The sequence below is a fragment of the Paralichthys olivaceus genome, chromosome 14 (assembly GCF_024713975.1).
Source record: "Paralichthys olivaceus isolate ysfri-2021 chromosome 14, ASM2471397v2, whole genome shotgun sequence".
NCBI lineage: Eukaryota > Metazoa > Chordata > Actinopteri > Pleuronectiformes > Paralichthyidae > Paralichthys > Paralichthys olivaceus.
In genome coordinates, this window is record NC_091106.1 from 7,628,171 (window position 1) to 7,731,706 (window position 103,536).

The 103,536-nt window shown below is 41.0% G+C and overlaps 1 protein-coding gene across 1 annotated transcript; it reads left to right on the forward strand.

Annotated features, from left to right (window-relative positions):
* The first annotated feature begins 7,554 nt into the window (after nucleotides 1–7,554).
* Nucleotides 7,555–57,245, forward strand: wdr11 (WD repeat domain 11). The gene is made up of 29 exons (XM_020096232.2): nucleotides 7,555–7,769; nucleotides 9,248–9,359; nucleotides 10,589–10,742; nucleotides 10,957–11,130; nucleotides 11,394–11,598; nucleotides 14,923–15,088; nucleotides 17,886–17,991; nucleotides 18,703–18,901; nucleotides 19,901–20,001; nucleotides 23,838–24,014; nucleotides 29,255–29,339; nucleotides 33,500–33,606; nucleotides 37,083–37,158; nucleotides 38,240–38,348; nucleotides 39,060–39,181; nucleotides 39,930–40,077; nucleotides 42,364–42,470; nucleotides 43,107–43,221; nucleotides 44,249–44,420; nucleotides 45,012–45,120; nucleotides 47,022–47,084; nucleotides 47,442–47,507; nucleotides 49,644–49,833; nucleotides 51,797–51,892; nucleotides 52,764–52,929; nucleotides 53,223–53,320; nucleotides 53,831–53,976; nucleotides 54,543–54,622; nucleotides 55,360–57,245. Exons 1-29 carry the CDS (start codon nucleotides 7,684–7,686, stop codon nucleotides 55,560–55,562), a joined length of 3,738 nt encoding a protein of 1,245 aa, XP_019951791.1. The 5' UTR covers nucleotides 7,555–7,683; the 3' UTR covers nucleotides 55,563–57,245.
* The last annotated feature ends 46,291 nt before the right edge of the window (nucleotides 57,246–103,536 follow it).

The window sequence follows — 103,536 nt, forward strand, 5'->3', positions numbered from 1 at the left end:
TGCTTGCACTATTGTCCATAAAGTTGCTACCAACCATGCAGAAAGTCAGACGTCATGGTTTCACCTGCAGATGTGCGTGAATCAACAAGTGGCATGGAATGCAGCTCTTTCTTTCATGCTAGAACTTGTCTTTCTGTTGCACATGAGAGAGACACTTCATGCACGTGCATGCATGGGCATCCCCGCTCCTGCTATAGATTGGATAATTGTCCTTGGAGAGGGTAATAATCAGGGTCAGTACAAACCTTAAGAAGCTATAAAGTGATGGACATGGAAGGAGTTCTACGAATCTCTAGAAGGGTGAACAATATTCTTACAAACACAGTTTGACGCTGCTCCCGAGCACTGTCGAACTGAAGGCTGTTTCATATGAATCCAGTCAGTGAGCCCTGACACATCTGCATTTCTTTATCACTCTCCCCTTGTTGATGACAGTTTTCACTTTAATCAGTCACAAGTGTTGACTAAACAATCTCACCTCAAGGGCCATTTGGTACCTGAGCTTTTGATCCCATCATTGGTTCTTCCTGAGGAGATGGAGTCATGCCATTTTTTTCCAACCACTTTAGATTCCATTCGGAGTCCAGGTGACATGATTAAAACAAAGGTCAAAAAGTGGCGGGATTATTTTGTCAACTTGTTTTTCATGAAATGAACCTGAGAACTAAATGAACAAAATGCAAAAAACACAACTGTGCTAATTCACTGATATTATCCTACAAAAACAAACATTTTTACCTCCTACTTTTATTGCTCTACAGAGGTGCTTTACAAATGAGTGACATTCATTTGCATTCTGTTGATGAAAATGTATTTGCTGCATGGGTAATTGTTTAATCGTGGAAAATATCTATTATTGCACAATATAAGGGCCCCGACCTCTCTCAGGCTTTCAGGCTTGAAATGATAAAGCTCAATAATGAAGCTCATTATATAATTACAGTATATTGTGAGCCAAAGCTAAACTGTGGCCAACTTCTCAATAGCGAGGGAGAAATGGATGGATGTAATCATATATATTGTTACAATTTCCCTCTGCTTATATAAGAAAAGGGTCATATAAGGGTCATATAACCTTTTACATTACAAACATCCATGTCTCTCTGCATTCTGCTGAATTTATGATAAATGAAACAGATCCATTTTGTATGATTGTCCTTGTGTGAAGACATTATGCAGCCTGAGCGTAAAATGATGTCTCATTTTGCCGTCACAAACCAACAGTTTAGAATCAATTTTTGCACCAGCAGAAGTAATAGAGACAGTGCTGCCAATTACACAGATGACAGTGCCTTTATTACACGACTCATTCTGGCTTTCATTATTATTCATATGGCAGATGTTCGATTGCCTGGATGATATAAGTAAATCAGGAATCTCTTGTGGGGATCTCTCATCTCAAAGTGTGACATCATAACTCATTCTGACATCCGATGCTGTAACCATCAAGCGAGGCAGTTTGAAATATGGAGCAGAGCTGTTAACACATTCTGGAGGAGTGATTCAAAGGGCTGGTTCATTCATGTGGATCTGACATGCTTCATGAGCAGCAGAAGGTCTAATCTAGTGATGAGAACATTGAAGAAAAAAATCATCGAAAATAAATAACTTGAACTTATCGTATGTTTTCGCCCCTGTCTTTGTGTATGTATCTGTAGGAGCTTTACTAACATAAATACTGACCCAGGACCAGTGGACCTTGTGAGGACCAAAGCCTGGTTCTAATAAGGCAAAACATTAGCAAAACAGATAATTAATATGTGAATTGTGGTTAGGTAAAGGTTAGGGTTCGACTATTTGTACTGTTTAAGGTTAGGGATATGGTTTTGGTAAGGCTGTGCACAATAATGGAAGTCAATGCAAAGTCCTCAAAAGGAGAATGTTTGTGTTTGTGTGTGTGTGTGTGTGTGTGTGTGTGTGTGTGTGTGTGTGTGTGTATGTGTGTGTGTTTGTGTACAAAATAACTCAACAATGGAGGGACAGATTTTCATAGAAGTTGGTGACCTGTACCTCTTCAGGACTGTCAAACAACCTACTGGTAAATTAGAATAACCAATCAATAGATACATGTACTCAGACTTTTTACAAGTCTGTGGAAATGTAATATTATTTCATGTTAATCACAACACAGAGCCAGGGGGTGGGGATCAGTAGAGCTTGTGTAAATAAATATGCCATGCATGCTGTACATCAATAAAACATGTCGGCATGCTCATTAACACATGAAATAAGAATGGATATTGGGGCTGGATACACAGATGGGAAGTGGAAATAATGGAGATTTTCATACAGCTGACAGGAAGCAGTCAGGTGCTCTCAGAGCACAAAGGCCCTAATTGTTGCTGTTTTTGGTGACCCAAAGTGTGATAATCCTTGTTCTCCATTTTCATTACAGAACCGTCATTACACATTGCCCCCTTAGATCCTTGGGCCAAAACAGTCACATAAACTTCAAGGCTGTAAGAAGAAAAACCAGAAAGAGAAATAAAGGACTGATTTATATCCTTTCACTCTGTCATATAATGCCTATCCTGCGAGGGGTGACTGATTAAACGTTGATTTTACAGGGATAGGTGTGAGACTGATGGAGAGAGTTGTTCATGTAGCATGTTGATATTTTTCAGGAGTTGATGGGGACAAAACCAGAGCTAAAAAGTGAGTCTTAGTCTTTTGTTTGTCCAGACGTTCCCTGCAGAGAAATAAAAGTCTCAGTCATTTCAGCAAATTCCCAAATACAACTTAAATAAGTATAAGTCAGTTTTCTTAAAGATTTAATAAACTAAATACATTTTATAAAGCTTCAGTAATGCTTAAAATGTTCTGCATATCAATTTTCTCATGTTACTTTTCGCAGGAAAAAAAATGTACTTACCAAAATGTTGAGCTGCTCCAAATGTAATGGAAACATATTGTCTTGTAAGTTTGTTCTATAATGTGTTTGCTCAGATGAGAAATGCTGCACATCATTTTCACTGTTACTTTCTGCTTTGTCACAGACAGAGAAGCTAACCTGCTCTGAATGACCTTCAACAGCAGAACTGGGAGAAAAACGTAAATCTGCCCTGTCACTACCACTCATGACTAAAACAGTTCAGACATCACTTAAATGCTTAATTTCAAATTGAGTATCTATCATTTGATTCTCTTTTTTTTTGGCAGGAAACAACTCTCATTGGACCCTTCAATGTCAATATATTGGTATATCTTACTCACTTAAAAATATAAAAGTTTGTTTTTTCATGGGAGGTTTTGCAGTATTCTACCTCAAAAATTGTAAAAATAAAAAAAAATAAAAAATGACAACTGCATGTGGATATGTCTCAAGAAATCTTGGAGCTATCATCTGTAATGCTTTATGATAGGGGCACATCAATTTTGACAGAAAATAATAGTTTGAGAACAGACATTTGTCCCCGGAAACAACTAAACCACAGATGTCAAAGTTAATTTGTACATGTTTTCAGATGATAAACTTACCAGCACAACCCAGACCCATCAGTCTTAGAGAGACACTTTGACATTTCTTGAACTGTGGTTGGTAGTATGCATTTAGATGATAAGATCAATGTGAATTTCATTTCTGTGCTAAAGTTCCTTCTCAGTCCCTCACTTACTATTAATGTCACACTTATACCGATAAATGTATCAGCTCCACTGGGGGAAACCAGCTTAAATGTGAAATGCTTAAATAAGATCTATTCGACACTGTTCCCACAAGTTTCCAAGCAACATCGGGTCTGAAATTCTCAAACCTAAAGGCAATGAAATATCTCATCATAAGTAGATTTTTCCTACCTCAAACTCATTCTTTTTCATTTATGCGCTATGACGTCAACATGTAAATCATGGCTGAAGTAGCGTAAGAGATGAGAGGCTGTCCAGGAAAGACGACATGATTCCTCGGGTCACTGCAGACAGAGACTGACATGCTGTGACACTTATAGTAAGTTATGGTGAAAAATTCAATTTGTTGCATCTGAATTTACACTCACATACTGAAAATATCACATTTATCTGCACTATATTTCACTTGTAAGCTGTAAAATTGAAACTTGGAATCCTTCATATAGGAAGCAGCTACATGTCTGACTGAAATTTCAAAAATGTGAGCCTCGGTGGCTGGTGAGGAATAGTTTAGTAATCCTATATCAGCTCAGCTGTGTTCCTAAAGACAGCAGGCCTGTGGTTATTATGATGGATGTGAAGATTCTGGATGTGTACATTGTGCGTGCAGGAAACTGTGACCACAGGATGAATTTGACAGACACTCAAACATGGGGGATGTAAAGCGTGATGCTATCTTGTGTCAACCAACTGACAATTAAATGGAAATGGAAATTTCGAAAAACACTATTAGAATTAATGCATTCGCAAGCAATGGACCAGAAGTGATGACATTTTAATCAAAATATTTTCTTATTGTAGAACTATTTTAGCGAATTTCTCTAGTGCCTCTTGAAAAATAACCTTGTATCACTGCCCTTAAATAAATCCTTCATCCAAAGTGTTCACTTTTGTCAGGACTGCACCAGCTAATTTCTGTCCATCAGAACAATCTTTTATATCAAATGCTGTGCATTTTAAGAGACAGTAAATTAATCAAGATTCACCGACCGATTCAAAATCAACAAGACGTGAAATGTGTGTGCTCACGTGGTGTGCTCTCTAGCATAGAGAACATGTTTAATATGCCATAACAAACAAACTTGTCTTTCACTGTCTCAGCACACATGACTGGACTACTGACTTTTAGTGAGACTAAATGCCCATCTGTGAAACAGCAATATCCTGTGGTTGTAGTATTCTACCAGATGACATTACACTGAATTAGCAGTTGATTTATTCTGGCTGTGAAAGTAAAGTTACATTATCATTTAACAACTTAACATTAGGTTACATCAGGTTCTATATGGTGCACCTTTTCAGGTTTGTAGTTTTCCTCTAATGATTTAGCCTTTTATCTTCGTAGCATGAGTTCAAATGTCAACCGTCATGTTCTTTTCCCCTCGCTGTATGTTATCTGATATCTTACAATCATATCTTGGTCCTTGGTTCATGGCTGCACTGCTGGTGTACATTCAAGCATGCAGGTAATTTGAAGAGAGATCTATAGCACAGTTATTCAAAGATGGACATTTAGATTAGGCTGTTGTCATTTTCTTTTCATTCATTGACAAAAGTGCTGAGTTTTTGTTAAAATTGTTTATTCCTGTTTTTTTAAATCATCAATGATTTTGTTGATTGTAGTAACAGTTGTTGTTTAATCAGTTCTGTCTTGTAATTGTCTCATCTTAGTCATGAAAATAACATACAATAATGTTACAGTAATTTTGTATATTTCCCTGAACTATTGACATGAAAGTAAATTACCACTAGTAGAAACTCAATATGTTACACAATGGGGCAAAAAAAGGAATTTCTGGTTTTATGAGAATCAATCAGACAGTCATCTACCAGTTAATGGAAGATGTCACTTTGCTTTATGTCTCTATACTTTATAACAGAAGTGAGGAACATTTTTCCTATCAAGGACCAGTTAAGTTTTTATAACATCCTTCACAGACCATATTAAATCACTGAACATATATCACATTCTGCTTCGTCAGATAGTAGTGATGATGACGATCATACTCACAGCTTCTCAAACAAATCCTCTCCTTCGGTAGTACCGTGCACAGCTTGCACGGAAAGTAACTCCTCCTTTGTATCAAACTCAGCAATGATCCCATGCAAATAAAAGGTTGAGTGGTATCTGTCTGTCTTTTATTACAGGCCAAAAATTGTCTTGTTGTTTCCAACAGGGTTTGTGTGAGCAGCTTCCCATCAGCAACAGGGCTCCTTCACAAATTCTCCTTGTACATGAAGTTTCAGCTTATTATCATTTAGCTTTTTCAATGCGAAACATGCCAATGTAACATTGTCTCTGTCAGAATGTGATCATATGAAAGCTGCTTTTTGGTCACACAATCTTTGCTGAAGAGCATCAACTTTATCCGAGCACATTTGTCCTTGCAATTCATCCAACTCAGCTGCATGTTTTTAGCTGTAATGAATTTTTCTATTGGCTTTTTCTTCAATGTGAACATATCCCTGCGAACTAGGCACACTTACTCGTCTTTTGCTTCAAAATACTTGAAAAGTGTAACATTCAACGTCTACTTGATGCCATGTAACAGCTACATGTGTGTTGCCTTCATATTCTTTATATTTTTACATTTCTGAGTTTCTTTTTTCTATTAATGAATTGTTATTGTGGGCTGGATTAAATTATCTATCCAGAAGTTCCTTGGCCCTGACAGATAAACTGTCTTTCTATGTCCCACTTCATTTAATTATTTGTGCACCTTTTTACCTTCATGATTGCATGTCTATATTCTCTTTGTTCTGCACTGTAAGATTTATCTCAGCTCACCTTCCTCAGAAAAGAGAATCTCAAATGTGAAGGCTAATTTCTGCCAGAATGTCACAGTCTGTCGTTCTAAAGGAACAAAAGGCTTTTAAAAAAGTGTTTCACATTGCTTTTTCGCCTACTTTTCAGTTTAATAGCATAAACCTCTCCTGTTATTCTTGACCTGAGCGTTTTGTATAAAGAAAAAAGGTATGTGTCATACAGGCTTTGCAGATGGTGAGAGAATTTAGGAGAGTTAGTAAGATTAAGTGCCTGATGTTGACAACTCTTTCCTTGGTATAATGTCTGTACGTCTGCAGCTTGTGTCCGTACTACTGTGAAATAAAAAGCTGAAAGTGTTTGAGATTCTGTGTTGCCGAAAGACATATGATTATGATGTATTTGTATGTTGCACAGCTGTGGTGGCCAAAAGCCGTCCCCTGCTCAACTACCTAAGAAGTTTCCAAGCCAGTCAGATGACAATAAAACTGTTGTTCAGTGCTAATTGTAGAATCTGCAATTCTTCTGCATCCGAGGGTGCACAACCTCGTCAGTGACTGGCAGCAATTACGCCACAAATTAGGATGAAAACTAAATCGAAGGGACGAGTGTTTATCACTGGATTTTATGAAAGGTTTAATAAGCTGTGACACAATTGTGTAAGGCAGAAATGACTCATAGAATTAAATTGAGAGTTGATCTTAGCATATTATTTGAATTCTGTTTTATTTTTCTGATTTTGGTTTTCTTTTGCTCCAGCTTCTGAAATGGGCCTCACTGCCAGCTAAAACACTTCAAATTACTTAAAGTCATTTCTTACTTTTCTGTTCAAATTGGCCATTCACATCTTCTATATGATACAATGAATTTTTGTATATGACCGTTTTTTATTATACTGGGAATTTTTTGTATTTTTAAAACAAGGTAATTGAAAATATTATGCCACCATGTAATGAAAACAAGTTAATAAAAAAACATTTCTTTGGTTTTTTACTTCAATTACTGTCTATTTTCATCTGGAAATGGTATTTTACTATTTTTCTCGTCTTGTAAAAGAACACATTTGTCTTTTTAAGAGAAATTATCATTTAAGAAAACAAACATGCATCGAGAAACGTGAATGTCAGATGTGGAACCATGTAACGCTGGGATTTGTTCCCGCACGAGTTTCCGTTTAGATACACTGTTTCACTTCCTGTTAGGATTCACAACAAGAGCCGAACCGCTGAAGCTAATTAATTTTAGCCGCTTTTCCTCGACAAATGTTAATGTAGCATAAATACTTACACACAACAATGATTCCTTACACCGTCAACATCAAACTCGCGGCTCGGACGTTGACTGGCACTCTCAATTTGCAGAATAAAACCGCAGTGGATTGGTGAGTACTGCAGCTTAGCCGTTAGCATCATGTAGCTAAATGATTCAGTAAAGATGTGCAGAATGACACATGTTGTTTAAGAACTCTTACAGTCACTGTGTGTTTCGTTCTATTGAATCCTCGTGTTGCTGCTGATACAGATGACAGTGTTAGCTGTCTCCGCTAACGGAATTTTTTATTCAAAGAAAACAGAGAAACATGCAGGAAATCTAGTGTCATGTGACGTGATGTGATCTGATGTGACATTTCGCTGGGCGTGATGCATTCCCCAAGCCTTATCTTGTTAAAGAAATTCCATTGTGTAGTGGGACTGCAGTGTGACTTTATTTAAGTTATTGTTAAACTGTGCTTAAATCAAGGAGACATATTGCTATTTTAGACGAGGGGGTGTGCAAACAGCTCAATTCATGTATGAAGCAGAGCTATCATGATAACATTGCAGTAGTGGTAACTGAAACCTCTCATGTTGCATGAATTATTTTTGACAATGTATAAGGAAGTATAAAAAGGAACACACTATGGTATAGGTAGTGTTGTCGTCACCTTCCACCTCTCAAAAACTAGTTCTGCCATTATTCCCACATGTTGGTTTACAGTTACATGCTAGATCAGCGTTTGTGTCAGCCTGTTGCACCAGGACTCATTGTTTGACAGTCTGTGTTAATATGCTTATATTTATCTAATAGCTCAGTTGCAGGATTTCATTTTTGAGAAGTGGATGTGGTCCAGCTACACCTGATTGCAGTTATATTGTATGGACTATGAAAGATTAAAATCAACAAAAACGGGAAGTCAGGAGCAGGAAACTGTTATGCAGACACAGCTGTTAGGTACTAGTACCATAATCATAAGAGAAAGTGTACAAACCACCGTCAGGTTAAATTGGTGCATCGTTTGATGTTGTCTAATAAACTATATGTAGCATCTTGAAATTTGCTATATATGGTCTTGCATGTTATAGGAAGAACTTTACCTCTGCCATGGAAGTAACATCTGTTTTCACCACTGTCTATTAGTATGATGTTTGTTAGCTTTGTTTGTAAGCAAGTTCACTTAAATGCTACTGGATGGATAATACATATGGAAGGATTCGGTATGGCCATTCAGTTTGGTGCAAATCCAGATCAGTCATGCTGATTCAGGTTTTTTTTTTCACATTTGTCTTTCTGAAAAAAACTCAGTCATCTGTAAAGTGAGATTATCTATAAACAGGGGAAATGTTGTGCACATCTGAATAATATCTGGATTTTGTGAATCAAATAATTGTTTGGGGGTGATCTTTATTTAGGTACTGTATGGTACCAATTATTCCTTTCATCTATATCATAGAACATATCAGTGTACATGTATATGTATCTGATGCAATACATTCAATGGCCAATCAGCCTTGGAGGAAGTATGTGCTCTCTGAGTGCCCTTCTGGTTTGGTCTGATTCACTCCTCTTGCTCTCCTTCCCTGTGGCTCTCCTGCACTGTAGGGGATGGCAGGGGCTGATAGCTCAGGGATGTCACTCCAGTATCCTCATCATTGATCCAAAGACATCCCAGACCATTCAGGTTCTGGAAAGGCACAAAGCCAACGTGGTCAAGGTGAGTTTCTCAACATTTGTCATTTGTGTGACTGCTCTACTAAACTGCAACTGCTATTGCTTTCATTCGATCAATCTGTCATTTATTTTGTATTAAAGTTTTGAAAATATCAGGAAAAGGCCCATCCTAAGCTCCTAAAACCCAAAAGTGAAGTCCTACTATCAAAACACTTAGAAAACAAGAAAATAAAATCAGCAAATCATCCAATTTGATAATCAGATTTCAGCTAATGTTTGGCATTTTTGTTTATTAAAGGATATGTAAAAATATATCTATTAAAAAAACATCAATGACTTATTTTTGAATTAACTAATGTTGTAGCTGTGCTTTATCAGCTACAAATTACAATTTCAGGAAGTGGTTGGACAAAAAAATATCAAGGGCAAAGAGAGGATCTGACAACTTAATGTAGAATTTTTGAAGTGTAGTTTAAAAATGAATGTAAAATGTTGACCTGAATATTTTGAAAAGAACAAACAGGGTGAAGAAAGATAATAGCTTCTTATTTACCTAAAGTCAGTATATATGGGTGTGAAGTGTGGTTTGTAAACTCAAATATCATCAGTGGTCATATGCTCTTTGTCCTTTACATTCATGTGAGTTTCTTGTTATGTTTGGCCTTCCAGGTGGAATACCAACTTGCTGATTACGTATTAATGTACAACCCAGTATTAATGTCAACACAGTGACCTTGAGATAAGTTGGCTTAGTCTCAGTCAGACAAATTCAGCTCTACCTCACTGAGAAGCCAACACCAGGAACACTGATAAAGGTTGCTGCATTGATGGAGAACCTTATTGTTTGTGTGTACGTGTTTGAACACATATGCTTGTGTGTTCAGGTAGATAATGGGCAATAAATTCTACAGTGATTATCAGTGCCTGGGCTCAATCCCATTCCTCACTCCGAAGCACACTTTAATCTTGTAAAGCACCGCTGCAGCAGTGGGCCATTCCTCACCACCAGGCCTAACATAAGAAAGCTTGCTGGGAAAAAAAGAATTTGTAGCTACAGTAAAGGGCATGTGTATTCATGAAGAAAAACATGACATAACGATTATGCTACTAAAGCTTGCTCTGGGGTTGATTTATAGCAGAAATTGCATCGTTCTCACTTTAGTGTTGTGTGTATTTGGGTCTGTACCTTATTTCTCCAGTTTCCTATGTCTTACATATACAGATATTGGATACCAGTTACTTAGTATAGCATGTGTTTTGTGTGTTTTTTAGGTGAAATGGTCCAGAGAAAACTATTACCACAACCTGAGCTCACCCTACTGCCTGCGTCTGGCCTCTGGAGATGCTTCAGGGAAGATCATAGTTTGGGATGTGGTCAGCGGCACCGCCCATTGTGAGATCCAGGAGCACTCCAAACCTATCCAAGGTAATTCGCCTTCACGCAGGCTTAAGGGAAAGGATTGAGAGTTTACTTTGCCAGCACTGCCAAGGGGAATCTTTGAGCTGCTGTTGTTGGCCATTTGTTTTCATTAAGATGCTCTTACCGTCACTCCCTGTCTCTCCTCCTGCTGTACTGCACAATATGTCTCCATCTTCATTACAAGGATTCCCTTCTCTGTCTTCCTCTCTTTCTCTGTCAGACTTGGAGTGGTTGTGGAATCAGGATGCGTCTCGTGATCTGCTGTTAGCCGTCCACCCTCCCAACTACATCGTCCTGTGGAATGGAGACACAGGCACGAAGCTGTGGAAGAAGAGCTATGCTGAAAACATCCTCTCCTTTTCTTTTGACCCCTTCGACCCATCCAACATGGCATGTAGGTCAACCACAAATATGAGTCTGCCTTAATTTAGTCAGTTTCATTCTCTTTCTTGTGTCTGCGATTTACAAATCATCAGTGTTTGAAGAAATCCAATACTCTGCATGGGTACTTCTTGTCAGAATTCAGTTCTACTTCTAGAGAGATGCATGTTGAACAATTTATGATATCTCATTTACCAGTCTTAGTATAAATCAAAACAGATATTTTCTTAAGTGACACATAATCTATATCATGTTTTTCTGCTCTTCCCTTTGCAGTACTGACCAGCGAGGGAATAGTCTTTATCACAGACTTTTCCCACTCCAAGCCCCCAGGCAGTGCTGGCAAAAAGGTGTACATCGCCAGTCCGCATGCAAGCCCCGCCCACACCAAACCTGCTCCTGCCCCTGCAGCCCCGGCCCCTACTGGTGCCAAGAAGGCTCTCAACAAGGTCAAAGTGCTCATCACCAATGAAAAACCCACGTAAGAGCAACTAAATTAGACTTGAGTAGAGCTTTTACACCAATAACTAACGATAATAATTTTTAAATCATCAATCCAGGTGTCAATATGTTGGATATGAGCCTTGTATGCAAATTATTTCTTCTATTAAACCATTGGTAAAATCTGTCTGAGATTATGTCAGTTTCAGAAAGTCTCACAGCCTGGTCCGCATTTTAAGTCAACTCTCTCACAGTTCTACTTGAGCAACTAGGATTGAAGGGCATCACTCAGGGTCGACTCCGGAGTTTTATTCATCAGGCAAGGCTCAGGGCAACTTCAGCTATAAAACGTATTGCCCTTCACCTGTGGTGAATCTGCACCTTTAAGCATAAATTACATCATATCCTCCACTGCTGGAAAACATTTCCAGGCACTTGCATGTGTTGATTTTATTATCAAAGTTTCTCTCAAATAGATATGAGGGTAAAATACAAACTGAAAGATGCAACATCAGGGATCAGATTAACGATGTGGCTTTTTTTGTGAATGAGCTCTCAACTTGTGATGTTCCCACACCTTGTCTTCATCATGTGAGGTGACATTCTGACAGTGAATCATGACAGCTAGTCTGTTTGTGGAATGACATGACACCTAAGTGTTTATCACACCCGAGAGATTTCTCACTGGAAGAAATAACAGGCTCCATTGTGTGAGCATATGATGGATTCTGGTTCTTTTTTTTTCATTTTCTGATTGAGTTGCATAGAATAGCTTGTTTGTTTATTCAGTTCAATGCCGATTGTTGTGCACAGCATTTTCCATCAAGGATCGTTCAGTTTCAGGCAGTTTAAAACTGTCATATTGGTCACATATAAATTAGTGATAAATTAAACTAAGTGTCAGGGATTGAAGGGAAAGATTTATGACCTGTCACCTGCTACCATATTGTTTTATGATAAAGAAACACACAAAGATGTAGCTAACCTCATTTCTTACAAGAAAAAAAACTTTTTATACTGTATGAGGCTGTGGATCAGGGACCGAAGCCTTGTTTTACGTGCTGGCAGCTTTCTGCCTGAGTGGTTGTGACTGTCAAACAGGCTTATTTATAGCAGCAGCACTCCGGCCTCTCTGTCCACCCACCCAGCTAGCTCTAATAACAAACACTCCATTAATCTTAACTTGTCTTTATTTTCTTTCTTGTCTCTCTTGTCATGTCCATTTCAGTCTTTGTGTCTTCTAGTATTAGTATGTGACACCCCCCTTCCCTCACCTTTCACACAGTGGTTATTGTTCTTGCTGAAAATGCTGTATCCCTCCGGGCTGCTTTGTCTCTGTGTCGGGTTTGGGTGTTTATCATGTTCAGTGTTACAGTATCTCTCCTCGTGCTCTGTCTGCCTCAGGTTGATGTATCTGCTCTCCAAAACTGTTATCAGAAACTCGTTGAATACAGTACTAGATCATGCACATTAGTGTCTAATCAGGCAGCCATTAATCTCACTATTAGCTAGCACAGATCTGGTCCCTTAATCAAGATGACAGAGGTGTTTTTTTTTACAGTCACACAATCCAGCATGCCTGTTTGTAAATGCAATCAATCAGACATGTAATATAATGTAAGTTAGTCAGTTAAACATTAGAAGATGAATGAATGAATAAATAAGTGTATGTCTCAGACGTTAAAGTTGTTATCCCCTTGTACAGCTTTAAACTGAATAATGATTCCTTGATATATATGGGTGTTTAGTGAAATGGAAACTTTGTAAAAAGTAAAGTTATTGGAAGTACCTATTGGTATTGCTTTTACAATGACAATCATTATATCAGATTGTGAATGTTTGTATCGTGATGTCAGTTTAAGAATCGTTACACCCCTGTGACAAATACATCTGAAGGCTATGTGCACATCCAAGCCAAAGCTCAGATTTGTGCGCCACAGTCAAGTAAGTTAATTCTGTATCGTCTAGACATCAGACGCTGAAGTGTAATGTATAAACATTGTGTCAGATGTTGATGTCATTTTCCCTTATTTCTCTAACATGATCAAACAACAGAAGCTGGATGGATCTTTTTTTAACTTCTGTCCTTTGAGGTAGCCCCGTGCTGTCGGACACATCTGGTGTGTGTTCATGTGTTTGTATGCATTACATGTAGCGATGATTAACTATGTATGATCCATTGACGGCTGTAGCCTTCATGCTTTATTCACAACGAAGAGAGGGAGAGCGATGGGAAGTGTGTGCTGTTTGGGAAATTGGACAGCTGAATATTTTTGAAAGCGTTTGGGGTAATAGGATTTGTTTCTTTTTTTCTCAGAATTTTCTTCTTTCTCTGTGAAGATCTGTTGCTTTCTTGATGTTTTGCCTTTGGTGGCTGAGTCTTCTCAGCCTCCATCTCTGCCTCGCCTGTCTTCAGTGGGCCGGTAACTTTGTGATTTAGCTCGGCAGCTGCTAAAGGTTCCTCTATTCAGTCCATTTTACCTGCTACTCTTTCCCTAACAGGATTATGATCTCCATTGTGTGATAAAGTTTGTCTTCTCCTTCATTTGATTTCTCTTTGACCTAGAGGAATGAATCTGTAGGAATGAGTCACAGCCTTGGACCCTCATACACTCTGAGAATATCGGGCCTCTGTTCCTTCTTGACTGAACTGCAAAGTGACTGTGATGCCTTTGTTGTCATACTGAGAGATCAAAAAGGGCTGCTGCTGTGGATAGAAGTATTTGTAATTAATTTAAACACACATCAAGGAAATTACAGCAAACAGACTTAGTTTAATTTTTAACTCTGCAAAATGATTTTTATCTTTTGCTGAAAATGCCCTCTTATTTCATCAGATTTCCAACTACCAACAGTAATAACTAATTCATTTAGCCTTCTGTATGGAAAGACATTCAAAAAGTTGATCTTAAATTTAAAGTTTTTCTTAAGTTGATTTTCTAATCCATCTTCATGCTGATATACATAATTGCACATTTCATCTTCATGTGTTGTTACAAAGGAGTGTTAGTCATTATATTTTAGGTTACCTGTCAAAAAATGTTCTTACTAGTCATTACAATGTATGTTTTGCCTTTTTAAACATATCATATTTTCAATAAATTTAGTTTTTAATATTTATGCAAAACCAAGACAGGGACAAAAGTATAAAATGCTAAATTCTAAAATAATTCTGAAGGAATTGAAGATATAGACATGTAATTTCTTATTTATGAAAAGAGACATTATTGTTCAAGCTTTGGCTTTACCTTTCTGTTTTACATTACAGATGTTTTCAGATAAGAAAATAACCTGACACTTAAATCCATTTCCCTTTCTTACTTTGTGTGCCTCCGTGTCCCCCCTCTCCTGTGTGTCACTGTAGTGCGGAGGCGGTGACGCTGAATGACTGCCTTCAGCTGTCCTACCTGCCATCCAAGAGGAACCACATGCTGCTGCTTTATCCCAGAGAGATTCTCATCCTGGACCTGGAGCTCAGCCAGACGGTGGGCGTGGTGGCCATCGAGCGCTCTGGGGTGCCCTTCATTCAGGTGAGGTGCTGTTTATGTGTACGGAAAATGTCTCTTACTTAAGGAAAAAGTAAAGGTTGATTAAAAACAGAGTTTGTGGAAATTGAAAACCTTAAAGAAATACACTGACAACTCAGCTGGTCTAAAGTGAGATAATTAAAAAGATGGCTGTGCTGTGTCAGTCATTACTTGAAGGGATTCAGCAAGAATTTTGTAATGGATAATTCTTCCAGGAAGTCAATTCCCCCTGCCCTAGATTACAAATTTCTCTGTAATCTATGTTCTTTCATCCTCCCTCTGGTTGATCATCATCAAGGTCTGACATCTGTAACTGCACAGTCCTTTGCTACAGCCTAAAACATCCTCACCAGCCTATGCATCATCTGACTTCTGCTGCTCCTTATATTCACATTCAGCTGCACTGGTGACCTTTAGGTGCCAATTCCCTACAGAGGATTTGTCACAGGTCCAGAGCCTGTAACAGAACAGAAACAGTTTCTTAATGTCACTCTGTTGATTGTGCTATCACTCTGTGTCTGTGAAAGACAACTGTAGGGCTTGTCATGACACTGAGTGGTTGTTGAAACATATTTAACCCACAGTATATTTTTTAAATGTATAACATTGACATTCATGCACTTGTATTGGCCAGTTTACTGTTCCTTAGGTTATCAAAGTGATCTATTGACATTTTCTCTTTGTGTGAAACCTGTTTCATATTCTGACCCCATAAATCAAACTTGCCTTGGGTTGTCAGTGATCTTGTTTTAACAAATTTATCCACAGTTTAGTCATACAAAGGAAGTGAACAAGCCTTTGTAGTCACAGAGTAATTCCTAAAGCCACAGAGCCGGAGTAAAGGGGTATTACTCAGCCTCCTGGGCTCTGTCCGACCAGCGTCTCCCCTCTCTAAGTGTTATGAAGTGCTTGTCACACAGCCAATTTGCATGACTGATGACACAGGTTTTCAATACTTAAATTTAGGCTGCACTGTAGAAGCTCCAAGTGAAGACAGGGGAATAGAGACGCACACATTTATATTAAACACTGACAGACTTGGTATACACAATGCACACAGAGCCAGTTTGTAGCTATAGTACTAGTTATCGATGACTAAAATTAAGTTGCAACTCGGTGTTAATGCACCTTAATGGGTCCAAATAGTGTTATTTATTTGAATAGCATTTATTTAAAATTGTATGTAGTAATTTGTTCACCTGAACTTAAAAAAATGTAAGTTAAATAAAACTAATGTCAGGGGTCAAACATGTGGGTAACATGTGGCCCTGTGGTGACATAGTGACATTGACAAAAAATGAAAAAAGGGAGGAAAAATGATCATTGGAGAATAATATTTGTTTGTTAAAACGTATTGATCAGCTTGAAGTCTGTTGTTCTGTTTAAAATGGGAACAAGATCACAGCCATGCAAACTCACTGTCCACCCCATCACCTGTCTGCCTGTCTAATGAAGTTGATGAGTACTGCACATCTTACATCTCAAAATGTTTGCCCTACTTGTTTCATTGTACATTGTACCAGGTAAATTCAGGTGAATAGCTCAGTGCTCAGTTGTCAACATGATGACTGATATTGTTTTCTGTTCTCTAGTCTGTCTTGAGCTGAAGCAATCAATTACTCAGAAGATTAATGGGCAACTATTTGAACTATTTTTGCAAATTGAGTTGACAACCTTGGGAATTGGGACACAGTGACTGTCATTTTTTTATCATCGACTTAAGGATTAATTAAATAATTGAGAAAAATTTGACGATGATACAAATTATAATTAGCAGCAGTGCTAATCCTATCTATATAAGACAGGTGTAAAATAAAAGTTAACTACTCCAGTTACTCATCTCTAACATACAGGTAATTGCTAGATTTGATTCATGTTTACGTTTGTGTACTAAATTAAACAAAACCATAACTGCAGATATAGATGAATTACACATCAGTCTCCATTTTAACAATCTAAACACATGGTCAGAAGCACATAGATTGAGTGTATTTAGAGCATGTACAAATCAATTTTTTGTAATTAACGTTGGAAAAAAATGTTAGGCTAGGTGCATGGTTCAAAATGTCTTTGGGCTTTGGGCACAATATGCAGTGCACCATGGGCACTCATTAGGACTGTCAATCTTCCTCTGTAATTCTGTTTGAGTTTCATTCTTTATTATCTTTAATATTCAATTTATATTCAGATTTTTTTATGCAATTTTTGTTTGCTATACCAGCAACAATACTCAAGAATATGTCACATTGAAATGAAAAGGGCAGCTTTTTTTCCGGGTCGCGTGTTCTGTTTTCGTGTCTCTCTCCTGTTCTTGGAATGAGTGTAAACAAAACCATTTTGTTTAACGACACGCAGCAGATCAGCCTGCGCTGTCATTTGCCGCACACCCCCAGTGCGACCCGTGCAATAAATTTTTATAGGCAGGTATGTCTTCGGGAGGACAAGTCCGAGCTGCAGAGCCAACACAAAAATACACCTTTGAAGGGTAATCACAGCATTTGAACAGTAATGTTTTTAAAATATTCAAATAATATTAGACTCCTGAGATTCATTCTAACAGCCCTCACACTCATATGGTCGTTGGTTCATTTTCCATTGGAATGAATGATGGAGCTGAGTGTGAAAATTACTACTTTTTTTCTTCTGAAACTAGCAAAGACACTTAACAAAGAAGACACTAGGTTATGTTTGCTGCTGGTTTGTACTCAGTGTAAGATGGTGCTTTTCAAAAAGACAGTTTGTATGGCTGATTATGAAAACACACATCATTAGCTGTTCCCCTGACTCTCCCTGTGGTTAGGTTATTCCTTGTGCTCAGCGGGACGCCCTCTATTGTCTCCATGAGAACGGTTGTATCACCCTTCGAGTGTGTCGCTCCACCACCACCACTACAGAGGAAGCAGCAGGTATGAATTGTCTTCCCAGAGACGGTCGCACACACACACACACACACACACACACACACACACACACACACGCACACACGCACACACATATACAACAAAAGCTAGTGGCACTGTACTCACTCACAAACCCCTGTCACTCCTGTCAGCATCTATTCAGCCAAACTGTGCTGCAGAGCCTGTAGCCTTCCTCCATGCTCCAGTGGACATGTGGCCTTTTTCTGTCTCATTTATCTTTGGCTTAGTGCTATAGGCTGATGGGACCATTGTGTCGCTGAATCTCTCTCTCTCCCTCACTCCCTGCTATCTACTTATCTTTATTTTTCCTTGTCATGTCCTTTTTGAGACTCTCATGCACTTCTTTATTCTCTCACGTCATTTCCTCATCTCTTATCTCATTAAACCCTTTTTCCCATCTTTTGACTCTTATTCTCTAACACGCAATAATCTTCTTCACTGGTCTCTCAATTCTTCCATCCATCTTTCTCTTCACCCTACTCAATGTCCTCCTGCAAATGTTCTCTTCTTCTCCTTTTTTTATCCCCCTCCATGTCTTCACCTATTTGCTCTGATTTGATCTCATTCATTTTTATCTCCCACTATTCCTGTTTTCCACTCTCCCTCACTGTCACCTTGTCTTTTCTGACCTTTCTACCACTTTTATCTCCTTAATGTTTCTCTGGATCTCTCTCCATCTCTCTTTCTTTCCCTCAGACCCAGAACAGAGCGTCCAGGAGCTCATGTACGACCTTCGCTCTCAATGCGATGCAATCCGAGTCACCAAGACAGTCCGGCCGTATCGAATGGTTATCTGCCCTGTCAACGAAAACAACGCTGGGCTCATGGTCAGCGACGGCAGAGTCATGCTGTGGGAGCTCAAAGCTCACACTGGCAAGGCTGCAGCCAATCCTAGGTATACACACACACATGCAAATAATTGTCATGTCACATTACAGTTTTGCAAGTAGAAGCTGAAATTGTAATGTAAAGTAATGGTTAAAAGAGTGACTACTTTGTAAGGTGACTTAAACTGAACTAAAACTACATAATCCTCTGACCTACGTTTAGTCTTCTTAGCGACTGGTGTAGGAAGGGGGTTCAGAGAGTTTATAACATTGATGAGCCCTGCTTCCCTTTGAACACTCCCTCGCTGCTCAAAGAGACAGTTTTCTATTTCTCTCTTAAGTTCCTTTGTGACGTTGACAGAGAGGTTTGCCTGTCTGTGAGCAAGCCAGTCTAATTTGGGCAAACGAGACACATCGTCTTCAGTGAAGTTTTGAGGGTTGGCACACTCTTCCTTTTTGTCACTCTGTGATGAATCATCTTAACATCGTCTTTTTTAATTTGTTCGCCATGAGTCTCAGACATATTGGTTTTATATTTCTGGACTGTTCAGATGATGGCAGTTGTCTCTCACACTGCAATAAATTGATATTGATTCAAACATTCTGGTCCACAGTCTTCCTATTTGAAAGATAACAAATCTGAAAAGTATGATGTGGTCCAGGTTAAATATATTGACATTTGTCACAGTGTGCTGAGCATGCACAGATGAATTAAGATGAGCTATTTATGGGGAAACCCTTCACTCTGCTGTACCTGTTCAATTTTGGGTCAAGCCACCAGTGTATCAAGTGCCATCAACAGTCATGGGAACGTTCTTTCTAGGAGTCATATGCTCTTTACTGAGCAGCAGCTATTCAATACAAGGAATCAGTACACGACTTACCCTCTATGAAATCTGCTTGTCCCTTTGGGTCATTTATTTATTAAAAAGCAGATCACATCCATCATTTGCACAAACAACATTCATTTATCATCCATTCACTTGCTTTCAATAATGCATGTGCTCCTTGCTTTCATTTAAGAGAAAATGTTTTTAATTAATATTCTCTCTCCCTCTGTCTGTCAGTTCGGGCCTGTCGCCCCTCTACTCCCCCGTGTCATTCTGTGGAGCTCCGCTGGGTCCAAACCAAAAAAGGATTCAGGATCTCTCTCTTAACAGCATGATCGGTACGACTATACACATCACTATTAACACCAGACATGTTGATTTCTACTACACATATTACTCACAAATCACTTCTTGTTGCAGCAGAGGCTTTTTTTCCACTTCATATGATTGGTTTTCTAAATTCAAAAGATTTAGAGAAGCATTTAGTGTAGACATTAATTATTTTGACAGTTGCACATTATGTATTCTTTAGCTTCAGCACCTTAACTTGTGTATAGTATGATAGATCATAGATATAAAATTAAAGGACAGAGTCTATACTTTTACTTGGATAGATTTACTTCAATATATAAAGAAGTGTGTGGGAGATAGAGCCCCTGAAACACACAGTGCCAAGTTTGCAAGGATTCTAAAGCAATTATGTTTTAGTAGTTCATATATGAAACAACTCACACGTGGACACAGAGACTTGCCATTTATATTGAGTTTGAGGTCTCTGTCAATATGTGAATAACATGCTGTAGTAGTGAGGTTTAAACAAATAAATAAGACATATCAAATATCGTTGGGTTATTTAAATCAATAGTTCTAAACAAGCAGAGCGAAATACAGGAAAACTAGAAAATTACAAATGGTAGAACAGGGAGCACAAGTGTTGTGGATGAGCAGAAAATAATTTCTGTGGTGAAGAAAAACCCATTTATGACGATGGAGCAAGTCGAGGCCGGAATGTAGGCACACGTGTTTCCTTGCGAAATATCAAGGGAAGACTTCATGGCCACTATCTCAGAGAAAACAACACAACACAACATGCCAACCCTTTTTAAATCTCAGAAACACAAACACACAAGACACAGTGCTGTTGACTCATGAAATAAAAATCAACCTCAGGTGATCCACAACTACAGGAAAAGGAAGCTCATGACCCAATGCCACAGAGTCACCTGTTAAACACGGAGCCACTGTCAGAGCTCGGGCATGTATAGGTGGCACATTGGTATTCATTGATGATTTCCTAGCCGACCAAAGCAACAGAAGGAATACAGAAGTGTCACTTTCTGTGTGCTCAGATTTAGCTGAATGCTCCGTACTGTGAGAACATTTCATCATTCAGCAGGACAATGATGTTAAACATACGGCCAAAGCAACCAAAGAGCTTTTCAGGGTGAAGGAGTGGAATATCCTCAACTGGCCAAGTCAGTCACCTGATCTCAGTCGTTTTCAAGTTTGTTGAACACTTAAACTTTGACTACTACAGGGTCATATATCTTCCCATACTATTATTAACCTGCCCCAGTTAACACTGAGAAACTTAAATGTAATTGTCACAATTTTATTTCAAGATGAATGTGCCTGTGTGAATGTGAAAGTCCAGAGCCTGAACAACAGTGCGTGTGTTACTGTCCACTGTTACTGTTTGTAATTGTGTGTACTAGTATACTATGTGTGAGTGTGTGCATTAAACAGGCCTTATTGTAACTTTTATTGTTCCTCTGTGAATTGTTTGCATCCTTCACTCGCAGCTTTAATGTGTGACTACTGGTTGTCCTCTGCTGCACGGCACAGGCCAGAATGATTCTCCAAGCTGAACAGCTCGGAGGAGTCCCATGGGTGTTTGGCCAAGCCTCCTTTTCACTTTTAACTCTTCACCATCTCATCCTTTTGCTTATAATGTGTTTTTATCTCTTACACATGCTGGCGTTGTTCCCTTACACACACACTCACACACACTCATACTCTCTATCTTCTCCCTGTTGATGTAGAACAGTCCTGCCTATCAAAAGATGAGTGTGGTTATACAATATTAATGGCATCTTTTTTTATTTCTTTTTTTTAAAAATATTCTTCAGTTTTATTCAACAAAAGTCAAACTGCTTGTGAGTGGAAGGCCTTGGGGAGGTGGAGCACTAGTATTTATGCTGGCATAAGAGGGGAGGATTACAGACACGCACACGCACACACACACGCGCCAGCCAAAAGCCTACATGCAATAGCTCTGTCTGACATTTGCTGACTAAATCTCTTGTTATGAGGCAATGTCACTGAGCTGCAGGATGCTAATATTTTATGAAAAGCTATCTTGTTGTTATGATGTAATACTGATTGGCTGACCATAAGAAAAGCATTATAGACAAAGGTAGACCGATTATTGCCGCATGCAAGAGCTACACGGAAATGTGTACATTTGCTTTAATTTGTTACACCTTTAAATCTATTGTTTCTATGGTTCCTGTTTTTATTGATGTGTTGTCTTGTTTGAAATTATGTCCTCATTTTATTTAATTTTATCTTCAAGCTGTAATTAGGCTCATATAAACAGACAATGTATTCCAATGTAAAGGAGATTATTAGATTATTATGGTGTATGAAATGAAAACAAAATTGATTTTCAACCAGTGCTGATAACAACACTAAGTTTGTTCACCCTCGGAGAATGTCCCATAGATCTGAAGCAAATGTACAAAAGAAGATGACTGTCCATTAAATGTAGTCATTAACAGCCTAATTGTGAAGGGCATGGTCATTAAAATCCAAGCCTCAGTAAAACAAAGTGTAGGTTTAGGTCTTTCTATTATTAAAGAACCTGAGGCTTATATTTACAGTGAATATTTTAATATATAAGAATAATCATTTCTATGTCTGCACAATTAAAGTTAGCGTGCAGCAGCTGTGGCTCAGGGGTAGAGCGTTTGTCCACTTACCAGAAGGTCTGCGGTTCATTCCCAGTCTCCATCCCAAACCAATGTGATTGATGTGTACAGAAAATATATGCACTGTATGAATATAAGCAAATGGGTGAAAAAGTGTTTTTGGATTGACTATAAAAACAGAACATTTTCTTCACTGGATAAGACCTAGAGAAACTTCTCTGGCGTAATTGTCTTAACAGCATTCCCTTCTTAAGATCATCAAAGATGGTAAACTTGCTAACAAGCCACAACTTAATGAAATACTGATTCTAATCTGCTGGCTCCCGGCTGCAGTCAAAGATAATGTGAGTGTTTACATTTCAGCCAGAACAGAAGAGCTTTGGATTAGACTGCTGAGTTTTATTTGTAAGAGTGCTAATGAGCTCTGTTACAAATATTTATCTAGAATTTACAAAAAGGGAAATGAAAGATAACTGTGCACTTCTCTCTGTGCTGAAAAGATTAGATTTATAACAACATGTTTGGTTTCTATCAGTGTATGACTGACAGTCGATGTTGGAGGAGTAGCACCCGCATGAAATAAGGAAACCATGTTGGCCTCATGTATATTTAGCCTCATCTGGAGTTGTAGCAGGAGCAATAATGATGCTGTTTAATAGTTGATGATGTTGTTGATGTTGGTCCTTTAGCTGTAGTTGGTTGTTGATTAGTTTGTGTCTTTGTGTCTCGTTTTATTGGCTTTTTGTCATGTCTTTGTTTATTGTGCTTCAGTAGTGAAATAGTGTAAGCTTTTCTCATACACACTGGTGTTGTCAAATAAAATGCAGCCAAGTTTTAATGAAATGTCCCCATGGATGGTTGCATCAGAGTAGCTGTCTGAATCCTGTCTTTTTTTTTTATGCCAACTCATTCAGCTGCAGGACATATTAACTAAACTTGATCATCTTGACCAATTTCAATGCACACTTACATATTTTATTAGACACGGTTAAATCAACACGTACATTGAACAGAAGTGAAACCAACTTAAAGCATGAATCATGTTACGTTTTTACAGATTGTATGAACTTGATTGAATGGCCCTTACTCTTTTCCATCAAATTTCATTTTTTTGTAATTTTCTTTTATTAAGTGCTGTAATTTCTCTATTTACTGTGTTAAATATTCTCAAATTATTCCATTAATTAAAGTCCTTGTTGAAAATGTCCACCTTAAACGTTCCACTGCTGTGGTTTTATCTGTAGGCCAGACCTTGATTGCTGGTGAGACTCTTCCTCCATCATCCAACCAGCAAGAGGTCCAGTTAAAGTTTCTGCTGACCGGCCTGCTGTCTGGTCTGCCACTGCCACCGTTTTCCATTCGCATGTGCCCACCACTCACCACCAAAAACATCAACCACTACCAACCCCTGCTGGCTGTAGGTAGGTAATATCGCACCTCTGACACATTCACTCACAAAACTCTACAGGACCCAAAGAGAAGAAAGGCACTATGGCTGGCAGGGTTTTGGGAGCTGCGATCTGCCCCATGAGAAAGCTTTGGGTAGTATTTTGGGCAATGTTTGTCTGGTTAAAAATTTAATTTCTGTGTGTTAACATAGATCTGGCAGAAATTTTTGCACTTGTATTGAATTTGTTTTGTTTCATCATGATTAGTTGCTGATCAGATTAAAACCAGTTGCATCAGTGCCGCAGTTCAAAGAGAAAACAAACGATGAATTACCTGCTCTTTTTGGGGTTTCTCTGGCACAGTCATGTTAACAAAAAGTTAAAAAATTACACTTTAAAAAAAGGGATGTCAAAGTATTGATAGAAGTATTGAAAATGGCTTTAATTATACTCTTTGTTGGCCAACTATCTGTTTGAAGTTACAGATTGTTTTCTAACTTGCTTGAACTAAACCCTCTTGACATATTTCAAATTCCTCTAGTTAAAAAAAGTGAATGGAATCTGACTGTGCTTTCAGCAAATAATGCAAAAGGCATAGACTTAATCTGAAATATCAGCCTCTGTTATTACTCCCCCGAGACAGCTGCAAGGCAAGAGAGACAGAGAAGGAGAGAAAGTTATTTGTTTTTGATCAGCATAGCAATTTTCATCAAAAGCTGGTCCCTCATCTTCCCCACAGTAATGATGCATAAAATTATAAAAGTTTCAATTTGAATGGAAAATTATGAGCAGAATTTTATATAAAATATGTTTCTGTCTATGTCTATCTTTCTTTTGCAACACTCCTGCCTGTGCACCTAAATTCATTTCAGGCACAGGTGTACTGCGGTTCTCTCCCCATCGGAGCAAACCCTCAGTTTAGTTGTCAAGCTGAAAAATAGGCTGCGCTAATCAGCGTTAGTCTAGATCAGTCCCCTGATGTAGACCACGTAAATTAATCATACCTCAAAGATACATTGCCTCCTTTAGATCCACACACAAGCACACCTACTTATCTTACAACCATTTTCCCTGGGTGTCCTTGTCTTTCCTGACATGTGCAACATGTTCAGAGTGGTGGAACACCAAGATCTCTTAAATTCACTGCACATTCTTTCTTAATAACTACAACAGTTCTAAAATGCTCGGACAATGGCACGATAGATCCTGTGGGCTTTTAGCAACCTAACCCAGTGACCAAACTGCAAGTCCATCCCCCATCATCTACTGCTTATCCCTTGAGGGTCGCAGTGGGGGTGGATCCAATCCCAGTTTACATCTAGACTAGAGGCGGGGTACACCCTTGAAGGGTTGCCAGCATTTCACAGGCCTGACATATATTCACACATACAGGCAATTTAGAATCTACAATAGACCTAACCTGCATGATTTTGAACTGTGGGACGAAGTCAGAGAACATGAAGAGAACCCACAAAGAAACAGGGAGGAAATGCAAACTCCACACAGTAAAGCACCAGCACGCTGTTCAAACCCAGAACCTTCTTGCTGCAGTAATGCTAACCACTGCACCACAATGTACTGTATGACATTCAAAAGAGATAAGTTAACAGTCAAGAAATAAAACAGGATTTGAACCCTTGTCTCATGGGTAAGTGGTCTGGGTTTGACCCAACCATCCACCACAACTTCATCCATATGTGCTTTTTGTTGTGAAAAGTGAAGGGTATGTCCTGGCACTTTCACAAGGTAAAGTATGTTTAATTATAAAAGCATCTCTAGAGGGGTATATTTCATTAATAGTCAAGTTCTTACTGTAGTTTTGTTAGGAATAATACCTGTACTATTACAACAGCAGAGTCACAATAGCTTCAGAAACTGTCATATCTGGGGTCTTGAAATCTGGTACTTTGCCTCCTGTCATGCTTTATAAATTGAATACATTCCTGGGTTAGAATTGGAAGCGTCACCTCCACAGTAATGATGTCTAGGCTGGTTCTGTGACAAGTGCTCTGGCAAGAGATGGCATCTGTCACCTCTCCTATATACCGAGACCCAGATTATACACCTGATCAGTAAATCCATGAGAGATCCCTGGATGAGTCCTTGACAGTTACAGCTCAGTTTCTCTTTTGGTTCCTGAATTACCCTACATTAGAGTCTCTACCGTTAATAATCTGTATAGGTTTACTAAATGTAGATTGAAACAATCTGCAGAAGATCAAAATTTAGTGAAATAGAGAATATTGAGTGCCAGCGATGTGACACCAGTCAGAACAATAACCAAGGGAAACCAAGTTTTTACACCTTCCACTTGGTGCAAATAAAGCAAGACATGAGCTCACTTCTGAAGGTGTGAAAGCACTGGGGGCTGAAATTGCCATCCACAGTTTCATTACAGTGAGAAAGAGGGTAGGAATTCCCGTGTCTCTCTGTTTTCTCTATTTCTGTTTTCTACTTTTCCCGTCTGTCAGTCTTTCTTGCACCTTGCCTCCAATAGGGAGGTTACAGAAACTGTGCAACCTGTCTATCTACCCAGAAGCACTGCTGTCTGGTCTCCTGTCTAAAAACCTGTAATCTGTATGAGACGTGGCAGCTCCATTACAGAGAGTTACAACACCCTGAGCCTTCCACTAAGTGACACAAACACAAACAATCCAACATTCTTTTCCAATCATTGGATGGTGGCATGACTAATTTATGTATTTGCGCTTTTCCCAACAGCTATTTGCTGCATTGTTTGGATCTCAGTGTAAATAAACAGCACTATGAGTAGAATAAAGTATCCACTATACATTTTTAAATCACAAAATGTGGGAAATAAACATTTATACACTGATATACAGGCAGCTACTAAAGCATGGACCTCAAAAAGCAGAACAATTATCGGATGGACTGATTCTCATTCTCAGCTCCACTGGTCTGTCATTGGGAATATCAATTACATTTGAAGTCCACAAAATAATCTATTCAAACTCAAATCCTCTAGTTTAGGTTACAAATGATCTTCTGCCTCACTCTTAATTGTAGAATTGGGTTCAACTGAGGATATTCCACCTCTGTCAGCAGCTGCAGCTTGGTTTTAAAACAAATTAGTGTGGGGATTGGTTTCAAATGTAATTTTAATTTGATTTTGATTTAGATTTCTATCATTTAGAGAAGGATTTCTGCTCAGTATCAAGCTTATTCATGAACTTAATTTTGTTTGCTATAGTCTCATTGCTGGCATTAGCCTATCTAATGAAGTTCATTGACATATCCAATAGTTGGAAGAGAAACTTTCCTATCACTTCCCTGTCTACATGAATGTGAAGCCAGCAGCCAGTTAGCTTAGCATAGCATTAAGAAGTAAAAAAAAAAAAAACGGGGAACAGGCTTCCTTTCTGTCCAAAGGTAACAAAGTTCTCTTTCCAGCACCTGTCAGGGTCACTAATACATTTTCAGCCAGGAGCAGTAACCGACCATCAATTTAGTTGTTACAGTGACTACGCCAGACAACCCGCGGAAACTTAGGGGTCACTGTGCTGGGTCAAGTAGTTCCCGCTTGTAATATGATAAACTACATTTTTTTTACACTTGAGTTTTGGTATTGATTTAAAACAATGTATCTTTTTATCAGAAATGTTTTCCTAACTTAAAGCAGGAAGTTTTGTTTTGTATTTGACTTGTATTTGAAAAAACTGCCAAATACTGAGCAGCATTCACCATAATATGAACATTTCTTATCTTATTTAATAGCCTGTGTAATGACCGGCTGACCTGAATTATAAGTGAATTTCATAAATTACTTAAATTTGGAGAATAATGAGGCTATTTTCTGTCATATTTCAGATATTTTCCCAGAATCACAATGACATCCTCTTAGAAATAGTCTCTTCTCCACTTTAAGGAGCAGGCAGCATCTTTTGATCACCTTCAAACAGTAGTTATGAATCAAATCAGGGACAGCTATATCTACTGTATATTTATCACAAACAACCCACTTTCTATTTGCCCAACTTCCTGCTGAAACTTCCTACAGTCACACTGCATGTACCCACGCACACACGCGCACACACACACACACACACACACACACACACACACACACACACACACACACACACACACACACACACACACACACAATGCACGCACCCATGCCCATGTGGCAGTGCCTGTGGGCTCTGCCTATCACTACCTCCAGATGTTGTGTCAGCATGTGGTTGTCGTGCTGTAGCATGGTGCAGACCGAGCAGTCCTTCACAGAGCGACTGGCACATCGGCTCAGTTCCATCACACTCAGGATAATCATAGATCTGAATGTCCTGCTGCACCTGCTGGTGATCATTACAGAATATATAGAAATCCCCCAAACGTAGTTAAACACTTTCTAAACATCATGAAAATTGACTTTTATTTGTTTTCACATCTGCTACAGAGTTTTAGGCACCATGCTCCTGAATTTAGTAGTTATTTTAATTACTGCATCTCCCTTGCTTAAGTTATAACCAAAGCTGTTTTGTGCCATTTTTAGCTGCTTGTTTTTCTGATTAATGTAAATCTAGCCAATGGTATTATACAAAACCATAGGAAAATCTTTTCTAATCGTTTAATGGAAATGTCCTCATACTAAATAGGATTAGCTTTCTATGGTTCAGTGCTGAAGGTGAAAATAAGGGCTTCTTTTGCATATTCTTCAAACATAGGCTCTTATATAGTCTAGTAGAGGAACTAAAATGTGACATCACAAATCCCCAGAGGATGCAAAATCATTAACTTTTTTATTTTAGACATCAGACAAAACATCAACTTTGCCTGCAAATGTTAAAACATTTGAGTTTAATTCAATTTATAGTTGGAAACTTTGCCCATATAAGAACTCATCAAAAATGACCTCAAAGTAGGTTTGTCCTAGATTTTCTCTGGTATAGTATAAACAGTCAATCAATCAATTTGTCAAACCTCCAAGTTTTTGATGAGTGTCAATGATCACATGCAGTATTTAATCATGTGGGGTTGGAGTTGGAGGTACAGCTTATGTGTTACTTCCCCAGCAGTGGATGAAGTGGTGTCCTTAGGCTGTGAGTTGGATGAGTCACGGTTTGATGTGCTGCCTCTGTCCTCACCTTCTACGGTGCAGGGAACACATATGGTGGTCACTCTGACGCGTCATGTTTCTGAGCCCGCTGGAGGCGAGATGCTGCGAAGATAAGAAAATGTATTGCGTGTGACCTCTCGTCTTTCTGTGTCAAATTCCTCATTCTCTGCTCTCTCTCTTTCTCTCCTCATCTCAGGGACCAGTAACGGTTCTGTACTGGTCTATAACCTGACCAGTGGTCTTCTCCACAAAGAACTCAGCGTCCACTCTTGTGAAGTCAGGTAAGATTTTTGTTTCTGTGCAGTTAATTGTGTACAACACTGCAGAGCTTTCACATTGTCTGCACTTCACTTCTCACCAGTGAAGTGAGTGCAGACATGTTGCTTTTAAGAAGAAATATTTGTAAAACAACATTTTAGCATTTTAGAGCATTCAAGTTGGATAGATTTATTTTTCATAATTGTTTTCAGGCTCATTAAAGTTTCTGGAGGCAATTGGCACTCACATAATTAGAGTGCCACCATGACAACTGTTGTGTGTTAAAGAGAAGTAATTCCCTGGCTTGCTTTTCCCTGGGTTTTATCTTAGAGTGCTTGAGCTGAGTGCACTACTTTTGACTTGAATAATAATACAAGACCTACAAGAGCAATATAAATGACTCAAACAGATACGGAGATGGTGGTTCAATGTATGGCCTACTGTATACTTTGCTTTTATATGCAAATTAAATCAGAAAGACTGAAAATTAAAATGTCATGTTGACAAGTGACAGTCTAGTGACGGTCTCCGAAAAACCCTGGCACAATATACTGTGATCGCACCAGAGCATATTTTAAAAAAATGTGAGTTGGCTAAAAAATACTGCTCAGCTGCCTTCATAGATTTATCCCAACAACTGAATTGTGAGTGTGTTTCCTGAAGTGTGGATGAACACACACACAGCTGAGATGCACTTGAAAAATAGGACCAGCTTTGCATACTGTGCAAATCAATTCATCACGACAACCTAATAAATTGTATTACAAGGCCCATAATGCACTGTGTGTATGTTTGTGTGTCGTCCTCTGTGTAAGTGTGTGTGAGAGATTGTGTTTGGGGTAGGGAGAAAACAAGGTGTTTTAGATTTGTGATGCCTGATTTTATATACAGCATCAACACAAACTGCTGAGGTTACACTCTGGGTACAGTCAGTGTGGTGTTTTATTTACCCAGTAAACACTAACAAGCATACTAGCCATCCTTCCATTTGTCATTTTGTTTATCCTATGAGGGTTGTAGAGGGCTGAAGCCAATTCCAGCTAAAAAACCATACCATCTCTGTCATTTCACAATTACAGTAATTTGGAAAAAATAGGAGCATCAGCCGTCACTGATTTCCACAAAAAGAAAACAACACACTCTCTTACCTTGTTTACCAAACCCAATTTTCACAGTATCCCTGTTTCTCACAGTATAGACTTGCTAGACTTGTCAACCTCAGGTGTTAAAAACTTGAATGTCATGCTCTGGTATTATGCATGCTGGCTCGCTGGAAAACCCCAGCAGAACACAGTCACCATCAATGTTATTAGTTACACTTGTGTTTGTCCTGCTGTGACAAGTCAAAATATTACCTGGGGGAAAGGTTTTATTTATTACACTGTGAAATGCACGCAGTATATTAATTTAATTTTCATTTGTCAATTAAAACAAATTACTTGACTTTTTTATGCAGTGAAAAATGGGCTGAATATCAGGCTTCTCTTAACCTCTGAACACTACACCACTCTCTCAAGTAGCTAATTAATGAACCTGTCAATCACACATCACAGGGGCCATTCAGGGACAAGCAATCTTTATTATTAGACAGCATCCTCCTCTTCATTACCAAGCATTTGAAAAGGGAAAATAAAAACTAACATCAGTAATATTGAACAGTTGCTGATGACATTTCTTGGAATCATTGATGAGACCACCAACACAATTAGGAGCTGTTTAGTTCGGACAATCTGCCTGATACCGGTCGAAGCTATTTAAAAAGATAAATTGTTCAGATTCTGCTCAATACTGCATATTAATGGGTCATGAATACTTCAGTGCTAGAACCTCCTGCAAAAACATCCTATTCTCTTTTGCCTATTAATTTTTAAGTATTTTTTCTCTTGATGTGGGCTTGCAACAGGGACTGTGAGGGTAAAATTACTTTATTCTCTATGATCATAAGAGGAGGTGTTACCACTGGGTTAATGGAGAAATCCAGCCAGGACAAAACAATATGCTTTCTGAATCATAACTCAAACATCATGTGTGTGCTCAGAAGAGTTATTAAAAAGTTGTCACATAATTTGATTATTAAGAGCTCAAATATTGCAGATTAATTTGTTTTTCAGTATTTTTGTGATTGTGATTGTTCATTACTAATAACAAGCTCGCTGCAGCAATATCACAAATCTAGTTGCAGAATTATATACAAAAAAGGTTTTCGAGTGTTAAGTTGTTGACGTTTGTTTAAAACTAGTTTGCTTGGCCTACTTTTCTGGAGCTGGTTCAGAATTTGTCCTTTTTCATTAGGGAGTCCCCTTCAAATAGTTCTACAATATACTGTCATTTTTTATTGTTTGTGTGCTGGACATTGTGTGAAGAGCTTTTTATAACTGTCTAGGGAAGTTAGAAAATTTTTGTTCATCCTACCTGGTTGATCTGCAATTTTTTTATCATAAAATGAAGAAATGATTTGCTTTATTACTCTTCACGTGGGAATTATGTACAAGTTTGAATGATTTTCCTCACGGGCTGTATATTTTCATACAATACATGTCGGCTATTTCAGAAGTCTCTTAAGTAATCAACACAATCTTCAGGCTCTGTAATTCAGATGGATAGAAATTGCAGCATCAAAATGACTGTTGTCCTTTTGCTTTGAAGAAAAATTGCTAAAGGGGAAGTGATTCTATGAATGTTGTTGCCGTGACAGAGATCAGCACCCTCGATGTTCAACCCTCGACAGCTGTTTGCCATCTGCACTGTCTGCATGACACTGTTTGCCTGTTTATGCAAAGTTTATCAATATTAAATACCCAATCCAACACTGCACTTTCTTCGGCCCTACACGATACACATGCCATATGTGAAGCCAATAAGATGAATAGTTCATGAGATTTGAAATTTTTGAAACTAGTAGATAGATTCAGATTTATATCAAGTAAGTTTGTATATATTTCTATATTTCCTGGTTAAGACAAAACAGTACCCCCAGGATAGATAGTAGTAATGTGTTTGACCTAAATCTAGCTTTGTTTCAGGAAGGTTTTATTTATTATTAAACTTCATTGTGCTGCTGCGTTTTTGCTCTATGAACTGGTTAATCATGTTGCGTGTGGCGGACCACACTGAAAGGAGATGCAGTCAGAATGCTGAGCCCCAAAATGCAACAGCCAAACATAAAGAGCAGGGCTACGCGCGATTAGTTAGTATTCTCTAATGAGGGGCAAAACTATTTCAGCAGGATTAATTAAGCTCAAGATTGAATCATTAATGTTGTTAAGAGATTGATCGGGAGCAAACACGATTTGTTCGAGCAGAGCCAGGCTTTCTTTAATGAGAGAAGTTGGTATCCTCGAATGTGAAACTCACACTAACTTTAATGAGCTATGCAACACAAGCTACTTGAAATGTCTGTAGCTGTGTATCTGTGGATTATAAGGGAGTGATTAGGCAGCGGATCGCTCTGCCTGGTTCCTGGTGTCACCATGGATTTGAATTACTGTCAGGATGCTGAACTGCTTGTCACTCTTCTCATGGTTGTCATCTCTCCCTTAATGCTACTGTACCTTGTGCTCACATGTGGCGAACACCATTTGACACATGCAACCATTTACACATTGTTTGGTTGATTGGTGTTGCACTCTGCTCTGGTAGATTTGAACCCCTCACGTTTTTGAATATCAGTAGAGCACGAAAATAAATGAATAACATAACAACCCCGCTCAGGTCTTCATATCAAAGCAGTGCCGTCAGATCAGGGCCGTCTCTGTAGAGCGCTGCTGTTACGTCCGCTGCTGTGACGTTCATCATTATGTTCAAAGCTGTGTGTTTTGTGTGTTGGGCAGAGCAGAGGTGCTTATGAAAATAAGCCCAGCAGCTCTTGCCCGATCACAGTCATGCCAAAGGAGGCCTGGCTACTTAGCATCTCATTTACATTTAGTGGGGAAATTGACTAATTAATCATGTGGCTATTTACCATCTCATTAGAGTGGAGTGTGTGTGTGCTCCCTGAGCTGTGCCCACCAAAAATATTCATACACTCTTAATGGCTTGAGGGCTTTGCATTTTTACACCTTGCTAAATTAGAAGTAATACGTTGCTAGGATATAGTGAAGGAATATTTCACAAATACTCTGCACTTAAAGGGATTGCAATATTATTCATGAAAATAAAACCTGAGTGTGTGCTTATTCCACAGGGGGATTGAATGGGTGAGTCTTACCAGTTTCCTATCCTTCGCCACTTCTTCCCCCAACAACATGGGCCTGGTGCGAAATGAGCTGCAGCATGTCGACCTGCCTACTGGTAAGAGGCACACACGCATACACCTGAGGGTAACAACTATAGCTTTTATATTGGTCATGGTTCTTGATATTTCTGTTATGCTCAGGGCTCCACACAAATGAATAAATACAAAACATTAAATAAACATTTCAGTCCCTCTCTCCCTTTCTCTCTGACTTTCTCTTTTTATCTCTCTCTGTCGATGTGATTCACTAAAGCATTGGGAGTATTGTTGTCCCACCTTTGTGGTTGGCAGTGGAGGTAGTCACAGAGCAGGATTGATGTCTGTTAAAAAGAAAAAAGATCCGCTATTGTACTGCACATCACACCTCTGATTTCAGAACGCTGCATGTTATCTAAAATCACACATTTGGGCGGTGATATGCCTGTTTAATTGGTTCAGCATAAACAAGCAAAGGGGACAAATTTGAGGGATCTTTTAAAGACAGTACAGTGGGATCTCTAGAAAACATGGACTGTTTTTGTTCGCCCCCAGGGGATACTTCTACACTCCTCCAAATTAAGGTCCAAACTAAAAAGTGGGTATCACAAAGGGAGGATACCTTGCCTGAGCTCCTTGATGGGTCTATAGAATTACTGCACCAGCAGTAAATTGTTTCTGCCTCCTCAAGGGCTTGAAAATATACTGTGCTACGTTTTCTGTGCCAAAGGGAGAGCAAAGTTTGGAAAGTAACTTTAATGTGATCAGTTGGATGCGATGTTGGATATAAATAATTGATGAGCACTTTTATCATTTTTCAAAAATTTCAACTTTAATGTGCGGTTTGCGAATTTTGCATGGACACAATAAAAAATATGGTCAGAGTAATGAATCGGTGGCAGAGCCTTTATCCCCAATTCAATCAGGCCAACAGCGAGGGTAAGTCACTCCTTTAATGAGTCTCTCCTAAGCACTGAAGTCGTCAAAGTTAACAGTCCACACCAATAGCTTTGGTTATTGGCCCATACACTTTCCAGCACAGACATACTTAATTGTTTTTCCATCTAAGTTCAAATGAGTTCAAGTGAATCAAATCCTCCAAGATGGTATTTTCAACCTAGGGTTAATTATTTCCAGGGGTCGCCAGACAAATAAAAACTCCTTATCGTGCTGATTATTCTTAGCCAAGCAGATATAGCCAAACATGAAACCACAATATATTCAGTTTTTATTTTGTAAATCAGGAGGCCACAGAACACAGCATTGTTGCAGTGGATCAGGGAGAGAGGAAAAATGCATGTAATGCTTCAAAATCTGCAGTGCCCAGAGTAGTTTAACAACAGGGGCTAGCTGTTAACAATAAACATAACAGAGCTGTCATCGGAATGAAACTTTAGTCTTTATTTGTTAACATTTATTTATCAGAGCATCCTGAACAATCACTCAAAGTCAGTGAAGGAGATGCATAGAAACAGCTGTTTATGGTTTTCATCTCTGTCTAACACCTCCACCCTCTCCCTCCCTCTCTTAGTTGACGGTCCCTTCACGTCCCTGTCATTTTCCTTTTGTCTGTAGATTGATCGCTGCAATGGTGGGAAAGGGAATTAGGGCTGAAAGTTCTATTTACAATCATGAAAAACATCAAGAAACTAAGTGGCATGTTCTCTGTTTGTCTATAAATTTCCCCTGCTCCTTACACTAACACCCCCTAATTTATCCAGACTCATTTCACCACTTCACAGCACAAACACCCACCTGCTTAGCTGTGGGGCTTAGGGGAATCATATGCCAAAAATATTCAGACACCAAAAAATCATTAAACCACTTTCCAGCATACAGTGCATTTAATGGTTCTTGTGACAACGGAGGTGCAGAGAGTTGATTGGTGATCAATGTGTTTGCATGCGGGTGCAGTGGGAGAGGTTCAGAAGCCTCAATGTGATTATCCTGGGGGGGTGGTGACTGGAAACCTCTGCTCTCAGGTGTCCTTGACTTTCAGCTGCTGGTCGTGGAGATAGGCTTTATGGATTTAAATGTCATGGCTCACATGAAAATATCAATATTTTTTAATCTGTCTGTGTTCAGTGGTTCAGTGCAGACATGCAGGAGAACTGGGAGGTCTTTGGTCTGGTATAGAAACAAAATGAAAAGGAGAGCAGAGGGAAACGTCTTGCTACAATCTGTCAAAATGTATGAATTCATTTTTCAACAACTCCTAAGATGTATATATATTTACAATTTATTCTACAGGAAGAAATGAGATGTTCATATTTAACTAGATGGAATGCTGAAGCTATTTACAGATGGAATCAGTTGCCTTTGTTGTCGACTTATTTAAGTTACAGATTTATTCTTACCTTATCAGATATTTAATGTAATCTGAATTTTAGATGCTTTACCATCCAAAGTCATACATTTGCTAGTACACCCTGACGTCATGGACCACATTCAGAAAGACTGCAGGCAGATACTCACAGTTTTGTTTCTGTTTCTTGAGCGTCATGCTCGTTTGCAGAATCTATTCAGGCATGGTGAGCATATTTTTGCATATTTATGTCCTTAGATAAAACAGCACAAAAGTAGGTTTTGCACTAAAAGGTTTTAGCTGTAAGAAAATTACGACTTGAGCATTTTCTGAAAAGATTTGAGGAAAAAATATTTTCCTCACTCACCTTACTCAATGCAGGTGATGTCTGGTCTGTGCAGCAAATATAGAAGCTTTTCTGAATGGACAAATTAGTTATCTGAGAAACTATTTTTGGGTGCTGCAATAACTCAGGGGATGTTGGTGTTGAGACATGGCAGTAAATTCAGTTTGCATAGCCTTGTGCACAGTTTAAATTTGTGTCATGTGTACCGAAGATAATTACCCACTATTTTTACATGCAATTTCTTAGCTGGTGTCATCATCTCAACACTCTAAGGTTATTTTGTGATAATCGTGTGTGTGTGTGTAAGAAACCATAATTGACACTTTGTAATCAGGACATACGACCCCTCCCACTGTGTGTAACTGTGGAAACGTTAGAGGAAATGGAGGAGACGGCTGCATTAGTCTCTAGCGAGCCACAGGTCTCCAAAGTTTTCACGACACCATATGCTCGGCTATTTAATTCCATACACATCCGTCTCAACACACCTGTTGGAGTTCACCCCTCTTCTCCAAATCACCACAGGCTGCTCTGTTACTCGGACGTTTCAAACAGGCCACCTTCCAAAGTGTCCTCCAGAGAATCTGATCAGCACTTTCGTGAACAAACAAGATACCATACACTTGAAGGGCACTCTTGTTTTATTTAAAGGGGCACCTTGACACTCTGCATAACGTCTGCGTTGGTGGGTTAAAAAACATCGAATGGTGAGAATAAGTTATCTGCAGTTTGCTCTCCCCCCTACTTCGGCAAGAGAGATGAAATCAGGACGCAGCAGAACTAAAGAGAAATGAGATGAATCAGTCTTTTCACAGGTGTAAAGAGTGATACTGTGATCTGTGTTCCATCATCACCTCCTCTCTGTCACTTACTCTCTCCCTCTCTGTGTCTGCTGCGTTTTCCAGGCAGATGCTTTGCATTCAGAGGTGAGCGAGGAAACGATGAGCCACCCATTGAGATGATTAAAGTGTCCCACCTCAAGTGAGTAACCCCCCCTTCGCCACCATCAACAAAACTAGATACCAACCACATCACACAATCTCTAATGCTTTTTACCTGTGAAACACACACACCAACAGCAGCTGCACTTTCACATACTGTATAAAATATTAACACCCACACAGAGTCTTTCCTCTTGCTGCCCGGGGCCCTCTCATCTTTGTCTCCCCTATCTTTATCCATCTCTGAACATTTAATTCAATATTTCTTAAGGTTGAAGGGCACCTACTTTTTTTTTCTTATATGTTTGACTGAAATTCAGAATGATATTCTGCTTAAAGAAAAGCACAAATCTTTTTTTCAGTTGTTTGTATATGATTGTCCCCAAAAACCTTCATATATTCATTCATATTCATGTTGCACGGTGTTCCTGATGGTCACTTTTCTATTCAATAGTTTTTGTGATATTCATAAAAATAAAAGAGCTTGTCTGCATTTACAGTCATCACACATTTTTTGAGAAATGGAGCTATAGACAAGGTTATCGGATACATATTCTCTTTCATTTGTGCTTTGTTGATCTTGATGTGTTGAAACTCTACTTTCTTTTCAAGGGCAGCACCTTTTAAAAACTATCTTGGTTCTTAAGTTTTTTCAAATATGTTTAGAATAAGATTAGGCTTATAATGAATTATATTGGAACGTGACACCATTGATTATTCTTCCTAGAACAGGTGAAAACCTTTTTTCCAGGTTAGTGGGGGTATTCAGAGTAAGTTCATGTCCCAAGTCCAAATGTATGATTTGTGTGTGCTAGAGAATATTAACTTCTTCTCGCTTTTTGATTACAACAAGTGTGTCTAAGAAATACTACAAGACAGTCAAACATAAAAAACACATGAACACAAAAAATACCTGAGCAGGTAAACATGAACTCATTCTGTCACTGTCAGTCCTGTTAATCTGACACTTTGTTGAGGAAGTAGCAACTTTGCATCCAATGTTCAGACATCCAAGATAAATGGCAACCATTTCTGTTACTAGAACAAGAAACCTTAAAGCGGGGTTGTGCACAGTTTATGTTTTTGAAACTCAATGTGTGTGTTGTGATGTCCATCCTCAGACAGTATCTGGTGGTGGTCTTCAGAGACAAACCCCTGGAGCTTTGGGACATCAGGACAGGAACACTTCTGCGGGAGATGGCTAAGAACTTCCCCACTGTCACTGCTCTGGTAATGATGAATCTACATGAAATGAAACCTAAATCGTTAACAATCTTTCATTCAGAGGTTCTGTACATTGAGAAATAGAGATATAAAGTTCAGGTAGTCAAGTTAATGTAATGTAATTCCCAGCTGCACATCTGCATGTTTTCAGTTACATAATCACTTTAACAAAGCGCAATGTTAATCGTGTTGTTTCTTTTCCTTTGGTAATAGTCTCCCATACATTAAGACCCCTATCCCTTCTTGTGTTTGTGTGGGCCATTTGAAAGATTAGTCTACAAATTTCCCTAACCTCAGCAAAGAACTGAGGTTTCATTAGGCCGGAGAAATACTCATAAAAAAAGAGTTATGGTGGGGAAACTTCGCAGTGGGGCTGTAAAATCCTCCACAGTGCAAATAAAAATGCCAGTAACCTTAATAATACATGCCGGCCTCCCCCAGCCACATATTGCTGTCTCATTTCCATATTGATTACAACCTTGAGTTAACCAGTCTACAGCCACAGTGCTCCGGCAGTTAGGAAGACTGCACGGATGGGGAAATCAGCTTTCTTGAGTGTCTTGGTCTCATTTATGTAAGCATCTACTGTAAATGCAAATCACTTCCTTTTCCCCCTTCCTGTCTCTGTCAGGGTTTGTTGTTATGTCAGCAAATTTGATTGTGTCTGGGTCTTTGTCTGGGTTTGTTGCTGTAACTGCAACCTGTGTGTATGAACAGGAATGGTCCCCGTCCCACAATCTGAAGAGTCTAAAGAAGAAGCAGATGGCAGCGAGGGAGGCCATGGCTCGGCAGACGGTGTCAGACGCTGAGCAGAGTAGCGTTGAATCCTCAGTCATCAGGTCAGCGTCATAAAGCTGAAGAATGTGTTTATCATAGAGTGACATGTTGTTTAGATGAACACACATTAATACGATTCTTCAACACCAGACTGAGGTGACTTTTTTATCATGCTTCTCAAATGAAGAGGACTTATATGCAGTTGAATTAGTTTTGGTAAAGGTAAATATTTAATCAATCAAAGGTGGAAATCCTATCAAAGAAGCCAATAGCGGTCTAAAGTAATACATTATTTCAAACCTATTTAATGCACGTTTTTGAAACTTAGGTGGCCCAACGATGTGGCATGAGTTAAAGCTATTATGTGAACATTTGCAATTAATTAAAGTCACTGTAGTTGACAGCAATTCATTACACAATGTTTGTGTGCCATCTTTTTTTGGGTGTTACATACCCCCACACCCTATTAATTCAATTCAAGTATTCAACAGCACCCATTACTGATGCTAATAATTATATTTTAAATTAACCTAGAATCATTTGTTAACTAGTTTTCACATGAATCACAAAACTGAGTTCAAGTGTGACGACTGACTTAATATGCAATTGTATTGTTTTGATGAAATCGTGATTTTTGTTTTCAAGTTAATTGAGCTTCTCTCTAATCTTCATAGTCTGGGCACTGCACAGCTCTCTCTGGCGTAAAACTACTCCTGTTTGGAAATGTCTTGTCAAAATATTTCACACTGGAAAGTGACATGTTGTGCTTATCTGAGAAAAATTTCTGTTTGTGTGATGTCTCTGCTACAGTCTCCTACAGGATGCAGAGAGCAAGTCTGAGACCAGCCAAGCCATCTCAGCCAGGGAGCATTTTGTATTCACTGACACAGATGGGCAGGTCTACCACATCACCGTAGAGGGCAACACAGTCAAAGACGGTGCACGAATTCCACCTGATGTGAGTCTAGAGACTGTGTCTGTTTTATGTCTCTCTTTTTATGTCAGCGATCCTTACACAAGGCTTTTTCTACATGCTTTGTATCTCTGTGTCTCCATTCAGTTGCAAATTTTGGTTGAACCCTTCTCCACACAAGATCTCAATCTGTCTTTTCTTTTCCATGTTTTCTTTCTGCGGACACCAGTGTGTCTCCTCGCACGACTTTGACCTCTGAGTTTTTCCTCTCCTCTATTTGTATCAGTCTGTTATCTGTCTCATCTATTAATCAATACTTTCTCTCAGTATTTTAATGTACAACGAAAAAAACAGACCACATCCATCACATTTTTTAAACTAATAAATCCTATGTTTTCATCCTTAATCTGTCATCTTTTCTTCCGTTTGTCTTCTTGCATCCCTCTGGCATTGTCATTATCTTTTTGCAATATGCATGATTCTTTCTTTTTCTCAAAGAGAATTAAAACATTTTTTTCACATTCATTTCTTTGCTGCTTTTGTGATCAAGCATCTGTATTATGTCAGAAATTATGCTCCTTTATTGAGCTCAAAAGAAAAACTACTTCCTAGTTGTAAGCCAACATCTTTCCGATTCCTCCTCGATCAAGTAAAAGCTATCACTCCTCCTCTGTATCCCATGTCCTTCAGGTTTTTTTTTGTGAGGCTTGTGTGGGGGGATGATATAGATGCTGGCTTTAACAACAAAGAAGTAGCCAACTTCTTGTGCAGTAATAAACTGCATGGAATCAAGGTGAAGGTTCAGCTAAGTCTTTATGTTTTTGGCAGATCAAACTTTTTTTTCCTTTTTTTTCAAGAGAAGAAACAGCCAACTGAAGATGTGCGGAGTGTTTCATCAGTTTGTCCCAGATACTGCATGTTTTCTGTACGAGTTCAGAACATGATTCAGACTCTGGGAAAGAGAAACTTTCACTGTTTTTACTTGAAAAGCATTTGATGCTTAGCAAATTATGAATTTGCCGTGTTTTCATTTCATTACATTTCTTTACATTAGATGCCAATGTGTCACTACACAACACAGAGTGTTTATTTTTTTAATTACAGCATTACAACTCTTGTTTGAAAAGTTTGGTAAGAAGGTTCTGGCTTCAGGAACATTTTCAGACTCATTATCTCATTGTGACTTGTAATTGTATAAGGGTGAGTCATGCTATAGAGTGGGAGGAACCATCTGTTATTTGTTGTTGATTGTTGCATTTTAAAATTGTATACCTCATCACTAACTTTTTTTTTTTGCAAAAGTAATCTAGCTCCATACAGTATTTCTAAAGGAAAGCCACTACAGTTAATCCTTTTCTCAAGTCAATACCTGTGCAGGGAATAGAACAGTAAAGCAGTCTCTCTTTTTTTTTCCGCTCACTACCTGCGTACATTCACCCCACACAGGCAGACACTGGAGGTTTACCTGAGGATTTAAAAGTCTTATCTCCTTGACGGCTGCAGATTCATAACTCAAAGATTTGCATACCCCAGAGCTTTTACAATCCGTTCAGGATGATAAAGGATCTTCATATCTCTGTCTAAAAAGTTTTGTCCTATCGCCCACTGTGCTCAAGCTGAAGGGGATCTGACACTTAGTGTCTTCACGTCAGCGTTCGGTTTTGTCGCACTGCCCTAATTAAACTCAAATGTCGTCTTTGTTTACGACTCGACTGTGACTGTTGAAGATATTTTCATTTATTTTCCACGAGAAGATTATCATGAAAAAAGTATTGACTGTAACAATATAATCATGATTCCTGTAGAAAGTTTGAAAAATAATAACAACAAAATTATTTTTGAGGTGCTTGATTGATTTCCACGATAATATTGTATAGTATCACAACATCAATAGTTTGATAATGATAAAACCAATAATAACTGTTATCAATACTGGGATATCTAGACACCCCTACTGGGGAGTATGATGTTTTATAGTAGAGGATTAAAGGGGGTGTCCTGCTGTTGGGATTACACCAATTTGTCTTGTATTTTTTCCTCAATCCTTAAATTATTCTATCACGAGGAAGATTATCATGGACTTCAGTTGACTTTTTAAGATGCACGTTATCTTGGTACTTCAATGATTCAACTACAGCAACTCACTAGTGCACCTCGTATACAGTAATCCTCAAAGCTTCATCAATCATCTAAATTGTACAAACTGTTTAGGTTTATGTCAGTGGTTTCCAGATTCCCGAATCATTGTGCATTGCACCTATGTACGGCTGTCCTCCGTTCTTTGTCCTCTAACACATTTTCTGTGAAAATCTTCTTCTTCCTGTGTTACAGGGTAGTATGGGCAGTATTGCCTGCATTGCCTGGAAAGGTGACACGTTGGTGCTTGGAGATGTGGACGGTAATCTCAACTTCTGGGACCTCAAAGCTCGTTTGTCCAGGTGACAACTAGACTCTGCTGTATATTGGGTCATGGTGTAATAATAAAATGTGCAACAAAAATTTTACCTGTACAGAATGACAATGGATTTATTATCAAGATAAGCATGTTAATGTTTAACCTTAGAGCGGTGCGGAAGAAAATAGATTAGATAAATGCAGAAAGTCTGTAATCTCAAAATATAAATGATCAAATACATCATATAGTGGTTTTGATATAAAACATGATGCATAGCATTAAGTTATGTGTATTTTAACAATTCATTTTAACATAGGACACATAGGACAAGATGGTGAATAACTGTTGTGTGTTTGAAGGTCTTTCACACTAGTTTAATAAGTTAACCACCAGCAGATGTTGGCGACCACTAGTGGATATTAGGGACATATCATCAGTTGTGTACTTTAGCTTCATTGAGTTTTTCAGCCTTTTAAACACATGACACCCTCTGCTAAAGCAGGCCCACCTCAGGCTGATCAGACCTGGGTGTGTGTCCCTAACATCTTGGGGCCCAGTTGGGATTTGTCCTTCTGATCCAAAGCCATCGGCTGCAGCGTTCTGCGGTCTCTGGTGTTTCTTTTATGTTCTGGTGCAGGGAGATTAAATAAATGAATCTCAAAATTACCAATGCTTTCAGGGGGATCCCGACACACCGTGGCTGGGTGAAGAAGATTCGCTTTGCACCAGGGAAAGGCAACCAGAAGTTGTTGGTCATGTACACAGATGGAGCAGAGGTCTGGGACACCAAAGAGGTGAGGCTCCATGCACCAGCTCCTGCCAGCTGCTTTGACCTAAAAAAAAAAGTTTTTATTTTAGCAAAAAGCCTGCAACATAATAAGATGTGGTAAAAAAGATGTGATGGGGTCTGAATACATTCTGAATGCACTGGAAATTCCCAGCATACATCAACCTGTAAAGGTTCATATACACAAGTCTTAAAAGCTCTGTGCTGACATATATTAGTTAAACCGTAGCAGGATAGATGGTCCTAATTTTTTGTAAGCGCTGTGCACCCTCGCTCTCTTTAACTTTGTTTACCAGAAGTTATATAAAAGTCCTATCTCTGTGCAGTTTTCATTGAACCTCATCTAAGGATCCCTCTGGCTAGTTTACACTCCAGTTCATCACTTAAGTGTAATGTTCAATGGACTTTTTTTTTTTTAATCTTTTGTGTCCACACCATAATATTTGTTAGCTTACCCAGCAGCAATGAGTGTTAAAAATGGAAGAACAGATGAATGTGGACACAGAACAATGCTCTGGTGTATTAAGTGGCATAGGGTGGAGGGAGATGGTCCCAATGGGGCACTATTGTCGAGATAGAGGCGATGTGCTTTTCTTGAGAGGAGCCTAGATAAGACACAGTTTTCAGTCCTGAGTCGTAAAAGCCAGACAACAGATGGATCAAGCTACAGAGGGAAACGAGCAGCGGCTGTAGAGCTGGGAAGAGAGGGAGAGAGAGGTGGAGGAGAAGGAGAGATTGAAGGGAGGAGAGGAGGTGCAGGAGAGACTTCCGAAATGCTTCAGCGCTCTGCTGACAGCTGGGTTGCACTGACTCCCATACATTCGCATAAAATAACAGAGAGGGGGGTTTTGGAAAAGTTTGTCCACTGACTCCACTGTTTTTTATCCTGCTAACTCATCTCATATTGTGTCTTTCTCCAATTGAATTCAGCTTTTTTCATATCCTACCAACTCCCTGGACTCATTGCAGATGCTGTGAAAGAAGCTTCAAGGTTACAGTTTGAGTTGAACTACCTTGACCCCTCTCTCTCATAGGTACAAATGGTCAGCAGCACGCGCATCGGTCGCAACGTGAACTACCGCATCCTAGACATCGACTGGTGCACATCAGATAAGGTTGTGCTCGCTTCCGATGATGGCTGCATCCGAGTGCTGGAGATGGCCATGAAGTCCGCCAGCTACAGAATGGATGAACAAGACCTGACTGGTGAGCCAGGGAAGGAAGGAAATAGAAATTACATTAGCTGCTTTCAGACATCATAACGTTCAAAGAGGATGTATGTAAGAATATAAATGTCCAAGTGAGAGGCTCTGGACTTTCCCTGCTGTTTTTATCTTGTTGCTGGTCGGAAAAACCTAAGGAGCTGATGTGAGAATACAGCAGAAGTTTCTCAGCAGGATTTACAGCGAGTTAGTGACACCAACTTACTTACTGTTGACGGCATTCCCAACACACAAAAAGGAAAATAATATAAAAGAATAAAAATATCTCAGGATGAAATAGCCACACATGGCTGATTTCTGTCTGTCTGAGCGGAGAATCTCCTGATGCATTGTGTGTGTGTGCATGTGTTACAGGCAAACTCCGGAGAAAGTCCAGACCAAATTGCATGGACATCCTCCGGAGTTCATCAGAAAAAGGCTTAGAATAGAGAAAAGGAGACGACACATAGTAGATTCCTCATGTTGAGAGAAATTATTAGCTTTTTAAGTTACATAATGCCGCATGATGTACTGCTCTTTGTGATGATGGCTATTAACAGCTTAACGTTCTGTCTCTTGGTTTGTGTGGAATCAGATCCAGTATGGTGTCCTTACCTGCTGGTTCCCAGAGCCGCTCTCACCCTCAAGGCATTCCTTCTCCTGCAGCCCTGGTCAGGAACCTTCACCATGGATATCACTCAAGTGTAGGTCTCCCCTCTGTTTAACTATTGGACAGGTTGAATATTGCTGGTATTTATTTTTTTCCCCCCATTTCACAAAACAAATTTTAAGCTCTTTTGTTAGCTGTGTGATTTTTGCTCACCTTGGTAAAACTATGTCAAGCAAAAATTTAAATTAAGTTGAGTGGTGATGATACTGATATCATGCAACGGCAGTAGTGATGTGTTGATATTATTGACACTCACACTTTGCTTGTAAAAAACGCTATATGGACACACACCCTAAGCAAGCCTATTGAAAAATAAAACATTATGGTGTTAACAGACTATTTAGTGCTGGAAATGCCCTGTGTCTGCGATATAAGTGTCAAGGCTGATCGTTGCATTTTTAAATTAATTGTCTTGGCCTATGTAAAGCCTAATCAAGTCTTATCCTAAGTTTTGTCCACCAGCTGTAAAATAAAAACCCAATTGGTACTTATCCCTGAAGCTAAATCAAGTTAGCAGAGCAGCTCCTTCATAGAGGCTAGAAGTTTCAATTATTAATATCCACACAGCGTGAATAAGAGAGTGAGCAGAGCTGCTATAGGTTAAACTGCATTTTAACTTACAGACTGTATATGATGAACTTTTCTGCAACAGTTACAGAAGGGCTTCAACTGTATGTCATGTTATCGGGCTGATTAAAACATAGTCCCAGTGTCAGCAGATATGGGATCATGGTCAAAACTTGGAAGTGCCATCCTCGTTCAATACATTAACATTTTAGTTGATGTTTTAGTCACAAACTAAAGTTTTGAGTTGTGAGCAGGAATAGTCTAAAGGTTTGAGGCAGTTATTTCAAGTAATACATGAAAACTTAAGTGTGAATTAATTCATTTTAATCATCAATCTTCTCATACCACCAAGTATTTTTCTTCATTTATTAGGTCTTTAAATCTTCTTATTCACACGTCATTCTTAAATGTCTTTTCCTTAAAACAGCACTTCACTGTGTGTCTAGGTTTGCTGTGATATTACTAATGAGCTACACAGTCATAACAAACAGCCAGGCTCTCTTTGTCTCATGTTCAGTCTGGGAGAAATCTGCAGATTTTCTCGAGACAAATTATGTCTTAAGCAGAAGTACATATTCTCAATACTGATGCATAAAGGAGATCAGACTGATGAGCTGTACACTAATCTCTCCCTGACTTAACGAGAGGCACGATCAAAATAAGATGCATACTGAGTGGAAACAATTAACAACATTTGAATAACAATTATTGGGATTTACAATGAGTCTATTCCCATGTGAGAAGATTTTGGTGTTTACACACCCTATATATGAGGACAGCCTTGAGAATTAGACAATACACAACGTTAACTTGAATTTCTCATCTCTCTTGTCCTTGATTTATCAAGCACCAATAAACTGCCTCTTCAGACATCTGGGTCTCCTAAAGCTTCCTAGGTTTTCCAACATAACCATAACATATGGCAACCACCCTAGCATTTGTGTTTATTAGCCTTCATTAAAAAACACCTTTGTAAACAAGTCAACATGGGAGCCAATAAAGACTATCCTCAGAGACACAAGGTATCTCTGTTTATTCAGACAGCTACACTGCATCTGTATTTAACTGTAGCCTGATGAAAGTGGGCCCCGTTTAATTGAGCCCTTATAGTGCAACACTGCTTTCTGTCATTAACCACACACGGCTGGCTGCTTATCATGACTCAGGCAGCTACATTAGCAGCGGCGCGCAAGGTGCCTCCTGACCTCAGCGTAAATGTAAGAGTAGAGCTATCTATTACTGCCTGACACCACAAATCGACTTCTCTTAACAAGCTGGTTCTCAGCTTCCCATTTAATATCAGGTCAGGTTTTATTTTAGGAAGCCACGAGAGGAGCCATTTGACTGAGTTTGATCCTTCTGTTTCAGAGACTACACTGAGAAAAACGAGATAAAAGGTCTTATCCAGGAGCAGCTCAACTCCCTTTCTAAGTAAGTCATTACACTTCTGCTCTGTCTTATAAAGGCAATTACACACTGCAGCTCAAACTGGAATATTTGATATAGTCATTATTTAAACATCAACTATCAGATGTTGATGCATGTACGTGAGTGTGTATGTTTGCCATTGTCTTTGTGCAAAGGGTCAGTTTTAGTTTTAATGTACTTTTGGATTGCAATCAGAGTCCCAGCATCTTTTGTGTTAGAAACTGCAGGCCCAAAGAGCATGTACTGAAGTCTGTGGGTTCACAGATAAGAGGAATCTCCTCTCACAGCCACTCTGTGCCTGCTGTGTTTAAGAAGTGCAATGTATGTGTTCTGATTGTAAGTCTCTGATTGGCTCCCCAGTGATGTGAAGAGTGTGCTACAGGACCCAGAGTTCAGTCTGTTGCAACGATGCCTCCTGGTTTCACGGTGAGTCACACCTCAACATGGAATTAACCACAGTTTGCCCACACATTGTTCATGAGGGGTGACAGGTACCCCAGCTTAATTATTTTGTTGAGATTTGAAGACTTGACATGAAAGTGAGACTCACTGAGCTCTAACACAAGTACAGTTTTAATAAACTGTGAGATAATCACAACATTCAAACCCTGATCCTATCTGGTATTCACATCTGAGTCTGCTGGTCCACAAGTTGCCTTCACTTCAGGTGTGAACCCACCTAAGATGCATTGAAGACTGTGGAACATTTAAAAGTGATCTAGGCCACATATGGTCACATTGTTTAAGCAGCGTGTACATAAACATGCCCAATTTCATAATAAACCTAAATTAAAATATTTCAAATCTCTTACTTCATTTCTTACTTCATTGTCGGACTACACATTGATTCACATATGGTCTTTCAAAACAACTATGATGTACATGTGTTTGTATATATAGAGCAGGGAAGTGAGATGCAATCTCAAGTGGTCCCTCCAGACGCATGTGGAGACATACGTACGTCAGGTGTGAACAGGTGTACCCTAGAAGTGAAATGACCCTTCCGGATACTAACACGTCACCTCATCAAAGTGTAAAACACTATAGAAGTAGAGGGGATGACAGGATGGCAGGATAGACCTCCACCATGTCAAAACAGAATCATCTAGACTGTGGCAGGCGGCCAGCTTTTTATTTGTCCTGCCAAAGTTTCATAATGAGCCCCTTTTTTTTTTTTTTACACTTTTCATAACATAAAAGATCTGCAATTTAGTGTTTTGCACTGATGATCTATTGTGTAGTTGTGTGCAGCGCTATTTACAGCATACTCGCTCGTGCTGTCGTCCATAAAGTTGTTGCTGTTAATGCAGACAGTCAGGCCTCATAGTTTTAGCTGCAGTTGTGTTTGCACCTGCAGGTGGTATGCAATGCATTTGTCTCTCTCACACAAGAAATGGTCTTTCTCTCTTTAGGCTTTGTACCTGTCACTTAGAATATGTTGATACTATATCAAGTGAAAAAAATTCCAGGATCCGCCAAATTATTCATATCTGCAGCAAAATTTAATGGATTCTTTCCTGAGCCACTCTGCATCCTTCCACAAGTTTCATGGTAGTCTGTCCAATAGTTGTTGTGTAATCCTGCTAACTAACTCACAAAATGGAAACATAACTTTTTTGGTGGAGGTAACAATGTAACACTGTGAGCACTGAACCTGTTTAACAGAACACTTGTCTTTGACAACATAACATCTTCCTGCTTGTTTGAAAGCAAAGGCAGGAGTTTGGTTTACAGTGAATGAGGCTAGTTTTTAGCCATGTCGTGTATCAGTGATTGAACACAATATAATTCAAGACATAATTAGATAGTTTGGGAAGGTGTTTCTACAGAAAATTGTCTGTAATTGTATATTTTCATATCATCATCCACGTCCTCACAGCTGTAATGTAATGGGTAAAGATAAGCATGCTGATGCAAGATTATGATTCAAATACGCTGTTGAATAATTTAGTTCTAAAACTGTCGCGTTATCAGCCACAATAACAGGGCTTACTGTGCTCTCACTGTACAGCCGTTCTTCCTCTAGCTCCACAAAAAAGCATGACGTGAGAGCTTTTGTCAGCAACTCTGATCTCAGCTCTGCTCCACTTCTCATTTCCCTCAAGCTTGTGGCAAATCTAGAACAGCCAGTCTGAGCAGAAATGGAATATACAGTTTGCATCCTGTTATCAAAGCCACGGCGTACCTGGAAAGTCCCGAGAACCGTTTTTGGTACCATGTATGCTGTGACGGAGCCCATGTCTCTGCATCCTGCCGTCCAAGTTTTCATGCTGTTCTTAACGAGGCAAGGTTACCTAGCAACAGCTGTGTGTCTGTGTGGATATGTTAAAGGATGGTAAATGACACAGGAAAAGGCAGAGGGATGCGGTGAACGGGTGGAGAGGAGCTAGCTGAAAGAGTGAGGTGTGGGCTGGAAGGTACAGGAACTATGGACATAAATGAGCAGATTACTAGGAAAACCAAGAGACATGTTAATTCAGGCTTTACAGTTTGACATCATACTCCACAGAGAAGCCTTATCTACTCTGAGCCCAGCTGATGTGTTGTTGTGATGAACCGCAGGTTGTTTGGGGATGAGTCAGACCTTCACTTCTGGACGGTGGCGTCCCACTACCTTCAGTTGTTTGCCCAGGCCCGTCAGCTCAGTGTGGCCACAGCAGACGGTCAGGCCCCGAGTGAAAGCACCCAGCCATCACCACAGAACCACCTGGACATTTGCCACGACATCCTGTGTGAGAGCTCGTACTTCCAGGTCAGTAGAAAAAAAGAAGAAGACAACGTGTTAATCTGTTTTGTTGCTTTTTCTTCTCCTTGGCAGACAGAGACAACAGAGACAAATACACGATTGCAGCAGGGGACATTTTGAAAACAATTCTCCCAAGCGTCATTCAGACACACTTAGAATCTTCCAGTCAGTCATGCACAAACACCAGCACCCTGTCCCTTGTTATCCACAGTGTCAACAACATGGCCCCGCACACACAGTACATTCCATTATTAATGACATTGTGCATCTCCTCTGTTGTCTCACTAAGCCGCCGTCTTTAAGGGAAGCAGCTCACACTTTTAAGCCTCAGAGGTCAAACTCATCGTTCACTTCATTCCTCACTACATTTAATACCCCTGACATTTTCCCTCAATGATTTTAGCCCACACCAGGATTCACTCAATTAAATAAAACACCCTGCATTGTTTGTGCCGTATCATTGCTCGGATCAATGCGTCTCACTGATGACACCAGCGACCCGGCATCCAAGGACCTTGTAAACAATACCCCGAATCCTCTTCATTTTTTTTTCAACTTTATTTATCGACCCCTCTCGCTCCGAAGAGTATTAGCAAAGTTTCTTCCAAAGATGTGTATTGATCGGTCCTTCACTGCTGTGTCTGCCCACATCACTCCACTACTCGACACGGCACTGAACAAAGACATCCACCTTCATGTTTCGATAGTAAATGCAAATGGGGTTTTTTGCTAAAGGTTTGTTTTTTTCATTTTGTGGCAGATGCACGCATGGTTTTTTGTGTCCAGGCTGCAGAATACTTCTGTGAACTTAACTTTAGAAAAGTAGTTGTGTGTGGAAAGTAATTAAAAAGATTGCCCACTGTGCAAGTGATGACAGGCATTCCCTAGTTTTTTTTTTTTCCCCCACAAGAGTCAGTGCACCCGAGGGAGCAGAGGAGAGGACAGGCCGTTTTTTTCTTTGATGAAACAAAATTAGCCAGTTAAGAAAAAATGTCAAGTAGCTTTTAGCTCGCGCCAAAGTTTCAAACTGCCGAATGTGGATGTATTTCACTGATTTCAGTCAGTAGTCTCAAATTAGCTCATCATTTTTTATTTATTTCATTGTTTTTCAGGCTGTTTTGTGATAATGCACCATTCTGTTTTTGTGGAAGTTCTACCCCCCGTTAATTAGGAACCACACAGCGATCACAAAGTTTGGAGTTTGAAAGAGTTACCCAAAGAATCTGCAGCCTCACTCTGCTCCTGTTGTCATAAAGCAACTTCGGTTGCAGCAGCATCTCTGTAATTACTAATATCTAAGACTCCAATACAGAGCACACGACTCTGAAGCTACTAAACTAATTTGGTATATCTGTGAGGATTTATGCCCATGGCTGTTACACACAGAAGAATTCATCATTATAAAACCTACAAAAGAAGCTTCTGTGGTAGATAAAGATTCACACGGTTCGCACAGCGTATGCAGCTAATTCTCTACGATGCAGTTATCTCCTCCCTCATTATATCATTCCCTCTCTATCTTATAAAACTGATAGGCTCATATATTTTAAAGCATCTATTGCTGTTTTAATGTTTCATGCTCATCCTTTGGTTCGGTGAAAAAAGGTCTCATCTCTCATCAGGGACTATGTAGTGAAATAACGGGTAAAAATCCACTAGTAATGAAAGTCAGTATGGGAGTCTGCGGCACTGTGAAAACTCGTGAATATTTTTAAAGACTTTATTATTATAGTCTCCAAGTCTGGGCTTTGTATTCTTATAATTCTTCTCCAAACCTTTTTTGCTCATCATTACTCTTAAAATGTCCTTACATAAGCTATGTATGATATTTGTGTAATCTGTGTATCAAATGATTTATTAGCTCTCTCTCTCTCCCGCACACACGCACACACACACACACACACACACACGCACACACGCACACACATGCACTCACTACATAAAAACTACCTTTATCTCTGCTCAACAGAAGTTCCAGTTGGATCGGGTTCACCTGCAAGAGGTGAAGCGCTCCAGCTATGAACACACCAAGAAGTGTGCAGACCAGCTCCTCCTGCTGGGTCAGGTAGGTACTACACTACCACTTCACATTCACTTCAGCTTCATTTCAGACTCATAGGTAAATATCAGTATAGAAATAAAATAACAAAACACAGAGTGAAAATAAGGAAACAAATCATCACACTTTACAAGTCCACAATGATTCAAACACTTCTGATGTTTCCTAAAACAAGATGAGTTGTGTAGTTTAAGTTCATTGACACATACATTTACTCTCTCCCTCCACTCTGCTTGTGAGGTGGGGTCACAAACACGTGGCCTGCATGACCCACATTCTAAATGTATTTGTGCCTGACATCAGTGTTGTCTGTATATTGTAATATATCCTCGCACATGAATGGATAAATTCTTACTTTTTATTTTCAGCTGTCACATCTTCAAAAATATAATGTGACACAAATTGCATGTTCCCTCTCCATCTTCCTTTTTTGCAGTGTTCAGACTGTACTACCCTTTTTTCTCACACATACACTTCACACTGGCATACTTAAATAGGTCATATCAATGCTGTGGAGCCTAATGAAGCAAGGTGGACAGTAAGTGCTGCCTCTGTCCTCGCCGGCATCTCAGCCTGTGTTGACTGGATTTACCTCTCTCCCCTCTCAATGTCGGCACTCTCCCTGTAATCACAGGCTGCAATCAGGAGGCTGTTTGTTGGAGACGCAATCCTCCATTAGGGAGACAGGCAGAGGTCAGGCCGCGCTGACCCCCGCGTGAGCTTAAGCCTTCATCACCCCCAGATGAAAAGACCGATAATAAACAATAATTCCTCCCCGCAATCCTGTCCTGCTTAGCTGACACAGTGATTACCTGGCCGGGCCACTAATGCCTTGTTTCCCTTTGTTACCGCAGTCATCTCTTTGTTTTGCTCTTAGACGGACAGGGCAGTGCAGTTACTATTGGAGACGAGTGCAGACAACTCCAGCTACTACTGTGATTCGCTCAAGGCCTGCCTGGTGACCACCATTACCTCCTCAGGCCCCTCACAGTCCACTATCAAACTAGTGGCCACCAACATGATCGCTAATGGCAAGCTAGCAGGTAACGGTATATCTGATACTGGTTGGTTTTCTCTGCTCCACCAATATAATGAATATTACATTGCAGCTTCAAAAGATATTTAAATAATGAATCTACTGTTTAGGCCTTTAGGTGACTTGAAAATGTTCCAGCAATTTTGAACCAGAAGCAAAACACAGTCTCACCAAGATGTAACTTTCAGTGTACTGAGAAATCATCTGACCTTGGAAGACTTAGCAACCACAGGTAGTGATAGGCCATCACTCCTCCGTGTCTCATCTTTGCACATATTCTTCCCTTTTACGGTTTGTCAGAGGGAGTACAGCTGCTGTGTTTGATTGACAAGGCAGCCGACGCATGCCGCTACTTGCAGACCTACGGGGAGTGGAACCGAGCCGCCTGGCTGGCTAAGGTAACTCAGCACGACGGCTTCCATCAGAGGGAAACATCAGATATTGTGTGATGTTTGGACAGTTAGTGAGTGTGTGGGTGTGTGAGGGGATGGGGTGGTGGGTGCAAATGGTGTCATGCTGCATATGTGTGTGCTTGAGTGTTTATATTTTCTGTTGTTAGAAAGAAAACTTAAAAATCCAAATATAAAGGTTAATTAGATTTATGAACTAGAATGGCACTCAATAGAGTGCATAGCTCCTCCAAGGCCCAACAGTCCCATTAAATTCAATCAAGCTGCACACACATATAGATATTAGCTCCCCCACCTAAGATCCTTACCAATATTTAATTGGTTCTACTCTGACCCATACAACATCCTTCCACCAACTATCCTGGTAATCCGTTCTGTAGTTTTTGCGTAATCTTGCTTAACATCAATCAATCATACAAACCAACCAACAAACAGACAGGGCACAGTTAGAACACATAGATCTAGGCATCTGAGTTTGCATGTTGTGTGTGATTCCAGGTGCGTCTGAATCCAGCAGAGGGCTCAGATGTACTGAAGCGCTGGGCAGAGCACCTGTGCTCCCCGCAGGTCAACCACAAGTCCAAAGCCATCCTGGTGCTGCTGTCACTGGGCTGCTTTTACAAAGTGGGAGAGATGCTCCACAGGTAAGAACCAGGACTGAGAGATGTGCATTGTCCACGACTAATGAGAAACACAAACGAAGTCATTTTCTGTCATGTATTAATTATTTTCACAGAAATACATACAAATATCCAGTCTCACAATCTATTCTCTTAATTGAGATTCTCTCTTTTTTTTACTTTCAACTTTCATTATTCTGAAATGTGTTTATCCTGTGATTTGTCTACTTGACCGTCCTCTTCGCTGGCTCCGCTCTTCTTTCATCCACGAACACTTCATTTTGTTCCTCTTCTTTTCTTCCTGAGTACTGTGAAGGACACTCCGCTGTATATGAAATACTGTGACCTCATATCTTTTACCTCAGCATCGCTCTGTTGTTGGTCGGTTCATTGTCCCCCTTGACAGCTTGTGTTCTGAGTTTCCTCCAGCAGTACAAAAGCTCTCACAGAGAATTAAAGAGGCATCATGATAACAGGGTTGATGGATGCTTCAGGATCACAGACATCATTGCGGAGATGATGCTGATTTCTGATTATAGTTCCTCATCTAACTGCCTGTCTTTCTTTTTCTCTACCATCTTCCTGAGCAGCATGAGGCACTTTGATCGCGCCGCCCTCTTTATTGAAGCCTGTCTAAAGTCTGGGGTGATGGAGGCCAGTGACTCTTCCAATATCCTTTATGAAAATCTGTGACTGTACTTAGAGCAACATCTGACCAGCGTTAGCTCGGCTGCTAACTCTCTGCTACAGACATGCATTGGATAGCGGAGAGCTTTTCTCACAATGAAGGTCAATTTAGATGCTGCATGGAGCACATCGAGCTACGTTTCACTCATCCCTTTATTGTCGCAGAGTGAGAGACAACTTTTACATCCTGCACTTTGAAAACGTGTCACACCTGACCAATGATATGAAGTTAAAAGAAACCAGCTGGCACAGTTCCTGCTGGTCAGTCTGTGTTGTTTCTGGTTATTGTCTCACAAAGAACACAACACGGTCTCGCACTGTGAAACTGTGATATAATGGTGATTATCTTCTCAACAAATAAATGATCTTTACGGTCATATAATTACTACCACTACAGAATGTACACTGAAGACCCCTTTTGGCTTGTTCACGGGTCAGAACTGGCTTGTAGCCACTTAATAACATTTGATTTATAGAGACCAGACCAAAACAGAAGTCTGGTTAAGGCCAGACGCCGCTGCAGGAGCAGAGTGATTTATAATTTCATTTTCTTTTCCATTGAAATTCGCACACACAGTGAACACAGGCTGAATACACTGTTCATATAATATGCACAATATTGAGAAGTGTCTCTAGTGTTTAGTGCTTACTGTTTAACTTCTGATCTTAGAGAGGTCTGCTTAACAACAGTAATAAGTTCTCCTTAACCACCATTTGCACATAAACTTATCGAGGCTGCATTTTTGGACTATGCCCGGCTGCTACGTTCGCTGGGCCTGCGGGAGGGTGCTGCCCTGTGGGCATCACGGGCCGGCAGTGCAGGGGAACAGCTGATGGAGGAGCTGTTCCAGGGAGAGGGAGGTGTTCCAGAAGCCATTCTTGGTGGAGAAGAAGTCAAGCTGGGCCAGGAGAGCGCTGAGTGACCTCAAGGACGGGCGGTTTGGGAGATCATGGATGGCGCACACTTATGTGCAAACCAGTAGTCGGCCATTTATTCTAACTTCAGCAACTTAACATTTGTGAGTTAACTGTGTGTCAGCATCCGAGGGAATCATGATCGTCATCTCCACACCAGGAGAAGGAGGAGATATGCAGAGTTTCCTCCATGTGAAGTTGTCAGCTGTCTGTGACTTTTCTGAGTTTCTTAACGTTTGGTATGAACAGTGTGTGTTTGTGTGCATATGTGTATGCATGTAACAGCCCCAAAGGAAACACCCTTCATTCCTGATTCCCCCCAACAAGTGAAGTGATACACATTGTTGTTATTCACCTCTATATCGGTGTTTGATTTCGTTGGTTAATGAATTGAATTAGATTCATTTTTTAATGGTTAAACTTTTTTGTGCCTGTGTTGATCATTTCAAAGTACTGTTACAGCTCTGCAGCTTTAATTTGCCTTTTTGCTGCTGAAATTAAATATGGCAAATTTATCCCAAATTAATAATAATAATAATAATTTCATTTTGAAAATGCACTGCCCCTAAAACAACTCCAAAGTTATTTCATTTAGCGAAAAACAAGCATAATTGAACATTCATAAGAGGCATAATATTGGTTTAAACAGACACATAAAAGCAGTGGTGTTTTATATTTGACTGACCAAAGCCCCTGCAGATGGGACAATAGTGAAATTATTAAGCCTGGCTGCCCTGCACATTCATAAAATATTATCTACCGGCACATCGAGGGGAGAAGAATCTGACCGCTGCCACCTAAGAGACACCATTTAATAAGCTTGTGTAGAGTTCAGCTCAGTTAAATAGATGCTGATTGTTCATTAACCCAAATTGAGTTTTGGCGTGCATTACAAGACGAGCTGTCAAAACAAGAACTCATTTGGACCTCTGACGGATCATTTATACACAAACAATAAGAAGTGCCGCTCGAACTGTCGCTCATCACAATCACAAAACCTGATGCACAACAGATGTAGTTTAGACTCATGACTCCTTCACGGCTTTTTATTCACACTATAAATTCTACATCTAGTGATCTTTAAAATAATCTGTATGACAATGCAAAGACTTTAGTGATTGTGTATTTTTTTTTTATTGCCTTGTAACATGTTTAGTTGTCCTGAAGTGAGACACTAACCCCACCCACAGGACTTTTAGTGCGTTATTGTGTTTCATAAACACGTGCTGTTTTCTTCTGTGTTGCATTTTCACCCTAGGCACTGTCACTATAGCAACCCAGGCCTATTTGCGGGGTGGGGGGACTATATGTTGTTCCTGTAGACCACATAGAAAATCACCCGAGGGTCACATGGAGTTTAGTTGGTGCCGTGTCTCTTTTTCCAGTTATGCAGTATTGTGGAAGCAGCATGTATTGTACGTTATGATTAATACGTGCTGCTTGTCTTTGTACTAAAAAAGAACTTGACAAAATGATGCTGTTCAGCGTAGACGGGTGAGATGACATTCCTCAAACAGTATGTTTTGTAAGAAGTCAACAAGTCATTGTAATGTTAAAGATCAGCCTGTTTTCATTGTTCTCTATTCATTGTTTACACAGTGATGCTGATGCTTTAAGCTATATAAATATTACAAGAGAAGAAAAGATTTATATGTATATATATGGATGGCAATAAAAATCAATATAATTAATCTGAAGTTCTCAGTGTTTGCTGTCTAAAGATGTGGACACAGGAGGGCGCTGTTAACCCTCAGTAGCAGGCAAATTGGCTGCGGCTCTTTGCAGTTTAATGGCTGTCACTAAGAAAAGACTTGTTTTATCAAGTGTTCTATGCAATTATCCTCTTTTAATTTCAATGCAGGTAGATTGAATTTGAATGTGCATTCATTCATCAAAGTGTCTTGAAAGTGAATTAGCTCCTGCATGAGCTGCTTCCGCAATTAATTACTTCTTTTCTCGCTCAGAAGGAGGGCCAACAGCTGGCTTCAGCCCGCTGCCCAGGTCCAACCGTTTTCACCCTTTTCTTTGCCTCAGATTTATTCATCGACGTGTATTCTGTTTCTCCTCTCACAGAGAAGAAAAACAGTCTGAAACAGAAGGCCGCACAAATGACTTGGTTGTGTTCCTTTAATGGCTTAATGAATAACTGCCGGAGAGCCGATCCAGCCGTTACAGCCGGGTCATCAGTATGCAGGGCCTCGCTGCAACATTTCTCTTCTGTCCCTCTGCTTATACAGCCTACCACCCAGCTCGCCAAATGGCTCTGATAACAACTCCCGTCCAGACACCCTCACATGCCACTTCCCTTTTCGTCCTTATATGTGCTTTATCCCTCCTTTTTTTTCTTTTCGTCATTGCTTTTCTTCCACTTAAAGAAAACAGGCGGACGTCGTGCCAACTCATGTTCTCGCTGCACCCCAACCTCCACTAATTTCCTGGAAGACTTGTTTCCATCTGCTACTTGGCTTTCGCCTCTCGGTAGCCCTTCCTGAAATAAGACTCAAAGCCGAGTCAGAAACACAAGATTAAGTGTGTTTGGATCCAGAGCAGCGAGGAGCACTTATGTTCACTAAGCAGATGGAAATCGCTGGTCCTCGCCGCTTCACGCTACATATGGCGAGAATTAACAGCCGGCTGCAAATGAATCGTACTCTGTAGTTTCTGTCATGCATTCTCAATCAAATGTATAAGCAGCCGTTGAGGCCGATCTGTGTAGCAGAGCGGAGGCAGAGCCATCTCTGCACAGTCTGTGTGGTGCAGACAGTGAAGTACAGCAGGTCATCCAGTTCCCATGAGCCTCTGGTGCTGCTGACAGACAGCTTTATCCAGGATGGGCAGGTCCTGGCCTGCTCGCACAACTTCACTGAAATCCAACTGTCTGTTTCCCCACTTTGTTTTCCCTCGTCTCTGAAGGTTACCACCGAGTTCATCCCTCATTTTCTCTGTAATTATCCCATTTTCCATTGTTTTCTCGACACCTGCCTGAGACGTTTGAGAGCATTCTTCAGGAACCTCACACCCCAGGTCGTGAAATTATTTTGGGTGTGTGCTGCGCTGGAGGTAATTATGTGTCTAGATATTCTGATTGCTCTTCCACTCCTGTCCTTTTGACCTCAGTGAAACAACTTTAAATTAACATGGTTTTTTTTGTACTGACCTGAATCCAACTCCCATGTTCCTCTTCCTTAAAGCCAAATGGTCCATCTTCTCCTCACTGTAATTATGGCTCACTTACCTCACCTTTCTTCTGTTATCACCAGTTTCTTACCCCACAGGGGAACCTGATCTACACGTGTAAAGGTCATATCCGTTTCTCTCACACGATCACCATCACCCCTGCTTCACCTCTTGCTGCCCACATTTGCGGGTATCGCCTGGCGTGGAAGGAACCCACAGGCCTGATACCATCTGATATCTGCTGCCAGCCACTCATCATATTAGTGAGAAGTGACTTCCCTGCCTCCCCCCTGAAGTTTGCAGGCTCTGGTTGGCTGCTGAGCTGCGCCAGGGGCCCCTGCTCAGGGGGGTCTCAGGTGATGTTTATGTTGAAGGTATTCAGGCCCCCACCGTTATCAGATTCCATTTGGGTGAATGTCACAATGTTCAGCAGACCATGGCCTCACCTCACCACAACGCCACACTGCATTTCAGAAAGACATGAGCGAGAGAGGATGAGGGGGCTACACCGGGGGGGACAACAGGATCTCAGGAACATAACCATGTGATGACAAACTCTTATCGAGTCCCGGTAATGACTTGAGGACAGGGTAATGTTTTCAAAAGCTCCCGCTATCTCTAAAACAGTTCTTTTGTGGCTTCCACTCGTGCATGCTGCTATTTACAAAAGCAAAGAGGAATCAATGAGTGTATTGTGTCGGGAGCACGGAGCGGCCTCCGTTGCTGCGTGGTGTGATGCTCGCTACATGATTCTACACCGCTAATCCCCAGAGAATGATCACTGTTATGCATGTGAGAAGGAGACAAATGATTCGCAAACAAGGTTACGACTCGCTCAGACAGAGGGGGGAGAAAATTTCCAAACTGGTGAGTGGGAGGTTTATCTCATGATATTATTAATAGGAAATCCACTCTGCTATGTCAACAAGCCGGAAAGACGTGGTTGACAGATCTCTTTCCAAACTGTTGTTGACGAAGCTTAAACCACATCCAGACCCTCTTGTTTCTGCATGTGTTATAGTGTGTAAACAACAAATAGACTCAGCAGAGAGGTCCCATTAAAGGCTGTGAAGTGAATTCATAGCAACCAAACAGTAACGTGGAAAAAGGCGATGAGAGGAGAGGGCTAATGATCAGACACCAAATGAAATGTTAGGAATGAGAAAAGGTCGTGTCTGACCTGCAGACACAAAAGGGACCCAAGGGGACCCAGAAATCCAAGCTATGGCTGCGGTCGATCCCAAAATGTGTGTATTATTGTGTGTCAGTGACGGGCCATGAGGTAATAGAGATGCCACAGATGCCCGCGTTACAGTGAGGCCCTCCCCGGGCTAATTGCCACTGTCCTTTGGGAGATTAGAACAGGGGAAGGCAGGGATGATTATGAAGGAAATGGCCTCTTATAAGCCGCTGTACGCTCGGCTAGCCGGGCCCAGGGCTGCACAGACGACGGTGTTCCCTTTCATCGGAGGACAGTGGGAGCCAGGAGAGGATGTAAGGGATACCTGTTCTGCAGCTGACCCATTTCCTGTATTGTTGTGTATATGCCCAAGTGTGTGTGTGTGTGTTTATCTGAAGGTGTGTATGCGCCTGTGTATACATGTGCTTGGTGCTTAAATGTACAGAACGATCCCACTTTAACTGCCCCGGCCTCTTTCCTGTGAGCGCAGAGAGACTTATCCCGCTGTGTGGGTCTCTCTTGGAGCTGCGTGTTTTCGTTTCTAGTCAAGCGGAGCATGTGTGCTTCCTCTCCGCCGTAGTCCGACCGGACACACTGGGCCTGTGTGTGAGAGGGCCTGTGGGGGGGGGGGGACACACACTGGAGGATCAGGAGCAGTGGGCTGTTATGCTGTGGCCCGTGCAAGCCCACACTCCTGGGGATAACCACGTGCTCAGCTGCCAAAAGCGAACCAGGCCCAGGCTCAGGCCTTCTCCAGTGGTTCTTAAAAAGGAAAACATCCGCTGCACTGTTAAGTTGAGATGGCAATTCATCATAGAAGAGTCATATTTACAGTATTGGGTACAAAGCCATGAGCTTTGTTTTACGGCTGCGACTCCTGACTGTGTTCAGCTGAGACTGACTCTGTGTCCCACTTGTGTTCTATGAATTCTAACCATGTCCTCAGTTTATAGCCGGATACATTCAGAGTAAAGGAATGACAAAAGGAGTTTTGGGTTTCTTATGTCCCACATTGAACGATACCATGGAAACAGAGTTGTTGTATTTTTTCAATCGCTTCATGTAACAGACGTGTCAGTTTCAGTAACAGCTCCAAACACTTAATAAAAGCAGTAAATCATTTGGAAATCACATTTTTGTAAATGATCACATTTGAAATTGAGAGTGTATTCAAAATTGTAGCTTGATAATTATAATACACAAATAGATAATAATAAATAAATATTGAAATAATATATGTTAATGCTCCACGTTACTACACTATAATGACATCATGTGTATATACTATACTTTGCATAAGTACAGGACTTAAAGGTTTACTCTGATTCCACTGGGGGGCAGCAGAGGTCAGGGAAACGTGTAGAGTGTCGTGGTGAAGCCTCGTGCTGCAGCTGCTCTACAACACTTCATGTAGAACTAAGAGAATTAAGACTCACCCCTACTGTATATAGATGAATTCAAATATTTACTACTGCAGACACAACTGATTAAGATGACAAAATATGTAATAATCGATTTAATTAACTTATATAAACTAATTGTAATGTTTTTTATATGTTGACAGAAAAATCATGATAAATACAAATGCTGCATCTATTTCAGTAAACTGTTAACTTAATTCATCTTATTGATGCAGTCACAACATGCGGCTTCACTTTCCCACAGGACTCCGATCTAGGCCACACAATCTTTGTCTGAATCCTATTGAAAAGAATCACATTCCACTGTGTCTGCTGCGTGCTTCTTGTTAGCCGAGGTGTGTGTGTTAGTGGGTCACATAGAGAGAGAGCCGACCAGAAATTGCAGGTCCATTTCATAACAGTGCACTGTGTGTTTGTGTGTGACGGCGCCGAGATCCCTCTATCGCAGAGACGATCTGACATCAGCAGCAGCACAACTGCGCAATGCGGCCTAATCTGGGAATCAGCATAGCACCTATTTCCTATAACCACTGCTCAGACAGCTGTGTGTTTTGGTGGGTCTCTGTTCACCGACACCTCTACTCGATCTCTCTGGGGAGTGATATTTGTGGAACACTGCAAATGCCCAATCCAACTACACAGAAATACATCAGACAAGGAGAAGAAAGAGAGATGGGACAGAGGGATTGAAAGGTTAAAGTGATGAGGAGACAGAGAGGAGGAGGAAAGCAGGATGACAGGAGAAGTGGAGGGAAGAGTGGATGAGGGAGGCGCAGGGCGCTGACAGTGTTTTGCAGGAGTTATGTAGATGTAATCCCCTCTGATGGGCAGGTCAAGCTGCTGCACACAGAGCCACTGCCCAGCCTGTGAGCACACACATGCAGGCACATTTTACCATGTGAGGCACGCTGTGTGCGTCTGTGCAGCTCCGTGTGCATGTGTGTCAGTTGAGCCCCTTGTTGCAATCCGGCGAGGCTCGTGAAAGGGGGGAACAAAGGGCAGATTTTCTCTTCAAGCTGCAAGGCCCGGGCCACAGAGGAGAGAGAGATGGATCTTCACCAAATGCCACCGTGGGCGAACTAATGCCTGCTTTGTTCACCACGGTAATTCTATTATGGTAATGGAGCAGGAATCCCAGCTTTCTTCTCCTCCTTGCTCCATCCCAGTTCGATGCCTTCTGTCCCCCCCCCCCCCCCCCCCCCCCCCCCCCCCGCACCAACCGAGAGCTTCCTGCACAAAAACACAACAGTTAAATGGCCCCGAGAGGCCCCTGAAAGATTAGATGCAAAGTCCTACTGTGGCATTTAGTGAGTGGTGAAATAAGCTCTTTTTTATTCTTTGTCCCTGATATTCATCTGTGTCCAAGGCAGTTAAAATTTTTATCATGACGGACTTATTAGTCACATCTATTAGTTGATGTGCACATGAGATAATGATGTTATAATGATGTTCTAATGATGTTCTGCCTGGTTAAGATAAACAAAAAGTAGAGTGAGTGATTTTCAAAGATTTGGAAATCATCCATGACACTGCTATTAGACTGGCTCCAGGGGCGGAACCAGTGGCAGAGTCAGGGGGCACTTGCCCCAGCTGAAATCTGATTGCCCCCTGAAATGCCCCATTCCTGTCAATCATCTTAGAGAATAAAATAAACTAATTAAAACTAGTCACTTACTAACAATACAAACAGTTAATATTATTTTCTTATCTTTTTGAAGAACACAATTAGCTGCAATAAGGAACATTTAAAAAATATATTTAACGATGTGTGGCTTTGAATCAAAGCTACAGAGCGTACACTAAATAAGGAATGACCTCAATGTGCAGTTTACTAAATCATGAATTGTGCATAAATGTTGGACATATAATTGGCCCCTCTGTAAATTGTGGCCCCTGATTCAGAATGATCTTAGATCCATCACCGACTGGGTCTGCCATGCTCAGTGCCATGCTGGGTTAAGGTGACTGTCTGACTGGATGCTCTGATGTTTGCTCCAACGGGACCCGTCTCCCTCTGCCTTGGCCAACACTCCACCACTTCAACCAGCAGCCCCTAGAGACCCTAATCCCTCCAGCCTGGGAACAACCCCAACTAGTAGTCCCCTTAAAATGTTTTTGCTTGTGCACTGTGACTTGCTATGAATTATACGTTGGGACGTATGGAAGGAAAAACATGTCAGTGATAAATCTGAAATAATGAAACAGGGCTCTAAGTGGAACCAGGAGGGCTCCGCTGACCCAAACTCGGGGTAACATGATAGGCCTGTGGAGCTGCTGGAGGCAGGACTGCAAACCCAGCTGGACCTGCGGGTACCTAACCTCAGCACAATGTGGATCTCATTGGAGCCCTGGGGGACCTGCGGCAGGTCACATTCTTGGCCTTCAGGCTGACCCTGGGAAAGATGGAGCTACAGTGGTACACGTCAAGGTGTTACTGCAAATTAGAGTCTGGATGCGGCCGTGCCGTGTCATCTATTCATTTTCCTTCATTCAGTTGTTTATGAAGAGTTGTGGACCTGTGAGTGTTTGAGTGATGAGAAGTTCAGCTAACTAACGTCATTTAGCTTTGAACTATGATAAGTTATTGCTCCAGACAGGATGAGTTAATTACTTAACTAATACAAATGTCCTGTTGCCTTCATGTTGTTCTGTCCAATTTTTTTTTCTTTTTTTACACGGTACAGATACTGTAACTCAGGACTGCCCTGCTATAATCCCCTGGGTGTGTCGCGGCTCTGAGTGTGTTCTGAGTCTGGTGTGTGTGTGAGGGGGCCTCACTACTGTGCAGCCATAAAGGGCAGCCTGTGCACATGAGCGATGGAGCCCTGCGCCCAGACTGAGGCATAGTTGCTTTTTCACTCTGAAGGCGATATAAATTCCCAGCCGGTAATATAACATGTTTGGGTTGGTTGCTGTGTGTGCATGTGTGTGTGTTGAGCAGGAAAGAGGGCATGTGTGTAGTGTGTGTCAGAGAGGAATAGGTAGAGCAGGGCAGAGAATGAATAGCTCTGTCACAGAGGCCAGCTAATAAAGTGGGTGGTTGAGTTGGCGTGGGGGGGGGGGTGAAGAAGAATGCTTCTCGTCTTTCGCCCCTTCGCCGTGGGTTGTCATCAAGGGTGAATTAGTTTTAATGCCGAAGCGAACGCAGCCAATAAAGCTCCGTCCACTGGTCAGGTCCTTTCCACTAAGTCCAACCCCCACCCACGGCCACCACCACCACCCCCGCCTGTGAGTGGAAATTGCATTGGCCACGGTTTAAGAGACGCATGCAGCTCGAATTTCAACGCTTTTGAAGTTTTCATCGTCAATAAATTGCTAGATCAAGCAGATTAGTTAAGTGTATTTTGGCTCCTTTTCACAGCTGGGCAATCTATTTTTTCTGTGTGTGTGTGTGTGTGTGTGTGTGTGTGTGTGTGTGTGTGTGTGTGTGTGTGTGTGTGTGTGTGTGTGTGTGTGTAAACACAAAGATGTGGTTGTTCTTGGACTCCACTTTTACTTTTCCAGAGTTCTCTATGTGCTGAGTGATCGAACAAACAAAAGCTAATTGCTCAGAAATTAAAGTTTAGAAACAGTGGAACATTTGTTCTTTCTGTATTTTTCTCAACATTGCAGGAGCTTCTAACTGAAACTTTTAGTATACACACTGTTTCACTTCTTCTCTGAGCTTGCAGACTTTTCCATCACTTGCTGTTAGTCTTTGTTTATGCTGCGTGGAGAGTGTTGCAACAGAATCTGTGTGAATCTGTATTTTATCTTGAGATGCAATAATCCCAACATTTTTCACAGCAGGCCTGAGAGATGTGTCATCAGATGGATGAGCCTTAAAGCTTCTGTTAAAATCCACTAATACAAAACTCTACAAGCACAATATATCTCTCTCAGATTGTGTTCACTTGACTGATATCAATTTTCGACCCTGTCTCTGTCCAACGTTGACAGCCACATTCACACATAAGCGGTCGGTTCATCATCAGGCGAACAGCCTCGCTTTATTCAAACCGGGGTAACAGCTCAATCCCTCCAGCCCCACTCCTTCCCCAGCCCTTTTTTTTTGAGGGAGGGTGTTTGGGCTGATAACCCCTCTCCATCACCCTGAGAGTGGGAAAAGAGCAGTTCTCTCTGGATAGAGCCGCAGCCCAACGGACTGCATGGTCGCCCCCATCAAGGACCCGGAGGAGGAGGAGGGAGATGGAGATCATGTGAAGGAGGGTAACAAGCAACAGGAGGTGTGGTGGCGTTGGGATTGATAAAGAGTAAAAGTGAATGATGGAGGCCGAGCTGAGAGGTGGAGTTATCTGTTTGGTCATATGTTGGACAGACTCTTTCTTTCTCTCACAATCACTCCCCCTGTCATGTGATATCAGTTCGCTCGCCGTGGCGCCAACTTGTTATCAGGCCCACAGAGGCCGAAAGGTTTGTGGACATTGGAGTTACCACAACTGTGCATTACTACATACCTACTGTATGACTGCACTGAGCTCTGCAGATAAGGTTAGGCTACATGTCTTTTTAATGTACTTCAGCTTCCCGTCTGCTGTTGACAGATATAGTGTATACAGTGCAAACACAGGGAATGGATGTCTGCAAATGTGAAGGAATTTGCATCACTTAGTTGCAGTTTCTCTCATATATGTGTGCTAACAGGGAAAGGGTGGACTCCCGCCGAGCCGCCGCTGCACAAATAAACATCAGTCCAGATCTGTAAATGTGGGGAGAAACACCATCTGTCACCATCCTGCATCACCCCCATCAGAGGAGGAGGAGGAGGTGGCAGAGAGGAAGGATGGAGGGAAGCTTGAGCCTTAATGGAACCCAGGCAGTCACATGGTAGATAACAAATTTCACAACAGGGAATGAGGGAATACCATAATGTGAAACAGCCATCGGGTTGGGGGGGGGGGGCAGTGGCGTGCAGCTGCACTGACCACTACAGCCGTGCGTTGCACTACCGCAGAATGAGCCGGGGCTCTGCAGCTGCAAAACTGAGAGAAGTGTCTGAAGGGGGAATCTGTTGGAGGCTTTCTCTCAGCATGTTGCAGCACGATATCCCCCCCAGTGTCAGCTCTACCTGCCCATTAATTCTACTGTATGCTTCAGGTAGGTACTTGCTCACAGCCATAGTAACGCAATGTATTGGTAAAACATTTATAGCCCCCCCCAAAGCAGAATAGAAGTGGCACATCCCTTACTGCTGCACACTGCTGTCAGCACAAATCGTGCTGAGACAGGTTCATTCAGCCAACATGGTGCAACATAATTGTGGGAATGCTGGGTTTACATAAGGGATTGAGCAAGGCTTCTGAACAGGGGAAGCTATTGTTGAAATAGACTGATCACATTTTGCTTCACGATACCAATAAAACCACTTCTCACAGATGCTTCTCTGGTTATGAGACTTTACCAGATGAGGAAAGAATCAACTCTAAACTAATATTAATTTGCTTTTTATATGTTTTCTCATTGCACTCGTGTTCTCATTGCAGTAAATTAATCTAATAATACAGTGTTAACCCAAAACAACCTGCAATACTTTGCTCCAGTTTCAGTAAAATATAAGCCTCTTGAGGCCAGCTCTCAGAATGTCTAATGTTTCCATGTTACTTTTGACAAATGAACAGAGACATGAGGGTTTAAGGAGTCTTAGCATCTATACACTACACAGCTGGTTCGGCTTGTTTGCAGATGTAGTGATGCAGGCTGCTCTTCTGCCTCCTCTGTATGTCCGTGCGGTGCACAGCTGAAATGTCGCAAGAGGAGTGGGAATGGATTGAGCTCCTTTTCCAGATCACTCTTTCACTTCGCAGCCCATGCATATACCTCATTGCGTAAAAGTACAGGCTGTTCATGAAAGCTAACGTAAATACAGCGTGATGGCGGGGGATGCTAATGGCGACTGCTGGCAGCGAGTTCAGAGGGCTCTATAAACACGGGGAAGACGGGGAACCAGACAGACATGGCAGCCCCAGGAGTGACCACGTCTTCTGGGCATAGACGAACCATCACCGACTTGTATTTGTTGATGTCTAATGCTTCATTCCCCTTTGTGTCAAGCCAGCGCTGACACACAAAGATTAATGTACTTTTGCACTCGTGTACCACCCCCACCAGCCTCCCTTCAACATGTTTGGTTAGAGGTAAACCAGTGAGCATGTGTGTTTTTGAAACCCACACCAGTGAGAAAGGACGGACTGATGTGTTCCAACTTTGGATAAATATTTAATATTTCAAAGCCAGGCCACACCAAACGCATAATGAAAGATCACACTGAAACAGAAAACGCATGCAAAGTCCAAACGAGGGAAAAAAATATATAAATTTGTTTTATTAAAGTCATGAGTATTTTTTCCCCTCCTCAATTTGTTTCTTTTGTCTGGATTCGTCAGTTGTCAGCTTCAAAGCCTTGGCATCGCAGCCGAACACTTGGAGAACAAAAGCGTCTCTGCATGTTGTCATTGTGAGAGTCTGCTGCCCAGCTCTGGTGTTTGTGGAGATATAATTTTATGAAGGGGTCTGCTCATGTGCATATTTTCTCTCTGGGTTCAGAACCTTTTTGCCGTTCACTCTGGATCTTGATCCTCTTTTCACCTCTCTCTGCTTCTGTTTGCTTTCTCCTGGCTCGCCCCATTTCCTCACGTCATGGCCCAGTGATGCTCTTACATGCGACACACACACACACACACACACACACACACACACACACACACACACACACACACACACACACACACACACACACACACACACACACACACACACACACACACACACACACACACACACACACACACACACACACACACTGTCCCTCCTTCTCACTCCACTCTTGATTCTCAGAAGCGTGTTTGTTATCATTGACCCACCTTCCAAACAGGAGGACGTGATCCTCTCTGTGAACCTGTGTAATCACTGTGTTAAAGACAAACTCAGGTCTGTGTGGAGCTTTTTTAAAGTCAGTCATTTACAAATGTCAGTTGTGAACAGATGTAGAATCATGCACATACACTTTCAAAATAGTTCATACCTCACCCGTGAACGCCCCCCACCACCACTTCTATCATTTCCAAATGCTCGTCTGCAAGTGTGAACACATGCATGTTGCAGCATCCATACATCTCATGGAGGTGGGGGTCCTGACTTCTTCTCCCTTCGTGTCTGCGTGCGTTTGCTGTGCTCGGTCTGTCAGAGCTTGAGAATCGGGGGTCAGCACATGCTTTTAATCAGACAATCTCCAGCTTTGCCAGAAACCTTTCTCTGTCCCCCCCCTCCTCTCCTCTCTCCTTCTTTCTCTCTCCTCCCCTCCCCTCCCTCTGTATCAGTTACGTTTTCTCTCACTGCTGCAGAGGGAATACAAATGGCTCAGTGGCTCCATCCTGTGGTAGATATAGATCACACAAGCCGTAGAGCCTCAAATGCTTCTAGTGGTGGGACGTAACCAAGAACATTTATTCTCACCACAGTTCAGAGGGAGATGATGATTGCTTTTTATTCCACAGCAACAGCGATGTAACAAAGACCTGTTAAAAAATGAAACCAGTGGTTTCCAACCCCCTGGTTTGTAACCCTTCACAAAGCAGCAGTTACTGCCACATTTCAGATGTTTATGATTTGTAAGCAGTCCCACCAAAGAGTGATTCCCCCTCTGAACCGCTCACATGGTTTCGGTCAAAGTCTCCAAAACTAGAGAATATTCATTAAAATGAAAACAGATTTTATTACTGGACTTTGCCCATGTTTTTCCTGACTAACTATCACATAGAGAAGAATAAATCAGTTCCAGTTTGACCAGCAGAATTAGTTATTTTACTTTTGCATGCTTTAAGAACATTTAGATAACAAGGCTGTATTTATATAATGTTTTTCTAGTCCAAGAACTTTACAGTACAGTTCCGTCATCCACCCACTCACACACACACACACACACACACATTCATGCAGGGCATTCATGATAGTATCTCTATCACACATCACTCACACACTGTCTGCACAGCCATCAGTATCTTGCAAGGAGTCTTCGGGCATGAGAAATGTAGGAGCGAGGAATCAAACTACCGACTGTTTGTTTAGTAGACGACCCGCTCTACCTCTCTTAGCCACAGCCTTTATATTCAACTGTGGTATTGACAGTTTTAATTATATAAAAGATCTTAGTATTTCTTCCACAGCTATGGGAATCTTGCAATGATTTATCTCTGCTTTCTTTCTTTGTTTCTTTTTCTAATGTGGCACAGAGCAAGACCCAAGTGCTTCACAAACATACAGCTGTTAGGATGAAATCAGAACAAATGAAATAATAAAAAACTGCAGGGAAACAAAGCAAAGGCCAGTTTGACTAGATTAGTCTTTTGAAGGCGTCCACAGAGACCACAGATCCTGTGTAAGTTCCAAAGTGTTTGGAGCCATGTTTGGAGGCAATTTACATTTTCCAAATATCTTTCTTTACTGTCTCGCCTGCTTGCCCTATTTTCACTGCCTCTTTGTGTCTCAGGTGATGGTAAGTGACAGTTGGAGTGACAGGCTCATTAGGGCTTCATTACATGGCTGCTTGGACAGGGGGAGGAGAGAGGCCCGGGAGATGAGCTTTAAAGCTGGACAGGCTTTCTGGGCAACACCGGCAGGGCCCAGGGCTCCTCCACGCAGCAGGTTCACTGAAGACCCCAGCAGGGGAGAGCACACCTGGGCCAGGTGAGGGTTTACCATGAAGAAGGGCAGTGGGTGTGTGTTCACCGAGAAAGCAGATTCCTCACATTCAGCCCAGGAGGTAACCCTAAGGCTCTGCTTCATACTCGCATAACATGTCAACATGCGTGTACATATCTACATGCACACACACACGCTAACTGCCGAGGCTATTAAAACAAGTTTAAACTTTTCAGCATCTCTACTCAACTAGAAGAAAACAGAGCAAAGAGCGAAATGACTTTTTTGAGCTTGAATAATCAGCATCAAGACAGGACACAGGTTGTGACATGAGCTCTTTACATTCGATGTGTCAGGCTGCTCCTCCTTGAACTGCACCACGCCTCCGAATCCTGTCAATTGTGGAGAAGCAGGCGGTGATTATTATTCTGCCACTGGATTTAAGTTAAACACCTAACAACAAATGTCAGTCAGTGGTTTGTTTTCTTGGGGGAGAGACTGAGAAATGTATCTGGAGCTGCAGTGATTAGGACATTCAGAAACCATTAAGTAGTTAAATTAAGTGGTTCAATGGAAACCAGGTTTCTTGTTGTTTCTGCAGCATTTGTGGGCAGAATCAGGTGACGAATCCGAGCCGAGTAAAGACCTCAGTCAAATAATAGTTTACACAAACACAAACTCTGGGTTTGACATATTATATTTGTGGAATTTAGTTCACCAATGTAATTAAAGTAAGGTTATGTAGGCCACTTTAACCTGCTATTAAAATATTTTCCACTGGTTGCAGTTTAAAGATCTGTAAAAAATGTGGCAGGCTGAGGACAAAAGAGTGCCTCTCTATGGTTCTGCTGTCCACTGCAATGTGTAGAAAGTACTTCAGCCACAGTGCAAAGTACTGATAGCGATTGGGTTTCGTGTCCAGAATCCCAGGAACTTTCCGTGCGCAGGTTTCAGCACCTGTCCCACACTCCTTGCCCTTCCTCAGTATGATAGAGGAGCCAGGTTGAGTCTGTAGGGGTCTTATTGGAACAGGCTGCACCCAGAAGTCTGTGCCAGTGAAATATATCTTAATGAAGGAAATGTGGCTTCACTGGGAGCCACAAGTATGCAAGACTGCACAGTTAAATGTAGTGTGAGTGAGTAGATTGGAATGGGAGAGGGGGCATGGCATAAAATGTGTGTTAATGTAAAGTGTGTGTGTGTGTGTGTGTGTGTGCGTGCGTGCGTGCATGTGTGCGTGTCTGTGTGTGTGCGTGCCTGCGTCTGTTCCTCTGCACTAACATTCCCGAAGATGTTTAGGCTAAAACCATTTTCTCCCATTGAGCTCAGAGGAACATTGAAATAATTTTATATTTATACTAAATTCTTGTGAGTGTAACTTTTCTGAGGTCTGTTGCATCACCTTTGGTTCAAATTAGCTATTTGATGCTATAAAAATAGGGTGAGATGTAATGATTGACAGCTGACTTGCATTTGGTTTAGCTGGGGCCTTGCATCCCCCGATCACTACTAGCTACTCGCTATGACTCTAAATGTACAACATGGAAGCATTTGTATCTGAGACAGTCTGTGATCATACATCTAACGTGTTCACTGATTATAAAATTCTATTCATAAGTTAGCCTTGAAATGGCCTTTTTGTATGCATGTATATATTTATATTGTATCTTGTTTTTCATCTACAGTGTTGTTCCTCTTGCCTAAAATTTTTTTTTCAGATAAATGGTTTAAATTTCATATTTACAATATTTTCTTTTTCCAGGCGTCTGTGGTGACCTAATTTGACGTCCCTAGTTGTGTCCCATGACTAAGACTGGTGTCACCTGTTTAGAACTAATCAGGGTGAAATCCCTTAAATAGTGAAAATGAGCTGGTTTTAGAATTTGTCTCCAAACACAATAACTCTGTCCCTCTGAAAGATTAAGTGTGATTTGGCTCAGATTACATCCCAAAAATCATAGAGGAAATATGAACATAAACAAAGTCCACGATCCCTACTAACAAACTCGTCCCTTCTTTCTCTCTCAAACCACTGCTTCTCGTTCCATGTAGGCGGTGAATACATAACCACTCTTTCTTTTACTGCAGCAGTTTTACATCCCGATGCTCCGATGTGACCTTTCACCCCTGGCGGCAGATTGACTCTCGATGGCAGACATGCTGGTGTCTGACGCTCGTTGCTCCACATGCTGGTTCAGTCAGTCATTTCCGAGAGTCACTGTGGCTGGGAGAAAAGAGGAGTTGCACTGAGATGGATGATGGATGTGAGCATCGTCTTGACCAAAATTAATATTGACTTCCCTTTTTTCCCATCCTTCATCTGATTCGGAGACTAGTGGACGCCTCATCGCTTCCTGCTCTCTTCCTCTGCTCATTACTCTATTAGTTATTAATTTTTCTCTTTGTACAGAGCAGCCTTGTCCAGTCTGTGCACTGCCAGATGTGTAGAGGGAAAGGGAAGAATCTGACAGATCAAATGCACCAGTTGCCTCATTGCCAGTGACAACCATGATTAGAGGCATTATCTCTGTCGTCTGTCCATCCATCCGTCTGTAAGTTTATTATTTCATTATCATAAACACTTTAAGCGACTTTTTTCTTCACAAACGTTAAATGGACTCAAGGATTAACTGATGTTCAGAGGTCAAAGTCACTGTGACCTCACATTGTGAATGCAATATTAGGAACGCTAGTAGGGAAATTTCATCACACCTGGAAATTACATCCACTAGGACATGAGGATGACCTGATTAGAATTTGGCGGTTAAAGGTCGATGGTCAAGGTTACTTTGACACAATTTTGGCCATAACTTAAACGCTAAAATATGACACAGTTCAACACAAATGTCTGATGGTATAGCCTGAAGTGATCACATTTTATTTTCAAATGTTCAAAACTCAGTTTCACTGTGACATCATGATGTTTATGGCCATTATTCCACACCATAATTCAGCAACAGAAGGGCAGTTTGTGACCACAACTGCAAGGTGTAATGCTACTTCACAATACTTTCTGTATATTAGAAAGTGGTTGATTCATACATTTTCTCACAGTGGCCACTTATCCAATGACACAGTCTTCCTCTGTGAGCGGTCGTGTCACTGCTTCCCACAACTGGCTACACAAAAAGAGAGTAAATTAAAGACAGACTGCAAAATAGAAACATATCGGGCAAATCAAGCTGACATTCAAAACCCATGGCAGCCGCATCACTGGATATCATAGCGCTATTTGGTGAAATGATAATTATGATAATTGTTCTGTGAACTGTAGAATTGTGGGGTTGTAATAGTTGCTCTCCCCACAACAGGAACTACTAGGATCTGTGCACTGGCTTGCCAAAACCACAGAGCTTACACAACACTGAAGATGACAAGACGGGGAGAAAGAGGGGAAGGGGTGAATGAAACAAAGAGTGAGGCGTACTATAGGGTCTCATAAAGACTTTCATATGTACCCTGCATGTTTCATTTTCAGTGCCTGTGGCTTAGCTTGGCTGCCTCTCAAGGAAATTCAAGCATAATTTCCATGAGTAGAGGCGTAGATCTATGACTCTTCAGATCATAGCATTCTGTTATTCATATGTACTTCTTTGATTCTGACCTTTCTTACCTGTCGTCCGAGTGTTTCAGGGAATCATTTAGTTTCATGGCTGTAGATGTGCAACAGTGGCTTAGAACCTATTTCCTATCATGGTTCTTTTATATTCTTCATAACGTCCTTCACAGACCATATTCAATTATTGAACACATATCACATCAACTTCTCTAATGTGATGGCTGGAGCAGCTTCTCTTTGGCAAGGTATCTGATGTCAGATGGTTGTGCTGATGATACTATTTTAACAAAGAAACTGTTCAAACAATTCCTCACCTTTTAAAATTTATCAGTAATTCCATGCACAGTAATGGCTAGGTGGGTGGTATTAATTGTGTCTGTTCATCGCATGCTAAAGAGAAAAACAGGACATTTATTGTAGAGTCCTTTGGTGTTTTTTAATGTCTTGTACCAGATCAGTAATCAGCTCTGCAATGATTTTTCGAGACAAACTGACACTTTGGAACAGTTTTTCTTTGGCCCATGCAGTAGGTCCGCAGTGGTAATGCTCCCTTACAAATTCTCCCCCTGAATGAGGTCTCATCTTTTTAGCCATTAGCTTGTTCACCACAAAACTTGCCTGCGTAACATTATCTCTGTCAGAATGTGTTCTTGTGAAAGCAGCAAACTCAAACTCTGCTGAAGAATGTTGACTTTATTCAAGAGCATTTGTCCTTGCAACACATCCAGTTAAGCCTGTTTCCAGCTGTAATCATGCTCTTTTTTCTCCACTGCAAGTACGTCCTTGCTACATGGGAACAATGTCTTTATTGCAACAGAAAACTTGACTGTTTGTCCATTTCTCTTGGAAAGAGCAACACTCCACATCCACTTTTCTTTTCTCAGCTGTCGCCATACAGCTTGTTAACGGTGAAGCTTAACATGCAAGCTACGTTCACCCTGACCATGACATACAGCCACAAGGGACCACCATGCTCATCAACTATTTTATGTCATTTTCCCCTTTGCAAAAAAAGATTTCTGCCAAGAATATTCTTTGTTGTTTTTTCATATTTTGTATTCATGAATTGTCTTGTGGGCTATACATGACCCAGAGATCGGATGTTCCCCACCCCTGTTCTGAAGCTCATTATATTGTAAATTGTTTGTACAAAGAAATTAAATACAGAAGAAACATTTAGGGGAAGCTAAGTGCTAAAACTTGATAAACACCAATTTATTCATCCACTAAGTACTTCTCGGTACTTGTTTGCAGATGAAACTTTGAACGGGGCCATCAGCTCATGGAGTGAATATAAGAACAAATGATGCCAAGGAAAGCACAGTTTTAGGGTTGATGGATGTTGAAAATGATATGACACAGATGCTCTGAAAAGGCTCAGCACTAGGCAGGATGTCTATCCACTGAGTTGAAAGCTTTGTTCCAAAATACTCGACCACTTCACACACACACTCATCATTTGGAGTTAGATAGAGATCTGTCTCTTTTCTTTCTAAATCCCCTCTTCATATTTAGTGTCCTCTCTCTCTCTGGCTAGCGTCTCATTTTTCCACAGCTCTCCGTTAGCACTCAGAGCTGTCAGGGAATGATACTGCACAGCTCTGCCAGGCAGAGGTGAGGCGCAGGGTGACAGGTCAGGAAGTGAGATGAATCTCTTTCTCTTCATCAACACCTCAGTGATAAATGTGGGGCTTCTTAGGCACTGTCTTCTCCCTCTTTTTTTTCTTATATCTTATAATGTGTTCTATATGTTGTGCATTTTTGAATTTTTTTCTATTTTGTTTGATAAATGAATATGTCTGATATAGTCAGCTGGTTTACAGGATGTGTCAGTAGAGTACAACATATGGCAAAGTTTACACAAAGCCATTTGAGGAAAAAAAATCATTAACCTGATTCCATGAACCATGCCCACTTGGCTATTTCCAGACCCGTACACACACACACACACACACACACACACACACACACACACACACACACACACAAGGAGCAGGTATGATGCTGCCGTCACACCGGCCCACTCTCAGCTCTCAGGCATGAAAAGATCAATTCTATTTTGTGTGTCTAATTTGGGATATTCAAATGTGGAAAATATGTGATTGTTGCCAGGTTTGTATCAAGATTTCCAGAGCTCCAGTGGTGTTAATGGCTTGGCTGTGAGTCGTCACCATGGCAATGGTCAAATGTGGCAATGCTTGTGACGTACCCCGGTGACTCTATCCAAGGGTAATAGAAAGATTGTGTGCATGTATTCTGTAGTTTAAGTCCTTGCTTCCCTCACTTCTTTCTACTTCCTGAGAAGTGGGCAGCGGTGTGAATGTGTCAAAGCCAGATTCTGTACTCTCCATCCACACTGGGGGGGGGTGGGAGCTTTGTGGGGAAAGCTTTGGCAACTTGAAGCTCTTGTGGGGTCCAGTACCCACATTTCTCTCAATCTGACTGATTCTCACCAGGGCAGTGCTACAGCTTGATTTAATCAGGTGTGACTGGTGCTGTGCGGGTAGAACTCAGGTTTCTCAGACAGTATGATGTTGTTCAGACAGGGTGGCCTGCTGGACAACTTTGTGACTGAAAAGTTGTAAGTTCAGTCCAAACAAGAGCCAGAATCCCCATTTTGCTGCAGAGTCTGACAGTTAACTGAAACCAGCCATCCATGAAAAAGTTCAAACCACTCAGCAGGAACTTTGTTTTTGTGAAACAGTTTTACTTAATTGCTGTGACAGGGTATGGACTGTCGCATCAGCCACTGCTCCACCTTTATTTTTATTTCTACAAACACACCTATATGTGGCAATAGATGTCCTGCGTTGCCTAAATCTTTATTCCCTCTGTGCCCCAGTTGGCTCGGCCCAGTCCAGGAACTACAGCAGCCATGCAGCGGGGCCACACTGCTGGAGGGCAGGAACTTACTGAACAGGAGGGAGAGCTCCTAATTGGCCTGAATGGCTGCAATCAGAGCCAATAAGAGATAAGCGCTGGATTGCTCTCCAGATTGGCAGCGATAACATTGTGCTGTGTGTCCGGGCTACTATTGCGCTGTTGACCAAACAGAGAACAGGTGTGCAAGCTCTCTTGTGCTCAGGTGGCCTTCCCAGCAACCCCGAGCTATGGCGGGCCTCACGCACCCTGAGCAAACACACTGAATGCTTGGATTGCTTTACACTATATGCTTTTATACCTGTGACAGGCTTGTTCCTATGTTATAGCAGGATTACTTACAGTATAGAGGAATGTATTCATAAATGTTGGAACAAAGGTTTTCTTAACCTGCTTCCTTCACGCCTAATTGAGCCATATTGACTTTAGTGATAGGGGCCTGGTTAGACAGATGGCAGGTTGAATCCAGTGCAGTACAATCTGTTACTGCTTCATTTTTTCATGGATCACAATGCTACTGCTAGCCTAACATAGACTTAGACTGCTCTGAGTGTTAATTACAATTCCCTTTTCTCTGCATATCCTCTGAAGCAATTTGATACCATCCAATATCATGGGATGATGTATAATAAGCACTTTTCACAACTTAGAAGTACTGTGTACATATTTAATCTTCTGCATGGACGATTTGTCAATATTTACCATGGGGACAGTCAACACATATTATTTTGGTGCGCTTCTACAGATGATTAACTTTTAGATCTGATCGGTCAGGGGTAGGGGTGTGGGGGACCCCTGCAGTAGAGAACTATATGCTTGATCAATGGATGCACACAGCAAAAACTCTATATACAGAATATTTGCTTCCTGCCTGCCGAGAACATCTTTTTGGATGTTTTAATTACCACTGATTTCTCCCTGTGCTAAGGATAATGTATCTGCGTGTGACAAATGGTCAGTGTGTGTGAGTGTGGGAGAGAAAGGCAGATCGAGGCAAAGAGTGCTGTCCTGATCTTTTTGATTCCATTTGGTTTCAACATTTAGAAATAAATAGCGGATCCTACAATTTAGTTAGCATTTTGGTTTAACTGGGATGGGGTCACCCTCATCACCCTACAAATTGCTGACTGTTGTATGAAAAGACATGTGAAAAGCAAAGAAATGCATAGTGATAACACTTGAAATGACTTGAGAAATGGGTGTATTGTTCACGTGCCATTTGGTGATACCATGCTGTTTGATTCAGAGCCATACGTGTATAAATATGCCCATAACCATCTTGGCAAGCAAACCCTGACATTGATGTCTTTCAGATGGTGAAGGACCAATGGAGGAATGTTAACAAATTTCTCATTTAGTACTGTAAACAAAGGAAGAGAAATAGTGAAAAGAATATGCAGCAACATCAAAACAAACAATTCTTCACAGCTTATCCTTTTAGACTTCTCTGTTTGTTTTAGCACATAACATGATTTCCATAAGTCTGTGTGTTTGGTATTTATCATTTTAATGATGCATGTATGAAGGATTGATTGAAATAAACAGTTATTGCTCATAAAAATGTGGAGAAACAGCACAAAAAAGTAAAACACCAAATTTGTTGTGTGCATTGCAGTTGAGACGCTGATGGATGTGCGCTGCCCTCTCTGCCTGTGCTGTTTACATCTGAATTTTGTGAGTGTAACTTTTTCAATAAAAGAGGTCTTTTAGATGGGGATCACATCCTGCGCCAGAGCCCTGCACTCTGTTTCCAAAGACAGCAGAAGTGATGGGTGTGCTGGGATAATGAGGGGGGTCAGTATCAGAGGGTGAAAGCATTTGGGGATAAGCCACGACTAATGGCGAGGAAGTCCGAGGAAACTTTGATCTACACGGGTCCTTTGGCACGTTGAGGGAAAGCTGTGTGCTACACCAAGGAGACCCCTAATCTTCTTAGGGATACGCTTAACATTCCTTACTTTTGGGGACCGGAATGAGAGCTCTGTCTGTCCGTCTGTCCTTTTTATGGGTGCAATTCAAAACAGTCTGCAGGCCTGCATCCTATTTCGCTGTTGGTTTTACAGAATATGAGGGAGAGAGAGAGCTGTGGGTTGGTGGGTTGGCTGCTCGATGGGAGGAAGCCCTCATTTGGTCACAGTGTGGGATGGTTTCTACTAAGCTGGAACAGGTTTCTTGGTGGGTTTTGGGGGGAGATTTCCGCATCAGACACTGGCATTGCTTAGCTGACACTAATCCTACAGAGGAAATTTTGATTTCTCTTTGGTTGTGGAAGTTTTTCCTTTTTGAAGTGGCTTCATCATCACTTCAGAATGATTGATGTCTCTTCATGTCTACTGGGCCATTTTTATAGAAAGCCCTTCCTTTTGTCTTTCTGCTGTGGTTGGAAGGTATTTATAGATGTTATATTTCCAATTAGACTGAATTGGTCAGAGTGACATTAAGCACTATTCTCTGGGGCATCTTGACGAAGGACAGAGCTGGAAATTAAAGTGGCCCTGCCAGTCTGCTGCCCGCCTGCGTGCCAGTCAAGGGGAAAAGCCCAAAAAACAGCTACAGCAATGGAAAGTATGGAATAGTCCTTTCCCCCCCCTGGCTGGACTGGTACTGTGACTCACCAAACAACTGAAATGAGTTCAGCTTAGTTCGCAGTAGGACATGTTTTCCATCAACACCCCACCCCCCACCCCTGCTCTTTTCTTGCTTTTCTTATATAACACTTCTAACAATCCAGATTGGTTTTGTACGGTACTTCCATGCCCTTCTGGTCAGTCAGGACTTTGGGCTGGGGAAGGTGATGGACCCAGAGAACCCTCTGTCCTGCTTGCTGTATGGCCAACAGAGCATTAGCCAGCCGAGGCCTGCGTGTCTGCAGGGGCTTAGGCTTGCCTTCATTCCTCGTTCTGCAGCCAAAGCCAATACCCCTCCAGGGCATGAGGAGAGAGGAATGCACTCCGACCCTCCACCCTCCTCTCCTCTTTCCCTCCAGAGGAGCAGGGATGGAGGCCCCTTTATGGAAAGAAACCAAGACCCTAGGCATCAGATCTCTCTGTTTTTCATCCTTCTCTCTACCACCTCACCCTTTGCTCTTTTTCTCTCCGTTGTGTGCGGCTTGTTTGCAGTGGTAGAATACACAGTGCGGTGTAGCTACAGCCTTGCAGAGGGCTGTGGTAAGCTGGGCTGGGGCCCCTGATAAGGGTTGCACTCGGCTGCTGTGAGGGGCCATGAGAGCACAAACATTACGCCACTGAGTAAACGGACCCTGGGGCCTACGTCTGAGCGCCTTTGTTATTGTGGCTCACATGCAGCCGGGTCAAAAAAGACAGAGAATGCAGCTCATATGGCTGGCTTATCACAAAATCCAATCCCGGACCTTGTGGTACAGCCTATTCTTGGAACCTGCAGCATGTTAACTCTCTGGTTGTTTTCTCTTCCCCCTTTTTTTGGCTCTTTCAGGGATTTGATTCAAAGCTAATTATAAGAGCAGCTCAGAAAGGGCATTTTGGGATAGTCTCGGTTCCAGATGGCTATCTGTGCTGTTTGTTTGACTGTGATAAACCAGATCAATCATTTATGTTGAATATTTGCCTGTGATATCAATGTTTAATTAAAAAGGAATGGCTCTCCTCAAATCTCTGTTAATCTCACCAAAACCCATGTTATCTTGAAGTGCTGTGGGAAAAACACATCTCTACTTTTCTTCAGATGAGATAATCCGTAGATGTACACGATTATTGCAAGATTTTCTCATTTAAAAGCACAGGAAGTGATAGGAAACTTTCCTCCGTCAGCTCAAAGGCTATTTACAGACGAAGATTATTCTCACACTCACTTGCAAATTCATTGGAGATTTCAGCACCATCTAGTGATAGGATAAAAATCGGTGTATGCATTTATTGTCTGTGTATTGCTTTTCCTCGGTCTGTCTCTGACACTCATCCCAGCATCCTCCTTCCGAAAGAAGCAAGCTGAAACATAGCGGGAAACAGAGACTCAAGCAGTTGTCTAAACACTGTCAGCAGTGTTCCTGTGCAGTGAAGAACGATGTTTCTGTGTGTTCTGTCATAGGTGACAAACTGGAGGCTCTGGTTCCTGTCCTTGGCCCCGGCTCTGGCTCTGGACCATCCCCACTTATGTCCCACAGGCAGAACAATATTTTGGGAAACTAAATCTCTTCATTTTGTTTTGGTTTGGCATGCACATGCTTGGTTCATATCTGTGATCATTTCTTGCTGATTGGACAAGCATACGATTGCTCATGCAAGCAACCCATCTTGTAGACTACTCCAGATTTCATGAGGCAGGTTATTTTTCTTCAAAATGATGACTCTGCTGGAATTTGCCTTTAAGGACATAGGGCCAGCGACCCGAGTCACAGGCTCTGTTTGCACATGCCAAACACGCAGCACCAGTTTCTTTCCTGCTCCAGTGTTTTACTGGAGGCTCAGGTCACTCAGCTGTTCCAAGTCTCTCTCTGCTCTCGTCCACAATGTCCCAGCGTCTCAATCCAGACTGTGCAGAAAGAAGAGTCTCACCTTGGAAAACCCAGGGCACCTAATGAAAACTGATGACAGATCAGTCATTAGAGCTACACATAGCAGCCATTTATACTCATAATCTGTCAAACACAAGTGACCTTGGAATCTAGGTGTATGAGTGTACATTCATGATTGTGCCCTTTCAGCTGTGTTTGTATAGTCTGGGTTGACATTGATATGAATATATGCATTTATGCATTGTTTAAGACCAAATCAATCTTCAAGACAGCTGAAGTGGGATCCCAGTTTTAATTTAAAGCACTATGTGACTATGCTTATATGTGGTGAAAATTCAGACTGTATGTATACAGATGGACGACATGACTAAAGCCAAAGCACCTTGAACACCTCCTGGTATCTGACTGCAGTATAGGTCATAAAAAAAAATACCTCCACCATGTTAGTGAATTGGACATGGACCTAACTAAAAAACATAAAAATACAACATGTTTTTGATTCAATTCTCAAACATGGTTTCTCTCATTTTAGGTAACTCTTATCACACAGATCTATGTTCGATGGCTTTTTTTTAGGTAAGATTGATCGACTGATTGGTCGATCACATATGCATGTGACCTCTCTACTGTGGCTCCATCCCATGAAGTCTACTGTGCAGACTCGGGCTCCAAATGCACAAGATGGCAGCGCTCGGCTTCATTTTTGGATAGTGGGAGGAAGCAGAGATGTGTCTTCCATCTTTATATTCTCACGTGGAAATAATCACCTGACTGCGGTTCCCTGCAACTCTATGAAATGTTTCATCTTTCAGCTCATTGTTTTAGTTTCCCATAATTTTAGTGTTTGATTCACTCACAGAAGTCTTGAAGTTTTCTGATGCTTTAAGTGAATAAGCTCTTAAAACAAAAACTCTGTGTTCTACCTGTTCAAACAGCCGACATAAAAGGTTAGCAGCTAGCTGACGAATATAGTGTAGCATTTAGCATTTAGAGTCTGAGATTTCCCTCAGAAGTGGGTGGAGACCAAAACAGTTTCTACCCACAAGAGTCAAAACAGACCAAAACTACAATGCAACCACAGGACTTGTTATGTTGTAAAGTTGTAGTCACATATGTCACTTTTTCCCAGCTGGAAAAGCTCACCCCCCTACTGCTGCCATTCTATTACTATCACACTGCTCTTCATGCACATTTCAGCCTATTGAGACACACTTTGGGGTTCGCCAAAGAGAATCTTGGAAATTCTGACAATAACAAGCAGAAGTTCTGCAGCTGAAGCAAGATGATTGAGAGCGGGAACACTAAATTGCAACACTTTGATATTGCAGTTAGCTACAGATTGATTACTTACAGCACTCCAGTGGAGTTCAAGGATGGAATTTGCCTTTTAGGTGTGTCCTTGTGTATTTCTATCTGCATAGTGTATTCATACAGGCGGGCTTAAAGCCTACATGTCCCAACAATACTTTTTATATACAGTCTGCGATGGTAAATCAAGGCGATCTTTGAATTCAGTGAAGACTCCTTGAGGCTTGAGCAACCACGCCTTGTAAAAAATGACTTTTGTATTGGAACACTTCTATTTGTCGTAAATTACACTTTAACAAGAGGTTCACACTGGGGAAAAGAATCAATATATACTCTACATTCACTTGTTTCGAAACAGCCTCAGAATAGTTCACAATGTCAACATGATACAGACGGAGTCACCTACATATACATGTTGTTTCCTGGTTCGAGAGGAGCTGGACAAGAGCCAGAGCTCTTTATAACCCACACAAACATTTGCATAACAGTGTCTCAGTGATCTCTTGTTTTCAACACTGACTTCTTCAGGCTCATTTAAGTGATTAATGGATGTCTGAAAAAGAAAATGGAAATGCAGTCAGATCCAAGCACAGCACTGGAGTTCCGCAGCTTTCTAATTTGTCGGCACTCATTAGGAGAAAATTGTTCAAGTCTCTTGCTGAGATATTAGCCTGAGTATAATGAGTGTGACTCTTCTCGAGGGAAAGCTCTTTAAGGGTTTTCTTAATGAGACTTTATCAAACAGCACTTTTCTTTACTTTTTTTTGGCATTTTAAGAAAAACCTATAATGGCTTCATTTCTGTGACTGTTGTAGCATTGAGCATGTACTGTGCCCTCTTTTGTCTCATACCAGAGAAAGTATTACTGACCTTATCTCCTCCCCCTTGTTGCTCTACCTAATGGGGAATTTCATTTACTTGGGAAGTGATCCGTTTTGTCTAGCATAAATTGCAGATAATTGTGCCATTTGGACACTGAACAGCAGGGTCACTAGACGAACAGTCAGGCCGAGTGAAAGTGGAGGCCTGGGAGTTCACGGTTGGCTGATGTTGAATGCACGGTGTGTAGTGTGGCCGCGTGCTTTCACTTGGTGTGTACTCTGTGCGTGTTTGCGCAAGCTCCTCCCAGTGTTTGTTCTTCTACTCACAGTGGGTTTTAAAACAGGCCAGCGCTGGCTGAGAACTATACTTTTAACTATATGTAATTGTCCTCTACAATAACAGCCACCATGTTTGCTCTGGCAACAGTCAGCACACAGACTGTGTGAGAGGGGTTCAAGTCCAGCAATGTGAGGCCTGTGTTTTATTTTCTTATGGTATCTCACTTCACCACGGGCTGCCAAGATCTATGAGGGCAATGTGAGTGCACGGAGATAGCTGCAAGGCTTTGCTACGTCCAAGCCCTTTTCCTCTCTAACGTCCAACTCTTTTCTCATAGATCATCAAGAAGGACAAACGTATCCATCTCTCTCTCTCTCTCTCTCTCGCTCGCTCGCTCTGTGGCACAGTGGCTGGCACATACACCAGCAGGTACAACGTGAGCTGGTGCTCTGTTCCTTTGCTCGAGGTGAGTTGACGTCCCAACACAAGCTCAGCCAGGTGCAGGTGTAGAGCGGAGGTTGTGGTGGTGCCTCAAGCCTGCACTCAGGATCTTAAGCGCTTGATTGACAGCTCCTTATAGCTCAGACCCTGGAGCTGGTTCAGGTGTGAGAGTGAGGCTGCTCACAGAGTCTGATTAGAAGCTGCTGCCTGAAGCAGCCCGGCCCGCCTCATTGGAATGACTTATGACACAGGTGACTGTAGAGAGACAGGTTGATTCATCAGCCTGCAGATAGTAAATAATAAAAGCTGGCAGTAAATTTGACAGGTTCCTATAGATTATGCATGGGACTAAGAAAGACTTTAGCATTACGTAAGCATAAGTCTAGTGATGTTCTATATTTTTGTTATGGTCAGCAGATCCCATAAAGACACCAAAACCACTGAAAGTGATCCCATTCTGTCTAAGTATCTAAAGCCAGATACTGTACTTGTCTTTACTTGTTGAAAAAAACACATATTTATGAGCCACACTGTTTGTTCTGTCACTTTTTTCTTTAATAGCTACTTTTTCACCATAAAAGATGGATGTGTGGTGTAACATCTTCTCTCTGAATTTTTTCTGAGTGAGGTATGGCCACAGAAACCACAGGTAATGGATTTTAGAGTAACTAGTAAAAACAGGTAATCAAAAACAGTGATATTCAGCCAGTGCTGGTATTTGAAATGCTGGGGTAGGATTTGGCATGGTGCTAAGCATGGAAGCCTTGGGCCCAGTTCTGCTGCAAACCCCTGGATGATCTGGTGGCATATCGACCCTTCATGCTGACCAGTGCTGTAGTATGCACCAAGGTCACCCACAGGAGCGTGCATGAGAATCTGGCTTAATTGCCAGCTTCTTGACAATACGTTTGACTCAACATTGCTTGCCTTGATATACCAACATCAATGTCTTCCCAATTAATTTAGTAAGCACAATGTTATTGTAGCTATTAAAGTGGAATTTTCCTTTAAGTGTTTATCTTTTGTCAAAGTGAATTGTCTGAAGATTCAAATTCATCCCTCTTATGAATATATCAGAAGTAGTTAGAGGCCCTGCACTCTGTCCTGGGGCAGCATCACCAGATCACTTCCTATCAGCACTGGCAACCAGAAAATTCTTCAAGGCACAGATGTATGGAGCCAAATTAGGGCCATTAATGTAATTTGAAAAAAAATAAAATGTACATTTCTAGAAGGTCCAGCTCCAGCATTTGCCTTTTGCTGTCTTTGTTAACATCTTGTTGTTTGCCAGAATGTTAACTTTCCGACAGTGGCTGCAGCTGCACAGAGCCGTATAATACTTTGTTGTGAAAACCCAGTCATGTCTGCTGCACTTTGAAAATCAATACGTGTGAGTATAATGAAATGGAATATTTTTCATGAAAAGTCAAAGTTGACTACTTTTTTATTATGGCACTCATAACTTGTTCATGTTAGATATTATTATAAAAAGATCCTTGAGAGGCAACACCACGGTCAAAAAAAGCATTAGATCAAAAGTTAATTTTGAGTTTCAAATTTTACTTTTTCAATTAAATTTTTCTTTCAAATGATTAAAACATTTGGCCCTAATTTTGGCTCCATACAAAGGCATGCATCAGACCAGGCAAGCATCTGCTTCGACACCACAGCTGACTGTGTTTTGGCTTCGTCAGAAGCTCTGAGAAACATTCCCCAAGAGGAAACTACATACCCTCTGTCTCCTCCGCTCATGTCAGCCATTGTGCGTCCAAGCTGCAGCCTGTGATGTAGCATTACACGTTCGGTGCAACATATCAAACAGGACATCGATTGTTGGGAGGATTACTTTGAATATGCATTCCACTACAAATTACAGAATACTTACCTTTGGTTGTAATTTTAAGGTATTCTGTTAGATCACTAAACATGAGAAACTTTATAGGCCTATTTTAAAATATGCTCTGTGTGTGTGTCCTGCAATGTCTTGTACTATTTCATGTGACACTATGTATAAACACAACACAGTAGCACTACTAAAAGTAGACTGAACCCAGGAGGATATTTACTCTGGCAATTAAGGATGAAGACACAATTTTCCTTGACTTTTCATTTTCCATAATATTATTTGCATGTTAGAGGGAAAACCAGAAAACAAGATAAAAATAAAACTATGCCAGTTGTTCCAAAGAACACTGAATTACCTTCTGTTTTCCCAGAGCATCAAATCGCTATAACAATAACATAAATCTACAATGCTGCACAGAGAGGAATCTAGCTGGCATAACAAAAGGTTATAGTTCTCAAACTATTAGTTTAAAGTTTTAGACTAGATAGAATAATTTGTCCCAAACATCATGTCTTCACTCTTTGTTTTGATTAATATAAGTATAATTTTATGTTTTTATTTAACAGAGAAGATTCATTATGTAAAAAACATATACATGAAATAATATGCAGGCTTTAATTTAAGTAGGCTAGCTAGGAGGTAAATAGCAAAACTGAGCAACTTAACTACAACCAGCCTATTTTTATAATTTAGAGTGAATAATTCAAACTTGGAAAAATAATCAATCTCATATAATATATTGATTATTAGAAGTCTGTATTCCGATTACCTGGAGAGAACAATCCACACAAAATGCTCCAGTACACAATGTCCTGATGAAGCCAACTGAAGCACGTTGTCTGCAAAAAGCATGGATCACCAGCTCTTTAAATTATAAGTGTAACAAAAAACAGTTCCACATCGTTTACATTCTAAATAAGTAACTCTTTACAAGTATTTAACTATGTTGTCCTCCCCAACATTGAAGATATCAACGATTGATTCTTCTTTCATTCGTGTGTTCATGCAGCCTTTTCATTAAGTTATAGCTCTTAGCACCATGAGATCTCACTTTGAATCATTTGATATAAGCACCACTGATACATGTGAGGCAACCTCTCGGTGGAAGGTGAAAAGTCGACCTTTATTTAAGAGTTCAATGAAGCAATTTAGCTCCGAGCCCTGGAGGGAGACATACCCAGCAACTCTGAGGTGTATTCATCCAGAAAAAATAACTGATTAAACCAGAAGCCACGAGCATGTCTTCACCCGTGGGACTTCAGGGAAGCCAGGAATTTACACCTGCTTCAACTTTGACTCCTGAACAAAAGTCAGTCCTCTCTATACATCTCAACAGGACGAGGTTGTGAATAAGTTAAATTAACTGAGTGAAGAATTTTAGCTTCCAGAACATGAATCCCGCTAACTGACATCATGATCTAACCATAATGGTTGTTTCTGAGGTTTGTGGATGGAAGTCTTGTCCTTACATGCATGTATCTAATTACTGTAAATATTTATGTGCGCCTCTCTTGAATGGAGGCGTACTGTATCGGAAGAGAGGAAGAGGAGACGAGGAGAGGAGGAGTTGGAGCCCTGTAAGTGGAGAACTATTTGGATTGTTGCAGTCTTTGGATAATGCTCCATTAATCTCACCTCTCATGTGTGTTTCCCATCACAAAGCATGCCGTCTGGATTCTCATGAGAGAATAACACAGTTAATCTTTACGGGTTAGTTTAGCTCCATATGGAAAATCGTCTGGCAGAGTAAAAGGCCTTGGCTTGGCCTGTCCCGACAGGCAGAGGAAGAACACATTTCAACATGATGCCTGCCTCCTCTCTCCTGTTTATCTGGGGATCTGTTTTGCTTGCTGGACACTTGTCCTCTTTGGTGTATGACTTCAGTCATAATGTTTGGATTTTGAGACTCACTTTGGTGTGGTGTTTGGAGGGGGCTCCGTTCTGCACAACAACGCCGCCATAGCCATTCTGACACTGGAAAGAGAAAACAAACAAGCAACTGGCAACAAAAGGCTTGTTTCTACTGGATCCATCGTTTTTTCCTTACTCCAGTTTTCTCTGGAAAATATTTGTTTAGTGCCTTAGGTTTTTATTAGCATTAAGTAGCACTGTGGGGTAGCAGATTTGGCAAGAGGCAGCGAAGCAAGCTCAGAGTGCCAACCAGCTTGTCAGATGGTCTGTGCTCCTCAGGGGGTAAAGAGAACAGTTTCTTGTGTAAACCATCAGGGCTCTACAGACACAAATACACAAATGCACGGCAGAGTGTATAAACACACACTTTCTCAGCCGTCTCTCTCTAGCGCCTACATACACAGTCTCTGTCTCTGCTGTCTGTTGGAGGTAGATGTCATAAGTGCTCCGCTTGCCAAAGGAAATCACTGTTGTATTTATGTATGTGAGCGCGACTGTTATTATAGGAGATGCTATAAAAACGAGAAGATGGGGGTAATGAATGAGACTCATACATTCCACAATTCCAGTGGTTTTTCCCCACTCACCCCCCTCTTCTGAAAAACAATGAGACATTGTCGCTAGAGAGAAGAAAACGCCATTCAACGAACTGCTGCTGCTGTCGCTACATAACCTCCCCTTCTCTCCCTCTCATGTCTTTCCTCCGCTCCCTCCGTCTTTTTCTGGACTCACTTTTTCCTTATTTGTCAAGTTATTTATATGAGCTCACTGTGCTCATGTCGGGGCAGCTTTAGAATGGAAGGTTCCCCAGGGGGAGATATAGTGGTAGCAGGTTGAGGAAGGTGTGTGTGCGTGTGTGTATGCGCGTTCATGTGTGTGTGACCCGCCAGCCACCCCTGCACAGAGGGCCCTTTGTGCACATCCCCAGTTTGTAACACCTCCACTCTTCTCTTCTCTCCTTTTACACCATTCTCTTTCTCTGCAGTCGCTGCCACAGTCCTGCCCACTGACACTTTCATGAACACACACACATTTATAAACACACATCAAACTGCAGCCCGTGTTTTATTGTAGGCAGCGATCGCTCATTCTTTCCAGGGAGGGGAAGCGTGTCGTGAACTCTGCGGCTCTCAGCCCAGGGCTCTGGCAGTGGCAGCCTGTGATGTAGCCACAAATTCAAACCGGGTCCCCCTGGTCTGGAACATCCTGCTGCTGTGTCTCTTGCTTAGAAGGGAATAGCACCCAGATGTTTGAATATATTATAATTCTTCAGAGAATTTGCAAGTCATGGTATCGATTTTCTCCTTTTCCTTGCATATATACATCTCAGAGGTAACCTAGATGTACCCTCAGGCCTCCACCGAGCATCACTTCCTGCATATCCTGCTGCTACTTTCAGATTTCTGCTACTCTGTTTCACTTTACCGCAACATAAAGATGCTTCATTGGAGTGAATAATGTTGCCAAATGCTTTACACCATGGAAATATTATGTTACTGTCCAGCACAGAAATGATTTTTGCATCTGTTTTCCTCCCTAAAACAGTCCTGCTCAATGAAACGATTTCAGCCACATTCAGTTGTGCAGGATCAAATAAATCCACACCTATGGTCCCCACAGCTCAAACGTTACATTTCCTGTTCACAGCACCTTTGATTTTATGTGATGTTAATGTATATTATGGAGAGAGCGAGAGGGCAAGATAAGAAAATTAAGTCAAATTAATAAACAAATTAATTAAAATTCTATTATTTCTATTTCTTTCTTCTGCTTTATAAATTGAACTTACAAGTTTTTGCTCATATTTATACATTATTTATTTAATATTTAAAGTGCTTTGAAAAACTATGGTTGTTTAACATTAACATTTAACACTGTACAGATAAACTTGATCTGGTTTGATAGTTTTAGTTATTTTCACCAGTTTAATAATCGAAGACAGAATTATCAGGATGCCTGGTTGTTTTTCTTCATGCTCCCCAACCGAAACTTTGCTTCATCATTGCTTTTTCTTCACAATTATTAAGTATATAATTCTTTTCACTTTTGACAGATTTAAATACATTTTTGATAATAAACCCGCTAACTACAGCCAAAAACATTTGCTTTTGCAGACTAACAACATATGGTAGTTTTACTGTAATTCCCCCTTTAACACTAGAGTCCCTTTCATCCCTGCAATAAGAACAGTTCACGCATTCCTTCGAAATAAAAAAGCAATAAGTTTAATATTTTCTCCACATGCGAGCACTCATGAAATCTGTCCCATCCCCTTTTAATGAACACAGATTCAATTTCCCCTGACTTCACACACAAAATGGGTTTTCCTACATTTCTTTAACACACCTGTAAAGTCCAAATATTCTGTCAACAGCCGAGTGGCAAACTTTCTTCATTTTTTTGGAAATGGCATTCTGTGGTATATATAAGGAATGTTGATGAGAGAGGAAGGAGCGAGACAAAAAAGATTTATGAATCTCCCCCAAAAAGTCAATATGGGTTTCAGGTTACATCTACAGCGCTGCAGCGGAGATTTATGTTTAATAAGCTTCAGGTGTTGGCTGGCTTGGGTTTGAGCCAGCGCGGGCAGGGGAGGTTTGGATTGCTTTCTTGCAGGGAGTGGACTGGGTAACTGTTTCACATGTGCACACACACTCACACACCCACGCAAACACACACATCCTGCTCTCTGCCCATTTTTTGCTGTCACAGTGCATATTGACGCTTCAATTTGGACGGCTGCCATTGCGTCTGGAAAAACAGAGCTACCTTTGTGCCCACCTCTCAAATGGTTACATGTGGCTGTCCGCAACGCCTGTATGACAACACACATCCCATCAGGGGTGCGCAGAGACAAATGGAAAAGCTAATATACGACTAATAAGCAAGGAAGGGGAGGAATGTGCAGTGGAGGTCAGAGGGGAGATTGACAGCAGCTATTAACGGTGACCCCTCCTTCGCCTGCCATATTTCGCTCTGTGCTGTGTATTTATGTGAGTGACAGGCTTTTTTGCATCAGTAGAGGTGTGAAACAAAAGTCGGTCTGTATGTTGGTGTGTGCCGCCCTTCACCAGCTCTATAGCGTGTAGCTGGAGGCAGGCAGGAGGATCCCATGCAGAGGATGTGAAATGCATTAAGAGGCGTTTGGCAACAACACAGAGATGTATTTTATCGAGACTCCTTTTTCACCTTCACCCACATCTGTCTGGTCTTGCCCTCAAACCCCGCTACACACCCTACAATGTTTGTCTCCCCGTGTCCCTCATAGATCCTATCTGTCATTTGTAAGCCGACTGTAAATCATCACTGTGAGCTTTCAACCCTGACACCTGAAAGTGTCTCAACAAGACAGACCAAAAAATGCAACTGTGGCACTTCTGGAGAGAGTGTGAAATGGAAACATGTGAAATTCAATAGCAGAGAATGTGTGCTCGCCTATAGCTGCACAGCCTCCCGCCCTCTCTCTCTCTCTCACTTTTATTTCCCAAAGAGACGCCATGAGAAGAACCAGCTGTAGTAATATAGAAACTCTAGACCTGAAGCAATGTGTCTCCCATTCTGCTTTTCTTACTTAATCTCACACCTTTGTTTTTCCCACAAGGTAAATATTAGTTTAATTGAAGCCGTTAAGCAGAGAGAAACTGGGCCACCCACAGCCAACAGGTCATTACCTTTTCAAAACTGAAAATGAGACAAATCAAAGAAGTCTCTATGGTTAAGAAGTAAATTAAAGAAAACAACTTAATTGTATCTCTTCTACATTCTTCCACAGGTCTGTATTCAGAGAAAGGCTTGACAATCTATTGTAGAAAGAGCATTGGTTGCTTTGCTTCTCAGAACATATAGTTTTTCAAGGCCGCGTGTTATTCGCTGAGAGGAACAATGGCGAGTGGTGTTCATATACTATCGTGGTTTTGTTTAACACTGCTGTTAAGGTGGGTTGGGAAGTGATAATTGAAGGTATTTGTACACAAGGTCACAGCACAGAGAGGAAATAAAAGCCTGTTGATCTGATTGGTCCATCCTGTGGTGTTGTTATTGTGTGTTGTGTAAAATGGCACAAGTGGCTCTTATTCAGCAGCCACACGCTGCAGGGCCCTACTTTTCTCCTCGGCACAAAGGCCCACAATTCCCTGGGCAGTTCTCAGGTGGATCGCCTTACCCATACTGCCTCTGTGGCTCACCTGAGGACCCAGCCGAGCAGCATAAACTGCTACAGTCACAGTTGTGCCTGGAGAGGGTTACAGTTGTGCACACAAACCGAACGCATAGATACACATTCATAAACACGAGCAAACAGAGGGTTGACGCAGCTTATAAATTGATGTTTGATCTGCTGTAACTACTGGAAAACCCCGATTTTTGAGTCCATGCGCGCACATGCCTGCAATTATGAGACATTACTAATACACTTTCAGTGCGTTGAACTGTGTCAAGGGAGAACTGTACACTGTCACCCAAGCTGCTGCCGTAAAGTCGCTTTTCACTGTGTGAGCCAATCGTGAGCCCTCCCTCCAGGCAACCTGTCCGCATGCTCACTGAGCAGAACTCTCAGATTCCCGCTAGATTGAAACGTGATGCTGTCTCACACCTCACACACTTCACACATACACTCATTATCAGGTTACATCGCTGGTTTCTGCAAACAAACACACAAACCACAGCGGCATCTATGCAGGAACACAAAAGCACACACACACATGTGCGCTCAGACATTGTGTTTTTCTCGACAATTAGCTCAGTATGTGGCCTTTTCACCCGGTGGCAGTGGAATATATTCAGTGCTGCTTTTCATCACATCAGCCCAGTGAGTGTTTGGAGTAATTACTCTTGACTCTGACAGTCAGCATGTCCATTCATGCACTTACCCTTCCCTTCACCTTCATGGCGTTAACATTAGGACCTGGCGGGAAATGTGGACGAGCACCTTCCACACATTACAAACATAGTTTTAAGGGAATTAAGGGAATATTTTGGCCACCATCACCTCAGTTCTTTACAGCCCAGACACACAGATAATTATCTACAGATCCACACAAGCTAAACTGTCAGACTCCCTGCCAGCCGAGATTTACTGCTCACTCTGGCTCCAGAAACAGAGATGGATAGAAATAAAAGGAAGACAAGAAAAAATATGTCTCAGTTGAGTATCTGAGAAGACTTTAAGTTATGTGTAACTCTGCTATAAACAATTGTATTATTTTTATTGTTCAATTGTATTACTTTATTCTGCTCTGTTTTTATCATGCTGTATTGTGTTTATTGTTATATATATCAGTATCACATAACAAAGTTCTATTTGTAGTTATCTCCTTCGACCTACCTTCTGTTTGTTAATTCAAACATCAGTGAGTGTTGTTAAAATGTATTATTATTATTACAAGTAGTAGTAGTAGTAGTAGTAGTAGTTAGAGCAGTATTTGAGTTACAGAGCTAGATAGTAATCAGGAAGTATAGAAATACTAAGTGTGGGGCAGGGTTCAGGCGCCTCAGCTGTGAATCTTCCACACACATTCTCAACAAGTGATTGTACAAATAACCTGCATATAAAATGGAGTCTGAGCTGCTGAGACAAGTGAAAAAACTGATTCTTTGACATATGCAAGCAATTAGGAGGCATTAGCATCAAACTGTCAGTGTATGGAAGCAGTGAATTTGACTGTGTCCAGGGGAAACTGTCGACTGTCACCTCTGGCTGCTGCTGCTGCTGCTGCTGCTGCTGCTGTGGTGGAGTTGTTTTTCATTATCGGAGAGGTCTCTTAAAACAAGTTGATTTGTCTTGGAATGAATGGTGGAATTTTACATTCATTTCAGTAGTTCGACCCAGACTTTTTGTGAATGAGCAGTAATAGGTATAGATTATGAAGAGCATGAAGAAAAGAAGACATGAGGAAAAGGGTTCAGTGTGTGAAAGTGAATACAACTAGTAAAACATACCAATCGCATGAGAGGGATCATGAGTATTAGAATCCAGATACCCCGCCATGTGGGGTTTAAAGAAGACGGGGGATTTGTTTCAAAGTCCTAAACACAGTCAAACAGAGCAGATTTACTATCAGTCTGAACCGACATTAAAGCTAGAAGACACTGCGATGAGTCAAATTTCTGCTGATATCCAATCTGTTGGCCAGTGTTTGAGAAATAGTTTGAACTTTTAAAGCTACAGATGGTGATGTCATTTTGGCCAACATTTACATTAGAATGACATTATGGTTCGGGTGAGGACTTAAGATGTATTTAATGTGTATTGACGTTTTTGGCTATGGTAAAAAGTTACTCATTCTAACATTATAGCTTTCACTCTACAACTTGTGTTTGCAACAGAGCGGAACTAAATGCCCTCGCCTTAGTTTGGAGTCTACCACGTCGGCCTCTGATGGTTTTTAAGAATATGTAATATCATCCAGATTTTTTTTGCCTGCTTTGTATTTTGAATAAGAACAGTAATAGGGATACATGATTATAACACTCATTATAAGATGCTTGTTCTGAGAATATAAATAAATAAACATGCATTAAAAGCAGAAAGCTGCAGAGGTCATTGGTTTTAATAGTTTTATTTTCTCCCCTGTATATTATTGTAAAATTCTGTATGATTACACAAGTGTTATAGTATTATTATTATTAAGGTGAGGGGAAAGAGAGAAGTGTAGAACCTCAGTTTGATTTATTATTTCTAAACATTTTGGATGTCTCAGGACACTCCTTAGTTGATGGATCTGAACAAGCAGGGATTTGGACTGATATTTGATTCTGTCTGGAGTCTGTCTCGGCACTCCGGTTCACCTCATCACTCCGTCCCACTGCACCAGGATCTCATTCACCTTTGAACTCCAAAGCACCCCCTCAGAGGCTCCCGAGAGCTTTACAGTCACCCGTTGCCAACCAGGTGCAGAGCTCTGCTTACTTCCATCTGTATATGTGGCGTTTTATCCCAGCCAGAAGGTGGATAGAGATAAGGAAGACACTCCAAAAAAACAGAGATAGTAGACTGGTTGAGGAGGCGAGGATCCAACCAAAGAATAGATTAAATGAGCAGGGAAATAGATGGGATGAGAGAAAGTGAACGGGGTTGGAGGGGGTGTAGGAAACAAGAGGGACAGTGCATTAGTCACAGGGAAACTTTAGCTTCCTTTGTGTGGACTAAGATTTCTCATCAGCAGCTGACTGATTTGGCCGGAGCAGACTACAGAAACACTATATACATGCCAGACATGCCATTTGTCCATCCCGCTTCCTTTATGTCTGTTATTCTACAAGCTGACTCCACCCAATGCAGAGCAACATACATTGTTCTGCCTACAAAGGTATTAAATAGATTGTGAATGAACTGAGAGTGGTGCACATGTGTTGGGTAAATGTCTTACTGTGTTACTTCTCCATACTTAACTCTGTATTAGTTCTCTTCTTGCTATTGGACTGAAACTCCTACACTGTAAATTTATAGTGGTTAAAGTCTTTAGTTAATGTAACTATTACTCTTACAGGTAAGGTTGGTTAAATGTTTCACCCTCAATGAATAAAGTTTTCTGAAAAGTTAAGGAAAAAGCCGGTGTCAGTGGCCCTCGCAGGACTCTAATAAACATGACCAGTCACTAACAACCTACCTGCCTGTGAGCACTAGCATTAATCTTTAGGTTTAAGTAAAATAAGTTTGACTGATTTAACTGCTTAGTTGTATTTACTCAGTCTACAAAATTTGGAAATATTCACACTAGGCTATTCAACATGGTTTCCATTGTTATCCATAATGACAGTACCTTTGGCATAATCCATTTTAGTTTTCCGACACACCTATGTAATACTAACCATGCACATAGCTTCACTCATGCTATCAAATCCACTTGTGCTCCACTTAGCTCTCATTCCCTCCAGTAAAACAAGTCCTGGTTACTCAAGTAAATGTAGGTTTATACCTGCAGTAGGCTGAACAAGTGTATTACTCACATTACATGAGTTGAATCTACTGGATGGTGAGAAATAAGAACACCACTGTAACATAAGTAAGCATGTAGCTATTACTTTACACAGTATATTTGTTACCTATTCAAAGATGTGTTAGTATATTATTACTGGTGATTTTGAATGTTGAGCTGCAACTACAAATCACTCTGAACCATTGTAAGGTATATTTTAGGTTGAGAGTAGTGAAATTCTATGAAAGTGATGAATGAAAGTTTGGGCTTTAACTTTCAATAACGTTACCAGGCAGATAAATGTTTATTCAGATATATTTATTTATTTCTACCTGTTTTATTTCATATAGGGACAGATCTCATTGATCAAAAGAGAAAGTAGTGAGTCAGAGTTAGCTGTGTAGGTTATTTTTTATCTGCAATTCCCAGCCAGTTCTGAAAAGGTAACTTGAAATATAATGAAATTACCTATCTTATATAATTCATTATACAACTCTATGGATACTACAATGTATAGGCTACCATCTGGGTAACTGTATAGCAAAAAACAAACAAAAAAAAATTATAGAGTTTAAAGTAAAATACATTTAGATAAAGTGAAATATCATATACACTACTGGGGGAAATGGTTTCTCTTTGAAACTGCATACCATGACAAGATTATTTAAAAAAAGCCGGACATATAAGAGTGGACAGCATAATGGCATTTGTGAAATAAAAATAAGCAAAGTATTGAATCAATTTAAGAAAAATACAAATGCTTTGAAAAGTGGTCCACAGCAGCTTAAATTTGTTAAAGCTTCTACAAACAAGGGTGGGGACATTAATCTGAATCAGGCCTGGTGGGTCTGGTATATTGTGTATTAATATACGGTTACTGTTATGTCTTCAGACTGGGCCTGCTGATGCAGTGGGGGGCTGCAGTTGGATGAGTGTGCGTGAGTTGTGTGTTATGAGGTGTTTGAGATGACTTCATTTATAAAAGGACATTTAAAACCTAACTGTGTTTCTCCTTCTCACTCTTTGTACCCTTCACCTCTTTCTCAGTCTGAGCTCCTTGTCACAGTCCCTCACAATCTCAGGGTGCTAGATTGGTGTGAAATGTCTTTCTTTAGAAACTCACTGTGTGTTTGTGTGTGTCCATGTGTGCTCATACAGTCTCTGTGAATGTTTGTGTTTGTGTGTTTGTCCTTGTGTCTTGTGTGTGGACTTTTTCCCCTCTGTGACTCCACAGTCCAGAATAACTGTCATCACTTGGACATAAAGCAGACTCCTATTGCCCCCATGTGACCCAAAGAGACCTAAAGAGATGATTAACTGGAGTCACCATCCATACACACATCAACACACTCTCACATGCACACACTGGCTCGGCTTCAATGAGACTGTGTCCATCATCATTTGGTTAAACAATCAGAATCAGATTGCTTTGAGAGTGAAAATTTGGGAACTTGTGTGCACAGGTTGCTGCAGAAGTTATGTGATCTCTCTGATTATGAATAACCTCCAGCTAATAATTGTCGGTGTAATTCTTCTCTTTGCTTGTTTTTTCCTACCACAACACAATATGAAAGCGGCACAGTAAGAACTCTGCAGCTCCCAGCTTGTTTTTGATATAATGTTTTATTTGATGGAGCCTTGCCATGCATTCTGTGATGCGTCTATTATGAGCAATGACGGATTAATGCATAGGTAAAGTGGGCACCAGCCAACGGGTGCCTTTGACCTTAACTCATTGAAATATAGGAGTAAGTCAGATTTTTAAATGTTGCATGGTTATGAAACTGTTTATATGTTTGGTAATTTAGCAGATTAAATCATGTGACGTTAAAATGACACATGTTAAAGGCAAAAGTCAATTTTGTGACAACATGGAGAAACATGTGCCAAGTGCAAAGCGTAAACTCCGAAAAGATAACTATTACAATATTTTTTGATGTTGTCACTGTTAGCAGCAGTGGTTGTTACCTGCCTGCACCAGCCTGGTTACATAGGGAAGTTGGCTGTTTCTTCTCACATCTCCTGCAGAGGAAAAAAAAGATACAACACAGGTGCGTGGGAACAGACAACTCCTGGTGTGACTCACAAATGTTTTCGCTATTTGTTAAAGCTGTGATATCGTCAATCATATTTCATCAAAATGAAACTCCTCACGAAGCCACAGGAGGCGAATGTGTAATTTGCCTCCTCACTCGCACAGAATGGAAGTGAAAGGGAGGTGAAGGTTCGCCACTGCTACGTTTGTGATTGTGTCCTATCCTCAGGCCGCCTGTGGCAAGTTTGAGTCCCGGGCTTGACAATGCATCCATGATTACCAGAGGCACAATAGCATCTCTGTTATTATTTGGGACTATTTGGCAAAAGAGTGTTCACTCTGAGCTCTGTGTTTTTTTATCTGTGTAACTAGATTCTGGAAATCTGGATTTTATTGCATTTATTCTAAATAAATCTTAAAATGTTGTGTTAAAAAGAAGAGGCATCTCAGAATAATAGTTGGATACATGGGGAAATACTGTCTTTGACTTTACTGCGTGTATAATAGGAAGAATGATTCTACTATGAAATATGTAAACATAAAGCAGCAGCCAGCAGGTTGTCATCTTAGCTTAGCATAAAGACACTGCTTCATAGGACCTGGTGCAGTGTGTATAGATTGCGTGGATGATGCTGGTAGGCTTTGTTTCTAACCCTTAGACAGAGCCAAGCTGTTCCCCCTTATTTTCAGTATTAATGCCAAACCAAACTCCATATTTTCCCTACAGACATATGTGGTATCAATATTCTCATCTAACATCTCTCAGCAAGAAAAAAATATTATTGCACTTCCCACAATGTCAAACGAGCCTATTGCAATAAATTCTGGGCACACAAAGCTAAAGATGTTAGCTGAGAAAATACTTGTCATAAGTGGGAAAATATGTTTTCATGGTTTAGGACAAAGGATCTTTTATTATAGTAACGACAGTTATTCAGAGACAATTCAATTCAATACTATATCGAGTCTCCCTCTTCCCCTCCAGCGTTTGTGTTCAGTGGGAAGGAGAAAGTATGTCTCCTCTCTAGGTAAGCGTTTGCTGGTGTGGCTGCATGTGTAGTCTTGCACGATGACTTCATGCCATCTCTGGGTGTTGTCATAACGCCTATGTGCTGGCGAGCCTGACAGGCTTTTCAGATTGCCTCTGCTGTAGGACTTATCCTGGCAGGTCCCAAACAGAGGAGAGAGTGAGAGATAGAAGGCCTCCACTCCCAGGAAGATACACTTGCTGCGGGGCAGAATTAAAGACCATAAATAAACCACTTGGAGAAGCTTCACTCACATTTTTCTTTTTTTAACTTTGTTTCGGTCTGGCAGGGTAATTATCCCACCCCACAGTGTATGTGTGCAGCAGCCATTCAGTCTTAATCCTTTCTGTTTGTCCTCCAACAAGTCGGAACACCTCAGTGTGCTGTGTGTCAATGTGTGTGTGAGTTTTAGGTACTAACAAGGGCTGCTCAGAGGAGTTGACTAACAGTGCATCATGCAGTATAGTTAGCAGGTGTGGTGTTGAATGTTATTTTTCATTATAACAAATAAATCCTCTCGTTTTATCTTTGAGCTGGAGGTGGTAAAAATGTCTTTAGGCCGCAGATTGACCTTTTTTATTAGTTTTCCAGCATTTAAAATGAAAAATATGCACCTTCATGCTGAATTTTAGTTTTGTGGTAGTTTATGATTACTGCTCCTGTTACTGGGGAGTGAGTTGAGTCATCCTGTGCCTACTTGTTGAGAAACAAGATGAAAGCTATGACGTGATGTGAAAGGAAAAAGCAGTAAAACAACATTTAAGGTACGTCTTCTTGTAACTGGTAACAACTACAGCTGTTGTGAAATGAGGAAAGCAGGTTACAGAGGAGTTAAAACCTATTCTTCACAGTGTTACAACAGATGTTAGACGAAAAGACAAAATGCAGGGCTCATGTAGGTGATGACGACATGATGTGTGTATTTCATATAAGTCTTTTGTGCGCTCCCTAATTTGCATTGTGAAACAAAAACTGTATCAAATGACACAATGACCTTGGTTCAGACCATGGTTCAGAGTTTCAGGTTTGAAAAAGTTGTGCAGTTGCTTATTTCATAACTGTATTTGCTGGTGGATTCCCTAAAACAGATAATTAATTGTTGGCTGGTCCAACACCATCCTTTTAATAACTAATACAGTATGAACAAAACTCCATTATTTATTCAAGGCATATAATCCTTTTGACATAATCTGGTTCTGTGTTGTCCAATCTCTGACTCACAGTATCATCAGTCCATGTGAAATTCACTTGGAACGTTTGCTTTTACGGCCAACAAGGGGCAGTAACTCTTGCTGGATTAGAACTGTTTCAGGTGAGAGGACAGTCTAATCCTCTGTCCCTCCCCTCCAATCACAGTGAGCTGCCAAACAGTCAATAAAGCAGCCCAGCCTTTGCTGACTACACCCCCGAGTGAGAGTGATCTACTGTGCAGGCTAGTATAAATGTTTTTCTGTCCCTCTCCCTCTCTACTTTTCTCCCTCACCTCCTCCTGTCTGTTATTATCATCATCAGCCAGGTACGTTTGACTCATACTGAGGGACGTGCCCTCCGTCAAGAGCACTTGGCATCAGAGCGTGTGTAAAATGCAGTGTGTTTTATCCAGATGCCTGTCATTCATAAGTGTGTGAGTGGACACGACCCGGCTGGGAGCAGCCTCTGGCCACTGATCTGTAACATCCCTGACTTGTGAGTTCAAGAACAACTCTGTCACTTTCTGTCACAATACAACAGTTTAGTATAATGGCCTCAACAATGGTCTGTACAAATGTTAGCCATCACTGCAGTCCAGGACACTGCAGCACAGCCGAGACTGAGCATTTAGCAACATCACTGTGCTGCAAATCCACAGACATCCTGGCTGTCTTCTCTAAGCAGCTCAGAGGAAAACAGTGCTCTGTTTTCCCTTTTGGCTTCAGGAACTACTCACATCACCTAATGTCACATAATAGAAAAGTCCGGAAACACACACACTATTTTCCATGTACCTTCCATTATCTCAGGATTTGGTGAGTTAAGTCAATTTCAGACATGAACTCCACAGAATGTCTGTACAATTGGGTCAAGACTTTTTCTGGAGTTTTCCTGTCTGTCGAGTATCAGAAACGTCATCAGCTTGCCCACTTGCTCGCGGTGAATCCTCCAGACGATCTCCTGCTGTGTTCTTACATGGGCTCACGAGGATATTATCCAGAGCTTTTACTGGGGGAGAAACTTGAACATTTGTGTTCTCACTTACAGCCCCTCTGGATTATTTCAAGAGCTCATCCGGAGTTCGGTGCATGTGTGAAAGTAGCTTCACGGAGATACTGTAAATTTTAACTGACTCATTGTTGGAGAGGAGATTATCTGCCCTCAGTCACCCTTCGGAAGAGAGGGCTTCAAACTGATGGAATCCAAAATGACACAACCCCAAAATCCCAATCAGATCCAACAGTGGGAGAACACGCAGGCCTGAGTGTTCACGCACATGATCCTGCAGAGAGTTTCCAAACCGCTTGCAGAAGAATGAACGATAAACCACGCTCATAAACTACACTGTTATCAATTTGTGCAGCTGGTTTGGAGCATCTTGACAACACGGGCGGGCATAAATCACAATGAGAGAGAGACCGTGTGTTTTGTGGGATCAGTAAAAGTTTCATTTGCCAGCGTAAGCCTTCATGTGGATTGGCTCTCTTCTGGGTATACCAGATCTCTTGGGGCATAACTGCTGTTTGTCAAATGAGAGACTTCCACTGCGGGTTAACTGGAAACATCAGGCCTCTGGTCAGAGCCACGAGAGGCAGGGAAGCTGCTCTCTGGAAGACAAAACAAATCTGTGTCCAGAGAGTGAAAGGGTATTCAGTGCACAGGAGGAATATACTCAGGTTATATATGAATGTCTGAAGGCAGCAAAGTTGTGAAGTGAATAAAGCGTTCCACCAATCAGGCTGTTGTTTGTTTAACTTAAGTCAACCCAGCCGTCACCTCTTTATCAAGATTAAAGATCATGTTTCCGTGTTCACAGGCAGCTTGACCTCTTTGTCTTCACTTACCCAAGAACATCTTCCTCCTCTGACCCCTCACATATGGCCAACCGCCCAGTGTCTGTGATTTTGAGGCACCAACATTTTCAAGTTCACTTGAAAACACAAGCTGGGGCACTCTGAAACGTGTTATTGTGCTTTTGTGTGTCACTGCAGCGTGCAGACATGTTTGCCTCAGGCCTGAAATGACAATATGAAGGAATGCAAAGAGAGGCCACACCTTGACACACACCACTGTCTGCCGGCCAGCCGCAGCCAGTGTGCACACAAATAATCTGCCAACACCTCGCAAAGACACTGGTGATGGAACACATGACTCAACGAATCAGAACAGCAACTAAGATTGTTTTATTTAAGTCATCTGTTCATCCTGATTCAGCAAAATACGAGGGAGAAGTGCAGTACAGCTGTTAATTGCTAAATACACATGTTTAAAAGTGTGTGTGATCTCACTGGACATATATATTTTTATACTCTGTGTGTATATATATATATATATATATATATATATATATATATACACAAAATAATTTCTTTAATATATGTATAAATATTACTTTTTATGTTTTCATTGTGATCTTATAGGCTACTACAGCATCAAGTGCCTTGAGTTGCCTAAATATGACCTTGTTGCTGATATTCCTTATGCTTCAAACAATCAACATATTTGTCAATAAAAGCATATTGAATATTTTGTGGAATCTGTAGAATCTGTAGGTTACCTGTTTTTAAGTAGAACATACCACAAGTCAGTGTTTAAGATGTGAATCATGCTCCAGGGTTATTGGAGGTTTCTGTTTTTTAAACCTTTGACACACTAATTTTCTATTTTAGACATTTATGTTGCCCAGAGGATGAATAATATTGACTTTGACTGATGGTTCGCTGACTTTTGTTCTAGCTCCATCAAGGCTGACAGTTGAGTTTTTTGTGGAATGTATCAACAACCAAATGATCGGCCATGTATAGCCGTGAAAATATGTAGATATTCATGTCTTCCCTCAGTATTAATTATTGTAACTTAACATCATCAGGTCAAACATTTGCTTTGTCCAACCTGTTAAACTGATGTTGTTCCCATCAGCCTCAGCTACACTGTGCTGAGAGCCATTTAATAAATGATGAAACATGCTTCATTAAGTAAAATGCACAAATATAACATCTTGTTTGTAGGCTCAAAGCATCCCTGTGTGTTCTCACATGAGCTCACTCACACAATATCCAGTTTTCACTTGGTAGCTGGCAGGAGAATGTTCGCAGCAACTGACACAGACATTAAAATTGTCACATGCTGTCCCTATGCATAATTTCAGATTATCCAGAGTTTAGTGAATGTCTGAAAGCAGCTTTAGTCTTGTTTTTATTTTATCGGACAGGACAATATAGAGGCAGACAGATATGACAATATCACATGCAACTAAGAATTCATGTGATATGGGCCATAACCACACAGCTATAAGGATGCTCCAAGAGCAACAAACATGGAGATGTGTTTCCTGATGAGTATTTTCTGTCTTCTCTCTGCTCCCTGTCAGTTCAGCATGTGATCTTAAAACTTTGAATTAATTCTATTTCATGCTCCAAACATTTGTGTCAGCTCACTCACATTCATGTGATTAATCAAAGCCATTTTTATGTGAATCTTTATCACTAAGTTTTGTTATTCAACAACATCCAGCTTGGCAGATGTTTGATAAGACAGTGAGACAGTTATCTCTGAACAGGTGTTCCTGCTCATGCATGTGAGATCATGGAGTCATTAACAACTAGCAAAGATGGTGTCTTTCTTCCACGGTCCTTCTCATCCTTCATCCTTGGCTTTCTCCATCTGGAGCTCTTTGTGTAACTCATCTTCTACCCATTACCACATCATTTAACAATAACAATACTTAACACTGTCTGTCTTTTACTTTGCAAGGCAAACTTTACAATATCACTCTGACATCCTCACTGCACACACACACACACACACACACACACACACACACACACACACACACACACACACACACACAGACCTGATC

What these genes read in the sequence shown, in the direction of transcription:
- wdr11 (XM_020096232.2), top strand. Translation starts at nt 7,684, where the DNA reads ATGATTCCTTACACCGTCAACATCAAACTCGCGGCTCGGACGTTGACT. An exon ending in CTGGGGTGCCCTTCATTCAG is followed by an intron (nt 15,089 to 17,885) that starts GTGAGGTGCTGT and finishes CCCTGTGGTTAG; the next exon opens with GTTATTCCTTGTGCTCAGCG. An exon ending in CCAACCCCTGCTGGCTGTAG is followed by an intron (nt 24,015 to 29,254) that starts GTAGGTAATATC and finishes TCCTCATCTCAG; the next exon opens with GGACCAGTAACGGTTCTGTA.